The 107732-nt window shown below is 36.5% G+C and overlaps 11 protein-coding genes and 1 pseudogene across 16 annotated transcripts; 10 read left to right on the top strand and 2 right to left on the bottom strand.

Annotated features, from left to right (window-relative positions):
• Positions 1 to 11270: 11270 nt before the first annotated feature.
• Positions 11271 to 24779, top strand: LOC121257558. Its single transcript, XM_041158601.1, has 6 exons — positions 11271 to 11845; positions 12921 to 13217; positions 13481 to 13699; positions 13804 to 13932; positions 14375 to 14698; positions 24766 to 24779. Exons 1-5 carry the CDS (start codon positions 11588 to 11590, stop codon positions 14579 to 14581), a joined length of 1110 nt encoding a protein of 369 aa, XP_041014535.1. The 5' UTR covers positions 11271 to 11587; the 3' UTR covers positions 14582 to 14698; positions 24766 to 24779.
• On the top strand, positions 17033 to 21449 carry LOC121257557 (COBRA-like protein 1). The gene is made up of 6 exons (XM_041158600.1): positions 17033 to 17923; positions 18022 to 18101; positions 18437 to 18890; positions 19435 to 19594; positions 19738 to 20000; positions 20439 to 21449. Exons 1-6 carry the CDS (start codon positions 17848 to 17850, stop codon positions 20735 to 20737), a joined length of 1332 nt encoding a protein of 443 aa, XP_041014534.1. The 5' UTR covers positions 17033 to 17847; the 3' UTR covers positions 20738 to 21449.
• LOC121257559 (5'-methylthioadenosine/S-adenosylhomocysteine nucleosidase-like) lies at positions 22853 to 27973 on the top strand. The gene is made up of 8 exons (XM_041158602.1): positions 22853 to 23216; positions 23343 to 23406; positions 23919 to 24010; positions 24482 to 24588; positions 24927 to 25001; positions 25274 to 25348; positions 26548 to 26640; positions 27562 to 27973. The coding sequence occupies exons 1-8, from the start codon at positions 23132 to 23134 to the stop codon at positions 27757 to 27759; spliced, it is 789 nt and encodes a 262-aa protein (XP_041014536.1). The 5' UTR covers positions 22853 to 23131; the 3' UTR covers positions 27760 to 27973.
• A 914-nt stretch (positions 27974 to 28887) lies between these two features.
• On the top strand, positions 28888 to 30935 carry LOC121257052 (type III polyketide synthase B-like). Its single transcript, XM_041157921.1, has 2 exons — positions 28888 to 29476; positions 29784 to 30935. Exons 1-2 carry the CDS (start codon positions 29293 to 29295, stop codon positions 30776 to 30778), a joined length of 1179 nt encoding a protein of 392 aa, XP_041013855.1. The 5' UTR covers positions 28888 to 29292; the 3' UTR covers positions 30779 to 30935.
• A 641-nt stretch (positions 30936 to 31576) lies between these two features.
• On the bottom strand, positions 31577 to 34870 carry LOC121258242 (ER lumen protein-retaining receptor erd-2.2-like). Its single transcript, XM_041159673.1, has 6 exons — positions 34466 to 34870; positions 33154 to 33353; positions 32897 to 33037; positions 32724 to 32804; positions 31970 to 32094; positions 31577 to 31844 (listed from the first exon to the last, which is right to left on the bottom strand). The coding sequence occupies exons 1-6, from the start codon at positions 34686 to 34688 to the stop codon at positions 31796 to 31798; spliced, it is 819 nt and encodes a 272-aa protein (XP_041015607.1). The 5' UTR covers positions 34689 to 34870; the 3' UTR covers positions 31577 to 31795.
• A 1955-nt stretch (positions 34871 to 36825) lies between these two features.
• LOC121257232 (transcription factor bHLH121) lies at positions 36826 to 40496 on the bottom strand. 3 transcript variants are annotated; one of them, XM_041158172.1, is made up of 6 exons: positions 40197 to 40496; positions 39877 to 39989; positions 38623 to 38750; positions 38057 to 38521; positions 37818 to 37967; positions 36826 to 37492 (listed from the first exon to the last, which is right to left on the bottom strand). In XM_041158172.1, the coding sequence occupies exons 1-5, from the start codon at positions 40286 to 40288 to the stop codon at positions 37824 to 37826; spliced, it is 942 nt and encodes a 313-aa protein (XP_041014106.1). In that variant the 5' UTR covers positions 40289 to 40496; the 3' UTR covers positions 36826 to 37492; positions 37818 to 37823. The 3 variants fall into 3 exon arrangements, with proteins under 3 accessions (XP_041014106.1, XP_041014107.1, XP_041014105.1); XM_041158173.1 differs by having other exon boundaries at positions 36826 to 37274; XM_041158171.1 differs by lacking the exon at positions 36826 to 37492 and having other exon boundaries at positions 37666 to 37967.
• Positions 40497 to 43070: 2574 nt separating this feature from the next.
• On the top strand, positions 43071 to 48472 carry LOC121257231 (protein XAP5 CIRCADIAN TIMEKEEPER-like). Its single transcript, XM_041158170.1, has 12 exons — positions 43071 to 43343; positions 43506 to 43571; positions 43659 to 43723; positions 43973 to 44085; positions 45402 to 45480; positions 45578 to 45654; positions 45741 to 45802; positions 45922 to 46053; positions 46161 to 46214; positions 47080 to 47145; positions 47610 to 47684; positions 47984 to 48472. The coding sequence occupies exons 1-12, from the start codon at positions 43173 to 43175 to the stop codon at positions 48032 to 48034; spliced, it is 1011 nt and encodes a 336-aa protein (XP_041014104.1). The 5' UTR covers positions 43071 to 43172; the 3' UTR covers positions 48035 to 48472.
• An 873-nt stretch (positions 48473 to 49345) lies between these two features.
• On the top strand, positions 49346 to 53525 carry LOC121257233 (translocon-associated protein subunit alpha-like). 2 transcript variants are annotated; one of them, XM_041158175.1, is made up of 8 exons: positions 49346 to 49556; positions 50352 to 50516; positions 50602 to 50652; positions 50898 to 50986; positions 51598 to 51675; positions 51774 to 51977; positions 52388 to 52459; positions 53155 to 53525. In XM_041158175.1, exons 1-8 carry the CDS (start codon positions 49478 to 49480, stop codon positions 53203 to 53205), a joined length of 789 nt encoding a protein of 262 aa, XP_041014109.1. In that variant the 5' UTR covers positions 49346 to 49477; the 3' UTR covers positions 53206 to 53525. The 2 variants fall into 2 exon arrangements, with proteins under 2 accessions (XP_041014109.1, XP_041014108.1); XM_041158174.1 differs by having other exon boundaries at positions 49366 to 49556; positions 50895 to 50986.
• Positions 53526 to 56032: 2507 nt separating this feature from the next.
• LOC121257230 (proline-rich protein 4-like) lies at positions 56033 to 57995 on the top strand. Of its 2 annotated transcripts, XM_041158169.1 has the most exons (3): positions 56033 to 56324; positions 56680 to 57166; positions 57233 to 57995. In XM_041158169.1, the coding sequence occupies exons 1-3, from the start codon at positions 56159 to 56161 to the stop codon at positions 57696 to 57698; spliced, it is 1119 nt and encodes a 372-aa protein (XP_041014103.1). In that variant the 5' UTR covers positions 56033 to 56158; the 3' UTR covers positions 57699 to 57995. The 2 variants fall into 2 exon arrangements, with proteins under 2 accessions (XP_041014103.1, XP_041014102.1); XM_041158168.1 differs by having other exon boundaries at positions 56680 to 57995.
• A 3697-nt stretch (positions 57996 to 61692) lies between these two features.
• LOC121257229 lies at positions 61693 to 96137 on the top strand. Of its 2 annotated transcripts, none has more exons than XM_041158165.1 (32): positions 61693 to 62015; positions 62136 to 62309; positions 62433 to 62528; positions 62798 to 62867; positions 63011 to 63144; positions 69628 to 69768; positions 69845 to 70002; positions 71380 to 71548; positions 71650 to 71748; positions 72067 to 72144; positions 78106 to 78165; positions 78275 to 78432; positions 78600 to 78801; positions 79453 to 79572; positions 81131 to 81216; positions 81354 to 81458; positions 81662 to 81760; positions 82003 to 82091; positions 82931 to 83079; positions 86628 to 86771; positions 86862 to 86969; positions 87279 to 87389; positions 88236 to 88343; positions 88450 to 88560; positions 89909 to 90087; positions 90207 to 90663; positions 90945 to 91052; positions 91164 to 91222; positions 91819 to 92221; positions 93826 to 95361; positions 95569 to 95776; positions 95867 to 96137. In XM_041158165.1, the coding sequence occupies exons 1-32, from the start codon at positions 61908 to 61910 to the stop codon at positions 95965 to 95967; spliced, it is 5928 nt and encodes a 1975-aa protein (XP_041014099.1). In that variant the 5' UTR covers positions 61693 to 61907; the 3' UTR covers positions 95968 to 96137. The 2 variants fall into 2 exon arrangements, with proteins under 2 accessions (XP_041014099.1, XP_041014100.1); XM_041158166.1 differs by having other exon boundaries at positions 61694 to 62015; positions 91837 to 92221.
• A 443-nt stretch (positions 96138 to 96580) lies between these two features.
• On the top strand, positions 96581 to 97804 carry LOC121257228 (peptidyl-prolyl cis-trans isomerase 1-like). The gene has a single exon (XM_041158164.1). The coding sequence runs from the start codon at positions 97072 to 97074 to the stop codon at positions 97591 to 97593; it is 522 nt and encodes a 173-aa protein (XP_041014098.1). The 5' UTR covers positions 96581 to 97071; the 3' UTR covers positions 97594 to 97804.
• Positions 97805 to 99491: 1687 nt separating this feature from the next.
• On the top strand, positions 99492 to 102422 carry LOC121257227 (annotated as a pseudogene).
• Positions 102423 to 107732: the final 5310 nt, after the last annotated feature.

The raw sequence follows: 107732 nt of genomic DNA, 5'->3' as shown, positions 1-107732 counted from the left end.
CTTTACTAAAAGTATTCAAACTATTATTTACATCTTAATTTAAAATAAATTTATAAAAATGATTGTGATATATCTTTACTCTTCTAATAAATACGTGGTTGGCAGGAAGAAGTAGAACAAAAAAATCCAAATTTTATAGACAAGCACGATTAGACATACAAAGATAGTTAACAAGGAATTAAAAATTAACGTATATGAAATACATAATTTAATTCATCATAAAAAAATATTATAATATAATGTATTTCATCAATTTTTATATATATATTTTCTTAAACATATATATAAAAATTAACGTAACTAAATATGAAATACATAATTGAACCAGAATATACCGATTGAGTTCTAAAATATATCTAAAACCGGATCCGTTACCCCCTACATCTTTGAAACATGTCATTCTCCTCCATTTCACAACAGGGTCCTTCGTCCGAGCTATATTTCTGAACCTGCAACGCAGTCGTGCTCCTTTCTTCAGATTATATTGGTTCGGTTTTAAAATATGTCTAAAACCAGACCGATTACACCCCTACGTCTTTCAAACAGGTCATTCTCCTCCATTCCACAACCAGGGTCCTTCGTTCGAGCTATATTTCTGAACCTACAACCCATTCGTGCTCCTTTCTCCAGATTTGCCTCCATCTCAGTGATTCACCAATTCTATGCCTCCTATGAAGTAACATACATTTTCGCACAAAACCCCAAAACCCTCCATTCCTTCATGCCCAAACGACTGACCCACACTCATCTGAAAGCCGATATTGAAATCTGACTGTGAGTATTGACTCTGTTGGCTTGGGACTTGGGAGTCGTTGGAAGGCACTGTGCTTGAACCTGTTTGAACCTCTGCCCTATGCTACACATTTCCATGCGAATGTCTGCATTTTACATGTGAATTGCCAAGCTAATGTTGACCCTGACCCAGCCGAATCTTGGGCCCTAAAGCAAATGTTGTTTTGTGCAGCCTTCAAAGCAAGTTCACTAAACTTTGCCTACACAATTGGCCTCGCGTGGTTTGCAATAGTTGAGTCGCAGCCTTGTGGAAGAGCTCGGTTGTCTCTTATAAACCAAAATGATGTATAAAGTCGCAGTGCCCAACCTGATGGAAGACACCCCTATGAAGCGAATCAAGCCTCGCACCGCCATCCCCAAGTCTACTCTTCGTAACCTCCATAACTCGACCACCACGGGTCCTAAGACTCGGTCCTACTAGGTAAGCGTGTCTGGCCCCCTTATTTCAATTTTAGCTGTCTGTATATGCATTTTTGTGAAATTTCCCTTGTCGATTTTTGTCCAATAGGAAATTATAATTCTTGTCCGTTGATTTCAAAACTGTAAATTTTGTCAATTTTTGCATGTTCTATACCTTTGTTCAATTTCTATTTTAAAAATGTTTGGGAATGTAAAATGTGTGCTCTGTTTGTTGGCTCACACGAGAGTGCGTAGTTTGGTGTGATACCACAGGTTGGCAATGATTTGGACTGGGATGGGTGTATATCTGCTGCTGAAATTGTATTTGTTGGGTAACATGTTTGCATGGGATTGGTTTGTTGGGTAACATCTGCTACTGATATTTTGACTGGAATCGATTTGTTGGGTAACATTTTTGTTGGGGATTGGTGTTAAACAGAATGGGTAGGGTTCTACTTGTGAAATATAGATGGATGGGTGTATGTTGAATGGGTATGCTTCTACTTGTGAAATATCTATATGCGTAATGAGCTTCCATAATCATTATTGAACTTTCATTATTGTCAAATTATAGTATTCGAAGACTCATGTTTCTTCCACAAAAACAGGTCATCACCTTTTTGCATTCATAGACACTAGAGAATTTTTGTGTCCTTTTTTATTTCTAAATTGAGTTATGACCTTATAACTATTTATATTACGGCAAGTCTTATTCTCTTATTTTTTGTAAATGTTTAAGTTGCTTCATTTGCTATAAGTGGATAGAGAGAGAGTCCTTTCGACTTAGGAAATGATGTTTGAAGTTTTAAATTTGTGAGAACTAGTTGGTATTCGAACGTTTTGTTGCAACTGGTAACAACTTTGAATTAATTGAAGCCGAAAATGTCCTGTTAACTGAGGTTGTCTTTCGCATTTGACCGAGGATTGTTATGTATTAGGGTCACAGTCTGTTAGAAATACTAGATCAAAGTATACAGCAGAAGCAATATTATCTCATTGAAAATATCTTGGATCTAGTGCAGTTGTTCCATAGATTCTTCATCGTCATTATTGTTCATCCAAAATCTTTCGTATCGATGGAGGAGTGTGCTATGTGGTGATATATCAAAGTAACACCCACATATTCCACAACCTAAATGTCAGGACTAGAGAGAACAATTTAAAAAAGAGATTTTATGTTTGTTATGCCAATGTCTCATTCAAATGGAGGAGGGCTATGTAAATAGCCCCTCTAAGCGTAACCTCTGGCTGGCCATTAAGGGTCAGCCATCAAGTCTTATGAAGTGGTTTAAGAGTCACTTCATAACCTCAAAGAGAAGGTGAAGGGGTGCCCACTCTGGGTGCCCTTTTCTTACACAATTAACGGTAAATAGGGAAGAAGCAATTGCTGTAAGATTGTATGAACAATGAAGGCTATGGAAAAAATGAGGTTTACAAATGTCTAAATGAAATACATTTGATAGACAAATAACAAGTGAGGAAGTTCAGGTAGGTCCCTTTGTTTGACATGATAGCGATAAAGAATAGCTTTTGTGGTTTCTATAATTAGTCGCCCACTTTGTAGAAGCATTTCTCTATACTAACCTAGTCTTGTGTTATTTGGGTTATAATTGAAGAAAGTTTAACACGTGATATGTTTAGGACTGTGAATCTCATTTTAAATAAACATGTGATCAGGTGAGCAGTAAGCTGGCTTGAAATTATGTATTATTTTTTCAATAATATTGTGTTAATTCAAAGACATGATCCCGAAAATCTATCATACATGAGGATTTGAAATCAATTTTTTTGATATACTTGTTTATTACAATGAAATACATACTAATTATGGCAGTTTTTTAACGGCACCTATATATGAGAATAAAAGTCTATTAATTTGTTATTTTTAATCCACAGCAAAAAGAAAACCATTCCTCTCACTATCATGTGTACAAATATCAAACCATAACCACCTTATATTAGGTCTATTTTGCCAAGGTTCTATATACAAAACCTACTCCTTTAACGTGTTGATCGACTGTCTCTCTCTCTCTTGGAAAAAACCTCTCGCTTCTCTCTAAACTCTTCCAAACTCAAATCTGCGAAAGGGGGATGGAGCTTCGGCTCCTTCCCCCTCCCTTCTCTTCTATCCTTTTTATTTTCTGTGTAGTGTTTTTTGGTTTTGTTTTTGTGTTTTTCAGGCTAAATAAGGGAGGATCGTCGTTCGGGTCTTTCCAGCCGTCGCCTTTCTACACGCGCCCCACCGGGATGACACCCAGCCGTCGATCTTTAATACCACCAAATCTGGCATCCATAGGAGTGGAGCCTAGCTCGCACGCACAAGACGAAGTTTCTGGATATGTCGGCGCGTGGCCATCACGCGCCTCCTAGGAGACCTCTGCCGACACCACGCTCGGCTTCTCTGGACTCCACGACTCCGGGGCTTACAAGATTGACTGTCGGCTTTCCTCCTTGAGTGACCAGTGCCCTGCACGCACCGCTTCCGAAGCATCGGGCACTATTCATCCGTTTTGTTTTTCTCTCTGTTTGTTCCTTTTTCAGTGTTTTTTTGGTGTTTTTTTTTTTCTATTTTTCTATTCTTTGGTTGACCCGAGTAAGGTGTTGCGCCTTTGGATCGGACGCAATCTGGGCAAAAGCTATTCGAGAGTGGTGGGCGATGTCACGGCTAGGGATCGTACGGCCAGTGCTCGCGCGTAGGTGCTGCCTGCGCAGTGGAGGTTGTTTTGTCCATGCATGAGTTGGGTGCTCGTGCGGTAGGCATGACGTCCGGTATTACACCAGTGCTTATGGTTTTGTAGTTTAGTTGTTAGTTAGTAGTTATTTAGTTGTTAATGGGTTTTATTTGTAGTTTTTTTGTTTATTTTAGTATTTAATAAAATAGAAATAGGTTATTGGATTTAGAGTCCATAGCAGTGTCCCATACTTTTCCTCCCTGGGAGAATAGAGGAGACCTTCAAGTTCTGTTTTACAGAACACTTTCTCTGATAGGAGAGAGTTTGTTGAGAAATTAAGACAAAATCCGCCACAAAGGAATTTATGTGTGGGGAAGCCTAGAGCTGATGCGTAGTTTAGCTTATAGTCTGGATTTTTTCATATATTGATAAGTCATAATTGTAAATTCAATTCATTAATGAAATGAGTATGTTTCCACCAAAAAAAAAAAAAAAACCTACTCCTTTAGATATCAATATTTATAGATATGATAAAAGGCTGCTGAAAAACTACTTCTTTAAATATCAATTATATTTTGTTCTGGTAAAATATCAATCATATAAAAGACTACTGAAAATATCAATTAAAATGGTGAGATCTGTAGCTTTAAATAAGCTTTAAATTTGGAGGTGGGGTTGGTAAATTTGTGAGATCTGTAGCTTTCTTCTATTGGATCGTGACTTAAGAGTCATAATTCTACTCATAGTTGCGTATTGATATTTTGTTGAAACAAAGAAAATAAGCCAAAATAATCAACAAGATTCTGGTAGCAAATATGAAGAATATATTTCTTTTTTTATTGCCCCCAAGGTGCTGCTTTTGTTCATAGCTCAGTTTTCTAACCGAAGTGAGTGTCTCTCAGAATTTAGTGGGGAGCACAGTTTTTGGGTCCTTAGTTCACGTGGTTTGTTAACTTATTTCATTTCATGTTATAGCGTTACTACTTAAGCTCATCATCATCTCGACAAGTATGACATCTTTACTATTTGCGTACGACCTTATGTTTTTTACGTCAACTTTTAAATTCTTTATTTCCTACCTTATATAATAATGTCAATGCGTTAGAAAATAAAGTCGTTTTGTCAATTTCCCTATCTGCTATAGCCTATATCTATCAAAGCATGTCACCATGGTCTACGTGTATTGGGTCATTCTATTAAGAGGAGTGTTATAGTCATAAAGGAATTCACAAAAGTAATCTTACAAACTGACGTGATTTCATGTGATTCTTCATATCTGCTTTATAATAAAAATAATTTTACAATCTGATAAATCACATCAAGCTACATCAGTTTGTAAGATTATTTTTATATAATCGCTTTGTGACTAGAGTGTTTCTCTTTAAATGCATGTGGAATTCGGTTGACATTTACAAATATATACTCGTTTCCTTTCAAAATTTTGCCTTGTCTTATGAAAATATATTAGTACCATATGGATAAACCGATCGATCAAGACTTGTGGAATGATGGGATGGAGGACATCCTGATTGAGATGTTGTACCAAGAAATGTTGATGGATACACTGAGGAAAGGGTAGATCACAAACAAAAACCATATTCGGCTTGCTGAACTGTTGTCTGCAATTGGGCCAAAGAATTTTAATTTTGATCAGTTAAAAGCAAAATTGCTCGTCTTAAGAGAAGACAACGAGAATTTACGGATATTATGAAGTAAACCGGTTTGGGATGGAACCCAAGGAAGGAAAGCCCCAGTTGGCAGTTGCCAACGAGGAACATTGAGCGAATGCATTAAAGGTACAAAATGGCTCTTTTTGAAAACATTTATGATAGAAATGTTTATCATAAATGTTTTCAGAAACTCTAAACTCTAAACAAAACCTTAAATCATAAACCCTAAATCCTAATTCTGAACACTAAACCCTTCTCAAATATCAAATATTTTCAGATATTTCATTCTCAAACATCATTAAAGTACAAAACATTTTTCAATTTCAAAATTTCAACTGTTTCATCTAAACATTAGAACTTTCCCAAACTTATAAAAAAAACACAAAAAAATACTACTTTTTTAAGTTTCAAAATACAAATCATATTAAAAAATTATATTTAAACAAATTTTTAACTTTATAATATTTTTATTCAACTTTTTTCTTTTCATTTTTCAAAACTTAATAAAACATCTTAATTTAAATTATTTCATTATTATTCACAGATATACTGAGATATTCTGAGTATCCAAACAAAGTACTAAAAATTGACTCTTTGCTTCGTTCATAAAGATTTACAATTATTATGGTTATACTACGTCACTTATTTAAAATCATTTTAAATCAAAATAAGATAAAATCTAAAATGAGACATTTTTACTTATAATATATTAAATATAACTATTATTTTAAATACTATGTCAACTTTTAAATAAAATAAGGCTTTATTTAATGGATAAGCATGAATGCCAGATACATACAAAAATTAAGGTCTAAGGTGGAAAATTCTCACATAGGAAAACGATGAATACGTACGCGACACGATAGACTGCAAAGTCGACGCAATAACTCCCTTACCTTTTGCTTACATCTTTTCTTCAACTTTTAAATCTTGACCCAATACAGCTAATCTTCATTCTCGGGCTCTTTCCCTCGACTAGTTTTTTCTTCTCTTCTTTCTAATTTTTTCTGACCAAAGTTATTTTCTAAGCCTCTTCGTTTATGCGGGTTAGTTTCCCGAGGCTTCCTTTTTGCCTTGTTTTTTTCCCCTCCCGTTCGGGTGTAGGAATTTGAATTTTGAATGTGATTATTATAAGCAATGTACTGCTTTAAGTTCTACCTGCACTTCTCATGCATTCTTTAATTTTCGTATATCTGTTCTTACCATTTTCATGTGCAATGTGATTAATTTGGACTTAATTGATCACTTTGTCTTAGGTGTTTATCGGGCTCATTGTGACGGCCGGGGTCTATTCTTTCAAGAGCCCTTGTGTATGTAACTAAATCAGTTTTGTTATGTTTTATTTGCGTTTTCACTGCTCCAAGTGCATGTAATGATACAGGGGAAGGGAAGCTAAAATAAACCTGCTAACTTGGCTGGTTTTTGGTTATGCTTTTCCGGCTTATGAATGCTTCAAAACTCATTTGGAGATCAAGAATAAGCCAGAGATTGAGCAACTTCAGTTTTGGTGTCATCAGTACTGGCATGCATTTTGGAAAGGGTTAGGTTTACACAGAAAACTTATATATAAAAAAAAAAAAAGTTTACATGCTGGTGTGGCTTACGTAATATCGAATCACATTAAATTACTTCTTGTGTAAGATCTATCTATGTGTAAGGGAGGAAAACAGTCATCTCCAACCCACAAAGTTGATTCGAACGTCGATATGGTATTTTTTACATTCATCCATAAAATAAATAATAAATAAGTAAATAGAAATAAATAAAAGAGAGACACAGAGATTTACATAGTTCGACATAAAAACTTATGTTAACAAATTATTTGGAGGTAAAATCTACTATGATTGATGATTTTACAATTTTTCATGCCTTCACATGTCACTCAATATAATGGAAGAATTTAATCTAAGCATCCCAAGTTGTACATAAAGAATTTCTCTCCATTTGTAGAGATATCTTCCTTTTATAGAGATATGTTTTCTTCGATAGAGTGATAGAGTCTAACTTATTTTATAAAGTATTTTTCTTTTAAGAGTTTGAATTAATTTCGCTTAATTTATTTATTTTTTACCTTATATTTTCTTTAATTTTATCTCTTTTGTTATTAGGAGTGATAAGTTTTTAAAAGATAGTCTCTAAGAGCACTCCCAATGAATTCTTTATCTTATCCTTTAAAATACATCACCAAAACTTACTTTTTCTATTTTACATACTGACTTTTACAATATGTCATCCATCAGCTTATCTATTTTTTCTCTATATCATTTAAATATTCTTTTTTTATTATTTTTAAATATTTCATTTCTACCAATAAATTTACAATATCCATATATTTTTTTATATTTGTAATTTATTTTTATGTACAATGTAAAATAATTCAATCCTATACAAGTAAAACAAAAATATATAAGCCAAATAAAAATTAAAAATAAAATCAAATATGAAAAAATTGGTTTATAAATAATTTCAAGATATTTTTTAAAAGAAAATGAAATATATGTATTTTAAATGAAGAACAATAAAAAGAATTTGCTTATATGATAAAAATCAAAGTAAATAAAAATAGGAAGTAAATGAAATATCAATAATAAACAAATTTTTACAGAATAAACAGTATCTACTACATATAATAAGATACTGTACAATATAATTTATTTTATATAATCGGATAGAGTTTCTTTTTAAAACAATTGTTTAAATTATTTAAATTTTTTATATAAAAGAAAAGCCATTGAGAGTGCTCTGATGCTGCGCAGCGTGCAATATTAAAATGGCTGGATGGTGACTAAAGCTATTTGCATTTGGAGTGGATTTCACTCTGGTGTAACCCTTTTTGTCCCAACATGGTACCATTTCCAAGAAAGGTGTATCTCGGCAGGTAAAACCTTTCTTAAGATATGTGTCGAGTCTACGAAAGTTGGAATTGCATGATATCAGTTTGAGAGGGTCTGACAAGTTGCATCAGATATAAAATTTTCATTTCACTTTATTATTATAATTTTTTAAATTTTTATATAAAATATAATAAATAATTTAATATTTTTAAATCTTAATTTATTTTTTTAAGTTTTAAAATAATAATAATATTAAAAAATAATATTTTAAACTTTCATCTAATATTAAAAATTCTCATCTTATTTCTCATCAATAAGAGTATCCATCCGGATGTCTAGAGTTTCTAATTCTAAATTTTAAGAAAAAAATTTAATTTTTTTGATAAAAAATTAAAAATCCCTCGGTTTCTTATTTTAGAAAAAAGTTTTGAGATGTGGATCAGTAGAAGAATTTATTTATTTTTAAATCATTTTGTATAAATATTTTATTCTAATAAATAAAACAATTTTTTTCCTTCAATCATTTATACTTTCTTCATATTTATTATAGTTTTAAGTAATAATTTTAAAAATAATTTAAATAATTATGAAAATGTAAAAAAAAAATTAAATGGAAACATGAGTACTTTAATTAGTTAGAATGAGGAACTTATCTGACTTGTTATTGGACGGTCGTCATGCAAAAAATTAGGTAAAAAAATATACAACATGCAGATTTGGACGAACACGGGATATGAAGAAAAGTCAAAGACGCTCACCCTCCACCTGCTGCAGCCACGTGGGAGGAAGCTATAGGAAGGGTCGACACGTGGGCCCAAATGTTCAAATCTTTATAGATTCAATTATATTTTTCTGTCTTTTATTTGTTGAGATTAGGACCCATACCATAAAGCCTCTCTTGTCCGAATTTATTGGTGGAAAACTGAACTCATCTGATTAAAAATTGTGAACTGCTGTAGTTATAAAAAAAAATTATAATTTTTATATGAGACGTTTGATATATTTTATAATAAAAATAATTTTAAAATTTTCCGTATTATATCAAATTATATTGAATCTTAAATTTATTTTATAAAATTTAAAGCATTTCTCTTCTACCTAGTAAATTCAAATATCACATGTCAATTTGATATAATAAGTAATATTATACTTTATTCTAAATTTATTAAATTTAGAAATATAAGTAATATTAAAGTTACGTTTTAATGTTAAACTGAATCAAGTTGAGTTAAGATGATAAAATATTATTATTATTTTAAGATTTAAAAAAATTGAATTGTTTATTATATTTTGTATTGAAATTTAAAAAAATTATAATGATGAATTGGAATGAATTAAATTGAATTTAACTTCCAAACGAAGCTTAAAACATTCAACAAAACTAAAAACCAAAGATAGTATATAAAAGTTGTTGTATATTACATGGAGAAGGTTAGAAAAAGGATCTCAAAATTATTTTTGTAATTAACTTATATAATCGAGTTGGAATTAAATTCCTAAAAAATAATGTCAACAAAACTCAAAACTTATTCTTCCAAATAAACAGTAATAATATTGTAATTGTAATGCGATTTTATTTTCATTTATTAATTATTAATTTTTATATCTTTGTATTAAACATAACGAAAGGTGGGAATCGAGACAAGCTTTTGAAACCGACAATACAACAAATTATGATGAGGTCGTCCCTACTTCATTGGACGAAAGCCACGTGGTAATATACGTGAGAGATACGCAATGGGACTAGAGATTAGTCGGGCAGGAGTCAGGACTACGTGTCGTTCCCATACGGACCGACCAAAGCATAAAAGTCTGGACCCCGGTCGTTCTAGCGATCTCATTTGTCTTTTTATCTCGAGTCTCCCAGACCGCCCCACGTGTCCCTACCACACACCAATTCATCATTAGGGGGAGAGGGGTGTGTTGTTTTTGGAAAGAAAAGTGAAAGCAACGTGGAAAACATGACTAAGAAACGAGGAATTCCGAGATCGAGATGATACGATAGTTCGACCAACATCTCTAACGTCAAAAAATTAAAAAAAAAAAAAAAATCTTAATCTTAATATTATTTTAGTTTAGGAGTAATGGTATTTAAACGGTACAAATTGAAAAATAGCAAATTCATTATTAGAAAGTATATTTATAGTTTATATAATTTTAGAGTATGTAAGATTATAAGTCATGTGCATTTTATTTTTAAAAAATAAATTTTGAATTTATATGAAAAAATCTATTTTTTTATAGTATATTCAACTATTTTTTTAAAAAGTAATACTATATATAATCATAGAGTATGCGTGCGTTATGCAATCGTTTTAAAAAATAGTGATATTTATTATTAAAAAATTAATTTTTTATTTTCATGTAGATTCCATAATTACTCATTCTTTTTAAAAATTACGCGATGTTTGCATACTTCATAACTATAAATATCAATTCTCTTTTTAAAATAAATGTATAAAATTTATATAGTCTAGAATTATATTTAAAATTAATCTTTGGTTTAATTTTACATTTGGAGAATTCTAAAAATACCATTATTAACCATAATTTTTTTTTATATACATAGAGAAGGAGAATTTGATCATTAATGAGAAATTAATATATTGTCAATTGATCTAAAAGATCTTGATCATATTTTTATTATTTTTAATTATACTTATCGAATGGTCTTCTTCTTTTAAAAAATCATATTTCTTGGTATATTATATTTTAAATAATTAAAAATGAAAATATTATTATTTTATTTTAAGGTTAATTAAATTAATTATAAGTTCCAGCGTTTTATTTTAATGTTGATTAAATTAATTATAAAGTTCTAGCATTATCCGGTACCTGGATGGCGTAATCTTTTTTTTTTTTGGCTTCTTTTCTTTCTTTGAAATGACGCAGAATTACAGTTTTGTAAGGTCAAAAGTGCTGTTTGAAAAGGGAATCATCAAACTCGCCTTACGCTTCCCCACCTCCCTAAATAACACACTCGCCCTGGCCCTCCCTCTCTCTCTCTCTCTCTCTCAGAGGCCATGATTGATGAAAATCCATTGAAGAAGCAAAGGCAGCCTCTTATCTCCCAAAGCAACTCTTCTCACTTTTAATCTGTGTCAGACTCACGAGACTCCGACCCAAAGCACACAACGCAATTCACAGGACTCACAAGAAAGCAGAGATCAACCCCATACCCCAAAAGAGAAAAAAGGAGAAAACCAGAGAGAAGCAGCAAATGGAGACTCCTAATGGCACACCCAAGAAGAAAAGCGTAGAACACGGACAGGTTATGGACGGTTCGGATATAATGAAGTTGGTTGGGAACGACGAGGTGTTTAGCAATTTCGTGGACCATAAGTTCCAGGAGCTTGATAGGGATAGAGATGGGAAACTCTCTGTGAAGGAGCTTCAGCCTGCTGTGGCTGATATTGGTGCTGCTCTGGGTTTGCCTGCTCAGGGCACCGCTTCTGATTCCGATCACATTTATTCTGAGGTATGTGTCCGGTGTCCCATTTCTCTAACTCTGGTCTTTGTACTTTTTCTTGCTCTTAACTGGGTCTCGGTTTTGGGGGTCGGTTTGAGACACAGAGTTTAGAGAAAAAGAAAGGGTTTAGAACTTTTCTATCCGAGAAAGTTTGTACTTTTCCATTTCAATGTTTACTTTTGCTTCGTATGTTTCTTCTTTTAAAACCATAACAAAAGATCAACTAAATTTAAGTGGCCAAAGATGTAGGACCGAGGGTGCAACTTACAAATAGATTACTGTCCCTGAATACTTCTGAAACGTAATCAAGAGCATTGGAAGTCAAAGCATACGTGATACCTTATCTTCTGTGCAAGCAGGTTTGGAGTTAGTAAACAACAACAGGTTTATGTCATTTGCTTCTTTTCTTTCCCACGACAACAAGGACTTCTTCATAAGAATTTGAGCACATAGCACTATATCATGTTAATCGTCTGTACAGCATGTTAGAATATTGATGACTCTTAAATAGGCCTATTTTCTTATTACAATTCTTGTCTTCAAATAGTATTATAACCTGTGACATTATCTTTACCCAATAATTATGTGCGTTTAAACTTTATACCAGCTTTTCTTTGTTTCTGGGAGCGATAATCTTGGATTAACTGACCCAATAAATCCTAATAGTTTAAGCACAGAATTCTAAAATAACGTCAACCAATTGGCGCAAGATAAATGAGGAAATACGAGTGCATGTGTGAGTGCGTGCTAGGCAAAGGAGGGTTTTCACTTTAATGAAATCGATCGAGCATGTAATTGAGGTTCTCACTTTACAACTATATATCTCAGTTGATTCAGTAAAAATGATCGAAGTAATAGGCCTGTCTTTTGATATAATTGTCCTGTTATCTGCCAGTTAAATATGGTGGCATTTAGTCGAGATGGGATAGCAGACCACTAATCACACCTGTGATCGTTGATCGTTAATCGTGCAGATTTAAATTGTGGATCAAGTTCTCATGTACAATTAGAATGCTAACAGTTCATACATTGTAAGCTCATTAAATATTCAAATTAGAGCCTTGGTTGACATTATGTTATACAGGTCTTGAATGAATTCACACATGGGAAACAAGAAACAGTGAGCAAGACTGAGTTCAAAGTGGTTCTTTCAGACATTCTTTTAGGCATGGCTGCCGGGTTGAAGCGGGATCCTATTGTGATCCTCCGGATTGATGGTGAAGACCTTCTTGAATTCATCACTGGCCCAACTTTTGAACCAGAGATGGTGTCCATATTTTCGCAGATAGACTCACACGATGGATCCCTCCGAGACTCTATAATTAAGGCTTTTGAAAAACTTAGCGTGGATCAAGGGATGCCCCCTTCTTTGGATTCTTGGGTAATTGTTTCTTTTGCAATTCAACTTCGAATTTCAGCTCAGACTGACTTAATTTCTACTGAATATGTAAGACCGTTAATAAAAAGTACTAACTTTTAGTACTCGTCCATGTTCAAATCACATCCTTGCTGCCTAAGCGTGGAATTTGAGTACAAACTCTTAGGAAGAAAAGCACTTTCCTTTCCAGTCAAAAAGATATTGAAACATTTACACCATTTTATTTTATTTTCTTTTCCATTTTCCGGGTTCTTTTTATTCTGCAGGTTTTGGAAAACATTGTGCAACCAGCATTTCGATCCTGTGCTGGTCATGATTGGGACAAATCTGTCTCTCAAGAAACATTCTTGGTGGAGTTTAAGAAAGTTGCAGAATGCGTGGCTCAGCATCTCAAAGAGCAACCTGTGATTGTCGCCCACAGTGAAAATACCTTTGAAGGAAGTGGCGTTAAGAGATTATTATCGAACCAGTTTGAATTAGACAAGGTTTATACTTTATAGAGTGAAAATGCCCTTCTTTTTTTCGACTTAAAATTCATGGTGCACACTTAACAAAAGAGAACTCCATGACACAATCTTGCATGATGCAGATTTTGAACGCAACTTTAGAGAATGTACCAAAAGATCGCAGTGGAAAACTGTCTAAGGAGTATCTGCAAGTGGCGTTTGATGTTGTGGCTCCGTCAGCTGGTCTACCTCCAGTTGGTGCAGTTGAAGAGGTATGCTGCTACAGTCACAGCTAAGTTATCTTCAGTTTCAAACTAACTGGAACTTGAGTGAATTTATCTCAGTAATATGTTAACAGCATAGGTTTATTGATTCATTGAGTAAGTACTTTCAAAGGATGTTAGCATAATATAGCTGTTTGATGTGAAAACAATTCCCTTATGCATAATATGTGCACTAGTATGATGCTACCACGTATTGCGTCAGTCATGCATAGAGAAGGGAAAAAAGAAAGTAGTAACTAGTTGTAAAGCAGAATATCGTGTTGTGTTGGAGTAACTCTGTTTAGAGTGATGTATTTGGCTGGGAGAACTTATGGTGTTGAGGGCTTGGCTAGTTGATATGCCGCTTGAATGTATGTGTGTCACACACATTTTCAAGCCCCCTGCTTAAACAATAATTAATATGTGATTTATTTGGTCTTAAACTGAACAGATGGATAAGATTGTTGGTGATGTGTTCAAGATGATGAATGTGGATGATGGGAAGATGGTTAAAGAAGATGAGTTCAAGAAATTATTGACTGAAATCCTGGGGGGTATCATGTTGCAACTGGAGGGCAATCCGATTTCAGTTTCTACAAATTCAGTCGTGCACGAGCCCCTTGCCTCCTCTTCTTCACTTTTGCAGCCATCTTCCTAGTCATACAGCATAGCTGCCTTAACTATATTATAAGAACCATATAATTTTGTTATCATAATGATTACCATTTACCATAAGTTCTGTATTGGGTAAATTGAGCGTGCTAATCCATGTAATGTCAACGGGCATCCACCCGTACTTTTATTGTGCCAAACAGTTAATGATCACAAACCTTATCAAAGATAGATGATCCAATAAGTTTTTTGGCTTTTAGAAAAAAAGGCACAAGCATTTTCAGATTCTATATTTTACGCTTGTACGATCTATGATTGTATCTAGTATTACTCTTATCTTAAAACATAAAGAATACAAATGCTAAAGCTTGGGTCTTTAGCCAAGACAAAAAGGAAAGTTCCACAAACCACAGAAGCACAAGTTCAAAGCTCTTGACGAAAACCTCATTAACCTCCCTCGGGTATTTGTTTGCCCCAACCAGAATACCCAATGCAGTAGAGAAAAGTTTTCCTTGGGGAGATTTTTTCTGATTTCACAGATGGTGTTTGGAGATACGGACGGCCAGCTTCAGGGTAGACAACAAAATCCATGGCTTGATTAAACCTAGACAAGGAAATAGAAAACTCTTTTGAGTTTTCAAAAAACAAGAATTTTGTAGCACAGGCCATGATCTGGCGGAGAAAGAATTGTGGCCGGGTTAGCTTTTACGATGCATACAAACAAACCAACAAAAGAAAGCAAAAATAATAAGAACAATAGCATAGAGGAAAAAGTAGAAGAAAAGAGAGATCAATGGAAAGGTAAAAGTCTTACTGTGTATAGTTTTGCATGCTCTCAAGTCATAGGATATATCTTGGGCATATTAACTCTCAAATACATCCGTTTCCTCTATCCCATTTTTCGACCAAGCCAGCTATCACAGCGTCGCCACTCAGAGGGGGGGGGGGGGTGGAGCATTATCTCCTCCCCCTTTCCGATCGCCCAGCCGTAGTTTATAGGTTTTTTTCTAGTTTTTTTGAACTTTTTCCGTCGTTAGTAACTAATTGTTCCAATCTGCTGTTTGCCGGCTTTTTTCGATCGCCACGCGCCTCTCCATTGGTCTCCCCAACCGCCGATCTGTCGGACGAAGGAAGAAATCTGTCCAGATCAGTGGCGCGTATGGCTCACGCGCGACTTACAGTGCGCGTAGGCCTCACGCGCCACCACACTAGAAGGGGTTTCCAGTCGTCACGCGAGGCACCACAATGGCCAGCAGTCTCGGATCTTTCAGACCCGCCTGCTCCTTTCTTGCTCAATGTGGCGCGTGCCATACACGCGCCACAGCCGTCGGTGGCGACCTTTTGCCGGTGTATTGGATCTTCTAGTTGCTATTCTCTTATGTTCCTACTTTCTCTAACCAGCGATCAAAATGATATGGTCATGATAATTTCTTACAGTTGGACCAGATCAACAAAATGCAGCGCACTCATCTCGACTATGGCGTTTAGTCGTAGGTTTATAGTCTGTTTATCAGATTATGTCAAAATTGCTTTTGAGCGGCATCCCCTTGTGGGACTGGGTTGTCAAGCCTTTGACTTACCCCTTTTTTTTTTATCTTTATTTTTATTTTGGTGCTGCTTTTGTTTGTTTTGAGAAGATTGTCAGGGACTCCCACCTCACTGAATCTTGTATCATTGTAACCGCTTAGTTTATCTATGTTATCTTAGCTTGCAAAAAAAAAAAAAAAAAAACTCTCAAATACAAACTTTTGAAAAAGATTTAAATTGTAATAAGTTATTTATTTTTTATTATCTTTACACTTAAATTTAGATGATACACAAAAATAAACTCACAAATTAACGTGGTTTAATGTGATTTGTTAGATTTACTACGATAAAAATAATTTTACAATTTAACATATCACATAAAACCACGTTATTTCATTGATTTACTTTTGTATAATTGTATTTAATCCAATGATTTACTTTTTTACTCTTGAAGAATGTGTCTAAGAGATGAATCTATCCAATAGAATCTTCTCCCATTTTGTAATTAGCATCTCCATTTATGGAATTTTAGTCTTGCCTTCTGAATTTGTCTCTTCCTTCGTCAATACAGTCTGCCTCACAGATTATTTTGTTTAATCTTTTTTTCTTTCGTTTTCACCCTTTCGAATCTATTCACTGTAGCCTTTCGATAATCTAGCTAATGTACAAATGTCAAAGTTCAGTGGAGCCAATTTTCATAATTTTTATTTGAAAAAAATTCCTTTTAAAATCCAATGCCCATCCCACAATAAGATTTCGCACCAATTTTCACGGTTGCAAATATCTTTTTTTATAAAACATGAGATTTACATAAAAAAATTAATTTTTTAATAATAAACTTTACTCTTTTTTAAAATAATTACGTGACGTTTATGTATTTCATAATTGTATATCGAATTACTCCTCATAGATTAGAAGGAATTACTGGTCATGAGTCCTGGACTCTACTGCCCCTTCCCCCGGCGCCAAGTACTTGAAATGTCATGCTTACATCAACGTGACATTTGCATGGATCCCTATGCTTGCCTTGCATGTGTATTGGATTCAAGTGTTCTTTCCATCCAACAAAACAAAATGAGAATTGCTTATCAACTCATATCAATTTATAAATTTAGTTTTATAAAAAAAAAAAAAAATTATAATTAAAGCATTTCTGAAACATAAAACAGACAAAAGAAAGTTTCCAATTATACATCTTCATCTTCGACGCTTGGAGTTGGAGATGAAGATGTGTTCCAGAGGAACATGCCTAGGAATACCCTGACACACGGATGATGCAAGCCACAAGAGTTCTAAGTTTTTTTTAGCTTAATTAATATACATTATCAATCTTCTTTTGCCGCGTGGTTTGAAACAAAGTGTGCCGACCTTTACAATGTCTATCAAATGGGATATGAGGAATAAAACAACAGCGGCCTTCCAACTTGTTCTGCTGCTTAGCATGCATGGGTCATCATCTACAGAACTTTCCTACCGTGGCCTTTCAAGTTTTTTTTTTTTTTTTTCTGCAGCTTAGTAAGCATGGATCATCATAGAATCTTCTGATTGGCTCTTAATGAGCCTGGTCATTGGATTTATCTGTCCATATCCAGTTTGATAATTCCAATAACGACTCTTGTTTGGTCCGGATGTTGAAAAGATGGGTGAGCTGAAATTCGGTTCCTCCAGGTTGGTGCAGAATATGTCTTGTTGTTAATGAAGTGATCAAATAAAGAACTTGCTTGTCTCGGCTCTACTATATTAGCTTCTGTCCATCTCTTTCCTGCGGATCATCTCCAAAGAAAGATGGCATCAATTCCTTCCCGTGTATGGCCTTCTGCATTGCTGTCAATAGTTTTAGTTGCTTTTTGCAGATTAGCAGGCATCACACTTTTCCCTTTTCTGCTTCTGTGATTCAGTTTTTTGGGGGAGAGAATTGTTTCTTGCTTATAATGGGGATGACGTTTTCTCTGCTTGCAGATTGCTTTGATCCCTTGGATCCAAATGGAAACATTACCGTTACTTTCGACATTCACCAATGGACAACTGATGGCTATGTGGTTAGTAAAGTGTTCCATCTCAAAATCACAGATTAGTTCTACTATTTTTTACCATCATAATCACTGTATGGTAAACATACAAAGGAGAGAAGCATATTTCATATGTGTATGTTTGATACTATAAATTTTAGAAGATTCAACCATGAATAAGTGGGATAAGAAGTAATTCAAGAAACTTGTTGAACTCTATGGTGTAGGATTATCATTTAAGAAACCTAGACTTTTGTTGATGTGTATGTTTCAGAGACAATCTCTAGGTTCTAATTGATCATTTTGAGGAAGTCTGCCGCTATGTGCATCTACTAGATCTCTAATAACATTGTGGTTCTTTTCAGGCAAGGGTTACCATCCAGAACTACTATCAGTATCGCCATGTGGACAAACCTGGGTGGAAACTAGGGTGGACTTGGGCCATGAATGAAGTGATATGGTCAATAAGTGGTGCCTTTGCCACAGAGCAAGGAAATTGCTCATCCTTCAAATACCAGGTACCACACTCCTGCAAGAAAGACCCTACCATAGCTGATCTCATGCCAGGAGCCTTACCACAAAACAAGTCAGAGGACTGCTGCCGTGGTGGTCTTCTTTCTGCTTGGGCTATCTACCCTGCCGCGTCATTCTCTTCCTTTGAAATTACAGTTGGCAACATAGGGGAAAATACTTATGTGCAAGCGCCTCTAAATCTTACTTTAATGGCACCAGGTCCTGGTTACACCTGTAGCCCAGTTTTGGACACTGATCCCACAGTTTCTTCAGATGTTGGGGGTAGAAGACAAGTTCAGGTTTTCAGTTAAGTACTTTATGCCAAATGCACCACCATTCTATTGCCACAAGTTAACCTGGTTTTATAATTGTAGAAATCTGAAATGAGGCATACGTTGTTCTGTTGATCATAGGCTAACAGAGGAAACTTCATGGCAACATTCATACAGATTAAATTCACTTCTTTCCATTAGTTTTAAACAACTTGTGGTTTTTAATTCTACCAAATAGAGGCTATGTTTTCTTTTACAGAGAATTGAAGTCAAGTGCTAATCTGTCAGTGATTATTGAGGTTTAGTAGTCACCATTAACTTCCAAAAGTTCTATGGGGGGTTGTGTGTGTGTGTGTGTAGAAGTAATGATTATTACCAAAACCAAATGAAGGCATGATGACATGTCCCTGAGTAAAGCATCTGTGAGAAAAAGACTACAAAAGCCTAAACCAGCCTTCCATAGTTGGCAGATTGAACTAGGCTCAAAACGGTATTCTTGAGAATTGATTTGTTATCAGGATGATTGAATTGCTTTCTTTAAAGACCAAAATTCATATTACATCACTTGTGTTTTTCAGGAACGTGGCGATCAACATGCACTTACTCGAGCTTTTTGGCAAACAAAACTCCAGTCTGCTGTGTTTCACTTTCCACATTTTACAATCCCATGATCACATCATGCCCCAAGTGCAGCTGTGGATGCAAAGATGCAGACAAAAGAACAGAATCATGCATAAGGCAAGTTCTTATTGTTGAATGTTGAGTGCACTCTTTAGATATGAAAGCCTGAATCGAAGCTCAAGGAATTTTGGCATGTCCCTTGATCCTGCATGTATTTTTTAGTTTATATCCCTCTTTTATCTCTCCTATTTCTCCCTCAGCAGTACCGGAGAATTTGACCGATTATCAAACCCGGATTTGGATGATGTAGTTCAATGCACTGATCACATGTGCCCGGTTCAAATTCATTGGCATATTAAGAACAATTATATGAATCAGTGGAGGGTGAAACTGACAATTTCTAACTACAACTATAGAAGAAACTTCTCAGACTGGAATGTGCTGGTTCAGCATCCTGGTTTCAGCCAACAAGCAAAAACATACAGTTTCAACAATACAATGCTTCCCACGCTTGGGTTTGGAGGTAATTACTGAAACGTCTCTTTATTGTTTTTCTACATTTTCAAATGCTCAAACTTCAGAATCTTTGTAACTCAACCATGTTAAAGTGCCAAGAATCACGACTTTTCCTTTTTACAATGTTACACAGCTTGTACCTAATTATATTTTACAGAGACCAATTGCCTTGTAGCTTGATGACATTTGCTCCTCTCTCCGAGGAATATTAGCTACAACATGTACATACATACATACATATATATATATATATGTTATAGAGAAAATGATTAAACGTGTCTGCACTAATTCTCTGATATTAAGTTGCAATATGTCTGTCCCAAGCCTGGGAGAATGGAGAATTTGACTAGGTCATAAGCCTGGAATATATGCTTTATAGTTTATACCAATCTTTTCATTGCAATTATAGATGTGTTGTATATCTAAGCCCTGGGGATTCCTGCAGATGAAGTTGCTCTCCTTTGGGGGTTAGAGTTCTACAATACTGAACTGTTACATGCTGATGAGGATCAACTGGGTTCAGTGAACACGGAGATACTTTTGACCAAGGATTCTCACTCCTTTACATTAAGCAATGGATGGGCTTTCCCAAGAAGAATATACTTCAATGGTGAAAACTGTGAAATGCCTCTCCCGGACACTTTCCCAATGCTTCCAAATGGTGGCTGCAGCTCAAGACCTAGTTACTACCATATCATTCTTCTTATATTCTTCACTTTCGTAACACTAGCAACTTGGCTTTGATCAATAAAATTCAAGCACTATTCGATTTTATTTCTTGAAAATTTTTTAATTACCAAATGGCTGATGATGTACTATATGTATGCGTCAGAGTCTACATGAACTAATCCAATGTATTTGTCAAAATTCTTCCTCATGTACAACCTATGATTTATTTTAGAATGTCTGTGTTGAAACCATGCCAATAAAATGGATACAGATGTTGATGACAGTCAACTTGGATGGTTACTCTCTCCTGCCAAAAGAAAAACCAGATCTTCCAACTGAGCAGTCGATCTGGCTCGATCAGAATTCAGATACCTTAAAATTCGAAGTAATCTTTGCTCCAGGTGGGGTTAAATCATCCACACCGTATCGGGGTCACATGCATCATGGCAGATCACATGGTTTCAGAATCTGAACAAAGATGGTTGCCTCATGGACATAAGGTTCTTACGTGATTGCCCAGGAGTCCTGCTGCGCCTGCGTGCGCACGTGATGCTGCTTTGTAACTTTCATTTTGGACACTGCTTGCAATGCAATGTGACAATACTTGGCATTGGCTTGTGTGGGATTTCAGTCTAGAGGAACCTCATTGAATCAACTTTTTAAAGATTTCAGTGGCAGAATTTACCATAAAAATCCCCCAAAACCAGCTCCCCTCTCCATCCTTGGGCCATTCTCATAGACATATGCGTGTAGTATTTATATGGGTCACCATGAAAACAGACAGTACCTAAAAGCATTTTTTTTTTTTAAGTGAAGTTTTATGCCAGGGGCGGCTAGGCAGAAGCAGGGGCCATAATAAACCTTTAAGATCATGATTTGGAAAGGGATGATCTTGATCTTGAAAACTATTTTTAAATGTAGTGTACATTCTGCATAAGAAATGTTTTAGCCACATTATCTATGAAAATAATACTAACAGATCGCAAAATAAATTATAATAAATAACTTTTTCTCTATAAAGTTAGTATGATAATTTTTTTTGGATAACCTTTCAGTTGAGATTTCTATTACTATATAAAAACCAAGGAAGCTTATTTTGAATGGTTGCCTTAGCCCACATTTTGTACTGAGCCGCTCCTGTGTTATGCATTAGTTTTTTTTGTGAATTTAAATAATTTAATATTACATAAAAATGATATTTAATTGAATGATGAATAATATATTTTTTTATTATTAATGTTAACTTGCGTACAAATCTCATACAAACACTTTGTAAAAAAGGTGGCTTCCATCAAAATAAAGTGATTTTATATATATATATATATATACTTTTTTCAATGTTCATTGTGGGATTTGTTTTTTTACAAAATACTTCTACGAGATTTATGTATTTAAAAATTGTACAAGTCATTCCTCATCTTATAAAAGATGGAAACATTAGAGTGTTACCACTAGGCATTAAGGTTCCATTTGGATATAAGAAGTATTTCATCTTATCTCATCTAATTATTACAATTTTTTTCAAATTTTTACACGAAAGATAGTAAACAATTCAATTTTTTAAAATTTTAAAATAATAATAATATTAAAAATTAATATTCTAATAATATTTTATTTAATTTTCATCTCAACTAATTATCTAAACCCCACCTAAAATAAAAGAATAAGGGGACGTTGATATAAAATGAGATATGAAATTTTTAAGATTATCAAAATTTCTTATAATTATATTTTCAAACATCACTTAAATATAAAAAAAAAAATTCAATTTCGAATTTTCAAATTTTCTTTTATCGCATCATTACTTATTCACTATTCAAACATAAAAACTAGCACAACTTTTACAAATTTTAAAATAAAATATAAAAATTAGTACAACTTTTACAAACTTTAAAATATAAATTATATTTAAATATTTTTTAAAATTTATAATATTTTTATTTAAAATTTTATCACTTATTTTTTAAATATAAGTATTGGGATATAAAAAAATTATACAAAAGTAAAGTCACAAATTGGTATGGCTTTATGCGATCCGTTAGATCTGTTTTACAATAAAAATAACTTTTACAATATGATAATTTATATCAAACCATGTTAATTTATAAAATTACTGGCTAAAATGTATCTGTTTCTTAAACTCAATCATATATATTAACTCAAAACTATTTTAATGTTATTAACGTAATTATAAGATACTTGGTACAAACGAGTAGAGATTGTCCATCGACACTGTACTAAACTAATAATATCCGAGTTGCTAGTACGACGTGTGTTTCGTTATACCAGAAAGAAAAAAGAGTGCGACCTTTGTGTTATCAGGGCCGCGAGATTGCTTTTGCCCTGTCTTCTCTTGATTGGTGTGTAGACGAGAAATCAAAAAATCCTCGAATATTCTCTTCCTAGATTTACAGAAAACGTAAGAATATTGGACACTCATCGGATTCAGGAGAGACGGGAACGGCGATTATGGCTCCTCATGGTGACAGATCGGAGGCCGCCGTTGTTTCACAGCCTCAAGACCGGCCAATTTCCACCATCGTCATCATCATCGGTGCCTCTCTCTCTCTCTCTCTCTCTCTCTCTCTCTCTACATATATATATATTATATCTCTTTCATTTGTTTTCTTGGGACTTTTATTGTTTCTGCTAGTGTTTTTATGGTGATTTTGGGTACCAGCTATGCAGACGGAGGCACTTCCTTTGGTAAACAAGCTCCAGCTTACCGAGGACCTCGAACCCGTGTCAGATTCTTATTCTCTCTGCGTTTTATTTATCTTTTCTTAAATTTTAAGATACACTCGCTATTGAGGCTTTAGGACCAAAAGTTCAAGTTTTACGTTGTTTCTGTGATCCATAAAGCTTGTGTTTATTTTTAATGGTCTTTTTTAACTTAATAAACTTTCTTCACTAGCTCAATCGATGCATTGATTGGGGGTTTAGGATATAGTCAGTATTTTTTGAAACCCATTTTTGTGTCTGTGATGGTCGATCAAAGCAGTGTTGACATCAATGACATGTTTGGTGGATTTGAGTAGTTCTGATTGATCTTGTCGACGTGCAAATGGTCTGTTTTACGGGAATCAAGTGATTTTTATTGGTTACCTCAGCTGTTGAAGCTTCATTTTCCTTGGTATTCAAGCCGAGTACGCAAGATTTTTAGTGTTGGGTGATAAGTTTGATTGTCTGATGCCGCTTTTTGATAGGTTTATTTTACTAATACAAAAATTATGATTGTCTGGGTGCAATGGTGCAGTTTTCCAAAAGGGGTTCCTTGGGTCCGGTATCATGGTGCTTACAAGGATCTTAACATCAATTTGATCTGGCCAGGGAAAGATTTAGCTTTGGGTAGGTATTTGATTCTTATGCTTGCTAAATTATGTTTTTGGTATTTTAAAAATTTTTTAAATAATGGATTATCTGTTATGGCTATGCTGTGAATATGCTTTTCTGTGATTTCCATCGCATCTTGCAAACTACTTTACCGTGACAAGGAAAAGCGCTAACATAATAATGCACAAAAAGATTGCTGTGCTTGTGGAAGATTAAGAAAGCATACTTTTCTGTCTAGTCCATTTACCCACCAAAATGTGAAACCTAAGCAACTCTGATGCAACTGTCTCCCCATTTTGGTAAGTGACGTAACTGAATACCTGCAGGCTTAGCCCTGTGAAATCATATCTGAGTTCCTATTTAGCTCACCTAGGGAGTATACTTTGTTTAAGAGCACGTTAAGGTCTGAAGTGCCCATGTTAAAGCCAGACCTGATTTAGATCAGATTTTCTGTTACTGGTCCTTATGTGGTCCCTTTCTTTTCAGGGGTTGATAGTGTAGGCACAGTATCAGCATCTCTTGTAACCTATGCATCAATCGAAGCATTAAAGCCAGACCTGATAATAAATGCAGGCACTGCCGGTGCCTTTAAGGTATACGTTGTATGCTTGAATATATTTACTGCTTTGTTTTTTTCTTGTTTTTAGGTCCGAAATCATCTGGGGTTATCTACTTTTTTTATACTTAAAAGTGATTGTCCCACTATGTCAAAAGTTCACTTTTGTATCCATTGTTTAAAGTTTAATGGATGAAATTTTCTAGTATTGAAGGCTTTAAAATGTTATACACCTTTATTGCAATTGTGCAAAAAATGAGGATATTAACATAGGGACTAAGGACGAGAACAAAAATATGCAAACACAAGCACATGCATATGTTTAAGGATATAGTTTTCTTACTAAAATTATAAATAATTATTGGATGCTTTCAGGCCAAAGGAGCAGCTGTTGGTGATGTATTTGTTGCATCTGATTGTGCTTTCCATGATAGACGAATACCTATACCCGTAAGTATAACTAACTCACTCAGAAAAGGAAATAAATACATACGCCTTACTTTATCATTTTCAACCTTCTCATGTTTAGTTAAGGTGACCAATGGTGGTTTACATGTTTAGTCATTAGTTGATGATCTTTATTCTACTCATTCGATTGGCTTGTGATTAAGTAGTTGATCAGTTTCTTCCACTCATTTGCTTGACAAGCAATCAAATTTACTTTTGTTTGTTCACATTTACTTTTGCATCTAAATTATTTTTGCCTTAAATGTCTTCTGCAGGTTTTTGATATGTATGGTGTTGGTTTACGCCAAGCCACCTCCACCCCCAATCTTGTCAACGAGCTTAACCTAAAGGTGATTATTGTCTAGTAGAATACTTAGACTTATTGATACTGAACATCTCAAACCCTTATTTGCTTGATGGCTAGCTGTTTATGGTCATCCTGAGTCGCTCATATTTATTCATTGTAAAAGTTAACTATGAGCCTGGACAAGAAGAAGTAACTAAAAAGAAAAGCATCCATGTCGATGGGGATGAGTTTTGTTTACCCTTTGGGATAAACCAATGGGACCAAGCTATTTATTCTCTATGCACCTGCACATGATTTTTTACACCCCCAAATTCATTATTAGTGAAAAGAAGGTAATAGATTTAATAAATTGAGCCGTTAGTTTATTTTGGCTGAATCCTCATTGCCATTATCTGGTGCCTTTGGATGGAGAAGAATGGTAGGTGTTTTGAAGACCGGGAGTGTTCCTTGGATGAGCTGAAATGATTCTTCTTCAACACTCTTTTTCTTGGGCTTTGATTATTGATTGTAATGGGGATAGTTTTCACAATTTGTTTGCATCTTTTTCTAGTTCCTAGTTGATGCTAGATGTATTCTGTGTATACTTCCTGTGTACTTGGGCTATGCCTTTTTCCTATTAAGAGAACTTTATTCTTATGAAAAAAAGGATTATTGTTGGCTGAAAGACTACATGAATACTGCTAGTGGCATTGGCCACTACTGTTGTGAATGATGTATCTCATGTTACAAATAAGCTCAAAAGGGACAAAAGAGAGAGTTCCTAATGTCTTAGCACATAGACTCATTTTATGATTTCCATTTTCCTTTGTGGCTACACTCTTGTGCATATTTCTTTGGTCAGTATTCTGAATTGAAAAGCTTGATACTCTGCTGCGTAGAAAGTTTAATAGGTTGGAACTGGGCCATTGTGCCATTAAAAATTCACTACTGAAGTTACTCATCAAAAAAAAAAAAAAATGACCACTGAAATAATACGTCTGCAACCAATGAGGTCATCTGATTTAGTCGTGGCTGCTCCACAATGAAGTATGTCTATGCAGATTGTGTACATCTGTATGTGTCTATTCATGCATATGCATATGCATATGCTTGTATAATAATTTATGGTGGAGATTACAGATAAAAAAAAAATATGGTGGAGATTCTCAATATAATCGAAGATCAGGTTTTCTTTTCCATGTTTTTATCTTTGATAATACCTTAGGTCTTTACAGTCTCGAAACCCCTTTCTGCATGGTTCAGGTTGGGAAATTGTCAACTGGTGACTCGCTTGATATGTCCCCCCAAGATGAAGCATCAATCATCGCAAATGATGCTACAATTAAAGACATGGAGGTAATGTCTTACTTTTGGAATTCTAAATACTTTTGTTGGTTAATAAGACAAGGCATTCATGCTCACTCATGCGTGGTTTTGCATCCATCAACCTCTACTCAACGGGATGGATATTTTTGGCCTTATTGCATGATGATAATATGGATGTTATCATCTAAGTCGTTACTTAACTAGCAATCTAAGTGAGCATGAGTTTTACTTTGTTTTATCCTGAAATGCACAACTGAGATTAGCATAAAAAATATGTTATCCTTCTCTCACGCCTCTGTGAAACCATGTCATGTGATGTTTTTTAATTGTCCAGACTGTGATCTTCAAGAAAATTGAAATTCCTTCTTAGGGATCAGATCAACCATACCAGACTCTTGTATCTTTTGACTCTTTTTTTCTTTTTGGAATCTAGTGATTTTGGAGGCTCAAGGTCAGGGATTTGTGCACCCCCTCCTTTCCTTCTTCGAAAATGGATCATTTAAATCTGTGTGGCCTCAGGCCTGCTATACTCACAAGGTAGCGAATGCCAACACATGGATGTTACGCAAGTTTTCAAACTTCATACGGGGATGGACCTGAAGTCCTTCCAAACCATGAGGAATGACATAGATTGCAATCACATTTCATGTCAAATCTATCCCTTTTAGCCCAAGTGTGTCCATGTATGTATGTCCGTCTCTTCGACCGCAATATTTGTCATCCTTCTCATGGGTGGTGCCACTGGACATTTGCCCAACATATTTCTTACTTCATTGTATTAGTTGCAGTCTGTGGAGCACATCTTTGGTAAAGGAGCGGCTTAGGTAGAAAACTACTCAAGTTATCAAATAAATGTACTATGTTTCTAGGATCTAATTGTAGATTAGAAATGTACTGTTTTTCATGAAATCCTACATTTAGGCATTTTCACTCTGATTTTTTTGTTTTCAGGGAGCTGCCGTTGCCTATGTGGCAGACCTTTTGAAAGTCCCTGCAATATTTGTAAAAGCTGTGACTGATATAGTGGATGGCGAGAAACCAACTGCCGAGGAATTCTTGCAGAATTTGGCAGCTGTGACTGCTGCACTTGATCAGGCAGTTACTCAGGTTATTGATTTCATCAACGGGAAATGCCTCTCTGAACTTTGACGCTAGTTATATCTTAAGTTGTCGAACTCTGTGGAACTATATATGAAGTGTCCCATAAACCTCTATTCTTAACGTATTCAATTTATCTAAAGTGTGTGCTCTTAAAGGCAAAATAGCAATAGTCCATAGTTTGAGGAGGTACAGGTTGAACATTCACATGTTGAAAGTGAAATGCCTAAATTTATGTTTAGTTTGAAGCAGCATTCACAGCCAATCGTTGTCTGGGGTTGTTTTTCCTCTCTGCCAATCGTTTGGTGACTATTCATGTGATTGAAAAAATGACTTTGGTCAAGAATTTCCATTTTCATATTGCAAATACCAAAACATAGTGACTGTTTGCTCTGACGCCATAAAGTCCACTGAAGCAATGCTTGGTCGAGGGCTCTGAGTTTAGAATTGGAGCTCTTTTTCGGCAGAGATATCGTTTAGATTGAAAACTCATTTTATCCAATTATTACAATTTTTTTAAATTTTTACATAAAATATAATAAACAATTCAACTTTTTTAAATTTCAAAACAATAATAATATTAAAAATTAATATTATAATAATATTTTATTCTATTTATCTAAAATTATTTTAACTCATCTCTAAATTCAAACATATAGAATTTCAAAATAATAATAATAGATATTCTTGGATGTGAATTCCAAAACAATAATAATACATATTCTTGGATGTCACTTTCTTGCGCTGTGGACTCAAATCTTCAATTGCCCCTTGCGGGTTTCACTTTCCGCCAACTGGATTTTGATAAATAAATAAATAAAATCTCATTTAAGTTCTTATATAAATTTAAGGGGAAAAAATATAAAATAAACATTATTACATTTATTGTTGTTTGTATATATTTTTTAACAAAACTAAATACTTAATAATTGTCTATGCCAAGGCCATGAATTGATTATTAATAAAATAAAAAATAATTTGTACAATTTTGGAATGAAAAATTATAAACACACAACATTTTATTCAACAATTTATACAACAATATTTTAAAAAGAGGAGTATTTTTGTAAAATACCTTATAAAACTAACATTATTTTACAAAAACACCCTTATTTTATAATGTGTTGTATAAAATGTTGTATGTTTATCACTGCTCAAATAAATCACTTTTTAATTGTAAATTTCACGATTTTTTTAAAGAAATACGTGAGACTAACACACTTTAAACTATATCTAGCATTACACAATCATTACGCAACAATTACAGTCCCAAATTCTACACCAAACATCTACCAACGCGTCTAAACATGGCTTTTACATGAATGGCTTGCTCTTCAACTAAACGATTACTAAAATATATAAGAAGTTGCACGCTTCATGTCCCAGCCTTTTATGAAATTGTAATAACCTTTATCGTGCTCATAAAAAATTGGCTGTGGTATATTTAAACAATTGGTCCTTTCAAGCTTGTTTTGATGGTTCAAGCATGCAGTTGAACTGTATATATGTGGTAGTCATGTGCTTGATTCACTGCAATTCTGCAAACATAGTTATCAACATCTCCTTTGAAGGAGCCAGGAAGAGATGGGAAGTGAGGATGTTGCTCAAGGAGGTTCTACAAAGTGGGCAAACCCAGGCAAAGCTACGATTTTGGCTCTTGGCAAGGCATTTCCTCACCAACTTGTCATGCAAGATTATCTCGTTGATGGGTATTTCAAAGACACCAACTGTGACGATCCAGTCCTCAAACAGAAGCTTACTCGACTCTGTAACTCCGATAACATCACTCTTATTTTGCTACTAGTTTTGTTATTCAGTGCATATGTGTTGTAAAAGATTGTAGTATTGGGACCATATAGATGTGTGTTGCATTTCTTGGATCGGCGCTAGAACTAACGTTTCCACGCCCACGTATTTATCCAACTAAATGGTCGTTGCAAGCCAAATCACAAAAACTTCTTCTGCTCCAAAATTCATGCCATGCATATACAATTTATTAAGCAAGTTGACACTTCATGTGGTATATTTAGCTATATAACTATCCCGTCATTATGTTTCTCTATGGCAATTTGCAGGCAAGACAACGACAGTCCAAACGAGGTATGTGGTAATGTCAGAAGAGATCCTAAAGAAGTACCCGGAGCTTGCCGTCGAAGGCTTACCCACTTTAAGGCAAAGGCTAGATATCTGTAATGATGCAGTCACAAGGATGGCTGTTGAAGCTTCACAAGCTTGCCTCAAGAATTGGGGCAGACCTATTTCAGATATAACCCACTTAGTCTATGTGTCGTCAAGCGAAGCTCGGCTACCTGGTGGGGACCTTTACCTAGCAAAAGGACTTGGACTTAGTCCTAACACTCAAAGGGTCATGCTCTATTTTGTGGGTTGCTCAGGAGGGGTAGCTGGCCTCCGAGTCGCAAAAGACATAGCCGAAAACAATCCTGGGAGCCGAGTTTTGCTTGCAACTTCTGAAACCACCATTATTGGGTTCAAGCCGCCGAGTGCAGAGAGACCATATGATCTGGTTGGTGTTGCACTCTTTGGGGATGGTGCTGGAGCCATGTTAATTGGCTCAGACCCAGTTTTAGGCTATGAAAAGCCTCTCTTTGAACTGCATACGGCAATCCAGCAATTCCTGCCAGACACTGAGAAGACAATTGATGGACGGCTAACAGAAGAGGGGATTAGCTTCAAGCTAGCAAGGGAGCTTCCTCAGATAATAGAAGATAACATTGAAGGATTCTGTACGAAGTTGATCAAAGTTGTTGGGTTTCCTGACAAGGAATACAATAAGATGTTTTGGGCAGTCCATCCGGGTGGGCCTGCAATCTTGAATCGCATGGAAAAGCGGCTTGAATTGTTACCAGAGAAGCTAAATGCAAGCAGACGAGCTCTAATGGATTATGGCAATGCTAGCAGTAACACGATTGTGTATGTGCTGGAGTACATGATAGAAGAGAACCTCAAGATTAAGAAGGAAAATCAAGGAGATAATGAATGGGGCCTGATACTGGCTTTCGGACCTGGGATTTCCTTTGAGGGAATTCTAGCAAGGAACCTCACTGTCTGAGAATATCGTGCTCCAACATCACTGAAACTTACATTGCAACAAGACATTGTATTCCATAATCTATAGGTCCATACCATACGGCCTAATAAGGTCTGTTGATGCAATTTGCTTCTTAGTCTCGTGAATTGAGCTTCTAATGGAATTTAGCCTAATATCCTCTGGAGAAATCAAAATGATCTTGAAATTCGATTGTTTTCCAATCATTCTCCTCTCATCTCATCTAATTATTACAATTTTTTTAAATTTCCATACAAAATAAAATAAACAATTTAACTTTTTCAGATCTCAAAAAAAATAATATTAAAAATATATATGCGAATAATATCTTATTCAACTTTCAACTTTTATCTCAACTTATCTCATCTGCAAAAAGAAACTAAGCGTTTCAACAAGAAACTTATCTCCAGTAGCTATACATGAGTTCTAACTCAGACAGCAGTTCTAACAGCACGACCTTCATTTAAATGAGAGGAAATGAGGAAGAAATTGATTGATGGCGACCTGTTCTTCCTCTGTTAAAATCAATCGATCTACCACACTATAACACATGAAGGGCGACCGGACGACCGAAGACCATCATAGGATAGAAAATGAAAAGTCAAGGCTTGCATGAATACTAAAACCGCCCTTTTAAACGCTTCTTCCTTCCCAAGAAAACAACACAAACCAGGGTGTTATAACTTTGGAATCATTCAAGTGATTAATACATGCCGCTAACCATTTAAAAATAGCTTGAGTCGGAAAAGCTAACACGATGATGAACTTATGAGCCAGATGTTAAAGTCGACACTGGAAACATAGACGACCTATCGCAATCAAGTTTTCATATATAAATATCAAAGTCTTCTGCATCCCCATCTTTACAAATACATTTGACAAATAGTCATTACAGGGAGAATCAGAACCGTGTGGAGACCAAAAACCGTAACTTAAAGGATAACCACCCAGATTGCTCGGCTAAGTTACTCTTTAGATGGCACTGCATTCATTGAACGTATACGGCAAGGAGTCTCCCTGTCACACCACTCCAGAGGGAAGGCGAAGGACAAGCTGGCCACCAAAAACACTGCCAAGCAAATAATTAAGTTTACTGTAATTTTAGATAAAACACATTCATACCACCTTAAGGCAAAGGGGTCACATCGAGTCATTAGGGGGGCAGAAAAAATACGTCAAAGTTTTCAAACCAACCTTTTGACATAATAGTAACAGAAATCTGCCAAGATGAAAGTCTGGACAATTTCTGAGATAAGAACCATAGAAGGCCATAATCCGTAACCCAATGCTACCAGCAAGTGTCCACGACTATCTAAAACCTGTCGAAAGCAATATCAACAACATGTGACAGATTAGAGACCCAATCAGTCTGCGCCCCAAAGAGGGACATTTTTTTATTATATAAAGCAGTCACAATTTGACATCTATATTGAATGTTTTTAACAAATGAATTTTTATTTTGTAGGCATTGATTAATAGTGTCGTGTGTGAAGCTATATAACCTTCTAACTGTGCTATATATTGGTGCTCTAATAAAGCAATTCCTAGTAGAATTATGGTGTTTTGTTGGTCACCTATAACAGAGAATAGTCCAATACGTGTGTGGCCATGCACATGTAGGAAAGAGAGAGAGGGTGAGAGAGAGAGCAGTAATAATAAAAGTGGGACATTACTTATAAAAAATAAAATAAAAGTAGGACGTCATTGAAAAAACCAATTAATACTTCTAACAGTTATGTGTTTAGTGTAATCTTAAGTTGTCTGATAAAAAATCCCCTCCGAAAAGTGAGGTAACCACACTTGCTCTCCAAAATTGCATCAAACAGAATTGAAGGGCAGCAATCCTAAAAGCAGCACAGCCACAAACTCAATCTTTAAAATGCCACTAACAAATCATAAACTAACAAAACCTAATTAAATATATAGATTCAGCTTTCCAAGATCAAACCTGAAGAACCCAATGGGCACAGCTCAAGAACCTTGCCACACCCAAAGCAAACACATAATGTGCAGTGAATGGTTCAACAATCTGGAAGTAAAGAAGTAAAATGAATTACATAGGCTATAACATCTATTCATATGAAAAACCTCAAAAACATCTGACTCGTAAAAAAATTGTACCTTTGTATTCTGCATCACCCGCAACTGGGGTAGAACTGAAACGGCTTCCAGATAGACACAGAATGCCCAGAAGATTCTATTCACAAAATGGTGAGAAGTTGATGGATGAATAAACAAAGCTAACACAGCACAGGGAACCGCCTGCATCCAAGTCAAAATACCAGGATATTATGTTTAGAGGAAAGGTTAAAGAAACGAAACAAAAATTAAACAAAATGACAAGTGTTCTATAAAAGTGAATCGGGAGGAAAACTCACCACATAGTATATTGCAAAGTTGTCTTTGTCCTCCATGTAACTAGATTTCAGTTTAAAGCGGATCATATAAATAACCCACAAGGTTGTTGCCAATGTAGCTAAATCAAGGAGGGTGTGTATATCATATTCCATAACAAAACTGCAGTACAGCCTAACAGCTAAAAAAATCGCTGTTAATTCCTGAGACTTGAGAGATAGTCCTACACATCATTAAAAGCCAATTTAAAATGGTTATGTCAAAAGGCCCTAAGAGCAGGCAGCAAAACAGAGATGTGCAGCATCAGGAAAACCTTCTAACACTTATTTCCTTGCAAATCTTATAGTTTGGTATATAACTACGGTCTTGTAGAAGTGATAAATCTTGAGTTGTAACATATAATCCAGATGTAAGTATTAAAGCAACCACAAAATTAATAATTGCAAACCTCACAATTTTTTTTTTTTTATAAGTTAAAAAATTTTATTAAGCACAATGTAATAGGTAAAGCCCAAGTACACAGGAAGTACACAATATTAACCTATTTATAAAAAGTTTCTTCACCTTCAATGATCTAAAATGCAAGTCCTAATCACTTGATTTCATAACATCCTCTTAACCTTGAGGCCTAGGCCTGAGATTATACAATTTAATGAGTACTTAATTCAAAACTTAATACATATTAAATCTCTCATTTTACAGAACAATTAAAAAAGGGATAACGCACGAATCTGACCTTGTTGAACAGTACAGGGCTTAACACAGTTATTTATCTTCAATGTACCTTCTCAGAATATACATGGGCGTCTGTATGCATGTGTATATACATAGTCCATTCTTTCAAATAATGACAATCATGAGATTTTAACATACTGTGCCTGCTAATTTTGGTGGCAATGACAATTTTTTTTATCAGTAAAACAATTCTATTGCCTGTCCATGAGATGGGAACTGGATGAGCCATTAAAGCAGAGTAACCAAAAAATAAGAAATTAACTTGGAGCTCTCAGCTGAATCGGCCAAGTTAGGAGATATCAAAAAGAAAAACAATATTTACAATAAAAACAATACTTAATATACCCAATTAAAAAAAGTAGAAAACGGTAATCAAAACAATAAAAACCCATTCAATCAGACCTATAACATTGCCTATAACTCACACCGGGCAGTAGTTAACAAAATAAGGGGAAAACAACTTGCATTATCAAAAAATCGTTTTTATCCAGATCAGAATAAATTAAAATCCGGAAATTCCCACGTTTTCTCATCAATTAAACAAAAACCAAAAAGGAAAAAATCACCAGAAACGCAAAGGGAAAAAGTGTTGAACTTTACCAGCACAAGTCTTCTCCTTCATGAGCTTGTAGATGAGCACGGAGATTCCAATAGAGTGAACGGCCTCTGCGGCGACGAAGAGGTTGTCGTGGTCGTGGACGATGAATCGGAGCAGAACCAGCGCCGCCATGCCCGAGACCACGGCCAAGAAGGCCTTCATTTTCGGCGGCTGTCGCCGCACCCATGTTGACACGGCGTGGATCGACGTTCGCTGCGCCCTCATGAGGGTTTTGCGCAGGTGTATATGTGTCCGTCTTTTGTGTTCTTTGTTTAGTTTCCGGGAAAGCGTTGCGTGAGCGAGAAACTGAGGGAAAGAGACAATCGAAGTGGGTTTGGAGTCTGGAGTCTAGAGTCTGGACCCTGGATTTGGTCTTTTACAAGTGGAACGAACTAATGTGGTCGGACTCTGTGACGTGTTTCCGGGTGCGGTTCCGATTGGGTCTAGGTTTAAATTTAATTTAAGAAGCCATTATAGGAAAGGTATATAAGGATCTGTGTCTCATTTCCAGAGAGTTCAATTTGAATAAAAATTATATTTATTGAACATAGATTTGTTAATTTTGCTACGTTGACTGGCAAGATATATATTGATGAGAAAAATGTTATTTATACTTTAAAAAATTTACAAAAATTTACTTATTCACATGTCAGTTATTGATATACTGAAAATGATGAAATTTAAAATTTAAAATTTAAATTTAAAAATAAAACTGACAAAATGAGTCTTGTAAATAAAAATATAAATAAAAGTTATAAGTATATGTAGCATTACTCGATTGATAAAGATACGATATTTATAGTTTGAATGTCTACAAGTTTCGCGCATTATTTTTTTTAAAAAAGTAATAAATCTAAAATTCACATGAAAAAATTAATTTTCGAATGATTGACCTGATTTTTTTAAAAATAAGTGTGAAAGACTTACACATCCTAAAAAATATATCTATCATTACTCGTATCAATAAAATTTCATATTTTGAATCTCTGTTAATACTATTGAGTATAAAGTTAAGATTATCGAAAAGTTTAATAATTTTTTATCCTTCGTTTTCCTTATAAAAATATTGAAGGATATGACAATAATCTCGTTTATTTTTACAAATGAAATGAGTTGAGATTAAAATTAAAAGTTAAATAAAATATTATTAAAATATATTTTTTAATATTATTTTTATTTTTAGATTTAAAAATATTGAATTATTTATTTTATTTTGTGTAAAAATTTTAAAAAATTATAATTTATAATAATTAGATAAAATGAAATGAATTGAAACGAGGATAAAAATAGAAGAGTAGAATAAAGCACATCAATCAAGCCATTTCCCTGAATGCATTCGGCACCATTGGCTGGATATAGGCTATAGCCATCCAAACCCTGTGCGGCAAAGACTAGCATATTCAGCTTGGCTTTCTGCTCTAAATCTGTCGGCATTGGCATTGCTCATCTCAATCTTTAAAATTGAAGAATATGTAATTTTTTAATTTTTAATTATTTACTTAACACTTGAAATTTATATTAGATTAGTCATCATATTCTTTATAATAATAAAATTTTATTATTTTTATTATTTATATTTCTTTAATTAATTTTTTATTTTATTTTCATAATCTTCAATAACTTCTGATAATCATATTCATTTTCATTTTCACAATCGAACAATCTATACTATAATAATCTCATATATACAATTCATAAAAATCTCATATCTATAATATAATAATATCAAAATATAACAAAATAACATATGAAAAAATAACATGATGACAAGAATATAACAAAATTTCAAGAATAAAATCAAGGCTAAGATATCGAATTTTACCGCGTTGTTGGTTTGCCGTGCTGGAGAGAAGCTGCCGACAGAGAGAAAGAAGGAATGAGCCATGCTGGAGAGAAGGTCCAGAAGGAAGTGAAAAGGGAATGAGCCGTGAATATCGCTCGAGCGGCAATAGAGTATGCCACAAAGAAGAGCTAGGCAAAAGATAACGTGGTAGATAAGGAGGGAAGAAGAAGAAAAAGAGGAAAACAGAAGACTTGCAGGAAGGGTGCCGAAATATATAAAAAAAAAAAAAACACATTTAAATTTGCTACAATACATTTCATATTTGAAAAACATGATAGAATTAGTGTAGCGATGTTAGTTAAATTTAAATATGAAAAGATATTTGATTAAGCCAATACCAATGCTCTTATGAGATTTATTTTTTATCTGTCGAGCAAACCACTGACTGGCATGACTAGCGTCTGTGTATTTATGTACTCCTAGCATTCTAAATTATCAATGCTACCGACCATAAGGACCTCAATAAATCCTCCGCTATAGCTCTCGAAATTCCGGAGAGAAGTCATTACTGACCATGTATAAAGGCACAATATAATCGTTGCATTGTATGATCCCCACAAACCCTGGGTAAAAATAAAAAACCAAGTACTCTCTTTTTCCACAAGAGGACTTCATTTGCATTAACAGGAAAAAAAACAACTAAACCAATCCGATTTAAACAAATCAAAAGGTATATGCCATCTTAGACAAAATAAATAACTTTATCATCATGTTGTCATATAAGCCTTTCTCCAAGCAACTGTTGGTTAGTTTATTATTGGTATACCTTAATAAATGTACTACAGACAGACCAACCTACTGAGTTTTTCATCTTTGAACAAACGGGCTACAAGGCACTTCTTCCCTTGCCTAGAAGAAGTGGACAACAGAGACCAAGTCTGCCCATCATATTTGTGGCCTTCAAGCAAGGTGATGCACCGCGAAAACCCAAACTTTCAGAATTGCTTGAAAGAGAAAATTGCTTCTGCCTGCATCATATTAGGCAATAAAAGTGCCCGGAAAACACCTCTAGATCATAGAAATCTTTCTTTTTTTTATAGAAGGCGTCTTGGATATTGGACTAGGCTCTTTCAAGTACTGTAAAAGAGGCCTAGCTAGAAATCTAGTATTGACTATTGTAGAAACTTTGCAGCGGCTCGAGGCAGAACTCCAACATTTTTATTTTATTCAATTGCGAACAGTGACCCTGTATAAGAGAATGCTGAGATTGGGAGGATCCCCCCATTTATATAAAGTGAGAAAAATATTTATCCTCATAAGTCCGTGAGTCCATCTCCATTTCGTTCTTGTTAATTTCTTTTTTGTGGATGTGATTGCATGACATTTTTTCTGCTATGATGTTGGAATCAAACAAAATGGTAGCAGAAAACTACACAATAATTTTGTTTGATAAGTAATAAAAGTTAATCAGAAAAAACTACACAATAAATAAGACAAGGAGATTGATGGTGTACATGAAGAAATGGAATAAAACTTAGTCCTCTTTTCTTGTTCTTGTTTTTAGTCTTTACCAGTTTTCATTCATCAGCTATTCCACCAACCACGATATTGGAAGAGCTATCCTGTACCGAGGAAGAAGACCTACTTGAAGAACTCCCTTCAGTTACACTGTTTTCCTCCCTCCAACGCTTCCTAGAATTTTTTGGTTCTGGTGACAAATCCTGTGAAACAGTTACATTAATATCAATTATTTAAAATTTGATAGTTAAGTGCAATGCTAATATGTCAATCCAAAAAGGCTGCAACTGACCTGATCTTCAGTAGATCCAGGAGTCTTCAACTCCAGGTCTGTAGCAACATTATCGGAATCCTCACTTTCCCCAGTCTTGCTCTTCCCAGATGACTTGCACCTTGAATCTTGTTTATCCAAGATGGGGGATCGGTTACGTGGAGATGCACGCCGGGCAGACTGTTCGACCGAGGTATTTGGAGGTACATATGGAACAAAAGTTGAACAGGGGTTTGGAATGAGCCCAGGATTCTGATTTCCAAAGAAGGGGTAAGGCTGCATAGACGGATGCATTGGCATTGGCCCCGGAGGCATCGGCATGGGTACTGGAAATTGATAAGATGGTGGGCCCATGACAACAGAGTGATCAATTGCAGCCCATGGGAACATCGCCCCGAGTCTCTGCTGACATTGGACATTAAGGTTCTCAATATCAGATTTGAGAGATGCCTTTTCTTCTCTAAGATCATTTTTCTCCTGCATCAACTATACCCAAAAAAAAAAAAAAACAAACTTGAGTCAGAACCTCGCTGATGAACTCCACAGCTCACAGCATATACATCAAGACAAATTGATAAAAGGATTACCTCATGGGATTCTTCAGTCAGTGTCGAACACTCCGCTTTGAGTTTGTTGATTTGAGATGCAAGGTCCTTCAGCAATTGAATTGTATCAACTAGAATGGTTGATTTATCATTTTTGGGCCTGCTAGGATCTGCATTTTAAAGTCACCATATATTTTTGTCATGCTTCAGGCCAAAAGGTTCATGACCACCAGAAATTACAATCAAAAGCAACTAAACGCTTGGCATGTATTAAGTTTGTGTTGAATAAAGGCAGCTCCCATAAATATAGCTAAAATTATACCCATTCTATGAACATGATTTTCACATTCAATGCAAAACTTGACCAAATAAAGTAAAGAACTCGTCCTTAAACAGTTTCAGCGGTGGATTACTACATTGTAATCACTCTTCACGAATTCATAGTAAAGCTTAATATGTAAGTTTGATACGAGCTTAAAACCTAATTTAAATTAGTGTAAAGGCTGCTCAAAATCCAATATAGGTTAGGACTTGACACATTGCGACTCTACACCAATAAGACCCACGATCCATAATACAGAAATCGAATCACTGATGAAACAATGCTTTCGATTTTAAGAGATATATCCAAATAAGTGGTCTTATCGGCTATATTCGGAATATACCAAAAATGTGAACTGAAGAGAGTGTGAAGTCAAGTTTATAAATCCTAAAGTTAGGCATTAATTACGACTTTGTTGTCTACCTTATGCCATTATCAAATGGAATGTATAATAGCCATTTTGACGGTGCATAATTATATTGTTTCGTGAAGAAAACAGCTTAAAGAACACGCTATGCTCCACTATTTATATATGGGATATTTTTAGAGATGTTTATGGCTTGTTTGGATAATAAGATGAGATAAGATGATTTGTGAATGATAAAGAAATAATTTGTGAATAGTAGTGAAACAATTTGAGTTAAGATGTTTATGGGATTTTAGGAAATAAAAGAGAAAATATTGAATAAAAATATTTTAAAATTAAAATATTGTTAGAATATAATTTTTGTTTTGAAATTAGAAAAAATTAAATTATTTTTTGTGTTTTATTTTGAAATTTGAAAAAGTTGTAATAATTAGATGAAAATTTGAATATTTGAAATTGAAAAGTATTTATATTTGTGATGTTTAGAAATTAAGATGAGATGACGAGAGTATCTTGCTATCCAAACCAGACAGATTTGCATATTACGACGGTAGTAATTAGATGACAATTAAATTGCGTTGAACAATAAAGAGAGCAGCATTATTACCTACAACATTTCCCAACTCCACAAACTGCTCGTTTAGTCGATCCCTCCTCAATTTCTCTCGGCCAGCTTTCTGGGTTTTTCTTGCGGATATGCAATCCACTTCATACCTTTGGCTGCAGAGGTAATTCGTTAAAGCATTTTTTCTATTGAATTCAAAAGTGGCAGAATAAAAGCACAAGAAAAGGAATTTCTGGTGGATTAGGAAACAGTATATCAGTTACTGCAGGCATTTCTCATGGGTGCTTCTTTTCAAACAATTACGTTAAAAGCTACGCCTACAACCAAAGCTCAAATTCTTGAAACGCGGAACTGATATTAACCTGGAATATGGTAGGGAAGGAGTCGAGAGCTCGCCCGCATCTTGAGGGGTTGGGTGGAAATCTGGGGCGGATACGGTTTGAACGAAGTCCATTTTTGCCTTTCTTCCCCTTTCGACCGCGGACGAGAGAGCTGCTTCTGAATTGTTTTTGGTTGGACTATGAAATCGTAAAAAGTCCACTCCTCCAATAGCTTATCTGCAGACTGCAGCCCAGCCGCTGACTCGCGTCGTGCTTCGCTGTACTTCCCACGCTTTGTCGCAGCCGCCGACACGTCTTGAGATCTACGGGGTAGTCTGGGTATTTGGAGTATCTCGTGATTTAAATAGTAATAAAATTGTTTTGATTAATTTTAGAAATTACATAATTAAAAAAAAATATCAATAAAAATACTATAAAATTTAAAAATTATTTGAAAATAAGTTTTTCATATTATTTTTTATTTTGTAAGAGCTGTATTGATTTTTGTGTTTGGATAATGATCAGATAAAAAAGTTAAAAATTTGAAATTAATAAATATTTTGTATTTGAAATTTTGAATGATGTTTGAGAGTAAAATTATAATAAATTTTGAAAATATTGAGAATTATGTGTCTCATTTATCAACTATTTATTTATAAAATAGTTAAGATTTTTAAAAGTTTTGTTTATGCATGAAAATCGCACAACAAGTCGAATAATGCTTGGATTTACACGGTCTAGGCATTATACCTACATTGTTCTATGCATTTTTCCTTTTACAACAGGAAGTGAAAGGAAAGAGAGATAGAACACATAGATTTACGTGATTCGATAGAATGCCTACGTTCATGAATGTTTGAGAAGGAAAAATCAATTATAATATACTTGTCATAGTCTCTCATAACCTCTAATTTCTCACTACACAATAGAGATCTTGAATATATTTTATAAAGAATATCCCATTGGCAAAGCTCTCGAGAGAGAGGTTGAAGAATAAGTCGAAGAAGAAGCCCCCTTTTAATCATCTAACAATCCCCCTTAATTTGATACCTCTTTCCGCATGCTATTGCAATGTTGAGGCATGCTTTATTTTGCGTGTCTGGCCTCTCTCTCCCTCTCCTATTTTCTCCTGACACTCTCTTACCTTTTAATTATTGACACCCTCACCCATTGTCCCTTCCTGTCCCTTCTTATCCCCCCTCTCTCTCTCTGTTATTCTGCCTCTTAGTAGTGTGCTAGGCCTAATGTATTTTAGAGTGCGTTTAGATGTTGAAGTGAGTTGAGTTGAGTTGATAAAATATTATTAGAATATTATTTATTATTATTATTATTATTTTGAGATTTGAAAAAATTGAATTGTTTATTATATTTTATGTTGGAATTTGAAAAAGTTATACTGATAAGTTGAGATGAGTTGTGTTTTCAAACGAAGCCTTACCCTTTCACAAGTTCAGTCGATAAACAAAAATCTTAAGAAATTTGAAAAGATCATTTTTTATTTTAGAGTTCTTTAGAAGGGAAATAACATCCTCTTTATCTCATTTAAAGATAAATAGCAACTATTTAATTATAGTTTTACAAATATTTAGTGATTTAATTGGCATTTCGAGTAAACAAGTCTATACAAGTTTAGTGATTTAATAATCTTTGTTTTTGTCAACTCTGTACTAAAATCATTAATAGAGATTCATGATGTGAGATGCACATAAGGGACGACCCAAGATTTTGAATTTCTCATTAGTTTTATTCAATTTGATTTATTATGTTGAGGATAGGTTAAATTAGTTTTGAATATCATAATATAACTTTTCACATATCATTTTCTTTACACATTAATATGGACAGGCCAAAAATTAAATCATAAATATTGTTAGGACTAGGTTTCGAATTAAAATAAATTAAATGAACTTTTTCAGCTTTTAATATTGTTGTGGCAAAGTTTTGACATAAATTGAATGACGACTTTCTATATTAAAGACCATTGCGATAATTAATAACTTTTATTTATTAAAAAAATATTAAGATCAATTGACATATCAAATATTTTTCAGCTTTTAATCCGGGGGTTTTATTGATATTAGTTTCCATGCATAAATAATTTGTTAATTTTTTAGGAGTAATCATATGCATATAATTTTTGTAATGATATTTTAAATAGATAATAAATATGGGGATGTGGTACGTTTGGTTATCAATTTCATTATTATAAATTTTTTAAATTTTAATACAAAATATAATAAATAATTTAATTTTTTTAAATTTTTAAATAATAATAATAATAAATAATATTATAAAAATATTTTATCATATCAACTCAACTTAAATCAACTCAGTTTAACATCCAAACACATCTTTAAAATCTAAATAAAATTATTATTTTTAATACAGTAATACGATGATATTAATTATAAAAAAATGTACCCATATTTTAATTTTAAGTATACAATCTCTGTAAATTTATAGTGGATAGTGAAAGTATTTCATTTTATTATTACATTTTTTTAAAATTTCAGATAAAATATATTAAACAATTTAATTTTTTCAAATTATAAAATAATAATAATATTAAAAAATAACATTCTATTAATATTTTATTTAATTTTCAACTTTTATTTAAAACTATCTCATTTCACTGTCAAAACAGTAACTTAAATAAAAACTTATCTTAAAATGAAAAATTATTAGGCAAACGAGGATCTATATTTTGGAATCGATTTATAATGAAAAATTCTATTCATAAACCTCACACACTATATACCACTATTTTTATTATTTTTTTAATTTTTTTTTATTAAATGTATAGTATATAAATGATGAGTAGAAGAATTTAATTATTTTAAAAATAATTAAATTAAAAAAATAATAAAAATAAAGGAAATTTTGGTGTACGAGGCTTAATTGAAAGCTTATTTATAATTACTATACTACGATTGGCGGTTCCAAAACTTCGCACGGTCGTTTTCTCGATCTGAGCCGAGAGAGAGTCCGGGGACTGAGAGGAGCGAAAGGGGAAGCAAGATGTCGGGCATGGGAGACGGGTATGTGGGCACGGCCCAGGATTCCGTTAGGATCCGAAAGCTCGAGAAACAGAGGGAAGCCGAGCGCCGCAAAATCCAGGAGCTCAAGGACAAGTCCGCCTCCGCCAAAGGCCAGCCGGGCCTCCTCCAGTTCGGTAAAAGTCGGGCCGAGGTCCGTTTCCTAAACACATTACCCCAAACCATTTCTATCACTTCATAGGTTTTCTAATTGCTTTTGATACCTACGTATTAATTTATTTGAAGCTCGTTCTTTTAATTTATTTTCGTTATTATTGTTATTTATTTATTGTTTTTTGAAAAATGGGTATTTCAGATTCTTGAGCACGCGTTTAAGAAGGAAACTGTGGGTTTGGTTACTAGGGAGGAGTATGTTGAGAAGGTATTTTAACGCATGCCCAATAATAAAGCAATAAAGAGGAATATCTGTTTGTTATTGATTTAAACCAATGCGTAATTTGCTGTATAGAGAATTAATATTCGGACCAAATTCGAAGAGGAAGAGAAGGAGAAACTTCAGAAGCAGCAGCAAGAGTGAGTTTGAATTCTCGTATCAAATTTTGCACGATGAAATGATTTTTAATATGACAAATTATATTTTCAGGCTGGTGTGGAAGTGATTACTCGACATAATTTGATTTGAAAGATAAATTTTAAAATCTTACCATTTAAATGACTTGGATAGCGTACACACAGGGTTGAGAATAGAATAACTCCTTTAATATATTAGGACCCTTTATTTGTGCTGTTTAATATTTAATTTTATCATTCCTTTTGTTATAGGGAGGAGGAGCTTCAATTAAAAAAGCGTAAACAGAGAAAGATAAAGGGGAATTCCCGGTTGTCATTTGCGGATGATATCGAGAATGGTAGTGAAGAGGAGGATGGTGAAAGTGGTAAGCATTTAATCCTCAGCTTAAAACCGCTAGGTTTCCGTTTCTCCAATTACTACAAATAGCTCCTGATAGTAATAATTTTTTTTGTACTTTATTTTATTTATTTTATTTTATTTTTATGCCGGAAAACCTCTCCAAGGTAGGGCCCTTTGGACGCACCTCTACAGAGTAAACCCTGGTCCTATGCACTGCACTCTCGAAAGTTTCTCTACACGAAATTGGTTAAATTGCTGGTTTTTCACCAGGGGGTGTGGCCCTAAATGATTGTTTGTACACATGAGGTGTTGAACCTTGGACGTTGAAGGGAGTGATACTCCAAGACCAAGGCCTTCACCACTTGGGCCAACCCCTTAGGTTTTACTTTATTTTATTTTTTGCCGGCATATATTGGTAATGAGTGAATTTGTGGAATATTATTGTTAATAATTTTTCTAGCTACCTTAGAATAGTTTTCCTTTATGTCACTTTGATTCTGAACCCTAATTATTTATTATTATTCTTGTGAAATTGTGTTGTATCAAGTTGTGTTGTATGAAGATTTCGTGGGCTAGTGCTTAGCCATATTAGAAAATGCATGGTTTAACAAAAATATAGAACTTTTCTTAAATTTTCTTCCAACATTTGTATGACCTTGCTGAAGTCTGTGTGAGTTTAGTCTTTTATAGAAAGTCAGTTGATGATGCACAAAACTCCCTCCCTACAGGTCCAGAAGGTGTCTTAGTATTTTATGGTTTATACCTTGATGCCTTGGGGTTTTTACCCCCAAGAGGGTTGATCCTGAATATCTTAGGACAATTTTTTAAGGTACTCTATACCGTAAGTCTCAACTAAATGTCATGTCTTGGAATCACATAGAACTATAGAAGAATGTATTTATTGAATAAGCTTGTTGGAATGGGTCCATATATAAAATCCACAAATAATCTAGAGTCATCTATATGGTTTCCTTCTTGTTTTTTTCAATTGTTGAAAAGCGATCTTATGACCACTTGATGCATAGTCCAACCTGAATCTTAATGTGGACCATCAGCACTGCCCTGCATCTTGTGAAAAATGCATGTACTGAATCTGTTGGAGTGTGTCCCTAGGAACAAAAAAGTTCTTGAAATGCTAAACGAGGGTGTAAATTTATTTAGTTCTTGATTTCTGTCATGGACCTCGTTGAATTGATGTATCTCACATGAACCTACATCTTAGTGTTATAGTTATTTTCTGAAAAATGTTCATGTATTTTTTTTTTAAAAAGAATAATGCTGGATTGATGCCAGGCAAAAGAAACTTCATTGCTGGTTCTTTCCTTTACCATCTTATTGCAGAACCTTCACAATCAAAGAGGCTTCGGCATGGCAAATTTGGTAAAGATCCAACAGTGGAAACTAGCTTTCTGCCTGACAGGTGTTTTATCTCTCTCTCTTCTCGTCCCTGTCTCTCTCTTTCTCTCTAGTCTTGGGACTAACATTTGATCTTAGATGTGATGAGGATGCTCTTTCAGTGAGCGGGAGGCAGAGGAACAAGCTGAGCGTGAAAGGCTACAGAGACAGTGGCTTCTTGAGCAGGAGCAGATTCGAAGTAATTCCATGTTCTGATGCTGGTAAATTTTATATGGCTGCATGTAAAGAAAATCTTGACTGGATCCAGATTTGCATGTATTTCAGGTGAGCCTCTTGAAATTACATACAGCTATTGGGATGGAGCTGGCCATAGGCGGGGTATTAAGGTGAGTAGTGGTTACCTGAACTGCATATTATTTGCTACTGCTTGTAGTATTCCCTTTCTCAACTGTTAGGTACTGATATTTTATTGTTCTTGTCCCTGCTTACTTTTCTCATCATTCAGGTGCACAAGGGGGTTACAATAGGAGAGTTTCTTCGAGCTGTTCAGCAGCAACTTGCACCCGAGTTTCGAGAAATTCGAACCACCTCAGTGGAGAATTTGCTTTATGTGAAAGAAGATCTTATCATTCCCCATGTAAGATTCTGTTGAAAACAAGTACCTGAGTATGATTTTGACATTAAACTGTTGTGCATGTGGTAACTAATTCTCCATCATTTGTTTCTGTTATCGTGGAATTGCAGCAGCATAGTTTTTATGATCTAATCATTAACAAGGCCAGGGGCAAAAGTGGACCGGTAATGTTCAATTTTTTTAAAATTCCCTTCATCTTTTTGTTTCATTGTGTGTTTTCGGGGAGTGGAGTGAGTATGTGTTGGGACATGTTATCATGCTGGCTATACTTATTAGAAAAAAACATGTTATCATGCTGGCTATATCTCCATGTTCCAATAGGTACTCAAATTGCTCAGGAAAAAAAATGGTAGGAAAATTACAAATGGGAAAAGAAGTGATTAATATTTAGTGTTCCTGTCTTTTGTTTTTCTTGCAAATGATGGAAATGAGTTAACTATGCCTTACCTACAGTTGTCCACTAGTCATGAGCTTTCACCTCTTGGTTTTGAGTTGGAGTTTCACTTTCTTGACAATAAATCTGGAGAAAAATTATACTGTAAGATTCAAGAAGGAAGATGAAGTAGAAATCTTGTAGTATATGGCTGTAATACCCTACAGTCTATACTGCATGATTGTGTAGAGGAAGATGGTGAATGGGATCCCACATTTCTTAAGAGGGAGAAGTTCAAGTCCTGATTCCAAGAGGCTCCAATCGTAATCTTGACTAGTTCTTTTGGATTATGAGCCCAGATGTGGCTTGTGCCTCCCATAGGTCATTTCAATGGCTCATCAACAGAAAGTTTATGCCGTCATTGATAGCTTCTGCCCTAAATCCCCTACCATGTTTGTACTGCTGCTGACCCTGGATTCTTTGTTGCTACTTCCAGGATTTTGTTAGTGAAACCTAATTCAATTGCAGATGACAATGAAATTGGGTCTTTTCTGTGAAACAAATGGCTGTATTTTTCCTTTTAATTCTAGCTCCCTCCCTCTCTGTGTAGTCGGTCCTTATCAAAGGTGACTTATTTCATTTTTTTTTCTATGCAGCTTTTCCACTTTGATGTGCATGAGGATGTGCGAACAACTGCTGATGCAACGATAGAAAAGGATGAGGTACATTCTCTTCCTGCCCTATCATTATTTGTTTTTTTTTTTTTTTGTTGTATATTAAAGTTAACTTCAAATTTGCATGAACTGAAAATCGAAATAACTAAATATCAAATCACGGGCACAACCAAGCCCGAAACATGACTTCCATGCTGCTAAAAATGTTGCACATGCATTTTTTATAAGTAGTACAATTTTATTAAAAAAGCGCAAATATCCACTTCAAAATGTGGCACATGCTAACTCTCTAGACCCATTTTGGAAATTCTTAATGATGTATTCTGCAATGATACATTTTGGATGTTGGATTCTGATTGACTGACTGGAAGTCTGGAAGTTACCTGTGTATATTGAGAAATGTGTTGTAGCCAAAATGGCACCTTTACCCATTGTGTTAGTAATTTAAATTTCTAGCAGCTCTTTCTGTAAACCAACTTTGATATGTATTTTTTCCTTGAATCTTCTAACAGTCTCATGCCGGGAAAGTTGTTGAGAGGCACTGGTATGAAAAGAACAAGCATATTTTTCCTGCTTCAAGATGGGAGGTGGGTTTCTCACTCACAGTTTACGTATACATTTTAGTTGACCTATCCCCTATGCTTATGACAGTTATCAATCCAGATTTTTTATTATACCACGGCATCTTGGTTCATTCCAAATGAACTTTTTCATGCATACCACTCGGGTGCTTTTACCTGTTCAGTAACGTGGGAGTTCTTAGATTGTTTGACACCGATATTTTCTGGTTATTTTAGCTTCTTGTTTTGGAAGTGCAATGGACACTTGTTAGGATGCTCATCATGATGTTTTCTAATCACTTCTCTTCATCATTTTTTTCTGACAGATATATGACTCCACAAAAAAATGGGAGCGTTATACCATCCATGGGGAATGATTTGATCATTTTTCGCATGGAAAATGATTTACACAATATTTTTCACAATACATTTCACAACAATGTGTTAAATGATGGGTATTTTTATAAATCACCTTATAAAAATAACATCATTTTACAAGAATACTTTTATCTTACAATATTATTGTGAAATGAATTGCAAAAAATGTATTGAGTTTATCATTACTCCCCCACATCTACGGGATCCAGCTTTTGTACTTTTTTGGAAGCAGTGGAACCTGGTTTTGTCGACAGTTTCTTGGGCTCAATTCTTGTACTGTTATTCGAATGTTTTAGATTGAGTTACCTAGTAAAAAGGAAAATGGGATTGGCAAGTTCCTTTACTATCTGATAGTTTATGATTAGATCCTGTAAATGTTTGTTTGAGAGATTTGTATAGTTGCAGTTATTATTGCAGCATTCATTGTTCTCCCACAATTTCTGATGTTCGTCCTTTACCATATAAAGTCTGGTTTATTGCAACCTTAAAAAGTAGATAATAATAATTATTAGATAATCTTGAAATATAAAAGTATAGTATTTTTATTTTTTTAAATGAATTATTCTATTTTTTCAAGTCATTATGTAGAATACATAATTTATATCACTTAAATGATAAGATTTGATTTGTAAAATTTAAAATTTAAAATTTATTTTTCAAATCAAATTATGCAATGGAAACATTTTATTATACATGCTTTCCGTATTGATTTGGGAATAAAAAATTTCTATTACATATCATATCCTTAAAATTAATAATCTTCGAGTAATTTAGCGTTGAATTTGTTGAGCCACAATTAAGAAGGTGATTGTCTCTGACTTCGGCTAAAATGTATTTTCAATCTAAATAAAATGATATTTATAATTATAAATTGTTCATTTTAAAAATAAAAATTAAATGCAAATTTATTATTAAAATAATAATAAATTTCACTATTTTTTAAAAAAATACATTATATTTATACAAATATAACTGTACGATCATCACTCCCATTCTAAATTAAGGAACGGTTGAAGTCTAGACTCTGTAAACACCTACTACAACCTTATAATATTTTAAAGTAATGTTAGAGAGAAGTTATTATAATAATACACACTTTATATTCATTGCATGACTGTTTCTAATTGATTATTTTTAACACTCACTTGAAGAGATGTGTAGTCTAGATAATATCACATCATGTATACAAAATAGATACTCTCAATAATAATTTCAATCTATATTTATTCAATATTCTAAAGTTGGACCACGCCAAGCGTCCCTCTCGGATTTGGCATTTTCCTTCTGATTCAGAAGGGAAGTGTAGGGTGGACAGTAGGGTCGGGTGTTTTGAACACACGAATCAAGATCATCATTCGCCACCGTATTCCCCACATTTCAACACGGGCCAATAATAACCCAGAGTCATACCCACCTCTCCAACCCATCCAAACCTCCCCATCATGACCATGGTGATGGCGCTGAAGAACGTTAGGGTTTTCTTCCTCGCTCTCCTCTTTCTCTCGTCTTCTTTACTCCAAGGTTAGCTCCAGATCTAGATCCACCCGCTCATTCTCTGATTCGGATGCATCTCTGTGTCCTTTGTTATTCGTTTCATACTGAGAAAAAAAATGATCATGCATGCCTGGAATTCTGGCTTATTTGATGCTTGCATGCATGACACGATCGCGTTGATCTATTTGATGGAGATCTGGCTCGGTTGAAGATTCCGATTCTTCCGGTTTTTGCGCTTCGATTTAGTTTGATATTTGTTTATTCCCTCGTATCCTCTGATTCGATGTTCAATTTTATACTTACGCGGCGTATTTACGCATGGGCCGAGTTCACGAAGTCAACTGTTTTTCGAGAGATTCAAGCAATTTACTTGATCATGGCAATTGCTTTTTCGTAAGTGAAATTTAACATGATTATATATCTTTAATGAAAATACTAAATACAAATACTTTTCAAACACTAATATCGGAAGTACTTCTTTTCCTCCCTTTTGGGGCAACTTTTGCCTTCACTTTTAATTACGGAAGCGATGAAAAGTACTTTTGAATTGCCCATCAAATGGTTTTTAAATTGAAGATTACTTAAGAGTTGTGGATGCTTATCTGTTTAAAATGGCGACCTTGTACGGTTTGCACCAGTCGCTTTACAGTAAGTAGACAGTTGAATTCAGCTTGCCTAGTTCTGGATTTTGATCTACATCGTTGGTGAACTGTGTTTGGCAGTTTTAGGGGTAATATCTTGTTGAATGCATAAGATTAATTTCACAGCATGATATAATTTCTCCGTGAAAATTTCATTATTGATGGCTCTTTTATCTGATAGTTGCTAGGTGTCAAGTGGGTTCAGATGTGGAGCCTACAGAGGCCGTTGAAGAAGTGGGTGATCTTGGGATCGTTGGTGAGGATGCCCAAGATTTTGGTGATGAGAATTTTAGCCCAGCTCCAGGAGTTAATACAGTCTGTGTTTTCCCGAAGAATAGTGCTCGAGGTAATAGTCTTATCTAATTGCGCATACAAAATACGCCTGTTGTTGTAGAAGATGGCTGTGTTTGATTTGGTTTCTGTCCTTGTAGTGGTGCCAGCTGGAGAAGAGACTGAGCTATTAGTTGGAATGAAAAATGATGGTAATTAGCTCCCTGTTTTGTAGTGTTGAAATGCACTGGAAATTGGCGTGGTATGATGTATTGGTTATTGCTAAGGTGTTTCTGTGTTCTATTTTCTATTGGCTTCGTATTAGACAATCTTTTGTTCTTTTTGAAAAGCCAGTTTGGCATTTGTGTTGTACACGTCATTGCTATGCAATTTTCTTTTCATTCTTGTTCTTAATGCTTAAGTTTAGCTCATTTGTTTCTTTTGGATTAAAAAGCAGGGGACTCAACCTTGAATGTCATTGCAATTAAGGCCAGCATTCATCTTCCTTTCGATCATCAGCTGCTGGTTCAAAATCTCACTGCACAGGTAATTCTAGGTGTACTTATGTTTGATCAGATGTTTAATGTATCCATGATCTTTAAGTAAGCGGGTTGGTGTTTAAATCTAAGGGCTATGTTGCCTATCTTGTCTTTAACGAATTATATTGCCTTTTGCATTAAATTGATATTATCGGAAATTAAAGCTATGCTTGGTATATTTCATCAAGTTGAATTTTGCATGTCAAAAAGTTTTTTATGTACGCAACAAATACCTTGCCAGGGTGTTATGTTACTTTTGTGTTCTGTACAAAGTTCTTGGTTCAATCTTCCTTGTGTTTCAGTTATTCTTTTCTTGGTGTTATATACAGCTTTATATCTGGGTTAATTTTTCCATCTTTTGTTGGTTTTGGTTCCCCTAACTCGTTATGTTTTATATTCTTCTGTTACAGAATTACTGTTTTTAATTCTTAAGCTTTATAAATGGTTGTGCCTTATTGTGCTGGTTGGGGTTGGGTGGTGCCCTTTCAGTAAGGGCTCACTGGGGGTTTGATTATTAGATTTCGTATAGGGGAAATTCTTTTTCTTTCTTCTTATCTTCTATGGTTGATTTCAATATGGTTTTCCTTGCTTACTCATATGTTTGTAATTTAAGTATAGGCTTTCAACAACGCGTCAGTACCAGCTTCAGCACAGGCTACTTTCCCATACATATTTGCTGTTAGCAAGTTCTTGCAGGTATTTCATCTGTCCACACTATGTGTTCCCAAAACGTGCGAATTGATAGAAGAATATCCTTTTGTTTGAGCTTAGGCATTTCATTCTTTTTTGTGCAGCCTGGAACCTTTGACCTTGTAGGCACCATTATTTATGAAATTGACCAGAATCCATACCAGAGCACCTTCTATAATGGTACCATTGAAGTTGTTGAGGCAGGGAATTTTCTGAGCATTGAGTCTGTTTTCCTTGTTACACTTGCAATTTCACTTCTTGTTCTCCTGGGCACATGGATTCGTGGTCAAATAAAGAACCTTTCCAAGGTATGCACTTTCAGACGTGCCATTTGTATGATTAGATACTTCATGAACTATATATGTGATAATAAATTGAATAGAGATCTATTTGTAGACGTTTCTAGTGTTCAAATATGATGTTGTTAACTCCGTCCTGACACAAACCCGTAATTATTGTGCACTTACAATGTTAGTATTTCTACTTATAAAAAAACAATGTTAGTATCTCAGCATACTAATTTTGTATAGCTGAAAATTTGGTTGGAAATGTAATATTATCCTGACTATCTTGCTACTCATGTTTTGAACTCTTGTGCGAGAGAGTTCAGCAATTCTTTGGTGGCCCATTAGATGTTTTTCATGGCTACATTTTATATGTCTGTTTTGTGTGTTTTCTCCTTGTAATATTCCCCTTCTGTCTGCATGTACTTGGTCAGAAAACTAAGAGGGCTCCCAAGGTGGAAGTTGGAACTAAGACTACAGATGCGTCAATGGATGAGTGGCTTCAGGTGAGTGGTTTATCACCATGGTAAATGAATGTTCTTGCAAATTGTTGTCCCCTTGATAGGGAAGTATTACTGGAAGGAGTTTTGCTATGATGTTTTGGTTGTGGTTTGAATGTGTAATACCCTAGATTGGGTGCATGTGTAGGTGAATGGATCCCGCATTGCCTAGGATATAAAAATTATTGCCCTTAATAGTGATTCCAAAGGACTCTTAATTGAAATTTTGGCCTGTTCTTTTGGAGTATCATTCCAGATGTGGTTGGGGATTTTCCTTGGATTGTTACAATTTCATTCCATAATGGGTTGCACAACCCATACCTTTGACTAGGATTTGCTCTAATATTAATTGTCCAAAGAAAGGTTAAGCCACACATCTGGACGGATATTCCAAAAGGACAAGTTAAGATTACAATTGAAGCCACTTGAAATTAGTATAAAGGGCAAGAACTTATCTATCCCAAGCAATATGGGATCCCATTCACCACCTTCTATACCTAATATGGGACATTACAGAAGTGTGATTAGAATTAAATAGAAAGTAGGAAACGCAAAAAATAAAAAATCAGATCAACTTCTTTGTAGATTTTGTTCTCCAATATAAAACTGTACCCACTGAATCTTTTTTGTTTCGCTGGCGATTTGCTGAAATTGTGATGGCTAATGCTGTTGTATTCTTTTCTGCCCATTCCAACACTCAGGGAACCGCATATACTCAGTCCTTGTCCAGCAAATCAAAGAAGAAAAAGTAGATAAGCATTCACATCTGGTTAAGCTGCACAAGCCACTTCACCAAAGTTCGACTCTTGTAACTCTAGCTAGGCAGTTAGAGATTTGAAGAGAGCTCCAAAAACTGCAAGTAGTTTTGAAAATTAGACCAGAAAAGCTTGTCTTTCTGTTGTAGTTTTTCGAATATATTTTAAATTAAAAGTTTCTTAAAGATGAATTTGATCATTTTGAGGTAAAACTAACACAGATTTGAGTTAGGAGGGATACAATTTTCTGTGAAACTGAAAATTTTCTGTGACAGCCATTTTTATATTACAATTTCACCAATGCAGTTTCTTGTGGATGCTGTGATGTAGGGCCGTCGACATATTCTGAGGAAATTAGTGCAGCATATTATGCATTTGTACATTCTGAAATGCTTGCATCTATAGTAAGATATTTGTGGGTCTATAGCATATATTTGTGTCATTGTGAGAAAATTTCCCCTCTCAGGTATATCATGCGGTGGATCTATTCCAGATATTTTATGGTTGGAGGTGAAAGGAAGCTGACTGAAATTCTTTAAACCTTTTTGAAAGATTAAACGATTAACTTTGGAAACCAGACCAATTTTATTTTTTGCTGAGCTTGCGGGTTCATCAAATCACATTTTATTTGTGGTCTGACAAGATGCTACCCATTTTAATTTTGAGCAGCTCCTTTCCTGTGTGGGACTAACTTCGGTATAAGTCACAATCATGGGTCTCTGCAATATACTCCAGCCTTTTATCGTCATGGTAATCGGATTTAAATTTTGTGATATTTCGGTTTAGATGGGATATTTTCAAGTGTTTTGGTCTTAAGCTGTCATGCTTCTGGCATCTGGGTGGGTTATTCCTGTTTATTGAAGGACGAGGAAATTCGGAATTTTGATGATCGGATTACGGATATAGGTTTCTACAACTTTCTTGGTCTTCCGTCAAAACGTGATTATGGATGTACAAGGGGTGGTAACGATCTCAACGTTTAGTTTGAAACTAAATCCAAATTGCTCAGACCGAAGAGCATAATGCATAATCAGAGTTTATATATATAGTATATTTGGATAATTCAAAGATACAAGATGCGTATACCGCTTTTAAACCTGGCTGATCTCTACTCTTGAATCCCGACCCCTATGGTAGATGAGACTTTCAATTAATGTGGTCCAATTTTGGTATAAATTCGTAGGCATTCAGCCTTCATCATCTTGGGGTATCTTAATAAATACTAATATTTGCGGTACATTTCCTAATTACATATAAAAAGGTCAAAGTTGACCATTTGACTTTACTAATTCATCGACTTTTATTTATCATAAATATAATCCCAATATTCCTATTCCCAATAGTCACTAACACATGAAAAACCAAAATGGTCATGCTTGTGACCATATATTATAAGGTCCTTCCATCTATCCTGCGCATCAATCATGGTCGCACTTAGCATTTGGATTTATCATAACTCTGGTTTCTCCAGCAATCGAATAAGATATTAGAACTCCTTAGTGTGTCTTATTTTAGATGATTTTCAGCCAATTATTGTAGATCATCGCTGTTGGCATGGATTGTGATTTTCAGCTTTTGAGGATGTCACTTTAAGCACAGCATCAGCTAGAGTAAGCTCCTCCTCCTCCTCCACAAGTTTTGTGCTTCTCTGTGACAGTCTTGAACATCCACTTAATCGGTGTCTTATTACGTTGTATGGCCATCACAACTAACATCTTAATGACAATGATATAGGAGCACATGATTGTTTTAACTTGGGAAGACAAAGACACTTAAGATATTTGTCTTGATACAATATTTGCTTAGTGGCTCTTCGCTTTGTTCACTGAGTTAGTATTAGGGTTTCTACCTTATGCTTTGAAAGTTTGCTACCGATAAGGTTGACCATCACATGTGAAATCATCACTTATCTCAAAAGTTTAAACTCGTAAGAAGAGGTAGATTTAATTATTTGTATTATATTTTTAACATTTATTCTCTCGTGTTGATTAGACTCCCCCTCACGGAGTGACCCTAATATGTCAAATACTTAATTAAATGAAAAAGAGTCTAGAGTCAGAATTCGAATTCAGGACCTCTGTTCTGATACCATGTGAAATCATAATTTGTCTTAAAAGCTTAAGCTCATATGAAGAGATAAATTTAATTATTTGTATTATGTTATTAACAAATACCACCCATACCTGTAGGTTCCAAATAATTCTGATTTTTATTTAAAGGATATCAGTCACAGAAAAAGAAACGTGAGAAGTAAAAGTAAACATCTCTAGGAATGAATGATGCTGGCCAGATGAATCCAAGTTATTCTGCACCTACCTCAATTTCTTTTAAGATTTTGGAAACGTGATGGTCCTCGTTCTGCAAGTGTGTAAATTCCAATGTGTTTGGCTTTGCAATGACATAGGTCAATTAAACTAGTGCCTCATGTACACCTTCACTTTTGACTCTTTGAGGCTTTCTAACTGACTGTATCAGGGCTCGAGAATCAAATTACAGTGCCGATGTTAGTTTTATAAAGGCCTGAAAATTTTCATTAATCCAGTCCCTACATTTCATAAAAAGCATAGTATTTATGACAGCTTTATTAGTAGGTTTAGAGAGAGAGAGAGAGAGAGAGAGTACAGAAAGATCTAGCTGTGCATGCAGTTGAGAGCTCATTCAATGGCCTTTTGGTGACAAAACTAGTGGGCATCGTGACCATCTTTCTCATATTGAAAAACTAATCTCAATGGGTCCCTAACCTCATGTGAAGCCCTTAAGTGTGGTGTCGGTTTGCCTTTGAGATCAATTCCTTAAGATCTCTATAAAAACAAGGCCTCAGTCATCATTCTTACCCATCAAACCATAGCAGCATATTGCTTTTCAGCTGCTAAGCAGCCTTCTGTCCAAGTTACATTTTCTTCCTCTTATTCCTTTGTTTTTCTGTTGGGATCCAAAGTTGAGTTTGCCAATGCGAACGTTTCCTTTTTGCCGAGGAGCACTTTTGTGCTGCTCGGTGATCTTGCTCTTCACATTAAGTTTCTGCTATGGTAGTGACCAGACAGTTGAGGTAGTTGGTCTTGGGGAATGTGCAGACTGTGAGCAGAGTAACATTAAGACTAGCCATGCCTTTTCAGGTACTGTTAATCTTTCTTTTTTGTTTTTTTTTCCTTGAACCATTGTTCTTTTAAATGTCAGCATTGATGTTGCCACGTATCACAAAGATGCATTGCTGCATGGTTTACCTGAAATGCTCTTTGCCCCTACTGCTTCTTGAAGGGTCTTGTCTTGTGATATCTACTTACCACTCATATATGCTGTACTCTTAATCTATATTATTACCTGAAAACTGTGGAAAAAAGAAACCGAGATACAGCTCCAAGTGGTTGGATTCAGGGTAACCATTATTTGATCAAATCTGAACTGTGATCATTGAAATGCCAAAGACATAGTGGGCAACGAACAAAAATGATTTTGTGGATTACTGTGCAGGGCTTCCCGTGACAATTGATTGCAAGCAAGCAAATGGACACTTCAGGACCAGAGGAGTAGGGAAGCTCGATGAAGAAGGAAAGTTTGAAGTGTCTCTTCCTCAGGAGATCGTGAAAGACGGACAACTAAATGAAGAATGCTATGCGCAGCTTCACAGTGCATCAGCTGCACCATGCCCTGCCCACAATGGCCTAGAATCCTCAAAAGTTATATTCAAGTCCAAAGCCAATGGAAAACATACCTTTGGGCTGGCTGGTAGACTCAAATTCTCCCCTGTGACATGTACTTCAGCCTTCCTGTGGCCTCACCACAAACACCCACCACTACCCAAATTGCCGCCTTGGCCGAAAATGCCACCTTTTCCTCCCCATCCACACTGGAAGAACTTTGGTCATAAATTCCCTTACCCCCCTAAGGTCTTTCCCCCACTACCACCAAAGGTCTTCCCTCCCATATATAAGAAGCCTTTGCCGCCAATTCCAAAGTTCAAGAAGCCACTTCCACCTCCAGTACCTGTATACAAGAAGCCTCTTCCCCCACCAGTGCCTGTATACAAGAAGCCACTTCTGCCACCAGTACCTGTATACAAGAAGCCTCTTCCTCCGCCTGTTCCAAAGTTTAAGAAACCACTTCCACCGCCGATACCTATATATAAGAAGCCACTTCCTCCGCCATTTCCAAAATTCAAAAAGCCACTTCCACCTCCCATTCCAGTATTCAAACCGAAACCACCAATTTTCAAGCCTCCTTCAATCCCAAAGATCTATCACCCACCTCTGCCAAAATTCAAAAAGCCCCTTCCTCCTCCCATTCCAATCTACAAACCAAAACCCCCGGTATACCATAAACCTCTTCCACCAATCCCAAAGATCCCTCCATATTATAAGAAGCCTTGCCCACCCCTTCCTAAAGTCCCACTTCATCATAAACTTCCTCCTATTCCAAAGCATCCCAAGTATTTCCCCCACCCCAAGTTCGGAAAGTGGCCCCCGTTGCCACCTTTTCCTCCTCATCCTTAGATCACCGCAGTATATGTTCCAAATGTAAGGGGAAACGATGTTGTTTTATTTAATTAAGTCTGGTGTGGAAATTTAATACTGTAATAAAGCCTCAAAGAAAGAGATGATGCAAATGAAAAGGCTTGGAGAGAGAGAGAGAGAGAGAGATGTGAATCAATATTTATTACTTGTCGAAGTTATAGGCCGTGTGTGGATGATTCCTTTTAGTTTTACATTTAGAGGTCCGAATGCATTTGACTTGCTGTAATAATTGTACTTTCTTGTCTTGCAAAATATATATCCTCCATTTTGCGATAACTTTTATTTGATATATTCTCGAATGACATCGAGTTGCTCAGATTGCAAAGAAGTTGTTGCACCGGTGCATGCATGACTACTCTCTGTTCATACGACGATCATGATTCACGGCATTGCCTACCCGCCCCTATCTCCTTTTTCTTTTACAGAATCAATATCGAATGGGCTGAGAGCCTTAGACATCGAAGGTTAATAAACAAGGTCACTTAACAGACCAACTTTCAGATACCTAGCATGCATGCATGTGCATTAATTCAACCTTGCATGCATTTTGAGGGCGTGAATCTAAAGATCTAGAGCTCTGCCAAACTTCAAATAACTTTGCTGTAAAATTCATTCGATTCTTAGACGTAAAGTCTTCATTTATTTTTTGGGTTATGTATTTTACGTACTCGATCTGGATTCATGTGCTTTTATGAATGACACTGATGCAGGAACTAACAAGATCAATCACCGTTCTGGATTACTATTGCACGACCTATCTATCTAGCTTTAATGGATTTGGGTACGTAGGCAGTTGGACATTTAGTAGGTCTATAAATGCCCATATGCGGTCCGTGTGAAAATCGCCTGCTTTCAATGTCTTCAATTTCAACGATATGTTAAGCCCACAACATCCACTTAACAATTTGGAGTCGTCGTTATAACTCTCAGTCTCATTTAGAGATGCAATACTTATTTGGAGAGCTATATACTGAGGCGACATGTCTTAATCACCTTGAGGTTATTGAAACGACCACCTTGATAAATCGTTGCATAGCGCATACTGCTTGTATTCAGTGTGTTATCGGATATTTATATTTTTACCCTTTTGTCGCCTTAATAACAGAATCAGCGACTTGAGTAAGGGTGTAAATAGGTCTGGTCCGGAGGTGGTCTATCATTTTTTCAGATCAGACCAAATACCCATACGTACCAGACCAGACCGGTAGCTATCGGTCCAATCTGTCCGTTCGATCTGGCAAAATTATTTTATTATATTTTTTTTTTCAATTTTTTTCTTCAAATAAATTAATAAAAAATTATTAAAATTAAAATTAAGTGAATTAATAATGTGAATTATGTAACTAACTTATTAAAAAAGTATTTAACTATAATTATATTTATGATGTTGATAGTTACTATTTACTAACTTATGCCTCGTTTGAAACTTGGAGTTCAATCTAATTTTAAGTTAAGTCTAACATCCAAACACTCAACTCTCAAATCACTAAACTCATCTCAACTCAAAATTACTTATTTACACGTGGGATCCACAATATTTTCCAACTCAACACCTCTTTATACGCAGGACCTACAACTTTTTTCAACTTCTCGTAAACACATCTAAACTTATCTTAGGTGAACTCTACGAAACTCACTCCACCATCTCAACTCACTACTATTTATAAAGAACTCAACTCAGTTCAACAACCAAACATAGCCTTAGACTTTATTCTTTAATATGCATAATTATTAATAATGTCATATATTTTATATATGGTTAATGAATATTAAATAATTTTATTATACATAAAGTATTCATACTTGTTTACAACTTAGGTATTAAAAAAAAGACTTAATTGCTTTAATTAAGTGTAAATAATAAAGTATGTATAAATATATGATGTCTTAACTATTTACATATAATGACATAAATTATCACATGATTTATTATTAATTGGTAGTATATGTTATTTAATATTTTATATGGTCAATGACAATAAATTAGATGAAAATTATATCATTAACTTGTATAATTGTTATATAAAAATAATATATCAAATTATTAATTTTTTTTTAAATATATATATATTTCGATTCGGTCGATTTTTTCGGTCCTAACCGAAAGTTGTACAACCCTAGACTTGAGTGCCTTTTAGTATGTATTTGAGATTGTGGTGGAAAATATAGTTTATAGATTTAGAGCTTAACTTATAGTGCCTTGAGTAATGAGTTACATTATTAAAAAATTATTTACTATTTGGTAACCATATGTTTGAAGTACTTTGAAACATGTTATATTTGTTTGGAAATAAATTAAAAAATGATTTTTGAGGTTGAAATGACGATCATTTGATTTTTTACATATTATTTTTTAAAGATTATAATTTATGGTCATATGATATATCTTTAAAAGTCTGAAAGTTGTAATTATCTAAAAATTATATAGGTGTTTTTGTTCATTGACAATGTTTTTAAAATTTGAACTATATTCTTCAAACGTACTTTTTAACTTACTTGAGATTAAAAAGTATTTTAATATGTAACATTCTAACAATCTAATTTTTTTATTAAAGAGTTCTTAAAGATATTTAAGTATTTTTTAAGATTCTAACGCAATCTAGGCCTTTAGTGTTTTTTTTTTTTTTTTTTCAATTTACTTTCACGTACGAGGCCTAAGTCCATTAGTAACGGTACTTTATAATTAGCACTCATAATAAAATCAGAAATTACTTTTTTCTGTTCTTGATTTTTTTTTTTCAGTTCGATATAGGTGAGACTTTTTTTTTTTTTTTTGTTCTGCATAATTTTGTTTGTCAAAGAAATAGGATGGTAATTTGCCAATTAGGACGGAGTATTTGGTGAGGTGCTTTCACCTTTTGAGCCCTTAAATAATAATAAAAATAAAACTCGCTTTACCATTGTGTTTGTATAATTAGCTTTATCAGGACAGAGCATTTTTCAAACCCGACAAAAAATAAATAAATATATTAGTAATTATAAAAATATGAATAAAATTAATTTCTAAACTTGCCTCATTTTTAATTTTAACGAAAATGTGATTAAGAAAATATCAAAAAGGTTATAGAGGTAAAGATCAAAGACATAAAATTAAGGTCAGGATAAGATAGTGAGTTAAGGTGAATGTTGAATAAAATATTATTAGAATATTATTTTTTAATATTATTATTGTTTTGAAATTTGAAAAAAGTTGAATTATTTATTATATTTTATGAAAAAATTTGAAAAAGTTATAAATAAGATGAGATGAGATGAAACACTATCCAAACAGGCTGATTTGGTTACACACAACTAAACCATTTTATTTTATCTTATCTCATATAATTATTATAATTTTTTCAAACTTCTACATAAAATATAATAAATAATTTAATTTTTTTCAAAATTTAAAATAAAAATAATATTAAAAATTTATATTATAATAATATTTTATTCAACTTTCCATAAAATATCTCATCTCATCTCATCTAAACTGTCTAACCAAACGAAACTAAATGTCAAACTAAAAAAAAGTAAGGAGATGTTAGTGTGGGAAACTCACTTCAACACTGCAGTGGATTGACGGTGATTACTTAGCTATCATTTTCAGAGACGACTGGGGTGGTAATTGGAGGCGGTCTTATAAATTATTATGGTTAATAATTTTAGAATTTATACTTTTATATTTTAGCGCTGTAGTCTAGTTCGTTCGTTTTCAGAAATGGGATGAGATTAATTGAGATTAAAATTAAAAAATAAAATAAAATATTATTAGAATATATATTTTAATATTATTTTTATTTTGAGATTTGAAAAATTTAAATTGTTTATTTTATTTTGTATTAAAAATTGAGAAAATTATAATAATTAAATGAGATAAGATGAAATGAAATGAGATATTTTTTGAAAATAAACTAGACTTAAATTTCTAATCCAAATAATCGTTTGTAATCCATTTTTTCAAAAGAATTGTACACATGTTTAAACACTACATCGAAGGAGATGGACTCAAAAAATTGAAGTACCCATACCATTCTGGTCGGCTCGATGCACAGCTTGTCTTTAGTCGCTCTCTCTCAGCTACTGTGAGCCAAACCAACCTTGGAAGCACAAAAGCGCGAAAAGAAATCAAATCCATAAACCCCTTCCTCCTCCTCTCTCGCTCTTCCGCTAGGGTTTTTGTACTTCAACCTCTCTCAAGCGCCTGTAATGGCGACCACTAACTCCGTCGACGCCTCTCTCTGGTGGGACCCGTTCACGTTCCTCCTTTCCGAGCTCGAGAATGCCCCTCTCTCCTCGGACCTTCCTCCAAATCTGGTAAACCCTAACCCTCCCTCTGTCTCTCTCTCTCTCTCTCTCTCTCTCCCCCCTATCAGTATATGAAGTAAATTTATGCATATTTTATATATAACGTTGAATTGTTTGGCGTTTATTTAGGTGAAGAAGTTGAGGGACAATCACACCTGGTTCGTTGACACAGTGTCGTGCTTCAAGCCTCCGAATGCGAAATCGAGGGAGGCTTTGAATTCACAGAAAATTAAATTAGGGACTCACCAATTGAGTGTACAGCCTGAATTGAGAGAAAAGGCTTTAAATATCAGCTCATACTTGGTGAGTTCCTTTATCGCCTTTGCTAATTTGTAATTTGTTAGTTATGGAACTCATTATACTCATATACCATTAATATTCTAGGTGGTTATTGATTCACCACATTGTTCTTCTTGTTTGATTCAGTGTTTAAACGAGGTGCAATCGTACATTCTTGTTGAAAGGTCTCTCGAGGACAACAAATTAGGTGCTCACTCTGTAGTTCAAGAATTTCTTCATATGGTTAGTAGCTTCTTTTTCTTCTTTTATTCCTCGAGCCATAATTGGTTTCTAGTTCGAAGGTGATTTTCTTGTTATCCAATTGATGTGAACGTTCAAAATGCCATTGTGTTACTTACTCAATCCGGTCTACCTTAGTTGTAAGTGTGAAATGCTCTTTGCGTAGAGATATTGAATGCTACATTTGAAGATTTTTTCCACTGCTAGCCACTTGTGTAACTTTGTTTTTCTCCCCTCTGTATATTCTGTTTCCTTTTGCTGTTTTCATGCAGATATTGCTTCAGTATTACATGGAACGACAGTGCTTACTAAAGTGTACCAGACAAATTCTACTACACGCCTGTAAGTTCATTCTGGAGCTCTTCTGATTCCCAGTTATTTTCTGTTCTCTAGTTTTGAGTTTATTCCTTTTATTGTCACGGAGTGGTTGAACCATGTGGATTTTCAATCTAACTATACCTGCGAACGTACTAATCTGGGTGCAGTACATGCTGGCACTGGCTCCAAAGAAGGTCAGATTATTAGAGAGGAGGCGCTAAAGCTGTTTTCCAATGGACTTGAAAGGAAATTAATATCTGTACTGGAAGATCTCCTATCCTCCAGTCATCCTGAGCAAATGGTATGTGCAGTATTTGCACGTGTCTTCTACTGTGCACCCTGTGTGATTGTAATATATTGGTTGCTGTATGACAGATATATCAGTTGGGCATGTGAATTTATGATGTTAGACCAATAGAGTTTTTATAATGACTAGCAACACGATCAACTTATGTTTTTTTGATAAGTAAGAAATTTATTAAACCATGTAATTAGGCATAGCCCAAGTACACATGACGTATACAAGAGAAAAAGACCTAATTACAAGCTAAAGCTGAAAAACAGCGCAAAAGTCATTAAGTCTAGTCCCATCCATAACAATAACCGAAGCCCAAAGCAACAATGTATGAAAAAAGAAGTCTCTAATCCCTCCCATCGATCGTTCTTTGTTGTCGAAACAATGCCCATTCCTCTCATTCCAAAACACCACATAAGACAAAGAGGTACTATCTTCCAAACGGCCGCTATTTGGTGATTACCTTGAATCCCTCTCCAACAGGCCAACAGATTCACCACCCTCTTGGGCATCACCCAAGCAATGCCAAGCTTAGCAAAAACCTCATCCCACATCAACTTATGTTAATGGTGCACTGGGTCTTGTACTCTCTTTTTAGTAGCACAATGCAGTGTATAGACTTCAGGATGTTGGAATAATGTGCTAGCTCATTTTTGTGTTTGATTGCGGTTAGGTTAGTTTTTTTTTATAAGTAATCAAAGATATTGTATTCATAGAACTAGGCAAGGCCCAGGTACACAGGAAGTATACATGAAAAACGCCTAGCTAGAGGTTACAATAGAAAGGAGAAGATCATGGACACTAGATCCGTTACAAACTATAGCCCCCGCCCATAGGAACAATGACTTAAAAAAGAAAGCTTTAAGCTCAGCCAAAGTTCTCTCATGATCATCAAAACATCTAGCATTTCTCTCACTCCAAATACACCAACACATGCATATTGGAACCAATCTCCAAATAGCAGCTACCTGAGAATCACCATGAAGGCCTCTCCAACTTACTAGAAAGTCCACCAATCTACAAGGCATAACCCAAGACAATCCGACTCTTAAGAAGACATCATCCCATATAGCCTTGACCACCTCGCAGTGTAGAAGCAGGTGATCGACTCACTCCCCATGCTTTTTACACATACAACACCAATCTAAGACAACAATCCGACGTTTCCTCAAATTATCTGTAGTGAGAATCTTGTCCAAAGAAGCTGTCCAGACAAAGAAAGCTGCTTTTGAAGGAGCTTTCGTCTTCCATATGCTCTTCCACGGAAACATCGACAAACCGGGGTTCGTGAACTTATGGTAGAAAGAACTGACAGAGAAAGTACATTTCTTAGAAAGATTCCAAAGCATCTTGTCTTCAGAACCTCCTGGAATACTTGCGGAATATAAAGTCGCAAAAAACTCCGTAAAAGACTCCAATTCCCAATCATGAGCTGCCCTAATGAAATCCACATTCCATTGAGGGGCGCCATTTGAAAAGACCAAAATGTCAGCAATCGAAACCTCCTTAACTCTAGCAAGCACAAAGATGTCAAGGAAGGTGTCTCGTAAACAGTGGTTACCACACCATATATCAAGCCAAAAACGGACATGTGAACCATCGCCTACCACCAAATGTTCATGACCCCGGAAGGTCCCCCAACGGCTTCAAATGTTTTTCCACAAGCCCACTTCATGAGAACCTCGAACCTCATTCGAGCACTAGCCTCCCCAAATTGAGAATCTATAACGGACTTCCAAAGAGCCTCCATTTCATTTTGATACCTCCACAACCACTTACCCAAGAGAGCTTGATTGAATTTCATCAAGTGGCGAATCCCCAACCCTCCCCCCGAAATTGGGGTACAAATTGTAGACCAATTAACCAGGTGGAATTTGAACTCTTCCCCCAAGCCACTCCATAAGAAATCCCTTTGTATCTTCTCAATGCGATTAGCCACCTTTATAGGAAGCGGGAACAAAGACAAAAAATAGGTGGGTAAGTTAGAAAGAGTGTTTTTAATCAAAGTCAACCTACCACCTTTTAACAAGTATAGCCTCTTCCAAGCAGCCAATCTGCACTGCACCCTTTCGACTACATCGTTCCAAATCCTTTCAGATTTAAAATAAGGTCCCAACGGCAAGCCAAAATACTTCAAAGGAAGTGAAGATATCTCACATCCCATGGTGGAAGCTAGAATTTCCACATCAGGGGCAGCCCCCACTGGCACTATTTCCAACTTTGCAAGGTTAATGCTCAAACCTGACACAACAGCAAAGCAAAGGAGAAGCGCCCTCAAGTCTTGGACTTGTCCAAGGTGTGCACCACAAAAGATGAGCGTGTCATCAACAAATAATAAATGAGAAATGTGGAGATTGCCATTCCCCACTGAGAAACCATGGAGCAACCCACCATCCACCAGACCCTCAATCATCTTGCTGAGCGCTTCCATAACAAAAAGGAACAGAAGGGGAGAAAGCAGATCTCCCTGTCTCAGGCCACGAGAGGAGTTGAAGAAACCCACCGGCGAGCCATTAACCAAAATAGAGAAATGAGTTGAAGAGATACAAAATTCTACCCATTTATGCCATTTCCCCCCAAAACCGCTTCTTTCAAGAATGTAAAGGAGGAACTTCCAGTTTACATGGTCATATGCTTTCTCCATGTCTAACTTGCATAGCAGCCCAAGTTCTCTAGACTTCAATCGACCATCCAAGACTTCATTTGCAATAAGAACCGAGTCAAGGATTTGTCTACCTTTGACAAACGCATTTTGAGGTTTCGAAATAAGTCTTTCCACCACCGAGCTTAGTCTATTTGCTAACACTTTGGAAAGAATCTTATACATCCCATTCACAAGACTAATGGGGCAAAAGTCTCTCACATCCGCAGACCCCACCTTTTTAGGAATAAGGGCTAAAAAGGTGGCATTGAGACTCTTTTCAAATCTAATATTAGTATGAAAATAAAAAAAGACTTGCATAATATCCTCCTTGACGACCTCCCAACAAACTTGAAAGAAACTCAAAGTAAAGCCATCCGGACCGGGAGCCTTATCGCTTGCCATACCTCTGATAACACTACCCACTTCATCTTCTGTAAAAGGCCTTTCTAGCCACCCTGCACACTACTGGTCTAAAGTGGAAAAAGACAAACCATCCACTCTCGGTTCTCCAATTATGCTCTTCAGATAATAGTTGATGATAGTAATGTTCAATGTGGTTTTTGATAACAATCTGATCCGCAGAAGCTACCCAATCTACCATTAGTGTATCAATAGCATTGTTCCTCCTATGAGAGTTAGCCATCCTATGGAAAAATTTCGTGCATTTATCCCCTTCCTTAGGCCAGAGTACCCTTGATTTCTGTCTCCAAGAAATCTCTTCCATCAAAGTAGCCATTTCAAGATCAGCAACTACCTGGCTTTTACGAATTTTCTCAGGTTTAGAGAGGATTCTAGCCTCCTCATCTTCCAGACCCTGTAATTCCTCAATAAGAGAGCGCTTCTGCTGAAACACATTGCTGAAAACTTGCTCATTCCACTGCTTCAGGTCCTGTTTCAGCGCTTTCAACTTTTTTGCCATAATAAAGCTTGGAGAGCCTTGGAAACTATAGGAAGTCCACCATTGTTTGACCCTGTCTACAAAACTGTCAGTTTTAAGCCACATATGTTCAAATTTGAAGTACCTTCTACTCCCTTGGTTGCCTCCACAATCTAAAATGATGGGGAAATGATCGGAACATAAACGAGGTAATCTTCTTTGAGCTACATCCGGGAAATGAGACTCCCAATCGGAGGTTATCAGAAATCTATCGATCCTCGACCAAGAAGGAACATCACGGTTATTGGATCAGGTAAACGTGCCTCCTGATAGTGGGATATCCATGAGCTCCTGTTCTGAAATGAAATCAGAAAAATCACTCATAGCAGGAGTGATGTGGGGAGCTCCCGACCTTTCGCTTGAAAAGCGCGAAGTGTTAAAGTCTCCCCCAATGCAACTTGGTAGATCCCACCAACTAATGACCCCCGCCAATTCTTCCCACAAAAATCTTCTCTCAGAATCAATATTTGGGCCGTAAACACCAACAAAAGCCCATTTGAAGCCGTCTTCAAGATTAACAAAGGAGCATGCAACCGAGAAATCACCCACACACTCTTCCACCCTTTTCACCACCCTTGTATCAAACATAATGAGAACTCCCCCGGAAGCTCCTCTTGAAGGTAGATAAGACCATCCAACATGTTGTCCTCTCCATAAACTACGAACTACTTGTCTTGTAATAGCTTCCAACTTAGTCTCTTGTAAGCAAATAATATCCCCTTTCCATTGGCGAAGTAAATTTCTGACTTGGAACCGCTTATTAGGATCATGCAGCCCCCTTATATTCCATGATATTATTTTTGGCTTCATGGAACAACCATTTTACCCCTTCCCTTACTACGCTCCCGAGTAGAGCTCTTCTCACCTCCATCCTCTTTCATAGCCCAATCAAGCCTTTTGAGCTCTCTGTCCCTTTTATTTGCCGAAGCCACAAATTGATCGGACTTGGATTGAGCGTTCACACCTTCTACAGCCGTAAGAAGGGCCATAAATTTAGCTTCAAAATCCCCATAAGAGATTCCTACCATAAGCTTAATGTCCATTGCTCTCTGAATAACCCAGTCAGACACATTGGGATGAAAGGAGAAGATTGGAGTGGGTTCAACCTCCCCCTCCCTGTTATCAGAAAACAAAACCAAGGTGCCAGTATCTTCTACGACCTTCAATCCTGAAGAAACTGCCAACTCCGGTAGAGAATCCTCCACCAAAGAGTCAGGCGCAGGGATAGCGGGTACTGGCGACATTATTTGAGCCACCACCAAGGGTGGAGTCGCATCCAAGAGCTCCCTGAGTTCCAACAAACTTTGCGCAGGGCCATTGACAGCCTCAGGAGTTGTCATAACTTGATACAACAAGTCTGTGGTTGCCGTCACCCCCACAGAGTCCACAGAGGGTACCGGCGACGACATCTGGGCCACCACAAAGGGTGGTGACCCAACCAAGAACTCCCTAAGTTCTAACAAAGTTTGCGCAGGGCCAAAGGCTACCTTGGGGGATGGCTTTTCTTGGGAGATTGAAACTGAGGCTGCCGTCACGAGAGTCGCAGGCGTTAGGGAAGCCGAAAGATTTTGCTTGAAGGCAGATTCCGAAGAAGAAACGGCTCTACACAGGTTCGGCGAGGTATCTGCCCCTTCTCCGACACTAACTGCATCGCCCCACAGCACTCTGACGGACCCACCGGCACCTCTGACGAGGTCGCCTCCCTCTCCGTCGACCCCTGACCCACTGCCGACGGAGGACGATGGGAAGGCGAGGGGGCTTCTCTGTGAGGAGCCCTGCATCTCCAGGCTACAGACGAAACCTGGGCCTGAGAGCATGGCTGGCCCAAAGCGTTGGGCCACTGGCCTGCTCATGAGGCCCATTAGAAGGCCTCTGGGTCACATTATTGTAGGCCCGCAATAGAGACCCAACAGAGGGCTTTCGGGCTACTAAAGAGAAGGCCTGCGAATGTGGCCCATCAAAAGCCACTCCTTTGCCCTTAGGCCCAGAAACATGAGATGGCCCATTTGAGGGGCCTTCTCTCCCTGGCCTGAAACGAGAACCATCTCCCTCTGCAAAGCCTCCTCAACACTGCGTTTGGCCTCTTTGTACAAAGAGAGAACATGATGTCCCTGCGTTGGAGGAGGAGGCAACCATGGCAGGCTCTCTCTGTTTTTTCTTCCTAGAACAGGGGATGTTGCAGAAACCTCCTTCAGCAACTCTCCAAAGTTCCTCCAACCAGTCCCTTCCCTCCCTTTCGGGATCACTAGAAATCCATGCCGTTTCTCTTGGCCAAACTCCGACAGAGAGAAATATCTCCCAAAGGAGTTACGTTGTCTCTGTAATACCAACACCTGAGAGCCATTTCTACGTGATCTGATCAAGACAGAGGAACCCTAAAAAACGACCCCTTCCTCCACCATGGCAGCCAACCATCCCAAAGAAACTTGTTCAATAAAAATGTGATTCATAGCGCGACAACTGCTTTCAGTGATTCTCCACCACCTTGCATTCATCTTTTTAAAATCAAAACATTTATGATCAATAACAACATTCCCTGAGGTGTTCTGCAATGTCCTTCTCATCCACATTGCAAATTATCTTGTCTTTGTCCCAGGTTAGTGAGTTAATGTTGTGCCAAAAAGGGGAGTGAAGGAGGGAGGGAGGGAGGGAGGGAGGGAGGGAGGGAGGGTTAGCCAGTACCTATTCCCTTAGTGGCTTGGTCAAATTTTATATGGTGCATGTGATCACAAGTTTTTTTCCCTTCTGTTGTTTCTTCAATCATGTTTGTACACAACTAGTTATTAAAATGTAGATGCGTGCATGCTCTATTTTACAGGAAAAAAGTGGTTGCTTATTTTCATTTTGATCACATGTTATCATAGCTGTGCTTTTAAAAGTTTAGGTGGCTTGTGGGGATGCTTTGTAGGATGTTGATCTTTTCACTTTGTGGGCTGAGGAGACATTGATAGAAGACAATTTGGTTCTAGACAACCTCTTCCTAGCATATTATGAGTCGTTTTGTAGTTGCGATGGTGGAAGATGGAAAAATATGTGTTCCCTCTACAAGGTATTTTCTAATCTTTGTAATGGTACTGTTTTTTAAATTCCTTTTATCCTGATCCTTGCTCAAAACTCACCTGCAGGGAATTATATCTGGGGCTTACAACTTTGGAAAGCTGGAAATATCATCTGATGCACTAAATTCTTCTTATCGTGCCAAAGTTCAGCTGCTACTTATCCTTATAGAAACCCTGGACCTGGATATTCTTCTCCAGATGGTTCATGATGAAATTCCTTTCAGGTTTTTACCTAGTTGTTAGCAACCTTTTATATATGCTTACGAGGTAATGTGGAAAGTTTATAGGAGCCTTTCTGTCTGTCAGAGAAAAGAATGACTTGTCAAACCTTTTAAATACCCTAGTATTAGTTGATGATTTCATTATTGCACAATTACTGAGCAATACAGTGTAAAGGTTTTGGCACATTGAATCCCAAATGAATAAATCCCCCCATGAGGTAAAATGCCTTGAGACTTGAGTCATTAATGTATTAGATAATCCATAATGTAGCCTTTACTCTCTCTTCCTGGGATCTTGTGTGTACAACATAGCTCAATGGCATCGGAGAAGATAATGACGTCAAATAACCCAAGGAAGCGGAACATCATTAATGGTGAATTAGTGTTGTATGTTTAAGAAGGATGGGGAGTCAGTTGATCATCTTCTTCTTCATTTTGAAGCTGCAAGTGATTTATGCTATTTGATTTTGCTATTGAAGTGGTTTGATGCTAATTGGGTTATGACTAGAAGGGTAAGAGAATTGTTGATGGGCTGGGGAAGAAAGCAGGGGCACTGTAAGTTTTTTGGTAGCATGGAGGTTGGCTCTTTTATGTTTAATGCAGAGAATAAGGAGAGAGTAGAATACCCAGGCCTTTGAATATACAGAGGCTACAGTGGTAGAGCTACATTGGTGTTATACCTATCAACTAAGGACTCATGTGTATTGCATTTATTGAACTAGACATGAGTGTCAGTGTCTACCTTTTGGGGAGCAATTGCTTGTTTGACTGATAACCCCAAGGGGTTGGCCCAAGTGGTGAAGCCTTGGTCTTGGGGTATCACTCCCTTCAAGGTCCAAGGTTCAACACTTCATGGGTGCAAACAATCCTTTGGGGCCACATCTCTTGGTAAAAAGTCAGCAATTTAACTAGTTCCGTATAGGGAAACTTCCGAGGGTGCGGTGCATGGGACTGGGGTTTACTCTGCAGGGGTGGGTCTGAAGGGCCTTGCCTTGGAGAGGTTCCTTGACATAAAAAAAAAAATTGCTTGTTTGACAGATGTTGGTACTTATATATTTTTGTGATGTTGTCCAACACTACTGCACTCTCTAAGTTCTTGTTCTGTGTTACATATTTTCTATTAACCAATAATGCCATATTTTAGGGAGACTTTGCAAAGGTAGTTGGGTTGGATTTGCGTAGATGTATAGTGGACAATTTTGAAGCCTTTTGGTTGTAATTGGAAACTTATTCACTTTGATTTCTGTTTTTTGTTTTGGTTCTGATTTTTTTTTTTTTGCTGATTACTGTCCCTTACATCTCCTTTTCATTTTAAACCCCCATTTTTCATTTTTAAAATAGCTTGTCATAATTTTTCGAAGATGTTTTTCAATTTCTCAGGAAGGGTGTCTCTGTTTTTACATTGCCCGATATCCTGGAGATGGATGCAATAATCTCCAGTTTCAATGCTTTGGAATTGAAAGAGGCCGGTCCACTAATTCTAGCATGGGCAGTGTTTCTTTGCCTAAGTTCATCACTTCCTGGAAAGGAGGAAAATAATGTTCTGATGGTACATGGTTCTGTTTACTGAATCGTTGTTTGCCACACTGGGATTTATGATCATCTCAAATTTGACCATGCTATCCATTTTATTTTTATTTTATATTCCAGGAGATTGATCACGTTGGTTATGTACGTCAAGCCTTCGAGGCTGGATCCTTGAGTTATTTTCTTGAAATTCTTCAAAGTGATGTACTGAAGGAAACAGATGTGAGTTATCTAGTTTGTAACAAAGCATTCACATGACTCATTTCTAGTGTTTCTCATTTATTTCAGTGTTCTGACTGCTTTGTCCTTCTTTTCATCATAAACAATGCAGCTCTAGTAAACTGCATTTTTTAATCCAAAGAGAAAAGGTTTTGTAGTCTATTGTTCAACATTGAGTTTGAATTTGACAACATTATTTTGGTCCTTACATTTTCTGGTAGTTTTGCCTTTTTTCCTCTCAAGTTCTTGTATATGTTCCCTTTTTTAAAACAAGTAACCTCTCTTTCTTACTTCTTTTCTCACCATTTGCTTTTTACCCAGGGACCTATTGCTGGTTATCGAAGTGTCCTGAGGACTTCTATTTCTGCATTTATTGCATCGTATGAGATTAATCTTCAGGTAACTAGAACTACTCCACTTCCTCTGGTTATTATGCAGGAATGCCTTACTATCTACGTTAAGAAGCAAGTAAATAGCTAAAACTAGTTTATAGAAATTTAGTTTCTTATTATTGTGTGCTTGCAGTTCATATATAAAAATTAAACACCCGTAAAATATTTTCTCTCTGTACACATTTCTTTCTCCTCTCATGCATGCATGTAATCCTTTCTCCAGCGCTTCTCGCCAGAGTTGATTCTCTGTTTTTTCACCCTTTCTTCTTCTTTTTCTTCTATTTTTTTTAAGTTTCTTTTCTCCCTTTCTCTGCTGCTGTTTTAATATGGATGTCGATGGAAGCTTTATGGTGGAGTCTAAAACCTTCAGCTTCGTGAAGGTGGCTGCTAATAGCTTTCGTATTACTGAGAGGAGCAGAATAATGGTCTTGTTTCTCTTCATTAAAGGGACCTCAGCTTCATGGTTGGCAAGGATGGTGGAGGAAGCTCTTGCTTCATGTCGGTGCCAAGAGTTTTTCAGAAAGTTGTGGGTGGGCAATGAGTTTCTCATACTCCAATGCCACATAAACAGTAGGGGTTGCTTTTTGTGCTTGGAGGAGTTTTGGAATGGCAGGAGGGGGGTTTTTTTTATTGTTCCTGAAGGTGAGAAGGGATGTGGCGGGGAAGTTTTTTCTTACCATCTCAAGAAGATGGCTAGCCTACGTTGGGGTGGCGTGGTTACAGAGAAACCTTCTCCCTCAAATGGTGTCTCTTTTGCTCCTATTTTGAGGTCACCAGCAACCTTCTGGCAGGAGGCAACTCTGCCATGGAGTCGAGGGGCAAGGAGATTTGTGTTGTAGGTGATTCTCATTGCAAGGGTAGTGGGACGTCGTGTACGAAATTGGGGGAGGTGGAAGGTATCTTGTGGGTTGTCAGAGCATAGTTGTCTGGTGTATTTGAGGAAGTTTCGGTGTTGATGAATAAAGTGGATGCAGGACTTAGCTTGGTAATGGAGGTGGGAGTTTTTGGTATGGGCCAGGGCTTTAGGGGGCCTGTGAGCCCACAATATGTTCTAAGTGGAGTAAGTGAGTCTGTGGGCCTTAAATCTGAGCCCACCAGGCCCATTAGGCCTGACTCATCCTGGAAAGCCATGGGGCTCTCTCGAGCCCATGAGTCCCAGTGTCTGGGCCGTAAAGGCTCCTCCCCCTTGGCAGTGGACCCAATTGCCTCACTGACGGCACAGAACTCACCGACGGTCGCTGGCGAACATACGGCGACAGAGAAGCAAAGCTCCCCGAGGCAGAAGGTGTTGGTTGGTGTCGCCGTTTGCACCCTGGCCTCGGGGACCTTGCCAGCAACACAGAACGAGCCTTCGAGCTCGCCTATGGCCCAGAAAGTGCTGACGGCCTCACCCAGGCCTTTGGTTAACAGGATGGACTCACCGCCGACAGCTGAGAGAACCACTTTGAGCTCGTCGGCGACACAGAAAGAGTCGTCGTGCTCGCCCGTGTCACAGACAGTACCGATGGCCTCATCTAGGCCTTTGGCTAATTTTTTGGGCTCGCCCTCGACCTCAGCTTGGAGGAAAATTTGCATGGAGGTTTCGACCTCCATTGGGCTGCCTTGGGTTGTGGGCTCAGACATTCCCTTGCACCCTTCCGGTCCCTCTCAACTCTCAGATGTTCTCATTAGGGCTCAAGGATTGCCTTCTTCTTCTGATGTTTTGGAGACCCCATCAATGGTTCTGTGCACTGTGGAAGAAGGGGATGATGAGTCATCGATTGAAGGGACCCTTTTAGATGATGAGTCTTCACACAGTTCTGATCTACAACTAGTTTGCAAGGAGTTTGGAGATGACATGGATCTGGGGGATCCTGGAGACGTATCTAGTCCTCTATGTTCGCTGCCACCAGTGCCTTCAGGGGCTGGCTTACAACCTGATTGGGTATTACAAAAGGTTGATGTTCTTCGACACTGCCTTGGGATTTCATGCGAAGGTTATAAGGAACAGTTTAAAGCCCTCATCATTTCCATAGAAGCAGGACAACCACATCTTGCTAAATCTACCGCTAAAGAAGATAGGGAGCTCAAGAGGCTTGCTCGCTCCATTAACTATGATGCAAGAGAAGGAAGTGCGAGCAGGGGAAGACACAATGATAGGGTGAACCTCGATGTTCCATGAAGCCCAAGATCCTTTTATGGAATGTTCGGGGCTTGAATGATTCAAGCAAGTGCCTTAGAATAAAGAACTTATTACGGGAATGGAAGCCAGATGTGATCTGTTTGCAGGAGACTAAGTTGAAGTATATCGATAGACACTTAATAAGAAGCTTGTGGAATTGTCCTTACGTGGGATGGACCACCCTTGTCTCAAAGGGTGCTTTAGGGGGCACTTTAGTGTTGTGGGATAAGAGAATAGTCAATTTGGTGGAGGATTTCGCTGGCGCATTTTTGGTAGCTTGCTCTTTCTCCAATATAGAAGATGGTTTCGTTTGGGGGTTCTTAGGTGTTTACGGGCCAAATCTTGACAACCAAAGACAACTTCTTTGGGACGAAATAGCTGGTTTGTGTAGTTGGTGGGATATCGTGTGGTGTATTGGAGGTGATTTCAACATCACTCGGTTCCCGAGTGAAAGATCAGGGGATTCCAACATGGGCTCAGCCATGGCTGATTTTTCAGCACTTATTTTTGAGATGGAATTGGTTGATCTACCTCTGGCGGGAGGAGAATTCACTTGGTCTAACGGGAGGGCTTGGTCTAGGTTGGACAGGTTCATTGTCTCTTCCTCCTGGGAGGTCCACTTCCCCAACCTTTGCCAAAAAGGCTTCCCAGACTTTGCTCCGATCACTTCTCCCTCTTATTAGATTGTGGGGGTTTGCACGAGGGGGACATATATTTTAAATTCGAGAATATGTGGTTAAAGGTTGACGGGTTCTCGGAGAAAGTCATATCATGGTGGAACTCTTATCAACTCACAGGCACCCCTAGTTTCATTTTGGCTGGGAAGCTAAAAGTTTTGAAAAATGATCTAAGGAAATGGAATTTGAAAGTCTTTGGGAATATTAATGACCGGCGACTTACTCTCTCTCAAGAGCTGCAGCATTTTGATATTAAAGAAGTGGGGGGGGGGGGGGGGGGACTCTTTTGGAGGATGATAAAGTAAGGAAAATGGTAGTAGTAGCTGAGCTGGAAAAAATCACCCTTATGGAGGAGATCTCTTGGAGACAAAAATCTCGGGCCCTTTGGTTGAAGGGGACAGGTGCACAAAGTTTTTCCATAGAGTTGCTAATCCCCATTGTAGAAACAATGCCATTGAGGTCTTACATTCGGAAGACAAGGTTTTGACGGATAGCGTTGAGATAAAAAATCACATTGTTCATTTTTATGACAAGCTTTTAACGGAGCAATATCAATGGAGACCCAAGGTAAATGGACTAGATTTTGATTAAATTGATCAAGCAAGTGTGGCTTTGTTGGAGAGGTCCTTTGAGGAGGACAAGGTGCTTAGTGTGCTTAACGGGATGGCCAAAGATAAAGCGCCGGGCCCCGATGGCTACACAATGGCTTTCTTCCAAACTTGTTGGAATATTATCAAGGAGGATCTCATGAAAGTTTTTCTTGAATTTCACTCTTTTATGAAATTTGAGAGAAGTCTAAACGCCACTTTTTATCGCCCTTATCCCGAAAAGGGCAAGGTCAGTGGAGGTGCACGATTTCCAGTCCATAAGTTTGGTGAGTGGGGTCTATAAGAACTTCTCAAAAGTTCTTGCAAAGCGACTAAGTGAAGTTATGAGGAAGATCATCTCGAAGTCTCAAAGTGCGTTTGTTAAAGGAAGACAAATTTTAGACTCTGTTCTTATTGTTAATGAATGCTAGGAGTCTAGAGTTAGAAGCGGTACCCCAGGTCTCTTGTGTGAATTGGATATGAAGAAAGCATTTGATCATGTCAATTGGGATTTCTTGTGGTACATTCTTGGCAGGCACGGTTTCGGGGAAAGATGGTGTCAGTGGATAAAACATTGCATCACAACCATTAGTTTCTCCACTTTGATCAATGGTACCCCTGAAGGTTTCTTTCGCAGCTCTAGGGGTTTGAGACAAGGAGACCCTTTATCTCCTTTGTTATTCATTATAGTGATGGATTTGTTGAGTAGAATGTTGGAGGGGGTGGTGGATAGGGGTTTCATCTCGGGCTTCTCGGTGGGTAGTTCCTTGCATGAAAGCATATCAGTCGCTCATCTCCTTTTCGCAGATGATACGTTGATTTTTTGTGACTCAGACCCCGATCAGATTCGCTCCTTGAGAGCCCTCTTTCTGTGTTTTGAAGCTGTTTTAGGCCTCAAAGTGAACTTATCAAAGTCCGAGCTAGTTCCAGCTGGCTTGGTTAATAATCTAAGTGAAGTGGCTGCCATCTGGGCTGCAAGGTGTCACTCTTGGCTATGAAATATTTGGGACTTCCTTTGGGGGCTCCTCACAAATCTAAGGCAATGTGGGATGAGATTGTTGAGAAAATTGAATGCAAACTGGCGGGTTGGAAGAGAATTTACTTGTCTAAAGGCGGCCGAATCACGCTTATTAAGAGCACACTTTTTAATCTTTCAACATACTTTTTATCTTTATTCCCTTTGCCTGCAGGGGTGGCAAATCGACTGGAAAAGATCTTCCGTGACTTATTATGGGGAGGGCTAGAAGATGAGAAAAAATTCCATTTGATTAAAAGGGATAAAGTTTGCACCCCTTTGTCTTGCGGTGGTTTAAGGATTAGAAAATTGAGAACCTTCAACAAGGCTCTACTTGAAGGGGACGCTCTTTGGAGAAGCATCATCGACATTAAATACGGGAGCATTTGGGGAGATTGGTGCTCTAATGCAGTAAGAGGGGCTTACGGGGTGGGTGTTTGGAAATTCATTCGAAATGAATGGGAAGACTTACTCGGTAATTTTAGATTTAAGGTGGGAAAGGGCATGCGTATCAGATTTTGGCATGATATTTGGTGTGGCGATGTGGCCTTGGAAAATGCTTTCCCCTCGCTTTATAGGATTGCATTAGACAAGGATGCTTCAGTGGCTGATAATATGAGCATTTCCGCTAATTCTCTTCATTGGTCAGTGAGATTTTCTAGAGCTGTATAGGACTGGGAGGTGAACGACATTGTTGATTTCTACAATGTTTTATACGCGTTGAAAGTACAGGCAGGTAGGGAAGACGGACTAATATGGACACACACCAAGAACAAGAAATTTTCAGTCCACTCTTATTACAAGTTTTTGACGGTTCATCCCATCAATGCCTTTCCTTGGAAGATCATTTGGAGGAGCAATGCACCCCTTAAAGTTGCCTTTTTCGGCTGGTTGGCATCCCATGGGAAGATATTGACTTTTGACAAACTGAAAAAGCGAGGCCTCTACTTAACCGACTGGTGCTTTATGTGCAAACACAACAGCGAATCAACAGACCATCTACTTCTCCCACTGCGAAGTAGTAAAGGCTTTATGGGACGACATTTTCACTAGGCTTGGTATTGCATGGGTCATGCCCAAGAGGGTCTTGGATTTATTGTCATGTTGGAGAGGGATTAGGGGCCACCGTCACATTGCAGCTGTTTGGAAGATGGTGCCTCTATGTTTAATGTGGTGCACATGGACTGAAAGAAATGGTCGATGTTTTGAAAATAGGGAATGCTCTCCGAATAGTTCTAGGGCCTTTTTCTATCACACTTTGTTGCTTTGGGCTTCTTCTATTATATTGAATGGGAGGAATTTTAATGACTTTTATGCTACTTTCCATAGCGTGTAGTTTGTAACTAGGCTTTTTCTTGTACACTTCTTGTGTACTTGGACATTGCCTTTTTACTTGGATTAATAAAACTTCTTACTTATAAAAAAAAAAAAAAAATCTTCAGGTAACTATACTATGTATATCTTCAAGTTGTTTTAAATGAGTTTATTGAGTGCTTTTGTGATTTATCCCGCTTTCATCATGGTGCAGATAGGGGACAGCACTCTTAATTCTGTATTGGATGTTCTCTGCAAAATTTATCGAGGCGAGGTTCGATTGTATAATGATCAGTGTTCTTCAGGGTCATTCCTTATATTTCAGCTCATTTTAACTATTGTTCATAGTTTTCTAATTGGGAATATTTTTCTTAAATTTGCAGGAGTCACTTTGTATTCAGTTCTGGGACAAGGAAAGTTTTATTGATGGTCCCATTCGGTGTCTTCTCTGTAACTTAGAGGGTGAATTCCCCTTTAGGACCATAGAATTTGTTCGCTTTTTATCATCCCTCTGTGAAGGAACTTGGCCTGCAGAATGCGTGTAAGCAAAACTTGTTTAATTTCAGGTTGATCCCATTGGCTGAATCATACATCCCTTTTGTAACATAAATAGGCTATATGATTCTCTTTTTTATTTTATTTTTGAATATACTACTGTTATATGATATGTAGTCCTTTAATACATTTGTTGTCTTCATTCTCTGATAGGTATAACTTTCTTGACAAGTCAGTTGGCATATCATCCTTGTGTGAGATCAGCAGAGATTCTTTGGTGGATGACATTTCTCAAATTGTCGAAACACACCTGCCAATTAACATTCCTGGAATTGAAGGTTTATTCATTCCTGGAAAAACTCGTGGACACGTTTTGAAAATCATTGGTGATAATACTGCTCTTGTACGATGGGAGGTAATTGGACAGTTTTTTAATGGTTTTAAATTAATGTTTGCAATTTTGTTATGTTAGGCCCTTTGGATTCTGCTGGAAACAAGGATGTTCCTTTAATCTAGGTTTCAAGTCCATTGCTTATGGATGGTTGATTACCATTTCAATTGACATTTTTGGATGTTTCTACCGAATTATATATATTTCCCTTTCTTCCTTGGATTTCCATCTATTATCGTGGCACCAACTTTGTGGTGTCTGAAAAGGCCTACTCTTATAACACTCATGTGACTGACCTTCCTCTCTGGACTGGATGAGGTGTTGTAGAATGTTTTTTCATATCTTACATGGAATATTTATTTAATATCTTCTCATTTTACTGAAAGAACTTGAGTCCATCAATTTATTTATTTTTTGGTGCAGCATTACAGTGAAATTGATTGTAACCTTGAAATCCATGTTTTGTCATGGTTCCATGGTGAATGATATCTACCTTAAAATTCTGGTCATGGCTAATTCTTCTTGAATCTCCTTTTTTCACATGTTCATGGTTTTGCTTCCCTGGACCCTGGACACGTGGTTATGGTCTTGCCGTTGTGTCAATTTGGTGATTCAATTCAGTTTTTATATTAGCTGCTCCTTTTTGCTGATATATGCATCTTTTTCTGTTTGTAGTATGCTCAGTCTGGCATGCTGGTATTGCTTCTCCGTTTGGCCCAGGAGCCATATTTGGACAAAAGTGAGGAAGTTTTCCTTACTCTTGACCTGCTTAGTCGAATGGTGTCTTTTAACACGGTAATTTGTTTGTTTTATCTAACTATTGTTTGATATCCTGCCAAATCTGATTTGGAACTGTTTAGGTTAGGTCACGTTTAGGTGATTTTGATAGAAATTTATGATAGTAAATTGACTGTTGCCTGAGAACGTCCATTGCTATGTGTTGTGTTAAAGGAAAATGTTTGAGCTGCATTAGATGGTGGTGGACGTGGATAGATCAGAATGTCAATAGTCCTTTCATAATCTAATTGTGTGACAAGCCTTTGATCTATTTCAACCTGGATATTGATTTTTGTATGGACACTTCTATTATAAATTTTTTCTCTATGATCGGCACGGTGCCGAGTTACTACACTAGAAGATTCTTTGATGCATTCTATTGGGAATGGTGTTGCTGTCAGAAAACTTTGGTCCTATAGTTTCAGCTTTCTATAGTGATCTGACTCGTATTCAATAAACCTGTTTATCTCTTTGTTTTTGTCCCTTTTTGCCCTGCTATCCAGTCAACTTGGAAAGATTCATTGTTTTTTTTACTGAAATGGCTCTGTTTGTATTCTCGATCTGAGACTTGGTTGCATTTTAAAGATTATAATAAAGTGCGATTTTAATTTCTTATTGGTATTGTTGTGGCTTTTGGAGTTTGTTTTTCCTTCCACAGTATCTTTACTGCCAAGTGCTTTATTTGGCCTCACATTCCTTTTGTCCTCAAGATCTGATCCTGCAAAAATTCTGGATTGTGTGCTTGGCTTTAAGCTCACTTTCCCTTTATTTCAAGTGTTCTATTAATCTTAGGAGGAGAACAATAGAAAAGAAAGTCTGCAGTATGTGCACTTTGGTTCATTCCTTTTTACTTTTCTGTTCCAGGATCATATCCAGCTTTTTCTTCATTTTTCCCATTCACAAATGAATCTAGCTTTTTTACCTGCCTGTCTTCCTTTCCTGGTCTTCTAATCTAGTATTTCACTTGTACATTTGAATTTGGACTCTCTTTTCTTCTCTCTTGTTGTTGGCATTCTTTTCCTCAAATTTTCATTTGAGTCTGTTCCGAAATTTCACCTTTAAATTTCCTGAGTTGTGTCCTGAATTTTTATTTTATTACTTAGATTCACTCTAGGAATGTTTAATAGATGAGAAGTGTTTAATAGAAAATCTTGACTTTTTTTAGGTTTATATAAATTTCTGTATGGTTTTGGTTGCGAAAGTTTATCATTATCTCTGTTCTTTGTTGGGCTCTTCCTCGATTATTTCTGTGTGATTTTTATTCCGGCACGATACCCATGTTCATGCTCACATTGACTTCTCTGTCCTAAGCCCATATCCATGATGATGGATGGAGCTTGAACATGGTTGCCGCAGCTTGGCTAAAGCCTAGTTTCATTTGAACAAATCCAGCTTGACTGTGCTGAGATTGAATACCCCAATGCTTAGCTTGGGTTGTTTCATTCCTGGGTCTTAGTGTTAAATAAAGTTCATCCTTTATAGGGCCAGCAGTTTTTTTTTTTTTAAAATAAATACGGTTTGATTTTTTCGGTTTCGATTTCTTCTCACCTAATTTCTATCAATTTATCATATGTAGGCTTTGTGTTTTGCTTTGATGGAGATTGGCAGCTTATTGCATCCTGAAGAAACTGGGATGACTGAGACAATGGACAAGAATATGTGGTAATTAGGACACTTAGATGTTTTTTTCCCTTCCTTTTTATCTTTCCTTTCCTGGGTTCATTTTCTAGTCGTCCCTTTCATGGTTATGCTTCTTTTTTTAAGTTGGAGATAGTTTGTTGTCTTTATGTCCACTGTAGGGTGGTTGAAACTATTTGCACTTTGGTCAGAAATCTGCCTCCAAACTCCAGCAGTGCTGCTCTGATGTCCATGTGTGTCAAGATTCTGGGCAAGTTGTTGAAATGGTATATGTTTTTGTTTGGTTGCTCTGGATGAATCTTTTGTTCGTGTTTGGTCTGGTTCTTTGCTACTACATATTTGACATTTGTGTGTGAATTGTTTATGGCCATAAACAGAAACAAAAAATACTACAACCTCAATCATTACCATGCCTATTATCATCAATAAAATTCTTATTTACTGATAAAAAATGCGTGTTTTTTGTCAGTTCCCCATCTCATGTTGTTGCGGTGGTTCTAAAGGCAAATATATTTGATGTGGTTTTAAGGACAAGTGTCTACGATGTTGACAGTAATGGTTCATCAAGGTGAATCCTCTAGTTCAAATTTCATGTAACTTTTTTTGTTAATCAAATGTCAAAGTGTAAATATGTGATTCCGCAGAATTGCATGTTTACCAAGTGCGGTGGCCTCCTTGCTTTGTGTTAACAAACTGTGATTTTAATTTTATTTATAAGAGAAGAACTATTGATAACTTATCCAAAAAAAAAAAAAAAAGAAGAATGAATTTATAGTCTGTGTTTTAATTCTTTTTATCTCCTTTGTCTAGTGGATCGTGGTTACTTTCTGGAAAACTGGCAAAGATGCTTCTAATTGACTGCGAGCAGAACGATAACGACAACCCATTGGCTATATCAGGCATGTTTGTGGTAGTAGTTTTCTTGTGTTTTGCTGTATCTTTATATTTGTCTCATCCATAAACATTGTTCCATGAAAGAACCAAGCATATCAAAGTTGATTGTCATTTCATTAGGGACGTGGTACAGAGTAAGCAAATTACTACTAATGTGAAATATGAGGAGCAGCTTGGGCCCTCCTCCAAGTTATGAAGTCAGTGAAAGACTGAGCTGGTCCTTGCTTAATGAGTTCTAGTTTACGCCTAGAAAACTGAATGTATGTATTGTATGCATAGTGCGTCACAAAGACGTTGGCCAGATCAGGCCATGTTCGAATGGTCTTTGAGTCAGTGTTCATCAACCAAGCCAGCACAAATACTAAAAATGATAAGATCGAGTTACTTTCCCTTTGTACACTCTAAAAATTGCTTAAAATGTGCTGGGCCCCTATTCCCTCTCAAATTGGTATCTTCTTGATCAAAACTTGTCTCTTTGCACCTCTTTGTAATGGGTTTACATTGGTCCCTGAAACTCTTGTTTCCTTTTTCTTTTTGTTTTTACCTTTGTATGGATTCCCCCCATCCCTATTTAAATCTCTTGCTTTTTTTAGGACTTTTTAAAGTAAATGTTTACTTAGCAAAAGTGGAAAATTTTGCATTTCCAATAAAAACCCTATTAATTTCCAAAAAAGTAATTAAAACTGTCATAAAAGTTGCATCCACCTCTAAGACATAGAGGAGTATTTTAAGAAGTTGATTATCAGGATCTGTCTTTGTGTAAGATTGTGCACGGACTGTCTGATATCATATTATCTATGTGTTCTATGGGCTCTGACGTGCATGGTTCAAAAACTTTTTACAGTATTGGACTTTACTATGCAGCTTGTGGAAACAGGATTAGAGGATGATTCTGTCCTGGCTCTAGTTGTTTTCTCCCTGCAGCATGTGCTAGTTAGTCATGAGTACTGGAAATACAAGGCGAAGTATGTGCGTTGGAAAGTAACGTTGAAGGTACACCTTGGATCTCTCTGGAATGCTACAACTTGGTTTCCATTTTATGTTCTACTTAACTTTTTGTAGACATGCACAAAATAATCCAATAATTTTGTTTTTTCTGGATTTCTTTTAATCAACCATTAGCTTGAGTCTTGATTGGTACACATAATACTGCCAAGACTGGTGAAAGTCCTGAACAAAGAGCCTTAAGCATTGTAAAACTGCAAAAAAGTTTATGCTTTCTCTTACACCCATGCAAGCAGATATATATTCAGGATAATTAGCCAACATTGGTATGTAAGAAGTTGTTAATGTGTCTGAATCCCATATTTCTTAATCAGTACTTATATCCTTTAACTAAAAGGGCTTAACAGTAATTTAATTTTTTTTCGTTAATTGTCATTTCAATTTTACATTTCTACTACAAACCATAGAAGAAAAGAATGTGCTTCCTTTCCACTTCTTCCCATCTTTCCACTTTTCTACCCCTCCTATCAAATGATCTCTTTAAGCCGTTGATCGTATGTCAACTGTATCTTGTGACGCTGGTGCACTTGGGCTATGCCTATTTATATCCTCAATAAAATCCTTGTTTTACTGATGAAAAAAAACTGTATCTTGTGATGCTCTTTTTGTTGTAACAGTGATGGACGCCTTTGTTGTCTGTCTTGTTTCATCTGTTTTTTTTCACCGTTTTCTAATGGAATTTACTTCTCTTTGCAAAGAATATATTGAGTTCATAAGCATAAGTGGTTTATATCGAAGTATACAAGAAATCTGTCCAACGTTCATTGGGAGGGATTAGAGATTTTTTTCCCCCCTACATTGTTACTTTGGGCATAGGCTATTGTATTGGATGGGACTAGTTTTCGTAATCTCTATGTTGCTCTTCCAGCTCTTAGCTTGTAATTAGGTGTTCTCTCTTGTATACTCCTTGTGCACTTGGGACCTTGGGCTATAATAGAATAAGCATTTGACTCCTTCATGCATGCTCCACTGGGCTCGAGCAGATAGCTCAGTTGGTAGAGTAGCCTAATTATGTTGATTAATAAATTTTTCTTGTATAAAAAAAACTATTTTTAATATGTAAGCACTGATTGTTTCCTGATGAAGCTCTTTTTGGTGGTTGTGCGTGTGATATAAAAAACTTTGCTCTCCATTAACCTCTTGTCAGGTCTGGCCTGACTCTCAAATAATATAAGTGGATGGTAGGGGGATAGAGACAGCATTTAATCTGTGTTCCGGTTTTTATTTCTTTTGTTGGTAACATTTATCTTCCAGTTATTGTCCACATATTGTTTTGTGTTTGATTTCTTTCAATGTAGTTGAATGTACCGATTTCTACGATCATGTAGTTCTTATACTTTAAGATCTTCAACAGTTAACTTTTTTTTTTTTTCCCAGTAGATAACTTGCTTGTTGTGATATATAAATTGAAACCATGTAAACTGGGATTTCTTCTATACCTACTGGGTAGGTGCGGTTTTGGCGAAAGGTGGAGGTCTTGGATTAGTTGGTGTATATCCATGGTAAGATTCTCGGTGTTGATCAATGGCAGCCTCGAGGTTCTTCCAGAGTTCTCGTGGTTTGAGACAAGGGGATCCGTTGTCTCCGTTACTTTTTGTTATTGTTATGGAAGCACTAAGCAGGATGATTGTGGCGTTGTTGGCTAATGGGTTTGTTAGTGGTTTCCAAATTGGATCTCCGAGCGGGGGTTTTACCTCTATTTCTCATTTGCTGTTTGCAGATGACACACTTATTATGTGCGAAGCTGATCGAGACCAGTTGCGGGCAGTGAAGGCATGTTTGCTTTGTTTTGAAGCAGTGTCTGGTTTAAAAGTGAACTATGATAAATCCGAGTTGGTGCCGATTGGTGAGGTTCAGAATATTAGGGAATTGGTGGACACATTGGGTTGTAAGATAGCATCTCTTCCGATGACTTACCTGGGATTACCATTGGGTATAGCTTCGAGGGCATGCTCGATCTGGGATACAGTGATTGAAAAAGTAGAGAGGAGACTAGCAGGGTGGAAGAGAATGTACTTGTCAAAAGGAGGCCGGATTACATTGATTAAAAGTATACCCACATATTTCTTATCATTATTCCCTATACCGGCAAGTGTGGCGGGTTGTTTTGAAAAGTTACAAAGAGATTTTCTGTGGGGTGGCTTAGGAGAAGAGTTTAAATTTCATCTTGTCAGGTGGGAGATGGTGTGCCATCCTATCTCGAGTGGAGGCTTGGGTATTAGAAACTTAAGGTTGTTTAATCGGGCGCTCCTTGGCAAATGGCTGTGGCACCAAGGAACTAGAAGCCTTATGGAAAATTGTAATTGTGAATAAATATGGTGGTTTAGGGGAGGGTTGGTGCACTAGAGAAGTTAGAGGGGCACATGGTGTGGGGTTATGGAAGCATATTAGAAAAGGGTGGGAGGTCTTTCATCAACATACTAGGTTCTAGTTGGATACAGGCTCAAGGATTAGATTTTGGAAGGATGTTTGGTGTGGCGCTCTCCAAGACTTGTTTCCTTTACTTTTCCTGATAGCAAGTGCCAAAGATGTCACAGTGGCAAAGGTTATGGAATCTCAGAAAGGGTATTCACTGGAATATCAACTTTAACCGGGCGGCACAGGATTGGGAGATAGAGAGTTTTGCAGATTTCTATAGTCTCTTGTATTCGTGTCGTCCAAGTTTTCAGCATGAAGATGGCCTGTGGTGGAGTCCTACAAGGAGAGGGGTTTTCACTGTTATGTCCTTTTATAAGGTCCTCACACAAATGCCGGAGATACAATTTCCTTGGAGAAGGATCTGGCGACACAAGGCGCCTCCTAAAGCGTCTTTCTTTGTGTGGACAGCGTCACTAGGCAAGATTCTTACTACAGATAATCTAAGAAATAGGAGGATAATCATTGCATACTGGTGTTGTATGTGTAAAAGAGGAGGTGAGTCGGTGAACCATTTACTGGTACATTGTGATGTAGCCAGGACTCTCTGGAATGAGGTGTTTAAAAGGATGGAATTAGCATGGGTTATGCCGGAATCTGTAGTGGATATATTGGTGTATTGGACCTCTATTCGAGGTGTGTATCAGATCAAAGTGATTTGGAAGATGATCCCTATTTGTATTATGTGGTGCTTGTGGCAGGAGAGAAATGAGAGAATGTTTGAAGATAGAGAGATCTATGGAGGAGCTAAAAGTTTTCCTTTTCCGAACGCTTTGTACTTGGGCCATTGCTGTGGACTTTAATGGCATGGACCTTCATGATTTCTTAGTTTCTTCTGTGCCTACGTAGATAGGACATACTTACTTTGTAATTGGCAGTTGTTGCCCATTCTTGGATTAATAATACTTATTTTACTTATAAAAAATATATATATATATATATATATATATAAATTGAAAATCTCAAAATTATTGCACGTGTATCAGCCACATTCTTTTGCTGGCTTTTAAGCTGTCTTTACTGGTATTGCAACTCTTCTTTGTTTGACTCGTTGGAGGCCTGATTTATTGCAAACCTTGCCAAAATAACATGATAGGCTGATCATGTGTTTACTGTTTTAGGTGCTGGAAGTTATGAAAAAATGCATCTTGTCAATCTCATACTACGAAAGATTGGGTGAGGTTATTCATGACGTCTTACTTAGCGATTCTTCTATCCACCACACACTCTTTCGAATTGTGTGTACTACTACGCAGACCTTAGAGGTAAGCTATGTTCCATCTCTACCAATTTTGCCTAGCCATGACAGACTAGATTTCTGTTCTCCTTACTGATGTGAGAACAAATCCCTGCAGAATCTCTATGTTAGCCGTCTATTTGAATTGATGGAGATTGAAGGATTACAGCTCGCCATGAGTTCTGTTCTAGATATTCTTTTCATCATGATCTCCAAATTTTCAAAGGTATCTTCAATGAACAGAGCTTTGCATTTGATTGACGTGCTAAGCTTGAATAATTTTGTGAAGTAGCATTTCATGTGAAATTTCCTCTTATAATGCTAAATAGATTTAGTTTTTTTGTTTAATGTATGTCTTCTCAAGTTCTCATGACTCTTCCTGTTACACTACAATCTCAAGCAACCTATCGAGCTTAGTTTTGCTAGTATATATGCTTTTGTTGTAGATATCTTTCTCATTCTGATTGTTGTGGTGATTTTATGGATCAGATAATTTAAAATACAAATTTGAAACTCAGTTCTGTTGATTTTCCAGGATGTATCTTCCAGCCTTCCTATCTTTTATCAAGCAGTGCTGTCATGTATCACCAAACCGGTTCCTGTCGTGGCTGCCGTTATATCCCTAATATCGTATTTTCGCAGTCCTGTATGTGCTTTATCCTCCCTCAATCTGATGTGATCATGCTTGAATTTTGACACTCTTCATCTCTCGTTCCTTGACGATGCAATTAGATCTTATTTCCTACATATAATGTGTTTCCATCACATTTGTACAAAAATTCATTGTATTTATTAATGTTTTTTTATATTCACCAGTTTCTCACCCACTTTTCTCTGTTAATGGTTGGTCATCCAATAAATATTCATCAAGGAATTTATAGGTTTTTGCAGCAAAATCTTGTGTTAGACATTGATCATGGCATTGTATTTAACGAGAAATTGAATATTGCGTACAATAATTTCCTTTTTCCCAGACTTAATTTTGAAATTCATAGTTGTATTTGAGGAAATTAGTAATTATTTGTGAAAGATTATATTACACAAGGTTGCTGACCTAATGATTCATTTTTTGTGCTTGGGGTTGTAGACAATTTGATAATATGTTTAGAAATTTTGGAAAAAATTATAAAACGGAGGTGTGCTCTTTGGTGATCACGTGTGTTCTGCTATCATCAACTTTGCACGTGTATGGAAAAATGACTACTGCAGTGTTAATTTTTTTTGTCTGGACTCAGACATGCCTTCAATAAGGCATCTCCTACTGATGGATTTTTGCATTGCACATAGACATGTATGCATAAATTACAGATAGACTATACAGATTGGATGTGGAGTTTATTTGGGCACTTACTGTGCATTGCTTTGGTTGCACCCCATTGGTTCATAATCCAGTATACCTTCATTGATTTATTTTCCTTCTATGTTTTATCAATGTCAGATGGTACTTTATTTTTTAGAATGTTTGGTGAATTTTTTTGAGTTGTCTATGCAGGCAATCCAAGTTGGTGCTGCCAGGGTACTGTCAGAATTGTTGATTGTTGCAGATTATTTGCAACAATATTTGGTTGGCAATGCATGCTTTGGTTTGGATGATAAGCAGGTTTTCCATTTTATGTTTGAGTTTTTCTCCTACTTTCCTTCTTTGTAGCATTCAATTGATTAGATGAGTTGTTTCTACCTTATTTTGATTAACTGCTTGGTTTTAGATTACAGATTTGAGGCATTCTGTTAACCACATACTACTTGAGCAATCATCATGGAATGAAGATCTCTTTGTTGCCATAGTCATTATGCTCACGTCTGCAGCAAATTATCAGGTGTGATACCTTCTAAACCTTTCTGGAGGTTTAAACAATGTTTGGAATAACACGTTTACATGCTTTGGACTAAATCTGATTTCGTTTGAGACTTGCTCCAGGTTTGATATTTTGTTGATATGCTCCACCTAATTCCTCATTCTTTATTATTATGTTGGAGAATAATTGACTTGTACCTGCACATATTTTTTAGTAAAAATGTGGTGCTAGTGGTTTCTCAAGCTTTTCTGGATCGAGAAGATTCAGTTAGATAGAATGGATCTCTGTATAAGGTGTTAGATCTTTCAAAATCAGACAGTTTTCCAATACTATTATATCAACTTCTATTTATTTTTTTTTATCAGTAAATAAGATTTTTTTTTTTTTTTTTTTATAATTAATAAGAATTTTATTATCAAGAATAGGCACAGCCCAAGTACACTGGAAGTATACAAAGGAAATACCTGCTAGACACTAGAAAGCAGGAAACTACGACAGAAACAGATTCAGTACATTATCATCATTCCTTACAAAGATCCTAGCCCACAAACCCAAAGTAGAAAAGAAAAAATAACGAAGATCTTCAAAAGAACGCTCTTTGTCTTCGAAAGATCTTCAATAGAAAAGATTTTATTGATTGTAGGAATAGGCAAAAGGCCAAGTACACAGGTCATATACACGAGCAACACCTAGGAGTGATGTTCTAGTGATACAAGAAAATCATGAATGGTCATATCATTAAAATCAATTTCAATCGACCATTGGAACAAAGTGTTAAAAAAGAAATCTCTAAGTGCATCCAATTACCACTCACGATCTTCGAAGCTTCACCTGTTCCTCTCCCTCCAAAGACACCACCATAGGCAGATCGGAACCATTCTCCAAATTGCGGCAATCTGAGAAGTGCCGTGGAGATCTCTCCATGAAGCTAAGAGGTCAATCACCCTTTTTGGCATCACCCAAGCCACACCCAACCTAGCAAAAAATTCATTCCACAAAGTTGTGGCAATCTCACAATGTATTGATAGATGGTCGATGGATTCTCTGCTCTTTTTATACAAACAACACCAATCCAAGACTATGATTCGGCATTTCCTTAAGTTGTGCTTAACAAAGTTTATAGTTTGGACCTACAAAACAAAAATTAATAATTTGGGGTTTCTGGCACATTGATGTGAGTAAGGTGGCCAAACCCAAGATTCTAAACCATAATGAACCCAGGAAAATTGATTTGGGCCTAATTGGGCATTATTTTACTAAGTTCAGCTCAATTATTGCCTAGCTATGGCTCTCATGTAAATCTCTTGCTCATCTTATCATCTCCAGCTCTTCATGGTATTGTTTCCTAACATATAAATTCTTTCTGCAGCCTGCTTTTCTTGTTGCCATATTTTCTGCCATAGAGAGTAGAGATGTCCAAAATAGCAATGGTGATGATGCGAAGCAAGCAGCAAATGAAACTTCCCTTGGGCCACAGGGTTCTAGGAAATCAATTCTGGTAGATGCACTCATGCACTATCTTGATAGGGAAAATGATCTTATCAACAGGTATACTTGTCAGTATTTTTTTTTTTTTTTTATTATTAGTGCACTATATTTTTCATTTTTTATTCGGTTGCATCTTATCGTAGCTTCACATTTTAATCTGCTGATGTTTTTATCTGCAGCAATCCCAGAATCCTGTTGAATGTACTCAACTTCATGAAGGCCTTGTGGCAAGGGGCTGCTCAATATACACATATCCTGGAGTGGCTGAGGAGCTCTGAAAATTTCTGGAAACATTTGTCCAACTATATTTCGTTAATTGTTGGCACTAAAGATGGGGCCCTTGAAAATCTGACTGAAAAGGAGGCTCTAGACTTGGCATGTAAATATCGCTGTCAGTATGTAATATTAGAAATAATGGCATATGAGATGTTCCTGCAGAAGAAGTTGTCACATGCTGAATCACTTGTAAAGCATGGGGCTGAGTTGAAGGACAGGGTAGAAAATGCGGTCAATGTTCAAAAATCAAAAGCTGTGAGAGATATTGTGTCAAACTGGTGTGAGAGCTCTGTTTTAGGCAATCTGATCAAGTCACATACTTCTTGTGATTACAACAACGAAAAATTCTTCCATGCAAAGGTGACCATATTCAATTCCCTATTATTTATACTAACATGTTAATTAAGATGATGATGTGGTTGAGAATTGGGTTATTTACTTTCGACAGGTGATATTACTTTTGACAGTTAAGATCACAATTCTTTAGTCAACTAATGAGTGCTTTTTATTGTATGTTATGCTTATGCATGCCCAGTTATACGTGTGTGTATCTGTTGTAGAATACATCTGTCTTATTTGATTATTATCTTCTTTATATTTGATATGAGAGAGAATCAGTGTAGTCAGTTGCAACTTTACAGGTTGCTTCCAGTTTATTCGCTGTGCATGTGATGGGTAGATTAGCAGCCCATGACTCGGGAACATTGTCTGTCTCATTACTTGAGAAGATCCATGTGATTTGGAAAAAGGTTTGATACTGAATCTAAGACAGACTGATTTGCCTTTTTAATCTTTTTCTTCATTTCATTTTCTTGGAGTTACATCTAACTCCGAATTTGTATGTCATTTCCTGTTTGCAGTTGAGCACTCAGCGTGCCTTTTCTGAATTGTTGGCTCAATATTCTCAGCGTGGTTACAGGTAGAGCCTTTCAATAGTCATCTTTTTCTGATCCAAATGCTAAACTTGTAATTACAACTTCATGAAGTGAACTAATAATAGAGAAGGCTGGTCCTTGGGGTTAGGGGGTTTAGAACTAATACATCTGGATGTATTGTAAACTGGAAATGATCCTTTGTATTTTTAATGAAATTTTTTAGTTAGGAAAAAAAACTATCTGATTCCCATTTGTAAAATTATATAATTATGTCAGTTCTACTGGAAATGAGTCAATCCTCTATTGTTGATTATATATACAATTTTCTCTTTGCGTTTCTGGTTTGTTTATTATAACTGTGCTTGATCACAATTCTAGATATTACTTATATTTTATATAAATAGGCACTTAAACCTGTAACGCGTTATACACAACACGAAATTATTTGGAGGAATTGCCCCGTCTTCTACATTAGGGACGTGACAAATTATATAGGCACTGGCTTGATATTATGCACTTTCAGTATTTCAGGTTGTATTTTTTTTTTTTCAAACACAAGGTTTTTGCTTAATTATTAGTACTTGGTTTTTCTTCTAACTTGCATATTTCATTTTTAGATGTGTGGAAATCAGTTTTGTAGTTTATTTACTTATTGCAGTGAAGGCAAGGAGCTTGGTTCTTTAATTCTCAGTGATCTTTATTATCATATACAAGGCGAGCTTGAAGGCCGTAAAATTGGTCCCGGGCCTTTCAAAGAACTCTTTCAGTATCTAGTTGAATCAAAGATTTTGCAGAGCTATCAGCATAAGTATGATGATGACCTTTCTGCTACTTCCAAAGATGTGTACTTGTTTGACCTTGTACGCCTCAGAGCAGATTTGGGATTAGATATGTGGGATTATTCGGAGTGGAAAGCATCCAAAGCAACTGCTGAAACAATGTTGCGTTGCATGCAGAATGCAAACTCAATGGTGTTGCTTGCAAATTCAAGGCATGCTGCGCTGAAAGCATTAATAACTGTTTTAACAGTCTACCAGGATCAGGTGAGTTATCAGTTTTTTTTTTGTTTTTTTTCATTTTGAAGTTCCCAAGCTAGAAATACATTATTGACAGCTGTTTTGGTAATGATTGGATTTTGTTTTTATAAATAAAAATATTTTATTAATAGGAATAGGCATTGCTGATGGCCCAAGTGCACAGAATGTATACAAGAGGAAACACCTAGTTAAGAGGAAGAAATAGAAACAAGAAAATCATGAAAATCTAGCCCATTGAAGTCAATAGCTTTAGCCCATAGGAAAAAAGTACTAACAAAGAATAATTTAGGCCCCGTTTGTTTTCAGAACTCATCTCATCTCATCTTATCTAATCATTACAACTTTCACAACTTCCAATACAAAATAAAATAAACAATTCAACTTTTTCAAATCCCAAAACAAAAATAATATTAAAAAATATATTCTAACAATACTTTATTCAACTTTTTAACTTTAATCTCAACTCATCTTATCTCATCTGCGAAAACAAACGAGCCCTTAATCTCCAGTGAGCATTCCCTATCTTCAAAATTCGGATCATTTTGTTCCTTCCATATGCACCATAGAATACAAATAGGAACCATCTTCCATATAGCTGTGATTTATTAGGGACAAAAATGCAAAGTTTAAGAAGGGTTTTGTACCTTTATATTTTATGCTAATACGAAAATGTGAAATAATGATCGTAATCTAACTTTTATGAGGACCGTGTATAATGCAATTTATCTGAGGTTTTGTTTTCTTCTATGGAAATTGATTTTTGTGTGTTTTGGGAAGTTTCATAGTATATGTGATAATGAAGTCGCAGTGAATGATATCATGCCTTACCACCGTGCTTTATTGTCAAAATGATGCTTTGAAGAAGGCAGGTGTGTGTTGGGCAGTGGAACCTATAGACGTTTGATATGGAACTTTATGTTTTATTATGCGTCCACTTTTCAAACGAAATGTCTGGAAAGGATAAATTGATGGTTATTAGATGGAAAACGTATAGGATTATAGCAATTTTGCAATTTAGATCTACATCCTTCTACCTGCAAATTGTTGTGGAAGTCAATTAAAGCTACATTTGATGATTGCCTATAGTAAATTTTCTAGTATTACATTGGAGCATAAAAATAAGTATGAGGCACATTTCGTGGATGTGTAGAGCATGAAAGTAAGTAATTATCTTTAAATAAATGGATTGTGATGGGACTAGTTTTCATGATTTGCTTGTATCAATGTCTATTTCCTAGTTGCTGTTAGGTGTTTTCTTTGTATACTCTGTGAGCTTGGGCTACACCTATTTTGTGATCAATAAAACTTTATTTTACCTATCAAACAAAGAAATTGTCTCTTTCTAAATGGAGCACAAAAGGAATTGTGAGGATTCTACAGCATGGAGAGGCATTGCGATATTCAACGAAGTGAAAACCTTTATTTAAATGCTTTCATAGTGATTTCTGCCAGGCATGCAATTTGATTGTCTGGATGTGTTAAACCTTATGTCAACATCTTGGCGCTATAGCTAATGTAGTTCAAACTCATGGTTAGAATAATCAGATTTTTTTTTTGGAGAAAATTTGCATTATTACAGACAACTAATTAATGTTTACCCACTCATACAGTCACCAGAGCAAAAACCTGTTGGAGCAAAGATCCGTGACCAAGTCTTTTTATCATGCATTGATCATATTTGCCAATGTTTCTGTGCCACAGTAGAATCATTAGTGCCAATTCTGGATGGCTCTGATGATATCCTATGTTTTCTAACTGGCCAAGTAGAATTGCTTCTCCATATTGTGAGATCTGCATATGAGAGTTTGTCCTTGCATGCTCGTGTACTTGTCTTAAAAACCTTGGGTTCTGGCCTTAAAGTGTTGAGTGACTCGAGGCGATCAGTTATGGGGGTTAACACGACAATGAAACTCTTACTCTCGTTGCTTCTATCGACTGTGGAGTTTACTTGCCTTGGTACACGAATTGATGGGGCAACAGACATGGAATCTGTCAAAGACTCGGCTGAGATTTCAAATGCAACTATTCCGCTTCTACCTATTCTCTGCAACTGCACTACTAGAGCTGAGCATTGCACTCTCTCTCTGATGACTATGGACTTTATACTAAGAAGTCTCTTGATGCCAAACACTTGGTTTCCAATCATACAACATCATCTACAGCTGCAGAATTTAATTCTTAAGCTTCAAGATAAAAATTCATTTGCTTCCCTTCCCATAATATTAAAATTCTTTCTGACACTGGCACGAGTGAGAGGAGGTGCTGAAATGCTTCTTAATTCTGGTTTTTTCTCATCTCTGAGGGTTTTATTTGCTGAATCCTCGGATGGTAGACTTTTCTCCTCAATTAATAGTGAGGGGAACATCTCCAGCTCATCTGACAAAATTGAAAAGCCTCAGCACATATGGGGACTTGGCTTGTCAGTGGTTACAGCTATAATTCAATCTTTAGGAGACAGTTCAACTGGCAGTGATATTGTGGACAAGATGATACCTTACTTCTTCTCAGAGAAAGCTTATATGATATTTTATCATCTCAATGCACCAGACTTTCCATCTGATGATCCTAACAAGAAAAGACCTCGGGCTCAAAGGACACAAACTTCTTTTGCTGCTCTTCAGGAAACAGAGCACACCCTCATGCTAATGTGTGCGCTAGCGAAACATTGGAATTCATGGGTTAAATCCATGAAAGAAATGGATTCGCAGCTGAGAGAGAAAAGCATTCACCTATTGGCCTTTATTAGCCGAGGAACTCAACGCCATGGAGAGGCTTCCAGCAGGGGTGCCCCTCTTTTATGTCCTCCTACCCTCAAGGAGGACTTTGATTGCTGCAAGAAAGCATCGGTCATCAAAAGTAGAAGTGGATGGTTTGCTCTTTCACCCCTTGGTTGTGTGTCAAAACATAAGTTCACTGCTGTCTCAACTGCTGTAACAATCAAGGATCAAGCAAATGAGAATAATGATGTTTCTCAAACCTACTTCTCAGATGCTATTGCCTTAAAGATCTACAGAATTGCATTTCTTATTTTGAAATTTCTGTGTTTACAAGCTGAGGGTGCTGCCAAAAGGGCAGAGGAGTTGGGGTTTGTTGATCTTGCTCATTTTCCTGAACTGCCAATGCCTGAAATTTTACATGGTTTACAGGTATGATTATGATTTATATCCTTTTATCATAATCAACTATTTCAGCAAAATGGGATGGCAATGGTTTATAAGCTATTCGTTCAAGATTTTGATGTGTTAGCGTACTTTTTATTGGCAAAACATCTTCTGTCCTGTACTTGATATTAGATGAAGGCATGATGTAGGTGGAAGATCAATCTTTTAACACGGCAGTCCATCAAAATGCAGGATCAGGTCGCTGCTATTGTTACAGAGCTGTGTGAGGCCAACAAGTCGGAGCGGATTCATTCCAAAATCCAAAATGTCTGCTGCTTATTGCTGCAGATAATGGAGATGGCCTTATATTTGGAACTATGTGTTCTACAGATTTGTGGCATAAGACCTGTACTGGGGCGTGTTGAAGATTTCTCAAAGGAACTCAAATTGTTAATAAGAGGTACTAGTCTTTTCACCCCTCTGACAATCTGATAATAACCCAATGCTTGGTTGCATGTAATAAATTTTTGGTAATGTTCATTTTATGCAGCAACAGACAGCCATGCTTTTCTGAAAGCGTCAATGAAGTCCTTGAAACTTATAATATTATCAGTCTATCCAGGTTTGTTACAATCCGAGGGTTTCTTGTGAAATACATGTTGATATTGGTGAATTCCGTTGGCCTAAAAGGAGAGTAGAAAAAGGTGTAGGAGTTCTAGAATTTGTAAATAATTCGAGATATCAACATGATTCATGACAGTTTTAAAAGAAGGCGTGTATAAAATATTGGACATGTTTAAATATTTTATCATTTGTAGCAATTTCTTGGTCATTGGTTTTTTGATTCCCGGGAGGTGGTTTTTGAGAAAGATACGGCCATTAGGTTGAGTCACTTCACTATTTTGTTTCTATACGTGATTCCACATCGGTACACGTGAACAAATGGCATTTTGAGAGCTGAACGTTTCGTATTTTCTTTTTGTGTGTGAATTCGAAGTTTCATGCTAGCTCAAAATACATACATGGGGGGATAAGCACGAATAATATATTTGTAGTAATAAATTATAAATTGGTTTGGACTTTGGAGATTTATTTCTGATAACTAGTGAGATTCCAGTTCCAACTTCTCTATTCTTTTTCTTTTTCTTTTTTCCAGTTTCATCCAGGGCTCGATCGATGCGTTGAATACGACCCCCATCTTTTTGTTTTTTGTTAGAATCTCTGTTGGTCCAAGCTCATGATAAATAAAGATAAATAGATAGATAAAACAGAATCTCTTGTAGATTTGGAGAATTAATAATACATAAAGAACATAAAAATACAAGTGAAAGGGAAATTGAGAGGCAACTTCCATCCATAACAATGCTGATGCATGTACCAAAGTTGAAATAGTAAATCCTTTCAACGGTGTCGCTTTCTCTCTTTCCCATATGGTTGGTTAGTCATTACTCATTAGGCAGTCAGTCCAGGACTCGTCGCTCCACGCTCCTACACCCGAATCCATGACACAAAAGCATATACCATAGCAGCCCAGCCGGCTCGGATAAGATCGGATCCGCTCACTAACCCTAGTCAAAATCTTAACCTCGCCCTGGTTACCCCAACCACCTCCACAATCCTCCCACGTGTCTCTATCCAGCGCTTCAACTCAACCTTCCAGAACCAAGTGGCTAGCCCCTCCCCTGTATATAATATAACTTCCTCAGACTGTCTAGAAAACCCAAACAGAAACTCAAATCTTTTGCATCACCATCAATGGCTTCCTCCAATCCTAAGGTTTTCTTTGACATGACAATCGGCGGCCAATCAGTCGGCCGGATCGTTATGGAGCTTTACGCGGACACCACTCCTATAACAGCTGAGAACTTCAGGGCACTCTGCACCGGCGAGAAGGGCACTGGTCGCGCTGGTAAACCGCTACACTACAAGGGGTCGGCCTTCCACCGGGTGATCCCGGGATTCATGTGCCAGGGCGGTGACTTCACTGCCGGGAACGGTACCGGCGGAGAGTCCATTTACGGGGCGAAGTTCGCGGACGAGAACTTCAACAGGAAGCACACTGGCCCCGGCGTCCTGTCCATGGCCAATGCGGGTCCCGGCACCAACGGATCACAGTTCTTCGTATGCACTGAGAAGACGGAGTGGCTGGACGGGAAGCACGTGGTGTTCGGGCAGGTGGTTGAGGGGATGGACGTGGTGAGGGCGATAGAGAAGGTAGGATCGAGCTCCGGAAAGACCTCAAAGCCGGTGGTCATTGCTGACTGTGGTCAACTCTAGATCTGATATCTACTATAAATCCAGTAATAATCTAATGTTTTGTTTGTGGTTGTGGTTCATCTACGGGGATGGTGTCGTTTAACTTGTTACAGTGTCGTTGAATTCCATGGTGTCATGTTCATGGTTATGGTTTTGGTGGGTTTTTATGATCCATTCCAGACTTTTCATATTTTATTTTGTGATAAAATAAAGATTAGTATGAATCAGACAATATCTTTGTTTTTTTTTTGGTATATTAAGTCACATGTTGTTTATTGCATGGATCAAAATAGAATGATAAATTGCTCATATAGAAATTTAAAAAAAAAAAAAAGGATCTGACATTGAAATTATAAAATAATTTATGCAAATTAGAATGATTATTTTCTCAATAGAATTTGGGATATTAATAATTATTAAAAAATTCTAATAAGTAATGTGAGGGGAGTTATCCCTGACCCGAACAAGGAGAAGGGCTCGGATCAAAGCCCAAGAAGAAGGGCCCTTCGACCCAGACATGGGGGCCAGGTTGAGCATACCTCAGAAGTCCAAATAGAGATTTAGAGAATAAGACATGTCGCATTTAATACGATTCATCAGGGCGGCAGACACTTTGCATTAATGAGACGAGAGAGGCTTAAAGAAGAAGGCATGTTGTATTCATTGCAACTCAGGAAGATCAAGACAGTGGATACCCCGCATTAGTAAAATGAGAGAAATTTAAGGAAGAAGACATGCCGTATTCAATGTGACTCAGATTTGGTACGCTCAACAAAAGGTCTTGTGTTAGGAACAGTCACCATCAGACCTAAATTGTCATGTAACATGGCAAGTGGGCAATATGATATCCAATTTTCTACAGAGCGACACCTCGCTACCATGGAAGCCAGATCGACAGGTATAAATAGACATCTCTTACGATCAATAAAGAGGTTAACATCTACATTACATTTATACTACTACTTTTTTCAGGGTTTTCTCTTTTCATCTTCAACATTGAAACTAACTTGAGCGTCAGAGGTACCACGGATCTCGAGATCTCCATTCTCCTGGTTGCAAGGAAGAATTTGAGTATTGTCAGCATGGAGTTGTCTAGGTTTGCAAAACACGATACCAAGAAGCAACTTAATCAATAACAACACTACTAAATAAGTCAAGCAAATAAAGCTTGAATATACAGTTTAGTAACAAGACACAATGTTAAAATCTGAAGATTACTATAGAATGTTTGATTTATTCACTAAAACAAGACATGTTTTAGGAGGGGCTGAACCCTAATAAACATTCTAAAAAAAATAACAACAAAGAGAAAATAAATGGAAAATAGAACCAAACGGATCAGTCTCAGATTTATTGACCTAGGATCTAGACAGGGTCGTCCTGATGAATTTGCGATTTATTAGAATAATTTTTCTCACATCCATGGATAAGAGAAGGAATGGCTATTGACTCCAATCTTCCATAAAAAAGATATCATAAATCAATATGTTTTTACTTTCAATGAAATCTAGGTCGATAATTAGATATCAATATAAAATAAAATGTTTTTTTTTAAATTAAAACAAATTTGAATTGAATTATCGAAGAATTTGAAAATTTGAATTAAAATAAATAAATATATAAATTTGAAATATAGAATCATTTGAAAAACCCACTTTATCACGGTTAAACTCATTTTTTTAAAAATAACAAAATTATTTCATCATTAACAAAATTAAAATCATTTTTATCATTAACAAAATTATAAAATATTTCAAATTAACAAAATTTTGAAATATTACAAATGTCGGCCCTAAAGGCAGCAGGTAACTTAGCGCTCTCGAACAGGAAAGCCATCTGTCAGTATGACTATTATACCCCATATCACCACCGTCCATTCATTCCCATTTTAACATCCTTCTTCTTTTACCGAACGATCCAATCCCCACTTCCCTACCTATATAAAGTAGGGAATAACCCCCTCGTCCCCTACTGCTTAGCTGAAAACGAACGCAACCCCAAGCATCCGGCCAGCGAGCACGACAGAGTTAAGGTGAAGGAAGAAGACAATGGCGGCAACTGTGTCTCCGTGGGCCAAACCCGGCGCCTGGGCTCTAGATTCTGAGGAACACGAGGCCGAGCTCCAGCAACAGCAACAGAACCTCGACCAACCAATCTCCGGGATTCCAACCGAGCCGCTTCCGGACTTTCCGTCCCTTTCCGCCGCGGCTGCCACCAAGCCCAAGAAGAAGAAGGGCCAGACCCTCTCCCACGCCGACTTTATCTCCATGCCCACTCAGACGAGACATCCATTGCAACAACCCCGGGGACTCACCCCCGAGGAGTTCCTGGCTCTCCCCACTGGCCCCCGTCAGCGCTCAGCTGAGGAGCTTGAACGAGACCGCAACCGGATAGGCGGCGGCTTTAGGTCCTACGGCTCCAACAATAACAGTCCCTACTCCAGTGGCGACGATTCCAATTCTCGGTGGGGGTCTTCTAGGGTTTCCGATGATTCCAGCAGAAACGGCTCATTTAATAGGGACAGGGACAGGGACAGGGACAGGGACTCGGCACCTTCTCGGGCCGACGAGATCGATAATTGGGCCGCCGCGAAGAAACCGACGGTTGGAAACAACGGTTTTGATAGGAGAGAAAGAGGAGGAGGAGGAGGAGGAGTAGGTGGAGGTGTGCTTTTCAACTCGCAATCTCGAGCGGATGATTCCGACAATTGGGGATCGAACAAGGCCTTTGTGCCATCAACGGACGGACGGAGATCTAGCGGTGAGAGAAGGGTGGGGTTCGCTTCGAATGGTGGTGCCGATTCGGATAATTGGGCGAGGAGCAAGAAGGAGCTGAGTACTGGCGCAGGTGGTGTGACTGAAAGACCGAGGCTTAATTTGCATCCGAGGACTCTGCCTGTGAGCAATGGGGAGAAGCAGGAGGGGCGGGGATGATTTCGAAGCCGTCAAGGACTTCAAATCCATTTGGGGAGGCAAGGCCAAGAGAGGATGTTCTGGCAGAGAAAGGGAAGGACTGGAAGAAGATTGACGAGCAGCTAGAAACCACGAAGAAGGAGGTGGTAGAGAAGGCGGAGAGGCCTTCTTCATTCGGAACGAGAGGTTTTGGGCTTGGGAATGGCCGCTTGGCAGTGGAGGAGGATAATCGGACTTGGAGGAAGCCAGAATCGATTGAAAGTAGCCGTCCTCCGAGGTTTGTTCAGTCAGCTGTCTGATTCATCAATTCGCTGAATTGCAGCAAAAGATGCTTACTTCTTGTTTGGTTTCTGATGATCTTTGTTGGTTTTAATTACTGTTGATTATGTGGCTTTACAATTTTGTTCCATAGGGACTGTTTTCTGTTTGTTTGTTTGCTCATTTGGCATGAGCAACTAATTTGCTATCTGTCATTCTATATATCGGTTTCATATTTACTCCGATTGCTTGCTTTGTATTGGTCGACCCACTAGATTGTTCTGCGTTACTGTGTTGCTTTGTAATTATATTTGTTATCAGTACTTTGTAATAATTTTGCTCATTATAACTAGGAGGAGTTCGATTTAGTACTTAAAGAGAGTGTAATTTTTCCATAATTGTGTGAAATAGCATTTTAAGCTTGTTCTACAGACGTTGCACTCGCCTTAATTGGTTGCTATGTGGGGCAACAATAAGTGACCATTTCAAAGCTAAGGTTTTATTTTTACGGCAGCTCTAGGAAATCATGTAAGGGATCCTAGTGTTTTGTTGAACCAAAGTGAATCGAGGGAAATTTGGTTCACAGAATGTATCATGTTATCTCCATGATTTGATTATGCTCAAAGGTCAATCCCTCATATCCTGTAATGACATTTGTGCAAATTGATTAGCTGCCACTTCAATGCTGCTGATTGATTTCATGTATCAACAGTCAGAATCCAGGCATCTATTTCATTCTAAAAATATATGCTCTGGTTCTTATTTTAACATATAACTTTCTTGGGAATGCATATAGTTGAACCCACTAACCGTGCAAATGGTTAGTGATATTCTGAAGCATTCCTGTTTTTGGTCTTGGTTCTCTGCTGCTCCTGCCTATAACCCGTGTGGGTCTCACATGATTACAGAGGAATCAATTTTCTAGATCTGTGTTACAGATGACAAAAGTTGCAAGTTTTACACATCCATAATAGCAAGGGAAAAACAAATCTCTGCATTGCTTTTAACATTTCGGTTTTTCACTTTAGAGCTATATTACCTCATCTTCTTAATGAATCCACTGTTGTGGTAAAGTCAGGCGCTTTAATTTTCAGTTAATAATATGTGCATTTGAAGGTACTTTAATTTCAGTTGAATAGAAACTTGTCTTTGTAGCCTGTAGGGTCTTGGTAGTTAATGATTTTGAGAACTTGATGACTTTTACGTTGGTTGGTTTTTTTTTTTTTTTAATTACTGTTTTCGTAAGTGGCATACATATTATTACTTTTAAAGCATGACTAGAGAATGGAAAAAGTATTTCTATTTTTGCCATTTAGAGGAAAGGAATTATTGAGCTCGCTTCTTTGTTCTTTGTTCTTTGTTCCATTAAAGTATTTGCTGCGATATGCTTATTTAACTGAATGATTAATTTGTTGTTATCTTTTTCTGCAGTGCTGAGACAATTGAGGATGGTTCTGGTGAAGAAAAATTAGGAGAGGTGACGTTCAATGGTGAGGTTTGAAAAAGAGGCAGAAAGTGCTAGAGGCTCTTGGTTAATGAGATGCTTGTTTTTTCTTTAGGGTTTTTATTCTATTTTACTAACTTGTATTATTGTTTTTTTGCCGTGAATGTTATTACTGTCAAACAGTCGGAAGACAATTTTGGTAGGGGATTAAGGTAGTGACAATTTTGTATTTAGTGTTGCAACTCGCAGCGATTTTGTGTTCTTCTCATTATTTTGGGTTACAATATCTGAGTTTTGATATCCGTGTTTAAGTGCGAGTTGGAATTTCGGTTTTGAGAGTTAACAGTTTGAGCATTTTATTTGACCATTTTGAGCTTTTTTTCTTGGGGTTCTGACGACGTTTTTTTTTTTTTTTTTTCTTTTGAAAAACTGACGACGTTTTTATAATGAATGCATGTGGCATATTGCTTTATATATGTAGTATGGTGTAGTATGGTGTATAGTGTATGGAATTTTCTATATCGAGTAATGTTATATATCATATTATATAGAAAATGTGTCGCATCATAATTAGTGGGATGAAAGTGAAATGATAATATATTGTATAGAATTTTTCATATATATATATATATATATATAAAATATGCTATAAGCAGAACTTTAGTTTTGGGTCTCAGGAGGATAAGAGAAGTTTCTTTTCTAATGGCTTGTCGGTAGTGGTATCTTTGTATATTGTCGTTAGGTTTTCTTCTTTGAATTTTAGATTTCGTTTGGTATATAAATTTAACTCAACTCATCATTACAATTTTTTTAAATTTTAACATAAAATATAATAAATAATTTAAAATTTTCAAATCTTAAAATAATAAAATATTAAAAAATAATATTATAATAATATTTTATCATCTTAATTCAACTTAACTTAACTTAGTTTAACATTTAAACGCAGTTTTAGGTGTAGTTCTCTTCTCGTGCATTTAGGAGCAAGACCTCTAATTCTATGGGCCGGCCATTGTCTTTTGGGCATTGAATTTGGGTCGGCCTGTCGTGTTCTTAATGATACATTTCGTTTAATTTTTAAATCTATCTCAACTTATTATTATAATTTTTTTAAATTTTAATATAAAATATAATAAATAATTTAATTTTTTTAAATCTTAAAATAATAATAATATTAAAAAATAATATTCTAACAATATTTTATCATCTTAACTTAATTCAATTCAACTTAATTCAACGAATCCTTATACAATTCATTTCACAATCAATCAGCAAGCATATCATTTAAAAAAAAATAAAAATATGAACATTTAATATATAGTTGTAAAAAAAACTGCAAGTCATTTTGTTTACCGAATGAGACAACAAACGAAGTTAAAACAAACCTAATTCATACCCCCCGATAAATTGTATGTGCTTCCTTGGCCCGAGGCTTTGGTAGATTCTTTTTATTATTATTATTATTATGTGAACATATTATTTTTGTTTATGCAGTGAAGCGTGACGAATTATCAAGATTCTTCATCGATCCAGTGATAATTCCAGAAAAAGGGCCATGACTGCATGAATCATATGTGACGATTGGACAAAATACTTTTTTCCAGAAAAATGGCTATATTGGACAGAAGCTCGATCGATAGAGACACTCCCAATATGAAAGACGTGAACAACAGCTCGATCGGCTAGCGTATTAACAAATGGTCCCATATTTTATATATAGTACTGGTCGGCTGACCAACAAATTAACATGAGGATGACAAATATTGCATGTGAAAAATATTGGACAAGGGAGTTTGCTCAAGGAAAGAAATTCTTCCACGAATTAAAAGGATTTCACTGTAAGAAAAATTGGTATTTGCAGCTAAATTTATTTGCGGCGACTCATAGTTGGACATAAATAGTGACATTTATTGTAGCAGCTTTTTCTTTTCGGCATTGGAGAGAAATTGTTAGAAATTCAACTTTTTGCAATGACAAGAAAGGAAAGCAAATCACGAATTTTGTGGCGAGAATATTATAAATCGCAGCAATTTTCAACCTCTTACAATGACACTGGACTGCTGCTAAAACTTATGCTGCAGAGAAACCTTTTGCGTCGATTATTGCCGCCCTAAAAGATTATGATTTCAAAATTTACCCTTTTATTTCTTCTCCCCCATTTCGATACTTTTTGTTTTGTCTCCGCACGTTCATCTCTCTCTCTCTCTCCCTCATGCTATGCATTATTGCCCCTTCCCATGCTGTGCACTGCCGCCCTTTCCCATGTTGTGCCTCTATCGGGCCGTCGTTGTCGCCGCCTCGCCTAGCAGGTGATTGTCTCTCTCTCTCTCTCTCTCTCTCTTTCTCTCTCTCTCTCTCTTACTTATCCTTTTAAGTTTGTTTTTCGTGAATTTCTATAATTATTAGTCTGATTTTATACAATTGAAATGCTTATACAATGACTATATTGATTTTAGCATGTTTGAGAGATTTATTGTAGCAGCTTTTTCTTTTCGGCGTTGGAGAGAAATTGTCAGAAATTCAACTTTTTGCAATGACAAGAAAGGAAAGCAAATCAAAAATTTTGTGGCGAGAATATTATAAATCGCGGCAATTTTCAACCTCTTACGGTGACACTGGACTGCTGCTAAAACTTATGCTGCAGAGAAACCTTTTGCGTCGATTATTGCCGCCCTAAAAGATTATGATTTCAAAATTTACCCTTTTATTTCTTCTCCCCTATTTCGATACTTTGTGTTTTGTCTCCGCACGCTCATCTCTCTCTCTCTCCCTCACGCTATGCATTACTGCCCCTTCCCATGCTGTGCACTGCCGCCCCTTCCCATGTTGTGCCTCTACCGGGTCGTCGCTGTCGCCGCCTCGCCTAGCAGGTGATTGTCTCTCTCTCTTACTTATCCTTTTAAGTTTGTTTTTCGTGAATTTCTATAATTATTAGTCTGATTTTATACAATTGAAATGCTTATACAATGACTATATCGATTTTAGCATGTTTGAGAGATTTTTTCTGTTAGGGTTTCATGAAACAGAGGATTAGGGTTTTTTCAATAGCAAAGTTTTGTGATTCTCATGATTTGCACCTATACATGTATGTAGCGTGATAAACAGTAATGGAAGTGGCCTTGAAATTGCAGAACCTAGTTGAGCTTCCTCTAGGCCATTGTGCAATGACATGCACAATCTAAGAATAAGATACCAAGCTTAACCATAGCATAAGTGAAGTGGGTAAGTTGGCCATTTATGCTACACAGAGAGAGAGAGATGGCCCAGTGAGGAGGAGCCTTTATTTATTATAGAGAGTACAAATGTCGTCTTATTTTATTTATTCACAGGGGTTTGCGTAGTTATATAATGTTTTTTTAGCTTTCATGATTCCTCTAAATTGGATTGGTGATAATAAGTGTCTTGCCACGAATATAACATAAATAAACAAGTTTTTTTGTGTTACTAATCTGTTGGTTATGTGAAATTCACGGTCATATAAATAACTTTTTGTCTTTTGTGCCTATAAGCAAGCATGCATGTGTACATGAGAGAGATGATCAGCTAGTGAAGTGTGCATCAGGCAAATCTTCTTTCTAATGAACCAACTGGCATTTACTTTTTACTTGCATTTAAAATAAACCAACTGGCATTTCCTCCCCCAATAAATTAAGGGTATAAAGAGTGAAGTGACGATTATAACTAGTCATAAACTTGAACGAGGTTTCTGAAGTTTATAATAATTATGTAATTTATTTATATACATTCTATTTAACAATAGTTTTTTTTAATAATTTAATTCTAGATACTTGAAGCTTGAATAAGGGGGAGATCCCATCAACAGGCTCTCTGGTGGAGGTTTTCAATAAAGGTATTCTTTAAGCTATACAGTGAAAAATGATTGTGTTATATATCAATTCATTTACATTCTTCGATTACACAGTGAGAAAGATAAAAAAAATTCCATAAGTAGTGGTTTCTTATGAAACTTGATTGATCAAGCACACAAAATGACTTATGTATTGCCTTCTAATATTGATAATATGCTTGACTTCTAATAATATCAATCCTTGTGGCCAAGAGCCGAGGGATTTATTGTATGCATTTGCCACTTTTCTCCAGCTTTAGGATGTACGTTTTGTTCCATTTGAACAGAATTCAATTGGTTTTGGCTATGTCCTTTGGTAACTTTGAAAGCAAGAATTGAGGTCCTTTGTTAACTTAAGTTAGTGCCACATAGAATCGACCCAGAGGTGGTGATCAACTAATTATTCATCTTCTAATCATATAGTTTTTTTTTTCTCACTTTCTCCCTTATTTTGCCCCATTTTTGCAGGAATTGGTTTTCATTTATTAGTAAAAGTTTCTGTGTTGATATGGGTTCTGCACTTCACAATTATATAAGAATAATGCTACATGCAGTCTTGAAGTGTGCAAACACCGTGCAGTCACTTTAAAAAAGAGTAGGGTCTATTATTACAATTTTTTTTCATGTGAATCCTTTATTTATTCATTTTTTTCAAAATGAATGTACGGCGCTTGCATACTTACGACTGCAATTATCATTTTTCATTATATAATATGAAAGTAACTCTCTCTATAGAAGGTATCCTTGAGTCTGTTGTGGTATGAACTTGTGGCATTCCTTTCATCATTTTTGCTCTTAAATGATGTGACCAGCTTTATCTTTTATCATATTTTAACAATTTGTTGAACAGCTTTTTAGTTGGCTTAATTCCTGGAGAAAGGTAAGTCCATTTTATTTTGATTAATGATATTACTTATCAAGAAAAGGCAATTTTGGGCTTATTATATTTAAAGCTTCTTACCAATCCAGTGTGTATATTTCTTTTCGCAGTGTTGGGGCTCCTAACCTTATTATATTTCTTAGAACATGCCTTATTATATTTTTTGGGTTTTAATTATAGAATATTTGACTAATATTATTTTTCTCTTGCATGTATATCTGCATTTCGGCTGGCAGATCAGAATCTTTACTGAATGTAAGCCAAACTCTTAACTCACCCATGGCTCTTGCTTTTACATGTTAATTTTGTAGCACCCCTTCCCCATAGGGTTGGGAATGTTTATGTTACTTCCATTACTTTACCTTGGGTGTTAAGAAATGCCATTAGTTCAATGCATTGAGACAATGACCCTGACATCCCATAGCTATGAATTGTGAGAAAATCCATTCTCACCAGGGTTCTAATCTGATACTTCCAAAACCATTAATTGTCATGTGGCCCTAAGATGCTACAAGTTACTTGTGTATTGGTGTATGCAGTCGTAAAGTGTTTTTACATGCAGACTATTGGGTTTGAACTTAGTTAGAAAATTGCAACTATAATAAAAAGGATGATAATAACAGAATGTTTAGATGAAACAATACTAGAAAAATAATGAGAAGAAGAAGCTACATTATTCACTACATGGCTAGAATCATCAGACTCATGCTAGGATTGAGAGTAAGCATGGATAACAACGGCTGTTATTGGGCCTTAGTCAAGGAGAATGGAGATGGTGCTAAAGAATTATCACTGAGGATAACTTGGTTGGCCATGGAT

Source organism: Juglans microcarpa x Juglans regia, chromosome 3S (genome assembly GCF_004785595.1).
Source record: "Juglans microcarpa x Juglans regia isolate MS1-56 chromosome 3S, Jm3101_v1.0, whole genome shotgun sequence".
NCBI lineage: Eukaryota > Viridiplantae > Streptophyta > Magnoliopsida > Fagales > Juglandaceae > Juglans > Juglans microcarpa x Juglans regia.
The sequence above is the reverse complement of the archived record's forward strand: the minus strand, read 5'-3'. Positions and strand labels throughout refer to the sequence as shown.

Excerpts from the sequence above, each read along its gene's own strand:
- LOC121257232 (XM_041158172.1), bottom strand. The coding sequence starts at position 40,288 with ATGGACTTCGTTCAAACCGTATCCGCCCCAGATTTCCACCCAACCCCT. Across the intron at positions 39,990-40,196 it reads CCTTCCCTACCATATTCCAG|CCAAAGGTATGAAGTGGATT; the intron begins GTTAATATCAGT and ends TTACCTCTGCAG. Across the intron at positions 38,751-39,876 it reads GGAGTTGGGAAATGTTGTAG|ATCCTAGCAGGCCCAAAAAT; the intron begins GTAATAATGCTG and ends TTTAAAATGCAG.
- LOC121257228 (XM_041158164.1), top strand. The coding sequence starts at position 97,072 with ATGGCTTCCTCCAATCCTAAGGTTTTCTTTGACATGACAATCGGCGGC.
- LOC121257557 (XM_041158600.1), top strand. The coding sequence starts at position 17,848 with ATGGCATCAATTCCTTCCCGTGTATGGCCTTCTGCATTGCTGTCAATA. Across the intron at positions 18,102-18,436 it reads GGACAACTGATGGCTATGTG|GCAAGGGTTACCATCCAGAA; the intron begins GTTAGTAAAGTG and ends GGTTCTTTTCAG. Across the intron at positions 20,001-20,438 it reads TCCCACGCTTGGGTTTGGAG|ATGAAGTTGCTCTCCTTTGG; the intron begins GTAATTACTGAA and ends GGATTCCTGCAG.
- LOC121258242 (XM_041159673.1), bottom strand. The coding sequence starts at position 34,688 with ATGAGGGCGCAGCGAACGTCGATCCACGCCGTGTCAACATGGGTGCGG. Across the intron at positions 33,354-34,465 it reads GAAGGAGAAGACTTGTGCTG|GACTATCTCTCAAGTCTCAG; the intron begins GTAAAGTTCAAC and ends AATGATGTGTAG. Across the intron at positions 32,805-32,896 it reads GGGTGATGCAGAATACAAAG|ATTGTTGAACCATTCACTGC; the intron begins GTACAATTTTTT and ends CTTTACTTCCAG.
- LOC121257229 (XM_041158165.1), top strand. The coding sequence starts at position 61,908 with ATGGCGACCACTAACTCCGTCGACGCCTCTCTCTGGTGGGACCCGTTC. Across the intron at positions 78,166-78,274 it reads GCAAAATTTATCGAGGCGAG|GAGTCACTTTGTATTCAGTT; the intron begins GTTCGATTGTAT and ends TTAAATTTGCAG. Across the intron at positions 78,802-79,452 it reads CTGCTCTTGTACGATGGGAG|TATGCTCAGTCTGGCATGCT; the intron begins GTAATTGGACAG and ends TTCTGTTTGTAG.
- LOC121257558 (XM_041158601.1), top strand. The coding sequence starts at position 11,588 with ATGGAGACTCCTAATGGCACACCCAAGAAGAAAAGCGTAGAACACGGA. Across the intron at positions 11,846-12,920 it reads CCGATCACATTTATTCTGAG|GTCTTGAATGAATTCACACA; the intron begins GTATGTGTCCGG and ends TATGTTATACAG. Across the intron at positions 13,700-13,803 it reads ACCAGTTTGAATTAGACAAG|ATTTTGAACGCAACTTTAGA; the intron begins GTTTATACTTTA and ends TGCATGATGCAG.
- LOC121257230 (XM_041158168.1), top strand. The coding sequence starts at position 56,159 with ATGCGAACGTTTCCTTTTTGCCGAGGAGCACTTTTGTGCTGCTCGGTG. Across the intron at positions 56,325-56,679 it reads GACTAGCCATGCCTTTTCAG|GGCTTCCCGTGACAATTGAT; the intron begins GTACTGTTAATC and ends ATTACTGTGCAG.
- LOC121257231 (XM_041158170.1), top strand. The coding sequence starts at position 43,173 with ATGTCGGGCATGGGAGACGGGTATGTGGGCACGGCCCAGGATTCCGTT. Across the intron at positions 43,724-43,972 it reads CTTCAGAAGCAGCAGCAAGA|GGAGGAGGAGCTTCAATTAA; the intron begins GTGAGTTTGAAT and ends CTTTTGTTATAG. Across the intron at positions 46,215-47,079 it reads CCAGGGGCAAAAGTGGACCG|CTTTTCCACTTTGATGTGCA; the intron begins GTAATGTTCAAT and ends TTTTCTATGCAG.
- LOC121257559 (XM_041158602.1), top strand. The coding sequence starts at position 23,132 with ATGGCTCCTCATGGTGACAGATCGGAGGCCGCCGTTGTTTCACAGCCT. Across the intron at positions 23,407-23,918 it reads ACCGAGGACCTCGAACCCGT|TTTTCCAAAAGGGGTTCCTT; the intron begins GTCAGATTCTTA and ends GCAATGGTGCAG. Across the intron at positions 25,002-25,273 it reads ATAGACGAATACCTATACCC|GTTTTTGATATGTATGGTGT; the intron begins GTAAGTATAACT and ends TGTCTTCTGCAG.
- LOC121257052 (XM_041157921.1), top strand. The coding sequence starts at position 29,293 with ATGGGAAGTGAGGATGTTGCTCAAGGAGGTTCTACAAAGTGGGCAAAC. Across the intron at positions 29,477-29,783 it reads ACAGAAGCTTACTCGACTCT|GCAAGACAACGACAGTCCAA; the intron begins GTAACTCCGATA and ends GGCAATTTGCAG.
- LOC121257233 (XM_041158174.1), top strand. The coding sequence starts at position 49,478 with ATGACCATGGTGATGGCGCTGAAGAACGTTAGGGTTTTCTTCCTCGCT. Across the intron at positions 50,653-50,894 it reads AGTTGGAATGAAAAATGATG|CAGGGGACTCAACCTTGAAT; the intron begins GTAATTAGCTCC and ends TGGATTAAAAAG. Across the intron at positions 50,987-51,597 it reads TTCAAAATCTCACTGCACAG|GCTTTCAACAACGCGTCAGT; the intron begins GTAATTCTAGGT and ends ATTTAAGTATAG.